The sequence below is a fragment of the Passer montanus genome, unplaced genomic scaffold (assembly GCF_014805655.1).
Source record: "Passer montanus isolate IOZ18808 unplaced genomic scaffold, ASM1480565v1 scaffold29, whole genome shotgun sequence".
Taxonomy (NCBI): Eukaryota; Metazoa; Chordata; class Aves; order Passeriformes; family Passeridae; genus Passer; species Passer montanus.
This window is the reverse complement of record NW_024367596.1, coordinates 3,904,942-4,024,841: the sequence shown is the minus strand read 5'-3', so window position 1 is coordinate 4,024,841 and position 119,900 is coordinate 3,904,942. Positions and strand designations below refer to the sequence as shown.

The 119,900-nt window shown below is 44.4% G+C and overlaps 4 protein-coding genes across 5 annotated transcripts; 1 reads left to right on the top strand and 3 right to left on the bottom strand.

Annotated features, from left to right (window-relative positions):
- Positions 1 to 19,128: 19,128 nt before the first annotated feature.
- On the top strand, positions 19,129 to 48,874 carry SLC7A14 (solute carrier family 7 member 14). Its single transcript, XM_039713820.1, has 8 exons — positions 19,129 to 19,303; positions 31,995 to 32,387; positions 37,897 to 38,133; positions 39,283 to 39,500; positions 41,383 to 41,529; positions 42,408 to 42,616; positions 43,138 to 44,015; positions 45,299 to 48,874. The coding sequence occupies exons 2-8, from the start codon at positions 32,084 to 32,086 to the stop codon at positions 45,619 to 45,621; spliced, it is 2,316 nt and encodes a 771-aa protein (XP_039569754.1). The 5' UTR covers positions 19,129 to 19,303; positions 31,995 to 32,083; the 3' UTR covers positions 45,622 to 48,874.
- A 3,005-nt stretch (positions 48,875 to 51,879) lies between these two features.
- CLDN11 (claudin 11) lies at positions 51,880 to 62,146 on the bottom strand. The gene is made up of 3 exons (XM_039713570.1): positions 61,761 to 62,146; positions 59,055 to 59,219; positions 51,880 to 53,057 (listed from the first exon to the last, which is right to left on the bottom strand). The coding sequence occupies exons 1-3, from the start codon at positions 61,984 to 61,986 to the stop codon at positions 52,825 to 52,827; spliced, it is 624 nt and encodes a 207-aa protein (XP_039569504.1). The 5' UTR covers positions 61,987 to 62,146; the 3' UTR covers positions 51,880 to 52,824.
- Positions 62,147 to 65,446: 3,300 nt separating this feature from the next.
- On the bottom strand, positions 65,447 to 83,886 carry SKIL (SKI like proto-oncogene). Its single transcript, XM_039713696.1, has 6 exons — positions 81,330 to 83,886; positions 76,717 to 76,814; positions 75,117 to 75,358; positions 74,677 to 74,918; positions 73,441 to 73,665; positions 65,447 to 70,628 (listed from the first exon to the last, which is right to left on the bottom strand). Exons 1-6 carry the CDS (start codon positions 82,434 to 82,436, stop codon positions 70,467 to 70,469), a joined length of 2,076 nt encoding a protein of 691 aa, XP_039569630.1. The 5' UTR covers positions 82,437 to 83,886; the 3' UTR covers positions 65,447 to 70,466.
- A 3,907-nt stretch (positions 83,887 to 87,793) lies between these two features.
- PRKCI (protein kinase C iota) lies at positions 87,794 to 114,495 on the bottom strand. 2 transcript variants are annotated; one of them, XM_039713666.1, is made up of 18 exons: positions 114,380 to 114,495; positions 107,181 to 107,302; positions 102,765 to 102,854; positions 101,358 to 101,408; positions 99,826 to 99,911; positions 98,662 to 98,802; positions 97,831 to 97,885; positions 97,307 to 97,365; positions 96,653 to 96,829; positions 95,825 to 95,922; positions 94,980 to 95,066; positions 94,253 to 94,388; positions 93,681 to 93,768; positions 92,627 to 92,752; positions 92,444 to 92,523; positions 91,416 to 91,505; positions 91,011 to 91,126; positions 87,794 to 90,297 (listed from the first exon to the last, which is right to left on the bottom strand). In XM_039713666.1, the coding sequence occupies exons 1-18, from the start codon at positions 114,493 to 114,495 to the stop codon at positions 90,210 to 90,212; spliced, it is 1,806 nt and encodes a 601-aa protein (XP_039569600.1). In that variant the 3' UTR covers positions 87,794 to 90,209. The 2 variants fall into 2 exon arrangements, with proteins under 2 accessions (XP_039569600.1, XP_039569601.1); XM_039713667.1 differs by lacking the exons at positions 99,826 to 99,911; positions 114,380 to 114,495 and having other exon boundaries at positions 90,210 to 90,297; positions 107,181 to 107,303.
- Between the last annotated feature and the right edge of the window lie 5,405 nt (positions 114,496 to 119,900).

Here is a 119,900-nt window from a genome sequence, read left to right as displayed (position 1 = left end):
CAGTTCAACTGGGCCTTCCCCAAGAGAAAACTAATTTTATGCTTCATCAGAAAGAACACATTTTACTTCCAAGAATAATTTTAATCCTTTCCCTAATTCGCATACATTAACACTCAGAGGTGATTAGAGTTGCAAGACATGAAGTAATCAAGTTTAAGCATTGTACATAACAGTCAGCAGTTTCTGCACAAGGCAGAACATACCTTCAACAAATTTCTTAGCAGAGTTACCCTTTAAAGGCTATCTGAGGATTCTCTGTTGACAAAAATATTTCCTTTATTCCCACAGTATTTGCCTAAAGAATTCCCTGGAACACCAAAAGAACAGGACCATAAAGAAGTTGCCTTCATAACTCTTCATACAAAAGTTATGGTTTGTATGGGGCCCTCTGAGCTTTTTTTTACTTGGCTTTTTGACTCATCTGAACTAATTTATTTTGGGTCAAGTCCAGAAGCCTTTATTGAGGCTAAGATTCATCACCTTCAAATGACCAAATCTTGAAAGAAGCTTCAGTCCCAGAAATAAAACCATCAATTCTATCAGGCTACCTCTCTGCTAATAAATTAAATTGCTTTGGGAGCATTCTCTCAGATATTGGCCAGCTGGCACAGGATGATTTGTGTCTATAATGCTTAACTCTTCCAATCTGCAGAATAAAAAGTTTTGTGAAAATTTCCTGTGGGGAGCATTGACCCATCCTGATGCACCATGATCCCATCCCTTCCCATCTGCACCGTGCCTGGGGAGTGCCATGGACATCTCTAAAAACTGGATGGTATCAAGGACTGACCTCCTGCACCAGGAAATGAGAGCCCAGAGTCCTTGAACTTGAGCACAAATGCAGCCTCAAACTCCAGCTTGGGTCAGCACTTGTTGCTGGGTTTGCACAGTCCTCTATCACAGAAACCATCAGTGAATCCAAGCATAAAACTGAGCCAAGGCTCCTGAGCTTGGCAAAACATGACACTCTTTGGGTTAATCCTGGAAGCTTGAACTTGCACTTTTCCAGTTAAAATGCCTTCCTGATACATTTGATAGGAAAACCTGGATAATCCTTGTACAATACACTGCATTACTGCATTTCTCCACCTAATCCCTCATGGATAACAGTGAGAGGAATTATCAGGAGAACAGGATGGATTGACACTATTGACAGACCAATGTTGTGAAATATGCTCAGTACTGAACATATTGCTGCCCCTGAGCAGCAGTGAGGGAGGTCTGGGCTTTGGCTGCCTTGGCACTGCACAGAAACCGTGGTGTGATGCCTTACTCTGCTTTTTCCTCCTCCTCAGGCAGAGCTCTTGCCTAGGGAATGACTAATGCCATACTCAATTTCCTTAATATGGCTTTGTATTGCTTGTACTGCAATGGAAATTTATTGGAGTCTGAACACGGAGAACCTGCTCTGAAGGGAGGGGAAGGACAGCCAAAGCCAGAGCCAGGGGGACGCTTGGGCTCACCCCCAGCTTTGTGCTCATGGCTCAGGAGTCACCCTCCCTCAAGGTCCTCTTTAAGGGAGTACTTTTCATTTAAGTAAATTATTTCAAAGGTTTTGCTGCTTGCTCCAGTGTCTGCTTTCTCCAGAGGTCTCACAACAAAGGCAAGAGAAACCCTAAACATGGAACCTGAGCAGTGTTTTGCCCTGTAACCTCCATTTAGTACTGTTCCTCTGGTGCTCATCCTCTATGTCCAGTCCTTCCCTTCTTCAGGACAAGCCTTAGGCTAAAGGATGTCTCAAAACCTCTGAGGATGTTTTTTTTCTTCTCTATTCCTTGAAATGCATTAAAAAAAAAATTAAATACCTTTTATTGTCTGTGTAATACAGGCAGTACTGCACCATCTGTGTTTCACATTCAGGGAGAGAGAGGCAGGAAGCACTTGCACACCCAAGGAAAGGCTATCAAATTAAGTGGAACAATGGGGAAAAAAAGCCATCCTGTAACCTAGTTTGTGTTCCTACACTGTTTATAGTGATACAAAAGTGCTACTTGATCAAAGAACAATTTCCAGGCTATTGTACAGTCAATTGGATTTTTCTTGGATACTGAGCTGTTTCCCAGCTCCCGAAGATATTTAACCTGGAGCTGCATCAGCCAGAGCAGAGGAGGTGGAAATTGTGTGCAGATGCACTAAATGCTCATCCATGGCTTCACATGTGCTCGCTGCCCTCCCACACAGCCCGTGGGATGTGCCCTGTGCGTGGCACAGCCCACAGGGACCGGGCAGCCTGACAAAGGAAAAGGTAAAAGGAGGCCAGCAGCACAAAAGGTGGAGGCAGGGAAACAGCCACGGTAGTCTGGGATAAGGAGGGACCCAATACCCCAATTTACCAAAGCTGTTTCCCCACCCTCTCAGCAGCAAAGGCAGGAAGAGAAGCAGTTCAATCCCTCACCCCCAGACACCACCACAGGATCACACAGCGTGTGCTGCAACTTCAGCATCAAAATGAGAATCCCATCTACGCACAGCTCTTTTCAAACTTAAAGGGAAATAAAGAATAAAAAAAAAATACATTCTGGAAGTGTGGGCTGGGCAAACCGTGAGTAATAATTCCTGACCCCATGCTGAGGTTGTTAGTTATGAGGAAAAGGTTCATTCCCTCCTCCTTTACCTATTTTAAGTGCTTTAGAGTTCCTCATTCCTCTCACAGACTCTCAGAGTTACTTTACCAACCTCCAGAACACTCCTAGCACAGCACGGTGTTGTTGCAAGCACTCAACAGCAGCTTTGTGTGTGCACCAGGAGGGCCAGGGGCTGGTGCAGGCAATTCGGAATATCCCAGGTATCAGCAGAGCTTGCAAGGCCTGGGATAGTCTGAATTGACATCAGTCAGGTCTTTTACAATGCAAAAGAGGAAAAGAAAAATAAAGAAAGTAAATTACTACACTGTCAGAAAAAAAAACCCCCAAAATCATAACTCCAGGACAAAACAGCAAGGCAGTCAAATATTCCATCCTAACAGCTCAAAAAGAGAGTATTGGCTATTTCTGACAACACTATTACTATCACTAAATTTGTATTATTATTTCAGAATATGAAGTCCATGCCCCAAAAGTGTCTCTAACCACAGTCCAACAGACTGCAAAGAGAGTGATTAGGACAGCAAAGTGTTTTGTAAAATGCCTTCTGCCATCTGCCAGTCCTTGCTGCTTTCAGCACTTGGATATCACTGATAGTTTCCCATCTGCAAACCCCCTACCTTGCTTCCACAAACATTTCTTGGTTTCCACTGCCCTACAGTCCTTCTGCATTTAGTTACTCCTGTGAAGATTGTGAGAAGCACGTAGACATTCTACTCCAAGTCACCCTGGAAAAGCATCACCCAGCCCTCCTGTTCCACACCTGTGCTTAGAGATGAGACTTCATCTCCAGTGCTACCCAGCAGGGCCCCTTCACTTGCAGGAGGGGATTCTGAGCACAGCCCTGGCAGCCTGAGGGATTCCTTGAGCACAGGACTGAACAGGGATGGGAAGTAAAGCAATTGCATCAGACAAGAAAGACAGAAATTTTTCTTCTTTTTTTTTTTATGTGCGCTCAATAGAAGAAAAATAACTGCAGGGAGAGACTGTGGGTGAGTGATGGGTTCTCAGCTCAGCAATATCTCCAGAAGAAATTCTGTATATTATATTTTGCTCTTGAGAGCAGTGATGGACGAGCTCTTCTCCTTCACATCTTCCCACAGTTAAACAGAGCACACTCTCACCAAGCTGGCTCTGTCTTGCCTTGACCTTTTGGGAGGAACAGGGTAAATCTATCTGGGGATTGACAGCAGGCTGTGCAGACTGGGAAATGCCAGTGTCTCTCCAGGCCCTCCACAGCTTCTCTGGGCAACCTCTGCCAGGGCCTCACCCCCTCTGAATAAGGACTTTCTTCCTAACATTTAATCTCAATCTCTCCTGTTTTAGTTTAAAACCATTCCACCTTGTCCTATCACTATCTGCCTGTGCAAAATGAGAAATGTTCAGCTGAAAAACACAGAAATGAGAAATGTTCAGGTGGCAAAAAATCACAGGGGAAGGTGAAGGTTAAATACCCAGACAAGAAAAGCCAACAAAGTTTTTCTCCATAATACAAAATCTGATAATGGGGACAGAGCACATCCCACTGCTCTGCTATTACACACTGCAAATACATTGTTCCTGCAAGAGAAATAGATCTTTCCTGAGCAAAAAAAAAAAAAAATAAAAAGCAGAGTGGGTCCTAATCAAATTCAATGTTCCTCAGCAGTGTAAGCCTCCCAGTCCAATGCCATTTCAATAATTTGAAAAGAGAAGTAAAACCTTTAATGTCTATTTTGCTTTTCTTGTTGCTGTTTTAAGGCCCAGAGGACCTCAGTGTATCAGTATCCCTCCACAAGCACTCCTGAGCCCATCTCCAAATCCCCCTAAGTAAAAAGTTCACTATGAAGGTGGGGCACTGTGTGATGGTGGCACAGACCTGGGGGTCTGGGGTCAGGTTCAGAAATCAGAAGTGCTCTGCCATCCCCAGGACAAAGTTTTGGTCAACCCTGTGTTCCTGGCTCATGTTGATGGAATGAGAGCTCTGATTTCTTTGGCTACTGGAAAAGGCCTGGAACTCCCTGGCAGCTGCAGGCAGGGAGCAGATATGTTCAGTTTTGGGGAAAAAGCAAGCACAGATGTCAAAATTCCACTTTATCAGAGTATTCAATCAATGTGATAATTAAATAAACAGTCCCAAACCCAGAGGTTTTTTTTTTTTTCATTCCAATCTGTACTTATTGTTTCTCTTTCCTTCATCTCTGCCCAATGTTTGGCTGAAGTTTAACCCATCTGAATCACCTGACTTCCATGGATCAACCTCCCATGAGGCAGTGGAAAACATGCATCCAGATCCAGGTCATGAGTTTGCATGCCCAAAAAGCTTTTCACACATTTTTAGGATATACCTCACCCTCAGTGTTTAGAGGTTCCTTTGAGCTCATCCTCTGGGTACTCAGGTGGGAGACCAGGAATAACATTAGTTTTAAGAAAATAAAAGAAACTGTTCAATATTCTGGAACTGTTGAAGGTGGGAGGAGAATTAAAACCAAAACAACACCGCCCTTCCATACAGAAGAAATTACCACTGCCTAGCCATCTTTTTTTTCTTTACATTTTCTAAATCTCCCATTGCTATTAAGGATTATTTGCACTGCCAAAAACTGATTTCTCTTTGCCAGCTCCTCCTTGTAGTCTATAGTCTCCTTTTTTTTAATGGAGACAAAGCCATAGTGGATAATAGCACTGCAGATTTACCAGATAAATAAGAAAATAAATATTACTATACACTCTAGACTTTGCCTTGAAAACATCAAGTAGATGTGTACTTCCAGCATAAAAAGTGAAATAGATAAAATGCACTTTTTGGACTAGACATGACTTTTAATTTTAAAATACAAGTTAACCCTTGCTCATGATGGTGCTGGACTGGCATGGAGGGGACTCTGCTCAGTTTTTCTCCTACATTTACAAATGAACCACAGATTTCTTATAGAAAAACCCCCATCTCTAAAGAAAATTATAAGAAGAGTTGGCAAATCTTTGTGAGGTTCCTGAGTGCCAACAAAAGAGCAAACTTGAGCATTCCTTCAGCTGGATTTGCTGAAGACAAAGTCTACCCCCAGAACACCGCCAAGCTGGATCCCTCCCCAGCACATTTCACACCAACCACAAAAGCCAACATTTGCTTACAAAGCAATTGTTATAGAGCCAGCTCCTGGCTTTTTAATTTATTGAATATTTGTTCCTCTTGACTGAAACCCCAGTAATCTCTCTGCCAGAACTAATATTTTAAATGGTGTATTTTAACATAATTTGAATAACTTTTTCAAAACAAGTCATTGCTCTCCGTGTCCTCTTATTTTACATCCTGCCTAATCCCAAGGTCAAGGAACTTGAGAGAGGCCGCTTGATTTTTCTGAGCTTTGGACAAGAATTTCCAGACCCAACAAGAGCATTCTGCCAGCAAAGTTCTGCATTTGCCATGGTCTCTCTCTGGTGTGCAATGGACACTCTACAGCAGGACCACTCTTGGTTTGTTTTTATTAACTCTCTGCCATGTATTTTGAACTTTCATTCTTGCTCAAAAAGCCAACAGTTGTGCTTACAGCATTCTTTTGTAGGGTCTTCTGTGGCTACAAAAAACTCTTCAATCAAAACCAGAGTGACAGCTGAAATTCATCTTTTCTGAAACATTCTTTTCCATCTTTAGTGTTGTTATTGTGAAAAAGTGCAGCATTCCTTTGTAGGGTCTTCTGTGGCTACCACAAAACTCTTCAATCAAAACTGGAATGACAGCTGAAATTCTTCTTTTCTGAAACATTCTTTTCCATCTTTAGTGTTGTTATTGTGAAAAAGTTTGGGTTGGTGCACATCTACTGTCCACACAGCCAAACAGGAATGCTTATCATGATGACAAATTGACCTATTTTGGTTTAAAGATGACCTTTTGCAGTCTGTTCTGTAATAATATAATTTTTATATAAAGTTTTTGAGGTGGATAGGTGACAAGAGTTACCACCAGTAGCAGATATACATGAAGCTATTATAAATCCCATGTTACACAGCTATTGCAACCTGTTGTGTCCACACTGATATTTTTCAATGGTTCTACTCTGTCCTTGCAGTTCCTTCATGTAAGAATCTCTTGTTTTTCAGTTCAGGAGGGCAACAGGACTGAAACTGTTTCCCTTCAGCACCAAACAGCACATTTGACAAGCAACCCGATATAAAGGCAAAGGAAATTCTGCTTCTATACTAATAACAAAAAAAAAAAAAAAAAGAATATTTAATTGGTGATAGGTCAGCTGAGAGCTCCCCACCTCCTGTACAGGGAAGTGCTGTGAACCCAGAGAAAAACACACCACTCTGTTGGTTCTTTAGTTCAGTTGGGTCTCCAGCCTGCCAGAAACAATTTCTCCAGGAGAGGATTATTGACTCTGAGCTGCATCATCCCTGGGATGCAGCAAACTGATGAGATTTAGAGGATGGGAAGGAAAACACAGAACCCAGCTGAAAGAGCAAGGAAAACTGAGAAGTGTGTGGACTAAACACATTGAAGGAATTGGAAAGCAACAGTGACATATGGATAAAATAAATAAAAGTAGGAATCTTCCACAAAACAGCTGCTGGAAATATTATTTTGACTTGATTTTCTCTGCATTCTGACTGCCATCCTCACCCTTAATACGCAAAAAGAAAACAAATTTTATAGGTAGTATTTTCTTCCTCTAATGCAAGATATTTTGAACAGAAGAACAAAAGAAGAAACTTGCTGCAAGACCACACTTACCACACTGCTGGACAAGGAGGACACCATTCATCCCACTGGGGTACACTGAGAGCTATCAACAGCAAACTGCTTTTCCCCACTCTTTAAATGGAACAGGAACACTTTTTTCTTTTCCCCCCCGGTTTATCTCCATCCCAGTTGCCCGGCTCGGTGTCCCAGCCCAGCTGCCCCAGGGATGCTGTTTGGGGGGAATCAGGCCATCAGCTGATTCCTGCCAGCTGAGCCTCTGCTCACGGCTCATCCTCCTGCCGAGCCCAGAGCCAGGCTGAGTCACTGCTGCCTTGCAGGTGGCCCTGGGGTGGCTCTGGTGTCCCTCCCTGCCCCGGGGGGGGATGCTGGCGCTGTGGAGCGAACCTCGAGTCAGAGCTCTGAAAATGACAGCAGGGGGGACAAGAAAGGCTCTGAGGAGAACAAGACCCCCCCTTCCAGCCGCCTTCTGTGGCAGCTCTTCAATCTGCTTCTGCCGGGGCAGGGGGGACAGGGAGGAGGCAGGGATGACCGAGTTCCCGAGGACTGTAATTACGTGGGATTAAAATGCAGAGCTCTGCAGTTACGTTTTGACAGAAATTACAGCCTCAACATGGGGAAAAGTCAGGGAAGGGCAGCAATAAAGCAGAACAAGCAGGCAAATCCAGCTCTGATTTAAGCACATCTCCGCTGCCAGATTTGGCCACTTGGCACCCACTGACAGCTGTGTATTACCCAGTGATCCTTCCTGCCAGAGGCAAAACCACAAGTTTCCTTAGGGATCGCTAAAATGGCTCTAGATTTCTGCTTCAGTGTTGGGTAGCATTTCTTTGCTTCCCCCAGATATTTTCCTTTCCCCTCTGCTTTTCCTGCAGAGAGGAGCCAGTGATGTGTTCCCCTGCCTGCTCCTCTCCCTGGCCAGCAGCACCCTGGGCTGCCCAGCCCCTGCTCCCCCCTGCCTTCAGGAATCATTAATTATCATAAGGGAGACATTTCCTTTAACTGCACAATGTCAAACGACTCTTCAATTTAAGAGCTTGTCTGGTTTCATCAATCCAGGCCCACTCTGCTGTGTTGTGAGACCCACTGGTGGCATTCCACTTGGGAGCATGCTCTGCCTGGGAAATACACAATCCAACTGCCAGCAGGAAATAATATCTTTATTAATAAGTCATGGAAAAGTCAGGAAAATAAAAATTAAAAAAAAACCCAAAACAAACAAACAAAAAAACCCAACAACAACAACAAAAAAAAAACCCACACAAAAAAACCGAGGATAGGCTTGGATAATGTACAGATAAGGAATTGTGAGGGTGGGTGGGAGCTGACATTGGTTACCTTTGAGGAGCCTGTTAGGCTGAACATCTACATTTCCAAGCAGGACTAAACTCCATCAGGAGACTGGGTTTGTTCCGATGCCGTTTTAATGTTTAATTTATTCAGAATAATTTAGCTTCATTTGGGGAGTTGCAAATGAACTGTTACTTGTTCTGTGTCAACAAATCACTGGGGTTTCTTGCTTAGAAAAATAAAAAGGAAAACAGCCATATTGACAAAGCCTGTGCTGCTTGTTCATTATCCACCTTTCCAAGGAACAGCTGGTGGAGAGAGACAAGGGATAAGTCACCCAGCAGTGGCCAGTGATGCTCCACAGCTGAAGCACAGCACCAATGGCCAGCAGAAAAAGGGAAATTACACTCCTAGACTGCTTTTTCCAGAGTGGGCATTGGAAAGAATGGAATACCCAGCAAACCACGTCTTCCTGAGCTCCCTGCTGTATGCTTGAACACCAGAAACTCCACAAAAGCCCCAGGATAAATTGACTTTCTGATTTGGTGTGGGCACAAGAGGATAAAAACTGCCTGCAGCGTGTCCATCTGTGATGTATTTAAGGAACTGGTGGTGTCAGGCACTGTGTGTGGCACAGGGCATGGGCAGCTCATGCTCCCCAATAAATGGGAAACTGGGAATTCAAGCTGGGTGAAGCTTGTTTATGCATACATTAGTGTGGGGTGGTGGTGGTTAAACAACTGTTTCACACTACAGTATGTGCTGTCCTACAGCAAAATTTCATTATGCATGACTTTTCTTATTCCTATTTGTGTAATAAAAGCACCTCAGGAAATTCTGTAATGTTAAAATCAGTGGCAAGTCTCCATTCAGATCTCAAACCAGAAATAATGCTGTATCAGCACAATAAAGCTGTTAACAGAAGACCAATTTAAATTTCTCCTTAAAGCATAGATCCTGGGTTTAGTATCCTCTGCCAGCAGTGCTCCTGCTCCTCCTGCTGTGGGGCTGTTCCTGTGCAGGCAGGTCCCCACTGTCCCCTGGGTGACCAGAGCCACCACACAGGAGCAGCTTCTGGTCAGCAGCCACTGGTCACCATTCCCAAGGAGCAGCTTTGTCCCTGGCCCCTCAGCTTGATCCTTCCTGGTGGGAAAGACCCAGAGGCCATTCCCTGTTCTCAGTGCTGCACCCATCAGCCCAGCACCAGCACAAACGGAATGGCAATAAGAAATGGGCATTAAAACAATTTTTTTTTATTAGGCTGGTGGGAAAACACTGAAGCATTAGCATTTTTTAATTAGTTGTCATGCTGTGAATGTAAAAGATGACAATGATGAACTCTGCACAGAGGGTTTCTCCTCCTTCCCTTTGTGATTCCTCTGCTGCTTAGGTTTGTTTGCTGGTTTTCTCATGCTCTTGTTTGGTTAACAGCTACCTCTCATTAGCTTTGCCAAGCCCCCAGAATGTCTGGAGCACCTGGGGTCCCTGCTGTTCCCAGGGAGGCCACGGAGCTGTGGCACATCCCCTGGCCCTGCAGCAGTGAGCCCGCAGCCCTGGCTTGTGGTTCCATGCAGGTCACCAAAATGCAGCTCAAATTCTGTGTTTTTCACAGAGGAAGCCAAACACAGCACCCACATGGGACAATGGTGGACCCAGGATGTAAATGCCATCTCCAGCCCTCGTGGTGAGCACCACTGAAGGTTCACATCCCCCTCAAGGAGCTGGGGTGGGGCTGGAAGGAAGGGCTTTCCCTCCCCTGACTGCATCAGGCAGCCTTTCCTAACCAGGAGTTGTACAAACCAGGAGAAACATGAGTGAATCATATGCTTCAGGGTCCCTGCTGGTCTCTGTTCTCATAAATCAAGAAGGTAAATATAGACCAGTCACTGCCTGGGTTTGTCAGAGTGCATTTGAGCAGAAGCTGGGCTGTGGATGTGGGCAGTGAGGACACACCCTGAGCATTAATCTGGTTTGTCTGATTGATGTGGTTGCTTCTCTTTTGCTGACTGGATACATTAAGAAATTCTTCATTCATTCCTCCTGGTTTTTTTAATAGAAATCTACTTTACTGTACCCAAAAGCATGAAACAAAGCAAACCATCTCATTTTCCCTTGTGCCCTGCATGGAAGAGATGGCACCAAGTCCTGCTTCAGCTCTCATTTCCAGCTCTGCTCACTGCTGGTTTCATGAGACTGGAAACATCACCTCACATTAGGTAAATCTTTTCATAAAAGCCATTAACTCCTTTGTGGGAAAGCCCAGTGGATTTTTCCATGAGATGTAATTTCTAAAAGCCTGCCTTTATAAATGCACAACATCAAAGGCCAGGAAAATAACAATAAATTTTAAAAAGAAAGCAGCAGAATGGGTCAATGCAAGCAGCATTTTATTTGTGTACATTCCACCTGATTTCAAGAGCTACATCATGTCTATACCTGGCCCACTCCAGAACCAATTCATCAAAACATGTACTTTTAGCATCAGATCTCATGGAACCAGAAAAGAAAACAGTATTTGCTTTGCATTGTTCCACAGGGTTTTTTCTGTGAAAACTTTTTTTTCCCCCTCAATTTTCCAGTCCTTTTCCTGCACTATGAGTGTTTTGCATGCTAGCTGGCACATCAGTGATGAAAAACACACTGTCCTAATATCCTCCTCCAGCTCTACAGAAGCTTGCTTGAAACCTATTTACTGCTGGGATGTGCATATTAATGTCTTGTCTTGTTTGCCTCAACAAACAGAAAGGAGCTATTTTAAGTTAGCAGGAGATACACAAACTATTGAAAGTCCAATCTTTGTTTTCTAGGGAAGCCATCTGGCTCCTCTTCTCTCTTTTGCATTGGTTTTAAAGCTTCTTTGGGGTGTGGACAGCACCTCCCTGTGTATCAACAAAAGGTCAATGAGGGATGGTTGTCCAGGTCATGGGATCTGACACAGGGCAAGGCATTGCCCCAAAGCCAGGGGATGGGGCAGCCACACGCTGAGATCCAGCTGGTAATCGAGCCAGGACCCTGATAGTGATATAATGAATACCAAACTACAGCCTAAAACTGTGCTACCCCAGGCTGTGATCTTATCAACCTCCCCAGAAAGCTGAGCTGCACCAGCCCCTGCAGGCCTTGAATAGGAGATTTCAGCTAATATGCTGCAGGTAATTCAATCTGTGCTGCTCTGCTCTTCCAAGCAGCGCTCAGCCAAGGCTGCATTACGATATTAAATCCACAGTGACTTCAGAGGTGTGGGCTTTGGCTCCTCGTCCTTCAGCTGACATGCAAAATCAGGTTGAACAGACCTGGAATGGCCCTGCTGAAATATCTTGGCTGAGTTTCAGCTGAGAAGCTGTGTTTAGTCTGAGGCAAACTGCACTGTGGTGCACATCTGGATACGGCTTTTGCCTTCAGAGCTGACCCTTCCCAGCACTGGCCTGTGGCTCTAGCAGCGAGGAATCATTGGGAAAGAGCAGATCAATAGAAATGCCAATGACAACAAACTATCAGATCAATACCTTCCTCTTTTGCTCTGCAGGGCTGTTGGTTTCAGAGCAGATGTGCCGTGCTCTCCTGCTGAACAGCTGATGCTGCTGAGCTTCAAACCCTGGGATGTGTCTGAACCTTCCCTTTCCTGCCAGGCCTGCTCCTGGGACAGCAGCAATTATTCTGAACACGCAAAAAGCTGCACTTTTTGTGAAAAACAAGCAACAGACAATAAACCCTCTTATTTGCATGCAAAGCAAATGCACTCAGGCAAACAGCAGCCTCTCATCAAACCCTGGGATGGGCAAAGCCCCGTCCATTATTATTAGCAAGATGGATAAATCACACAGCCAGCTATGATGCCCAGGAAGCACTCACACATCTTTCCTTTTTTCCTTGCCCAGAAAAAAATATTGTTTTCTTTTTTATCCAAGCAGAAACAGTTCAGTCTCTGGGTCAAACTTGGCAAGTAAATGCTGAAATACTCTGCAGACCACTGATTTAACCTGGCGTTCTCAGCAGTGGTGAGTGACCTTTCGTGTATGAACCCAAAACAAACACTGTGGGCAACACTGCTCTTACTGAGGGCACCACAAACATCTTACCCTGTGTGTGACAGCCCAGCAGAGACCAAGCTGGACCTGTCACCATAGTGTGTCACACTGGGGACAAGCAGCTGGTGGGTGTTCCCCAGCCCTGGATGCAGCACTGCCCACCCAGAGCCTGGCTCTCCCAGCCATCTAAAACAAGGTGCAGGAGATGGGGAACTGAAATGGGCCCAAGGAAGGTGCCATGAGAGCCACCAAGGGAAAACTGTGATCAAAAACAGTCTGGTGTGTGCAGCACCCCAGCAGAGCAAGCCAGCCCTGAGCAGCCTCCCAGAGCTCCCTGGAGCTGTTCAAGGCCAAGCTGGATGGGCTTTGGAGCAGCCTGGTCTGCTGGAAGGTGTTCCTGCCCACAGCAGGGGGCTGGAATGAGAAGGTGTGTCAGGTCTCTTCCAACCCAAACTATTCTGTGATTCTGTCAATAAGCCCTGTGGCAGCACCTGCCCCTGCTCATTGCAGGTGAGCCAGGCTGGGGGTCCCCTTGCCAAAGCCTTGTCCTCAGAGCACTTCCACACTGATAACAAAACCATTTACAGCACCCGTTCCTACAGCAAATCAAGAATAAGGTCTCCAAGCCCTTTACTGATAGGAGTGAGTTTCTGCCTAAAAGTAGCCCAGCATGGCTGCTGCTAGAACCACAGCTTTACTGATGAGTGACCAGCTAAGCCAAGCAGTCCTCTCAGCTTCAGAGGCACCTCTTTACAGGGCACATGGTGGGTGGCAAGCTCCAGGACCCACCACTCTGGACTGAACACTGAACACCAGACAAGTCAGTGTCAGCAGGTGCAGGCTCCATGTGGCACATGCCATCAAACCCAGCATGGCTGGTGGGCTTGGGGGCTGGAAGACATCAATTAAGTGCTGCTTCTCTGGGGAGCATCCAAGGGGATGCCTAACACAGAGATGTTGCCGTGTAACAACTCTATATCCAGACTCACAGCCTGTGTGTGATCTCCAAACAGATCCACTAAATGTCCCTGCACAGGTATCACCTTTGTGCTGTTACTTTGTCTGCTACTCTCAAAACAGACAACTAAGACCAAATCCTGCCATCAGCTTCACCCTGTGACTTTAATCAAAATCTAGATGAGCTAAACCCACTTGCAGGACAGCAGGAGCTGATCAAGTATCACTTGATTAATCCATAATCATCACAGCATACATGGTGAGACCTGGATGGACACTTAGCAGCTACACAGTGACCCAAAACATTCATATTAACCCATGAGATGAACTAGCTGAGAAGGCCACAAAAACAAAACTTCTGTCTGGTTTGGTTGTTAAAAGCAGGCTTCTCTGAATAAGAAAAAATAATAGTGTGTGGTCCTTTAAATAAGGCAGCAGCCTCCAAACACTGAATCATTTAATCCCCTCTCCTGGCAGCTGCTTTATCCCAGCCTCTCCCCAGGCACGTCTGCAGTCCCAGAGCAGCCCTGCTGGGGACTGCAGCTCCCAAAAGTGTCCCCAAGGTGTCCCCACCCCACAGAGCCCCCAGCCCCATCACACAGTTCTTCCTGTGGCTGAGGTTAGGGCTGCTCTTCCCCTTTGGGGATGGTGGTGGCACAACCAAAGGGCATCACTTTGCATGCACCAGTGCCAGCCTCCAGCCAGGGCAGAGGCCACAGCTCGTGCTGGAGCTAGGCTTGGACTGTGTGTTTGCACGGGGATTTGAAAGGGATTTATTTAATGCTCCATCACCCCGTGTGTCTCTGAACAGTGAATGTGTCTGATGGATGCATTACCCATCTTCTCTGCTCAACCTGCCATGGATGACACAGAGCAAGAAGGAAAAGGGATGGGAGAAATTTTAGCTGGATAACATCAGATGGCAAAGCACTCCCAGGGTTTGCTGTGCTGGGATTTTACCCATTTCTCTTTGTGCCCACACACCACAATGCAGAAGGAAGCACCTGATATGGGTTAATGAGAAATATCCATGTGGATGTTTCCTTTCAGCCTGCCCAAGATGCCTCTTAGCAATGCAGAATAACCCCAGAATAATCCTTTCCATTGCTCTAAGCATAAATTAAACCTGTGGCCAGCTCCACTATGGACAGGTGACACAGGCTGTGAGTGCTGGGCTCACCCCCTGCCCAGCAGTGCCAGGGCTGCAGTCCCTGTGCCCCAGGGTAAGAGCTCCGGGGTCAGGGAGCAGCCAGGCCCAGCTCACCACTCCAGGCTCTTTCTTTCACCTGCCCAGCTAATTGCAAGTGAATTCCCCCAGCTGAACTGCCCCACTGAGGTCCCATAAAGAAAGCAGAGACAATGCCTCACTGGAAGGAATTACAGCCTGGGCAACACTTCCAATGTAATTTCATATGACTGGGATACAGACAACTCAGAAACTCACCCAGGACTCCTACTGCAGAGCCAGTAACTCCAGTGAGGGTTTATAAGTCTCGAGTCAGGGATTTAATAACAGGACTGCCCTTCCTCCTGCTGGTATTCATCGTGGCACAAGTCATCAGATGAGACAGCAAGATTAATCCTTCTTCTTATCCTCCTACATGGATGCCTCCATCACTCTGATCCCTGTAGGTACTCACTGAGGTTCCAACTAATGCAAAAAGAGGGAAAAGAGAGACCCAGCATCCTAGCAATGTTTCTAAAAATACCAGTACTTCTGCAGGGCTCCGCTGGGTCTCTGCTCAGAGACACTGTCAGCTGAGCTTTGCAGTGGATGTCTGGGAGACACTGCTGTTCTGGGACATGGCTTGGGATGCTACAGACCAAATCAAAGAGGGAACACTTGTCAGAGCCATGGACATGAGCCATTGGACATGCAGAGTGAGGGGCAATCAGCTCCCATCACTGCACCCCAGGGGCTGCTCCCTGTGGTGTCCCTGTGCAGCCTGGTCCTGCAGACAGAAATGCTTTTCTGTGAGGTATCAGTCATTCCTGACAGACACCTGACACTCTCCAAGCACCTTCACGAAGCCACAGGAGGGTGATGTGCTGTGCCTTCAGCCCTGCCTGTCTCACAGAGGCTGCTGGAGGATGGCAGCCAGCACACACAGACACACACATGGCACAGGAAAGGTGCTGCAGCTTCCCCCTCTTACTTCCAAATAGTTTTTTCCTTTGGAAACACAACCCAAATCTGTGCACTTCTGTAAGACCAACAGAAATGTTTTGGGGTGACCAAGCACACAAATTGGGACACTGATGTAAATCCAAGGGGAGCACAAGTGTTTGTCTTGAACATTCCATTAGTCAGTTCTGGTGATGTCAAAACATTTTGAGAAGCAGCACTGAAAGAAGAAAACTCATCAAACCAATGGAATTGGAGATGAGACTTTCCTCTCCAAGGAATTTTCATGGAGGGAGAGAGGTCCCATAAGGTGAGGATGCTGGAAGCATCTAGGGGTCAGCAGGCCAAGAGATACTGATTGCTTTAATATGAAGCTGTGCAGATAAAGAGATAACCCAGAAAAGCAGGAACTGTGGTATTTAAATGGCATGATTAATTAGTCACGGATGAGACAAGTATGAGGGGATTATGAGAGGTAAACAAACATTTTAACAGCAGTAAGAAAGAAAGTCAATAAGGCAGCTTTGACTGACTACTTCTATCTCTGTATTTAGAGTCACAAAAAAAGAAAATTATGTCCCTCGAAATTGGAATGGCCAAATTTGATGGTGAGAAGAATAATAACCAAGATAATGAGAAAGCAGCTGGCGGAGATCCCTGCTACAAGGTGTTATTGAGGCCAAAGCCTTGGTCAAATTTAAAATAGGATTAAGTATTTAAATGACCAGTCAGATCACCACTTACCACAGAAAAGTAGGCAGAAATTAGTTAGGTCTAGAAATTGGACAGTGCCTGGGGACAGAGGAAATTCTGCTGCAAATGTACCATCATGTGCTTGGCTGCTATGGAAAAATTCACCTTAATCTGAGGGTGACCTCACGGATGGGACTTGTTGAGAAAGTAACTTGTCCTCACTCAGTTCTTCATCTCCATTTAATCAACCTGAAGAGAAGCATTAGAGGGGTAGCTGTAAAAATTCAAGAATCAATTCCTGCAAGATTGGAAGTTACAAAACTCTTGAGAACAGGGTAAAGATTAATGAGAAAGAGCTTAAGTGATCCTCTGACAAAACGTTTGTGACATTTATTACTCAAGGTGGCAGCAGGTTGTTGTGCATAGCTAACAGCAGGTGCCACTGGGTAAAACAGAAGAAGTCTTATACAAAGGAGACTAAGGCTGGGATAAAACAGGGTCTAGAAAGCTACTAAACAGCAAAGTCCTCTGAAGAGAGATCTCTGAGCAGTAGAGGGAAGGTGGAAGATGGGGGTGGTATCATGCACAACAATTGTTAAGAGGACAAAAAAGGCCCTCTCTGCTGCTACCAAACTGCCCATGCTCTGGCATACCAGCCCCAGTTAATAAATATGAATAAAATTATTCTGAATCCACACACATAAATAAATCCCCCCAAAACTTGGCCACACTGCCAATCCTTTTGGAAACACACCAGCCCATGCCCTTTACTCACACTCTACAAGCACCAAGGAGTTGGGTGTGAGCACAAAAGGCTGTCAGCTGGAGTTCATCATGGTCTTAAAAGTGATGCAAAACAAGAGGGAATAACAAATGGAGAAGGTTTTCTCTTTTGCATAGATGTAGTCCAGGGGAAGCTCCTGTTATCAGCCATCCACAGCTCCATCCAGTGTCCAGGGACTGAGTGAAGCCAGTGGATGTGAAGAGAAACAACAAAAAATGGGAAGCATGAGGACCACAGACAAGGACAGGAGAGCAGCTGCAGCTCTGAGTGTTGCTTTCAGGCAATAAAAGAATAAGGAAAATAATAAAAACGGGTTTGAAAATGCTGGTTGTGAGGAAGGGAATCAGCTGACTGCACTTTGTGCTGTGTGATGTGATGTGTGCTGGCCAGAGTGGCAGGAAGGAACAGAGCATCCTGTCATCCTGTGATGACACCTTCTGCTGGCCAGCACTAACCTGGGAGAGGTATTGCTGTGCCTGTTTGGGAAGAGAGGAACTGCAAGGAGACTTCTGTGAGGGAGGGAAGAGAGCAAGGTAAAGCTGGGCTGGAGACAGGAAGGAGTCTGGTAATTAACTGGGAAGATTGTGGCACTCGTCTGGAAAGACAAAAGCTGCCACAGAAGTCAAGGCTGGAAAGGAAATTGGAGATGACATGTGCTCTGCTCTCCTGGCCAAAGACAAGATCATGGATGTGGAATCATAGAACAGTTTGGGTTGGAAGGGTAAAGGTCACCCAGTCCAACCTCCACCCTGCCTGTGTGTATCTGTGCAATGTCACTGTCTCTATGTCCCCAGAAGGTCACTGCCATTGATGCAGCTCCTGTCAGGGTCACTCACGTTAGCAAACATTTGCTCCTGAACTGAACTGAACTGCTTGCACTGAAGGATCCATTGATGCAGCTCCTGTCAGGGTCACTCACATTAGCAAACATTGGCTCCTGAACTGAACTGCTTGCACTGAAGGATCCCACCTTTAACTTTTATCAGAGGAGATTTATTTCAGGTTTTTGGAGGATGAAAGGTCTCTCTCCACTGGAGACACAGCTGTCATTGGTAAAAGGTCCTGTTAGAAGCTATAGAATGAAACTGTAACAGATACTGAAACCAGATCCTCCCCAGGCATCACTGGAGATGAACCCAGTTTGGATTTGATGTCAAAATGGTACAATACAGATGCAGACAGGGAGTGTTTCTAGAGCAAACCAAACAGCAGAAGCTGAGAAACAAAACTGCAAAAATGAATAATCTTGATCGTGAATTTCAGCTATCCTCTAAAGTAGCTACGGGTATAAAATATTAAATATATCCTGCACCTGATACCTAATTCCTCCCAGCTGGGCTGTGCAGAGGGCTGGACAGCCCAGCATGCTGCAATGCATGAAGCATTATTTTAGTCCTAATTCTGCCTGTTCGGAGATTACAGCATTAACACCCAAAATCTCAGAGCGCAGCTCAAGGAGAAAACAAAACCGCGATTCCCCACGCTCTGTCCGCGGGGTGAGGAAAGCCCTGCCAGAAGAGTTATTTTTCCACCACCAGCCAGCCAGCTCTGGGGAGGCCACCCGCAGCCCTGGGGACACCTGGGCCGGCAGGGGCGACCGGCAGGGAGGGGAGGCGGCCGAGGGGGCGGCGGGAGCGCTCCGGGGCCGGCGCGGCCCGCGGGCACTGCCGGCGGTCACATGCGGCAGGCGGGGAGGGGAAGCGCTGAATAATTGAGGAGCTGCAGCGCCCTCCTCCCTTCCTCCCTCCATCCCTCCCTCCATCCCTCCTCCCTCCATCCCTCCGCCCTGCGTGCGCGGCCGGAGCCGGGGTCGGCGGAGCCGGCGCAGCCCCCGCCGGCTGCAGCGGTGAGCGCCGGCCCCGCGGGAGGGCAGGGAGCGGCTCCGAGCCCCGCGGCCAGCCCGGGGAAGGTTTGCCCGGAGCCCCGCCGGGCAGCGCGGCCCCCCCGCCACGCACACGGAGCCGGTTTGTGCCCCGGCTTCGAGCACCGGCCCCGGGGGACCCCAGCCCGCCTCAGCACCGCCCTGCCCCGGCCCCGTGTCGGCGGAGCGGCGGGAGGAGGCGGGGGCGCCGGAGCTGACGGCGCGGGATTGATTGGAAACGGGGAGAAACGGAGCGACCGGAGGGACAGCGGGTGGCCTGAGCGAAGCCACGGCTCTTGCTACAGGTGACGGCGCGGAACAGCCGCGGGGAGGTCGGGGCGCTGCGGGAGGGGGGCAGAGGACGAGCAGAAGGGAAACAGCGAGGGAGGGGGCAGGAGACACCCTGTGGCCGGTGACACCCTGGGGTAGGAGACACCCTGGGGCCGGTGACACCCCTCCCGCGCGTGGCCGCGGCTCCGGCGCTGTCCGCGGTGCTGAAGCCCCGACGGGGCGGCCCCGGCCCCGGCTCCGTCCTCCCCCCGGCGCCTGCAAAACTCCCTGCGACTTGGAGGCCGGGGATGGAGTTGGCTTCCTCCTTACGTCACCCCGAGCCGCTGCTGTTTGTTGATTCCGCACGGGTATTTTGGAGCTGCCTGGCGAGGTGTGCTCCAGCCCGGTCTCTGCTCTCACGGCTGCTCTGCAGCCCGGCTGTTGTGGCCTGTGAAATGATAGTTTATACAGATCGGCTCGGTGCCCTCCCGGCAGGGTTTCTGGAAGCAGCACCTCTGGAGAGGAGGGGGAAGCCCTGCCTGGCCGACCCCAGAGAAGATTTTTGTCTCAAAAGAGCCATGTCTGATTTAATCTAGCGTATTAAGTGATTAATTCTCCCAGTGTCCCTGAGTAGCAGGCAAATAGATTTTAGCACGCCAAGGCATTTGTTTAACTGCCCAAAAACTGTCATGAGACTGAAAGTCTGATTGCTAAAGATATTTACATGTGTTTGTTATATTGGTACACATTGCTAAGGCATGTGACTTAGCAGAGTTGAAAAACATATTGTAAATAAACAAAAACCCTCAAACAAGCCAAAAACAACACTAGAGAGAAAAGTTACCTAGATTAAACTCAGCATCTGTTCTTAAAATGTGCTGCTCCATGGGGAATCTGTTGCAGGAGAACAGAGATTTAGGGGGTCTCGCAGAGGTCCAAGGTCTGATTTCCCATTTTCATCTATTAAAGGGGGTCAAATTTTCCAACAAAACAGTTACTGATGAGTAGTAAATATTGTAAACAAGGAATCTTGGGTCCTCTTGACATGAACTCAAATGTGCAGTACGTATCTGAGAAGACAGCACAGATGCAATAGCTGCCATAAGACAAGTCATTGAACAAGAACAAGGGAAAAAAAGGCTTGTTTAGTTGCTCTTCAGTAAGTGGAGATGTGGGAAGGAAATTTTACCTCAGCCCTTGAAAACAGACTGCTGGAGTACAGCAGACATCAACAAAAATGACAACAAAATTGGAAGTAAGGGGAAGAAAAAAAAAAAAGGAAAGAAAAGCCAAAACCTGTCAAGGACTGGAGAAAGGCCCTTACAGAGGAGGAATTACAGCACCTGAGAATTCACTTCATTAAAAAGCAGGAGGGAAGTGATGTGAATCCTTGAATCTAAGAGCCTCTACAGAAAGAAATTACCAGGCACTGAGTTATTCCTCTGTCTGCCAAAGAGAGGCACAGCATGAGCTGCTGCCGAGATGCTAAAGCCAAAACATTCCAATTTGAGGGAGGCATCGCATTTTTGAACAGAGGAGTGCTGATGACCTGATGAAGGAGCCATCAGAAAATGTGCTGGATTCTCCATCTGTTTGTGTCAAGGTTTGATGTCCTCCCAAAATGTGCAGCTCAGCCAAAGCAAAGCACTGGGCTCCCTGCAGCAGTAATTGCCTGGAAACTAATGACCTGAGACTCAGACAGAATTAACTCCGAGGACTTTATGGTACCTTTGATCCTTAATTCCCCAAATAAGGCACAGAGATGTTACAACTTTAATTCCAGGTGCCCCAGCTACCCCTCTACATGAGTACTACCCGCCCAGTGGGTGGGATCTTTAACCACATTCCAAGAGCAGAGCTAATAAGTGTCCAAATTCTATTTTGAATCCTCCAATTTTCCAACTGGTTTCATTCATTAACTCTCCCCCAAAAGAATATCTTTCTTTGTGCATGTTGCATAAAGGGAAGCATTTTAAGACATAAATCATTCTCTTCAGGGAGTTATTCATGACTCTCAAGTCAAGACATATCTTATCCTTCTCTAATTCTTTTTGGATTATACGAAAATGATGAACATTTATTCTTTGTGTAACTTCAGAGTCTCAGATGGGATCATATCAGGAAGGATTCCAGCCAAAATCATTTTAAAGGATATATTTGTAGGCTGATTTGACACTACTTCCTTCTGAAGACAGTCTGTTTTCTCAGTTCTGAAATCACGCACATATAATAAAATTTCTTCCATGTTCCCTTAAAGGCAACAGGAGAATTTCTAGAAAATTCAATGAGAACAGGAAAACCTCCTAATAGCTAAATTAATGGTTTTTCTCTGAAGCCCTGCAACATTCAAGCAAATAAGGATGGCAAGATGTTACACAAACGTAAACACAATCCTGGGCTCTTCATGAAGCCAAGCAAAAAAAAGAGGATAACAGAGCAGTCTGTAACTGATTTCTGTGTCCCCAAATACTCAAATCTTTGCTTTCAGAGCACCTGAGCTATTAAAATCATCGGAATGTTTAAGCAACATATTGTTGTTTGGATTATTAAGACATTTTAAAAACAAGAATGTAAAAACAAAGCAAATACTTCAGCTGTGGGTTGCAGTGGGATCTGTATGTCATGCAAAAACAACTTTAGTAGGGGGCAGCATCTGTGACTCTCACATTAAATAAAAAAAATTAAACCCCCAAATCACTCCCAGATTTGTGCCCTCTATAATATATAAAACCATGGTTGGGTTTGAGCTTGTCAGTCTGTGAGAGATCATAGGTATGCAAAGTATCCAGAGCCCAGAAATACAGCAGGCATTTTCAGCTGTTTCCTGTGGATAAGGAAACCTGGCCAGTCTCACCCCAGTCCAGGGTGAGTCTGCTGAACTCATTAAACCACCCACGTGTAAATGGGGCTCAGATCCACAGAGAGTCCTAAGACATTTTTCATTTACAAGGAATTAGACCTTGCTAAGCTGTGGTTGTCAATGGGAAAATGCCAAAACTGAAAGGACTGGAAACTGTAATTTTTCTCTTGTATATTGAGAAAAATTCTCTTGAGTTTCCTTGGCTTATTGCATTGCAGCCCTGCTTCCAGATTCTTCAGGGGACTGGGTGCTCTGGCCAGCATTTATGCTCCCACCACAGCCCATCCCCTGCTGTCACCAGGCTGGAACATCTCTAAGAGAAAACAATTTTTCCCCACAATAAAACTGTCAGAGCGAAGCCCGGGCACTTATGAAACAAAGCCAGCGAGGTGGAGCCACACAGCACATGACTCCATTGTTTCTGTTCCCCTGCACAGTCACTGTATCCATAATTCATTGAAAGTCATGATACCATGAATTAAATCCACCTGGCAGGTGAAGAGCAGAGGAGCTTTTGCAGCACGTGTGTTTCCAGCACCACACCCCAGTTCTGAGAGGACAGGATCAAAGTGGCTTGCTGCCTACAGGGAAATGGGTTTCTGTTGCCATGCTACAACTGCCTCTGAGTGTATCTGTGTCAAAACTTTAGTAAAAATCTATAAAACCACACATGGGCTCAGGGCAGCCCCTCTCAGCAGCCACTGGCTCTTGTTTATTGGTGACCATGACCTCATTGGTGGATGGGGCCATTCCTCCTTCTCATCCTCAGCTCCCTGAGTGTGGGCTGAGTCCTCCTCAAAAAAGTTTTTTCAAGCTGAGGATGCAGCACATGCACACCTGGGCACATTCCACCTGCAGCAGCACAATTAAAACTTAGCTTTAAACCTGTGCCTGAGCATTACTGAACCAGGTCTTGACGATGGACCTGTGCTAGATGAGCCACTGCCCCGTGGTGCTCTGCAGTGCCAGGGTGGCTCCGGGCACTGAACCAGGTCTTAACGATGGACCTGTTGAGCTCTGCCAGATGAGCCACTGCCCCGTGGTGCTCTGCAGTGCCAGGGTGGCTCCAGGCAGGATTTGGGCACCCTGGTGTGGTAGTGAAGGAAACATCTGCCTCTCCTGGCTGTCCTCCCCTCCCAGGAGGGAACAGGTAGGAAGTTCTGGGCACAGGTCTCACACCACTCCAGCCCTGGAGCGACGGGCTCGGGAAGCATCTGGAATCTCCAGAGCCTTGTCCAAGACACCTGGGCACCAGCAGGCGTGTTCCACTCATTAAACAACTGGCTGGGAAGCAACAGGGACTGGGAGATGTGCAATTAATAACCAGGGTCACCAGCTCTGCTCGAAGGAAATTAAGACAGAAAGAAGCAATATGTCCTTTGGCTGGGAGCTCTGGCACCAGCAGGAACTACAGCAGCAGCATTCCAGCAGCTCTGCTCTCACTCCTGTGCAGGCACAGCAGTGGAATTGGGCTTGCCAGGCAGGGCAGCACACTGTGGGGACTCTCCACTGACGGTAACTGGGAGACAAAAGTCTCAGGGAAAGAGGTAATAAAAAAAAATCTAACAAAAAAAAAAAAATCTAGTGGGCTCACACCGATTCCCTTGCTACAAAAGGACATCTCCATTAAAAAAAAAAATCTAAAAAAAAAAATCTAGTTGGCTCACACCGATTCCCTTGCTACAAAAGGACATCTCCAGTCAGTGCATGTGCATTGCTCAGGAATATTATCATACTCTAACTTTTATGCTATTATCACACATAATTCTTCATTTAATTCTGCCCCTCTAGTACCATCCCAGAGACTGATTTAGTGCTAGTCTGCAGTAAGTTTGTAACTCACTGGGAAAAAAGCCCTCCTGCTACAGCGCCAGGTATTGCTCACATTACACATCACTTAGGTGCTGCAGTGCCTTTGCCTGACTGATGGTGATAAATGACTAAACACATGAACTCCATTCTAAATCATCATCTTTGATCCACTTGTGATCACATTACTCATATAATCGGTTGTGCTGAAATGGAGCAGAATTACTCATGTAAGGCAAGGGGTTTTTGTCCTACTGAATAAGAAGAATAAGCAGCAAAATGTAATAAAATCAGCAGGAGCTGCTATTCACTTCCTTGGAGGAGCATTGAGCCTACCTCAGGTTTCTGTTGAGGAATTTAGAGGCACAGGTTACAACCAGCCAAATTCCCCCCAGCTCAAAGCTCCAATTTGCATATGCAAAAATCTCCCACTGATTTGCATATGCTACTACTGCTTCTTCTGGAACCTTTAGCAGGCTTGGGATTGAAGAATGTGTTTTTCCAGCTTCTTCTGAGGAAAGCAGTTGTTTGAGATCCTCTCCTGCATTGATTAGCTGATAGCCAAAATAGTGGAAGTGGGGCAGTGAGGCATAATCAATTACATTTGTATAACTGCTGATGGAACACGATAAGTAATTAATGACACCATGTGCACAGACAAAAGATAAATGCATTTGAAACTCGGCAAGAGCGAGTAATGGTGTTTGTAAGTTTGATGTGCTTACTGTGTAAAAGGCCAGCTCAGACTCCTACTGAATTATTACAGAAAGGTGGAAAGACTGCTGGTGAGTGAGAGTCAGCATTGAGAGGAAAAAGCCCAGCAGCTTCTTAGTGGGGGATAAAGGAATCTCTATAAAACCAGCAATCTTCAAAATAAAACTGGAGGTTTAAAAACAGTGGATTTTCAGATCCTGTATTTGATACAGAGGGGAATTTTTTCCTTGTTTGGATGACAAAGCCTCAGTGTTAAATCAGTTCCTTACTGAAAGATTTGTGTGTTCGTCACTGGGCTCAAAATCCTACCCAGAAATGAAATAAGTTGTCATAATGATGTATCAGCCAGACTCTTGCAAGAGTAAAAATCCATTTTGTTTAGAGAGCCTCACACATTAATAAATAACCCATTCTGTGAATTATGTCAAATGAAAAAAGCTCTCCTGTCTGGCCTGCAGCAAACCATAATGACTTTCATTCTGCGATGTAAAAGTATGGATCCACTGAGGAAAGAAAAAGAAAACACAGCCCAGTAATTACAGAGATTTCCTCTTGTGTGTTGTTAAAGCAAAGACAGTTTTTAAAGGAGTATAATTCTAGAACAAACTGTCTGGTAGCCCAGATCTAGAGTTTCAGTGATACAAAGGCAGCTGTTGTCCATTCTCACTGTGAGATTTGGTGCAGAAAATGTGTTATCTCATCAAAGTGGTAATTACTGGAAGTACAACCTACTACCTAAAACCAGGGAAAAGCTCAGAATCACAAACCCAGGCTGCAACCATCCCACTGATGCTGCTGGCAGTGGTACTGCCAGAGGAATCTATGCCCAGCATTGCAAATGGGCAACTCACTACATTCCAGAAAAATCAGATCATGCTTCTCCTCTTGTGGCAGCTCAGGGTCTGGAACTGCTACTCCCAAAACCTGAGGCTGCAGAAGGGTGTGCCAGGCCAGGCTGGAATATTTGCAAGGCCAGTCTGGGTGGAATCCTGGGCAATCTGCTCTAGTGGAACGTGTCCCTGCACATGTCAGGTTGGGTTGGAATGAGGTGATCTTTAGGATTCTGTCCAACCCAAACCATTCTGTGAATCTACAAGTCTGTCTGAGACAAATCTGCATTCCTGGGCACCCCTCCCATGGTGTTTAAAATGCCTGAACCCCAGCACATTGGTCCTTGAAACCCTGAGTGCCCAGACCTGTGAACCCAAATTTCCTTCAGGAGTTTCATTGTTCGACACCACTGCAGTTTGTGACTGCAGAAAGGTGGGGAGGCTGTGCTCAAAGGACTGGTATCAATATCTGCACTTGGAGTGCAAAATCACACAGCACCACAAATGAGCATTTGAAAGTGCACAGAGCCTCCAGGGTCCTGCTGCAGACAAGCACGTGCAGGTACAAAACCAATATTGACTACAAGGCACGTCTAGGGGACTGCTAATAATTTTTAGCATTGTTTCTCATCTACTTCCATACAAAACCCAGACAGATTAACCACCACACTCTTCTTCAAGGCAGTGAATTTCTCTGTTTTACTGGTGGAGCAAGAAATTTTACTCATTTCATGTTGTTTCTCTACTGTCCTAGAGGGAGCCTGTCAGAACAGCTCCAAGATATTCCTGGTTCCCCACCTCCTTCTCAGCTCAGCCATCTATTGATTTGCCATTTCCCTGCATTGTTGCAGTTTTTAAGGCTTCCCACCTCCAGACAACAGCAACAAATGAGACCTTTTTGCAAATGTGCAAATTGATTATACCTCTGTAGTTCTCTCTCCCCCCCACCTTTTTTTTTTTCCCCTTCTGGTGGGTTAAATAGCTTTGTTGCAAAGCCAAATAGAGCACTTCATGCATATTGCATTATTGCAGCTTGGCACGCACAGACTCCTCTATCTATCATTCCCTGCATCCATTCCTGCACTATTCTGCACCCTGGGAAGGATTGGTAGCCATGCAAAAAGGGCAGAAAACAAGTGGAAAACCAAAATGCCAGACACTGGACTGGGACAGGTGGATTCACCAAGGGGAGGGATGTGCCTGCAAGGATGTGCATGAGCATCTCCAAAAGGAATATTTCAGCTTCCATCCCATTCAGGCTGCAGGTGCTCCACACGAATCCAGCCCCTAGGAAGGAGGAAAATACTTCAGCTTTCAGTCCCAGAGCTGTTTCTCACTAGCCTGCTGCTCCAGAGGATCCCAAGGGAACCTGGACCAGCTGTTTGTGAAGTTGGCATGTAATTAATGCTGGCAAAGTTTAGAACAGCTCAGTATCAAGGGATCTGCTGGCCTTCCCTGTGGCACGCTCCAATTTCACCTCTGAATGCGTCACCTCATCTCCCAGCTCATCCAGGCAGGAAGATGAGCCCTCACTGCCAAAACCTTCTCATTGCTCACCTGCATGGGCACAGATCAGTGCTGAAGTATTGATTTGCTATTTACCCAGGAAAAGGGAAACACCAGCTGCAAGACCCATCCTTCCCCCTGCCTTTTCCCTGATTACCCAGGCAGTCCAGTCTCTCCCCAGTAAGGACAGCAGCTAAACCATCACACTGCATCCCCCTGAAGGCTGGGAAGAGGGAGAAAGGGTGATCTCTATGTACATGCTAATTATATCACTGGATTACACATTTATGCTCTTTTAATACTTGCACTATAGACTAGAACACAAAGTTTAGGAATTCCTGGGGGCTGCCTCTGGGTGCATGGCGCCCTTGCCTTATGTCTTTGGTCAAAAATAAACATTTCCTCATTTATTTTGCTTATTTGTCAAAAGAAGATAATGATGTGTAACCATCTTACAGCAGTACTAACACTGCCAAAGCACTCAGTATAACCTTGATGGAAGCATCATAGAAAGGTGCTGTTCAGCCTCTTCTCTTCCATTTTTCCACAAAGACACATAGAAAATATCTAATTTTTTTTTCAGCTGATGCACAGAGAAAGCTGGTCTTAAACATGAAGTGTTATCAGTGGTTTAATTTAGCAACTACTGTAGTTTAAATTAACCACAGCTCCACTTGAACTGCTCCAGCAGAGGTAAAAATGGAAAGATTAAAAATAAGAAAAGCCCAAAAATTACCAGCAAAGGCACAAGGCCAGATTGCTGAAGCTGGACCCACGTGAGAGCACTGGCAGGGACCAGCCCTCGCTCTCGGCTCTGTGCCTGCCTTTTAAATCGCGTTTAGGAGGGCTGGTGATGGAGACAGAGCCAGCTTTTACAGTGGCAGCCCAGCTGGGGAGCAGCACTGTAAAAACAAGCGCATAAAGCTCCGAATCAGATCGCACCCGTAATGAAAACATTTGGGGCCGCGCATCCCGGCAGCAGCATCCCTGCTGCCCGGCTGACGTCAGCCTCTCCCTGCTGGAGGAGCCGCGATGAAATTCAGCTCCTGAGCCTCTCCAGGCAAACCCGCCCCGCCGTCACCCAGCTCGGGATTAAAGGGAAACGGGAAGGGGCAGCAGGGAGGTCAGCCTAGCACGTTTGCTCCTTTTTTTCTTGTTCTTTTTCTGGGATTGCAGCGGGGTTTGCTGCCAGGAGATGCCTTTACCATCATCTTGAGCTACCTCCAGCATCCCTTTGAGCCTTTGGGGCTCTGTTTATCCATGGGTGATGTTGGCACACAGTCCCTGCTGGAGCACGGAGTCTGAGGGCCGATGCTCCTGCACCATAAACACCAGAATTAATATTCCTGAGGTCCACAGCAGGCACTGCCTTGGGGGTTCATAGGAAGCTGCTTCAATCCCAGATTGCTGAAGCACAGCTCCCCTGGGCAAGGAGAAAGGGACTTTCCCCCTAAAAACCTCTGCAGCAAACGAGCACTGGTGTTCTGCATGCCAGGGCCAGATCCATGCTGATCCGGCTGCTGGAGGCATCAGCAATCTTTCCTCTGCAGTAATTACTCTGTGAGCCATGGAAAACCAGGGAAAACCCAACCTTTTCCTCTTAATGAGTGCCCCTGCCTGGCTTTCCATCAATACAACACCAGGAGCTCTCTTTGTTCCATTTACCACCATCGATATTCTGTTCCCTGCTGCATTCCCAGCAGATTTTAATAGACATCTTTGCTCGTGGATACCCCCACAGACTTCTGGGCAGAGGGGAGTCATTAACAGAAAATCAAAAGCCACCCCAAGGCACAGGTGTGGTTTGGGGACAATTTTCTAGAGAAGCTGGAGCTCTGGGGGGTGATGAGGATGGGAGATGCTGGGGGGGCACTGTGCTGCATCTCCCCAGCAGAACGAGTTTTATACAAGGAATAATTCAGCATCAACCCAGACACTAAGGAAGATCCATGCCTGTAAGCACCTATGTCTCTCCTTCTGGCTTGATTGCAGTTTCAGTCAATTTACCCTGATGAAGAGGAGTGTTTTGGTACAAACAGTGGTGCTGACAAGCACATGGTGGCAGCAGCAAGTGCCAGCCAGCGAGGAAAACCAACCCCAACAGCATGATGGTGGAAAGCTGAGCAGCTCCAAAACCCAGCTGCAGCTTGCCCCCTCTGACCCACAGCTCCCTTCATCTTCCTGGATTTAGGGTGAGGAGATTAAAAAAAACCCAAAAAAACAAAAAAACAAAACAAGTGAAAATTCCTTTTGCTTCCCACTGTCTGCTCCTAGACAGGCAGGATGAGTGGAGCAGAGCAGAAGTGAGCTGCCCCTGCCCCATGGAGGTGGTTGCCATCCATGACATATTTTATCCTGGTTTCAAATGGAGAGAAAGGATATTTTCCAAGCTACATAGCAGCAATATGCTGGTCTTGCTTAAACATCTGGAATAGTTTTGAATGACTGCTTTAATTGAGCATAGCAGCAATTATAGAGTTATTTCATTTCAGAGGTTTTGAAAGTTTTTTTTTTTCCCTTGATGACTTATAGAAGACTAAACCCCATGAATTGCAGGGCTCTTTTGGGCTGCTATGCAGGAGGACCTGATCACAGCCCAGCCCCAGGCAGCTGGAACAGCTCAGCAGCCTAAATCTGGGTGCATCACTAATCCACCAGCCAGTTCCTGCTTTAAATTTAAACCATTTAAAATATTTAAGGGCTTTTTTCATCATTTTAGCAGTTAAGATTATTCTAGGACAAGATTGCCCTGTCTTCTCTTGGGGTTCTTTGCAATGCTGATGAGAAAGTAATTTCTATACCATGATGTGGCTTGAGAGTGAACTGGGCTGTCCAAATTCGTCACCTCTCCTCAGGCTGAGGAATTCACTAATTCTTCCAGTGTGGATATGAATTCCTTCGTTAAGGAGCACATGCCACCCTTCCCAAAGCCTTCATCAGACACCCAGAGACACGATGATGAAAAACTGGGATCCCAATCCCCCTTAAAACAGAGGACAGGTCTTCCCATGCCAGAGCATGCCCTGGTGATGTCACCTAGGACCAGCCTGAAGCTTTGGTGCCTTCGTCCCACACCATCCTCTTCTGAAGACCCAGATACTTCACTAGTTTAATTCAATTAAATGCAAACCCTAGCACATAAATCCAAGTCTTTCAAACTCAACTAAGAGAAGCCACAAAGCTCAAGGAAAATAATTAAATAAAGGATGGAAAGTGGGAAGCACAGTATGACTTTTTCCAGCCCACACTCCATAGGTACCATGCTTTGGATAAAAGGATTAATTTTGGGTGGTTTTTCTTAGAGTTGTTGTTTTCCACATGGCTAAAACACAATCCTGGCAAAGCAGAGCCACTGTGGAGGTGCCAGGACAGGAGCATGTTGCCCTGAGGAGAAAAGGAGGCTCAGAGGGGAACTTATTGATCTCTACAGCTGAAAGGCTGTTGGAACCAGGTGGGAGTCAGTCTCTTCTCCCAAGTAACAAGCGACAGGAGCTCAGGTTGTGCCAGGGAAGGTTTAGATCGGATATTATGAAAAATTTCTTCATGGAAAGGGATGTCAAGCACTGGAACACACTGGCCAGGGAATTGATGGAGTCTCCACCCTTGGGGGGATTTAACAGAGGCAGAGATTTGGCACTTGGGAACGTGGATTAATGGTGGGGGTTGATAATCTCAGAGTTCTTTTCAAAGCTAAACAATTCCATGTTTATTCCATGAGAACAGGTCTGTTTCATCCTGGCTGGTGCAGACCCGCTGAGCTCTGGCTCAGCTGCCCTTTTCCAACAAAAACCTTCCTTTAAGCCAGACAGTAAAACCTCACCTGTGAGCCAGCCCATCCCACAGCCAGCTGACTCCCTGAGCAACCCAAAAGCCAAACCCAGGTTTTATTCTCAACCCAAAGATCCACATTTGCTCAGTAACAATTTCTCATTATTATTCCTAGCTGGAGCATGCAGCCTTTCAACCTGTGGTTGCTCGAGGTAAAAAATCAGCACAAGCTGAACAGTGATCAACCAAAACATTAAATGAATGCTGTGTTTCATTTAATAAACTTCAGCAACACAAGGCTGCCTTGTGGACACAATGTAATTTGTTTTGGATGTAAAGATGGAAAAAATAAGTGTTTTGTCTTCAAGGCAATTAAAATAAAAGAATATTCCTGTATTGACAAGGAAGAAGCTGCCAGGTAAAAATTAATATTTGATAAATGATTTTTCCCATACCCTGGTATTAGCTTGCAGCTTGTCAGTTCTTCTTGGCTTGCTCAAAGTCAAGAAGTCATTACATGTCACCTGGAAGTCCCTGCTGCTGGTACTATGAGAACAACACAGTTTGCTGAAGAACAGCAGACGGGGTGGGAGGGAGGGAGGAAGGGGGGAATGGGATTTGCTGAATTGTTCTTCAAAATAGGACTGGGGATGAAAAAAGCACGGAGAAAGAGGAAACCAAGACAAGGCCACGATTGTTGAGACAATCCTAGAGCACATGGGTTCAGGCAAGATAATTTTAAAGTATTAAAAGTGGCTGCAGCTGGCCGTGCTGTCAGTCACTCACTCCCCAGTGGCCACTGGAGCCCACACTGCTCCTGCTGATCTCCTCTCCCAGTTTGCCTTAACTACAGGCTTGGAGTCACACTCTGTCCCCACCAGGGCCCAGTGGCCACCAGCACCTCTCAGTTACGTGTAGCCACCATCACTTCTGGCAGCAATTAAGCCACCTAATGAGAATTTGGAGGAAATCAGGTTCCTGCTGTTTGTAACACTGTAGTAATGACTGAGGCTAAACCCATGCGAACGCAAAGGAGAGCAGTGCATCAATGCTGTACAAAACAACTGAGGGTGTTGTATAAAACATCTGAGGGTGGAGAAAGGAGATTTCTCCACAGCATTGGTCAAAGCAAAGCTCTGCCAGCACCGGCGCCCACCAAAAACCAACTTAGGGCGCCCTTTTGACTCTTTTCTCTTTTTTTGCTGTTTCAGTCCAAAACTCTGTTCCTTTCTCTCGTAGGGCTGCCATCGCATGATGGAGACGCAGCCACAGCCCTGAGTGGGTGCTGCTGACCCCGTCCGTGGCCCGGCTCTGCCCAGCCCAGCAGCATGAGCGGGTTCCTGTCTCGGCTGGACCCGCGGCGGGTGCCCTGGGGGGCGGCGGGCCATGCCCTGCGCGCCCGCGTCCTGCGCACCAAGCCCGTGGAGTCCATGCTGGAGGGCAGCGGCGCCGCGGCCGCCCAGGGCGCCCGGCTGGCCAAGGTGCTCACCACCCTGGACCTCATCTCGCTGGGCGTCGGGAGCTGCGTGGGCACCGGCATGTACGTGGTGTCCGGCCTGGTGGCCAAGGAGATGGCGGGGCCCGGGGTCATCGTGTCCTTCATCATCGCTGCCGTCGCGTCCATCTTGTCAGGTGAGGTTTTGGGTGACGGGACGTGTCCTGCATCCTCTCCATTCATGGGTAGACACTCAGCACCACAGGCTACAAGGAGGCAGCACCATCCCCACCAACTCAAAACCATTTCCCACAGGCAGCTCATGGGGTGCTGTCCCTCGTTGCCAAAATATCAGACCAAACTTTGTACTGGGAACCAGCAGCCAAGCATGATCAGCTGCTAATGGCTTCTACAAGAATGGAGCCTGTGGGCAATATTTTTGAGATATTTGAGAGTTTTGCAGAGTGTGTCCTAGGCCATGAGTGTGGCCAAGCCACAGCACTGGAGCGAGAGCTTGTGGGAAGCTTAGTTCCAACAGGAAAGATGTCAGTGGCTTGGGCAGTACCAGGGCCAGCTTCCTTTGTTGACATGGCTAACAGTTAAGAAATTCCTCAGTTAGTTCTGGAGTTGATTTCATTGGCTCCCATTCATGCAGGGTCAGTCTTTGAGTTTCGAAACAAAAAAAAAATCCCAACAAACAAATGTGCAGGGAGAGAGAAATGATGTATTTTAGTGAAAACACAGTGATTTCTATCTCCTCCGTAGGAACCCAGCTGAGCATATGGCTCGAGCTGCAGTTTCTCCATGAAGCCAGTACTGTTGGCATTTGTCCTTTCCAGATCAGTGCTAACACGATGATGTGATGTTCCTGCTCCCTCTGCTCAGAGGACTTTGCATGCTGTGTCTGTCTGGCATCCAGCTTTTGTCTGTGGGTTGGATAAAGAAACCTGAGCAAATGGCAAAGGGCTTTGACAGAAGAGCCAACACAGCAAAGTGACCCAGATCAGCTTTTCAAAACTCTGGATTTGTGTCATGAGAGGTGGAAGCACATCATGGTCTTTCTCTGGAGTTTGCAGTGCTGCTCCATTGAGATCCCACCAAAGTGAGTGGGGATTTGAACCCCTGATGTTCCTGCAGCCCAGAGGCACAGCCCTGGCACAGCCCAGGGATAATCCTCAGGCTCTCTCCAAAGCCCACAACAAGAGCTGAGAGCTTGCACTGAGATCCAATGCTTATTTGGGTGCCCAACACAACAAACGAACCAAAATGCTTGTTTTTTATCCAAGGCAGTAGATAGCATCAGCGTCTCCCCTTCCCCACCGCCTGCTTTCTCTCCTCTGCAAAGGTTTTGTTGGCGGTGATGCAAACCAAGAGCAAAGGGAGTTTGGGTGGGTCTCAGCTAACAAAAACACATTGGACTCCAAAAGGGTTTTTTTTCACCCCAGACATGAGCCTTGCCCCGCAGCAGGAGCTCCTCCCGCCTTTGCCCACAGGAGCCTGCGCCGCTTCCAGCTCCGCTTTCATCTCCCCTTGCTTTTGTAGCCCTGGGAAAGTGTTTTGTGAGGGATGCAGTGTTTTTATAGTCTCCTTGGCTGCTTCCTCACTTCATCGTTAATGCTGCTGTTGTTTGTAACAGCAACACTTTTTTGGCAAGTAAAGCCAAGTAAGAATTCAGGAGCTGGACAGGCTGTTGGACTCCTTGGGGATGTGATTTCAGCTCTCCCGTCGTGGTCATGCCTGGTGTGCCAGGCACTGAGTTTGGACAAGTGTGCACAAACAGATTTTAAGGAACTTTTGCTTTGTCCATCACAGATCACTAAGTCAAACCCCACTGCTTGCAGAAGTGAGCCCAGAAGGGTTTTGGATTTTAAAAACCCCCCAAAAACAGACAAACCAAAACCATCCAGAAGGTTATCTGGCTTCCCAGGGAGACAGCCGTAGGGAAGCCTCTTTGCACTATTAAGCCTGGTTTCAGAAAGGTGCTTTTCCAATTTCATCTACTCAACAAATTCCACTTATGCCTTCCATAGTTTTAGGCAACATATACCCCATCAGGCACTTACAAACACATTGTAATTCAAAACCATCCAGAAGGTTATCTGACTTCCCAGGAGACAGCCATAAGGCAGTCCTGCCACAGGGAAGCCTCTTTGCACTGTTAAGCCTGGTTTCAGAAAGGTGCTTTTCCAATTTCATCTACTCAACAAATTCCACTTATGCCTTCCATAGTTTTAAGCAACATATACCTCATCAGAGTACTTATAAACACATTATAATTGATTGAACTGATAAATCAAATCAATCTCTTCTGTTCTCTCACTAGAAGGCCATTCATTCATCTGTCAAATAGAAATGCTTGCCCAGCTTCTCTCCACAAAGCCCCCAGTGCACTTCAGGCTCCTGCCATGGCAACATATACCCCATCAGGCACTTACAAACACATTGTAATGTATTAAACTGATAAATTAAATCAATCTCTTCTGTTCTCTCACTAGAAGGCCATTCATTCATCTGTCAAATAGAAATGCTTGCCCAGCTTCTCTCCACAAAGCCCCCAGTGCACTTGAGGCTCCTGCCATCAGCTGCAACCACCAACATTCCCCACTTTCACCCCTGTCTATCCAAAACCCCTCCTTAGCCAAAATCGGCAGTTTGCATCTCACCCAACCCCACCACCCTCTCCACAGCCTTTTCCACCAGCCATTTCTTATCCCTTTAGTGATCTTCTCTCCTAAAGCAATAACTTAGTTTGGAGCACAGTGCCACACTCTTACCTGAGAGTGGTACAGGAACAGGATCAGCAGCAGCCAGGATGCACAATGGAACAGGGCAGCTGAGCATGTGCCCCAGGTGCTGCTGGCTGCAGGATGAGGGCTGGGCTGAGGGGCTGCACCTGCAGCTGCCTGGGAGGAGCTGGAGAGATAGGAGTCCTTGCTCTGAGGAAGCTTTCTTTATGGAGCTGCCTTTTATCTATCAGCACATGGTGATCATGAAATGCAATGGACAGGCTCAGTGGCTTGATGAAAATAATATGCTTCCTCAATAAGTTGGCTGCTCTTGGTTGATGAAAGATAGTCCCTCTGGATTTCTGGTGTGGCAGCATGAATTATTTGGAGTTACCTCCAGAGCGGCTGAAAGGCCCCCCTCAGAAGTTATTTTTCACTGAATCATCACTGCCATCATGCCAGTGCCCTGTGGGATGTCTCGTGGTTCCTGTGTAGCCTTGTGCCAAGTATCAGTGGCAGGGTCAGCAGCCACATCACAGCCACCACCACGCCAGCACACCAAAAGCACCAGCTCTCCTGCCACCAGTTGTGCTGCCCAGTGCTGCTCTGTGGCTGGGATCTTGGAAGGACCAAGACCACTCAGCTGTGTTTATGTCCTGCAGAACAATGTCAGTGACTGTATAATTACACAAGTGTAATGACTGTCACACCAATTGCACAAGGGCAGCAGATATTCAAGGAAAAGAAATGATCCTCTGTAGAATGCTTGGTCTTTCAAAAAACCATTGTGTTGTCTTGTTTTCTTCAGAAATTGCAAACAGTCTTGATTGGGGGGGGGCGAAGATTAATCTGTCTCCAAATTAAACAGTTGTGACAGGGAGGATGTACCCAACCTCTCTCTGTAGTTCCAGATCTGGGCTGGCTGTGCAGGAGCACTGGGAGAGCTGCATTCCTCCGGATACAGGGGAACAAGGAGCTGAATAGCCAGAACTGCCAAGGAGTAACTGAGTAACACAGTTTTATTGTGCAGTTAGATTGTAAAAAAAAAAATAATTAAAAAAATTGATAACAACAACAATAATAATAATAATACAGTACGAATGCAACAGATAGTATATATTATATGTATATGTTTGTGTGTAATACATGCTGACACCTAATGCTGATATTCTCAACCTATTGCTGTACCCAACCCCTAGTGAAAAACAGCCCTTCTATTTTGGGATCCAAGTAGAATAACCGAAAGCTCCAACTGTGCAGTTAGATTGTAAAAAAAAAAAAAAAAATTAAAAAAATTGATAACAACAACAATAATAATAATAATACAGTACGAATGCAACAGATAGTATATATTATATGTATATGTTTGTGTGTAATACATGCTGACACCTAATGCTGATATTCTCAACCTATTGCTGTACCCAACCCCTAGTGAAAAACAGCCCTTCTATTTTGGGATCCAAGTAGAATAACCGAAAGCTCCAACATTTTATACATATTCATTTCTTTGCTTTAGCATTATCGTTGTGTGTTGATAACCATCCCCTTCAATCATTATCTTGTCGTTGGCTAAAATGAGAGCTGCCTACAAGAAACAGTGTATATATATATATTATTTTTTTTCTTTTAAGGCCACCAAAGACAGAAACTAGATACTTGTCTTCGTCAGAGCACCAGTTTCATAAATCATTCAGGCCTGTAGTTATCTGTGAACGCCGCACCTTTGCCGAGTGCATGCATTTTTCATCAGCTTTGAATAATGACTGTCGGTAGGGCTGGATGGATGATGGAAACCTCTTGTGGCTCCCGTTGGGCTGCTTTACAGAAATCAAGTTTTGAAGAGTCCCATTGCAAAGCAGCCCACATTCAAGTTAAGCAGTGAATGGAATATAAAAATCCTCCAAAAGCAAGAAAACAAGCGCCATCAAATTCAGCTTAAGAGATTCAACAACTCTGTGTTTGTACAGTGTAGAAACAGCACTTAAGGAAGAGCAGCCACCTCATAACATTTTTATAAATTATTCATTCCCTCTCTGTACTAAACTGATTGCAAATTTGAAGCAATTATTATCTTCTAAATGGAGAATATTGGTTGATAGAGAGCTCAATAATTACTACATGTTTACTCAATGGTAGTAACAGCCTTAACCAATTCACCCATATGAACTTTACTGGGGTCTTTGGGGCAGGGGCCTAATCAGTGTTAAACATGCAGGACCCTCCCAGCACTTGTCCTGAATAATATTTGGGGAATTTGAGACTAAGTACATCCATTCATTTTCAAAAAAAAGCTAATGGTTGTTTTAATACATCAATGTGTCAGGGTCAGGTTTTTATTAAAAATTATCCTGACATAGTAAGCACACAAGGAGTTCAAAAAGTATTGAAGTCTGATGAATTCTCCTCCCAAACGTTTACAGTTAAATACTTCTTTTTGCTTTTCTTTTCTTCTTCTGCACAGTTAGTTTTGCAAATATTCTTTAGAAGACTTAAATATAATATTATTTAAGTGTTAAAATAAGTTATGTTCTCTGTGCAAGACATCTTCAAACTCCTCTTGCTTGAGTATGAAAAAAAGCAGGGATGATCAGGACAGTGCTCATGCCTGGATCTGCAGAGCAGTAATGCAGGATGAGTGTTTGGGGATTGGAAGTTTGGGGCAGAGAGAGGTGTACCCTTCTGTAAGGCCTCCTGTGGCATCTTCCTCTGGGATGAGACCGTGCAGCACTGGTCCAGGATCCCATGTAAACATCTGGCTGGTTTGAACTGTGTCTTCTCAAAAAAGAAAAGCCCAGAAATATTTCCTAGTGGAGATATTTCCTAGTGGAAATATTTCTGGTTTTTAAGCCAAGAAACAGGGGAAGGAGGGTCACCATGCGATGTCTCAGTGCTCCTAGCACCTCCGGGAAGGTGGCACCAAGGCAGTTCTACTTTTCCCATTTCCCCTTTTCCTTAAACCTCTTCCTGCTTTTCCAAACAGGCGTTTGCTACGCCGAGTTCGGCGTGCGGGTCCCCAAGACCACGGGCTCTGCCTACACCTACAGCTACGTGACCGTGGGGGAGTTCGTGGCGTTCTTCATCGGCTGGAACCTCATCCTGGAGTACCTGATCGGCACGGCCGCGGGCGCCAGCGCCCTCAGCAGCATGTTTGACTCGCTGGCCAACCACACCATCAGCCGCTGGATGATCAGCAGCGTGGGCACGCTCAACGGCCTGGGTGCGTCCTGCTGGGCAGAGGGCTTGGTGGTGTTTGTGCCCAGGACAAGTGAAGAGATGAATCTGACTCCATGTTTCTTAGAAGGCCGATTTATTATAGTATCGTATTATATTATATTAAAAGAAATTGTATACTAAAACTATACTAAACTATAGAAAGCTAGAAAAGAATTCATAATAAAAACCCGTCACAGACCAGAGAGTCTGGCACTGCTGGACTGGGATTGGTCTTTAAGTAAGAACAATTCACATGGAACCAATCAAAGATGCACCTGCCACATTCCAAAGCAGCAAAACACAGGGAGAAGCAATCAGATAATATTGTTTTTCTTTTCCTCTGAGGCTTCTCATCTTCTCAGGAGAAGAAATCCTGTGCAAAGGGATTTTTCATAAAATATCATGGTGACACAGAGATATCTCCATTAATTCAGGCCTGAAAAGTAATTGGAAGCTCATCAGGAGTCAGACATGGATATCAGGCTTCATTCATTATTTACTGTCTGTCTGGCTCTGGTATTTTGCCTCAGCAGCCTGGCACACAGGCAGGGTTGGAGGGTATGGGATATGGGATACTTTGAGCCTCTTTGGGATGAGCTGGCATTTAGAATACATGCACAGAAATAGTCGAATGTCGGAGGGTAAGGGCAGCACAGAAACCCTTCACCCAGTGCAAGCACTCTGCTCAGTCCCCTTGAGGCACACACAGAATTTTGTTAGAGAACACAAGCTGGTGTCTGCTGCACTGCTGGGGACTGGGGCTGTGGTGGTCCTGCATGACCAGCAGTTCCAGCAACAGTCCATGAATCCTACCAGTAAGCAAACCAGCCAGCTGTCCTGTACCTGTGCCATGAAAACTTCATGGCTGATGGATTTTTAATGAGTACTTGGCAGATACATGTTATGCAAATTGGGACACAGTCATTGGTTTACTGCTCTCCCAAAAGTCTGAACAGTGTCTTGAGACACCAAGATTTATCACCTTAATTAAACAACTTTATCTAGTGGAGACATGGGCCTCTGGAGGCCACTTTTGCAATGAGACCAAAGAGTTCTGCAAAACTTCAAGGTCTGAAAAGGGTTTAAAACTCCTCCACAGAGTTCCTGGATATTCTGTGGATGGAGAGTAGCACATCTCTTTTCTCTCTCCTAGGGAAAGGAGAGGAGTCGTACCCCGACCTTCTTGCTCTGGTCATTGCTGTCATTGTCACCATCATTGTGGCCATGGGGGTGAAGAACTCGGTGGGACTGAACAACGTGCTCAATGTCATTAACTTGGCAGTTTGGGTCTTCATCATGATTGCTGGTCTGTTCTACATCAAAAGTGACAACTGGGCTGAAGGGCAATTCCTGCCGTTCGGATGGCCAGGGGTAAGTCCTGGGAGCACGGAGGGACACACAGCACCCAAGTGCTGCCACACACTCAGCCTTGCTCATGGTGTGCACACCCCAATGCTGCTGCACCCTCCAGAACCCAGCCCTGCTAAATCCACTTGTGCTTTGGCCAGGGACCTCCAAATCCCAGGAGTGCAGGCTTGGATGCAGACCTGCTCTTTCCACCAAACCCAAAGAGTACGGCAATGCTTTATCTCCTAACTCCTCTTAGCATAAACCCAGAACTTTTCCAAAATGTCCTTCTGCAAAGTCAAACTCCACATGGAATTATCCCCAAGGAAATGCCACTAATTGCCAGGCAATGGAGCAAAATGCTGTGGCAATCTGAGACAGGGCACTCCAGAGAGCTGTCTCAGCCTCTGCGGAGCGGGGAGATATTTTTGTTGGCTGGTTTTCAACAACAATGTTCTCAAGCATTTGTTTTGAGCACTTCATAATGCCACCTGCCAGCACTTATTTTATGGATGTTCCCTCAAAGCTTACTGAGAATTTGGACATATTTGGCTTTTTTAGCTTGCTTGCACTGGTTTTTATCCAAGGATGAACAGAGACTGAAAATATCTCAGCTGGCCTAAACCCAAGATAATTTCTCAGATTTACACTGCTCAACTCCATTGGGGTTTTGTGCAGAAAAATAAGCAAGAAAGTAAAGTAAACCACGAATCTTGGTTATTGAAAGGGTCCCAAACTGCCATACACTCCCTGCACCTTCCTCCAGTAAATCAATACCTCTTTGCCAGAGAACAATAGTGAGGAGAAGAGCTCTGAGGCTTACTTGAGAACAGAGGTCATATTTACCTTTGGGTTGCACTTGGGTTGTTATACCATACAATAGGAGTGAAAAAGAGAAAATAGAAAATATCTGGTTTGCTCCAATTCAGTGCACCAAATATCTCTTGGCATGGAAAAAAAAAAAGTTGTAAGAGATAGATGCATATTCAAAACAAAAAACAACTGAGTGGGGTGGTCTCATCCTTTTCAGCTGGTTTACTGGCTCACAAGCTGTTTGTAAAAGTAAATCCATCACCAAGCACAAGTGTGAGATCCCCAACAGCGTAGGGCATATTTTAAAAAGATAATTACAGACAGTCTCTGAAAGAGGTTAGTTTTGCTGTGTGCAGTATCACCAGGCAGCTGAGATGACAGAGGTGTGATGGACAGGTGGTACCCAGCAAGCTGCAAGGGTTTCACAGCTCCAGATCAGCCAGGCAGTCTTCACCCTGCTCCAGCATTCCTTTCCTATAAATGTCCTCGCTAATATTGTATATTTTCAAAAATCACATTAAAAAAAATAACCAAACGGTACAAATAATTCCTCATCCAAGTGCTCCAATGTGTGCTCCTAACCTGTCTGCAGCTTCCAAGCAAAACAGAGGTTGTTTGGGAAGCGGCTCACATCTGACGGCTGCTGCTCTCTCCTGTTTCCTCTGCAAGCGGATCTTGCTGCCACATGAGACATCTTGCTAAGGCAGAACATGCAAACATGTTCCAGATCCCTACTCATAAAGATGGATTTGGGGTGGAGGATTGTTAAAGCAAACCTGGAATTGGTTGATTGTCTCCTCTGACACTGGCAGGATCTCCCAGCGTGTTCATGCACTGCAGGTTTGTGGGGTGAGCTGCAGATGCCTCTGTGGCTCAGGGCACAGGTTGAAATCTTTTCCCCAGATCAGATTGGTGGGTTAGGGGTGCTCCCAGGGTCAGTCCCCAGAGCTACATGTACACTCCCTGACCTGTGGCCACTCACCCTTTAGCTCAGACAAGGCACAACAGAGCTGCTCCATTTTTGCTCAGCTCCCTCTCCCTGGCTGGGTGCCGGCCTCCCTCCTGGCACCCAGATGTTTGATCCTCCCCACAGGTGCTCAAGGGGGCTGCAACCTGTTTCTATGCCTTCATTGGCTTCGACATCATTGCTACCACGGGAGAGGAGGCGAAGAACCCCAACACCTCCATCCCCTACGCCATCACAGCCTCGCTCGTCACGTGCCTGACAGCTTATGTGTCTGTAAGTAGTTCCTGCTCAGGTGTGAATGTACATAAATATGTATGTATGCATGTAAATATATATATATGTACCAAGTGAGTCCGTCTGGGCAACTGCACAGTGCCTGCCAAGGCTCCTCTCCATTTGTCCCCAGGCTCCTGTCACCTGAAAAGACCCCTCGGCCAGCTGCAGGGACGTGTGGCAGGCAGGTTTTTACTTATTGCCATCCACAGCTATTTTTGCACCCAGGAGAGAAGCAAAGAATGAGCAGCAGCATTGCAGCATCCTTTCTCTGTGTTTCTGGGAAAAGCAGCACTGCCTCTGCTGGAGATATGGGAGAAGATCCAAGTGGGTGGAAGGATAGGCAGGGATGGCTCTGTGAGATTGCACTGCTCTGCACCCCAATTAAAGACTGCTTGTGCTTAGAGTTTTTCCTTGCAAAAGAGCAAAAATTAGCTATGAAGGAAAAAAAACCACTGTTCTGTCATTTCAAAGAAACTCACCTCTCCTGCATGGGACTGGGCTTCTCATGAAAACAAATTCTTTTACTCAAATCAGGTCAGTGTTCCTCCAAGCAATGCAATCTGGATTTGGGGTCTGCCCCAGCACTATTCCCCACACAGGAATGCAGCCAAAGTGAGTGTTACTAACCCTGCCAGTCCCACCAGCCTCACCAGTCCCACTTGACTGCTGCATCACCCCTGCAGCGAGGTTCAAGCATCCTTTCTTGCCTTTGAGTAGCAGAGACTAAGACCCCACAGTTTTTGGGATTAACCATCCTACAGCAAAGTGCAAACAGACCTAATTCCAGCATTTTACGTCCCCTCCACCCTGAGAATCCCCAGCAGCCCCCAGTGCTGATGCTGACACCCCTGTCCTGCTCCTCTTGCCTTGCCCAGGTGAGCATGATCCTCACGCTGATGGTGCCCTACGACGCCATCGACACCGAGTCCCCACTGATGGAAATGTTCGTGGTCCATGGATTCTATGCAGCCAAATTCATCGTTGCCATCGGGTCCGTGGCCGGCCTCACTGTCAGCTTGCTGGGCTCCCTCTTCCCAATGCCCAGAGTCATTTACGCCATGGCTGGTGATGGGCTGCTCTTCAGGTCAGTCATACCCATGCTGGCATTTATTTCTGGCCTCTTGGGATCAGAGGAGAAATTGTTGCGGGGGCTTTTGGGGGTCCCAACACCCTGACAGAGTTGTCACTGCAGGGAGCAATGAGAATGCACAGACAAGGTGGGTGCAGAATGGGGCACAAACCATAACAATATCCTGGGGGGAAAATATCAGAAGCAGCCTACCCTACAGTTTCTCATTTGTTGTTGTTACATAGGGATTCTGATTATGTGGGGATGAGTGTTTAATCCAAGAGCTACTTCCAAAGGAGGGCAGTTTATATGATAAAATCTGGGAAGTATCCAAGTGCTCCTTGCAGAGCTGGTCAGACCCAGATCTAACTCCAAATTCAACTTCAGAAGTGTTGCCAGCCCCCACCTGGAATTACAGTTCCAAAAAGCAACAAGACCTGAAGGGATCCCTGAGACTGTCCCCTGCAATCAGGGAATGCTTATTGCAACAGGAAACCTCTGTGATTTTAACTTTGTGCGACTGTTCTGTGCTCCAGGTTTTTGTCCCACGTCAGCTCTTACACAGAAACCCCTGTGGTGGCTTGTATCGTGTCCGGGTTCCTGGCAGCTCTTCTCTCCTTGCTGGTCAGCCTGAGGGACCTGATTGAGATGATGTCCATTGGCACCCTGCTCGCCTACACGCTGGTGTCCGTCTGCGTCCTGCTCCTGCGGTACCAGCCTGAGAGCGACATCGACGGCTTCGTCAAATTCCTCTCCGAGGAGCACACCAAGAAGAAGGAGGGCATCCTGGCCGACTGTGAGAAGGAAGCTTGCTCTCCTGGGAGTGAAGGAGAGGAGTTCTCTGGTCCACCGACCAACACATGCGGGGCAAAAAATCTGCCGTCGCTAGGAGATAACGAGATGCTAATTGGGAAATCTGATAAATCAGCCTACAACGTGAATCACCCCAATTACGGCACTGTTGACATGACCTCGGGGATAGAGGCAGATGAGTCTGAGAACATCTATCTCATCAAGCTGAAGAAGCTGATTGGCCCTCGGTACTACACGATGCGGATCCACCTCGGGCTGCCGGGTAAAATGGATCGCCCGACGGCGGCCACCGGCCACACGGTCACCACCTGCGTGCTCCTGCTCTTCGTCCTCATGTTCATCTTCTGCTCCTTCATCATTTTTGGGTCAGACTACATCTCTGAGCAGAGCTGGTGGGCTGTCCTCCTGGTGGTGCTGATGGTCCTGCTCATCGCTGTGCTGGTGTTTGTGATCTTGCAGCAGCCAGAAAACCCCAAGAAGCTGCCCTACATGGCACCGTGTCTGCCCTTCGTCCCTGCCTTCGCCATGCTGGTGAATATCTATCTCATGCTGAAGCTCTCCACAGTCACGTGGATCCGATTTGCTGTCTGGTGTTTTGTGGGTGAGTCCCAGGTTCATTTATTTTCATTTTTTCACTGACACTCTTTTGGAAAGGTGTAGATAATAACAACTTCCCTAATTAGAGTGCTTAGGCTGATGCCTGGAAAATACCCAGTCCTTCTCATCTGCCCCTTGCCATCCTGAAGTTTTTAGAAATCCCAATTTTATCCAGCCCCTGAACCACAGCTAAATGGAAAATTACACCTCCAGAAAACATCAGTTTCATGGAAGAGAATGACTTCATGAAAAGGTGACTATTTTGATGGATTTTTTGATGCAAAGTAGGCGGGTTCTGCAAATTGCCTCACAGGCAGGTTCTGTACAGAAATCAGCCTGATTTCTTGCTCTGTCACCCTCTTCAGCTTCTCAGCAGCCCACACCAGTATTTCAGCACTGCTTTTCCAAAGTCCAGAGCTGCCCAATCCTAGAAGCCCTCGGAAAGCCAGATCTGTAGACTGTATCTCCTTTTAGCCCAAGTTCTCAACTTCGAGGTAGGGGCATCTTAGGACTCACAGACTCTGTTGTGGATCCTTTTTTTCCCACATTTAGGCTTTCTGACACATAACCAGGAGTCTAGCAAATCCATAGTGCTTTACTCTGCAACCCACTCAGTTCAAAACCCAATAGAGAATAAAGCAGATCTCATAGCTCCTCCAAGCTGAGCCATTGGGCAGGTGCTTTCTGCAACCCAGTCAGTCCAAAACCCAAGAGAATAAAGCAGATCTCATAGCTCCTCCAAGCTGAGCCATTGGGCAGGTGCTGTCATCTGCATTTTTGGGTTGGAGAAGACATACTCAGTGCTTTTTTGGCCCTTGAAGTCAGCACATGAAGCTGCAAATCCAGGGAAAGCCCTTCTACCTGGAAAAAAAGATTACTCCAAAGCATCAATTTAATCTGCTGTGATTAAGCACTTTCCTCTGTGGGTATAATGAACACCTCTTGAGCTGCCAGCAATGGCAACGAGTCAATTAAACCACTGCATTAGCTGTGATGAGCTCCACCAGCCCATCCATGGCTGTTGGGGATGGGACATCCCATTGGTTTTTCTGGCAGAGATGTGAGGTCCAGATGTAACCTCACATCTGTCCTCCATGGCTGGTCCATGGCATGTGGATTTCTCTGTGCAGATGTCTGGGGTAGGTTAATCCCATGATCCACCAGAAATCAGATCTCTGGATATATTTGCTGCCAGTGAAAGCATTTGTGCAGGAAGGTGACATCAGGTAGGGCTAGCGGGGCTAGTGAGTTGCTGGGGTCCAACCCTCTCCCTCTTGCCAACCCCAGGTCTGCTCATCTACTTTGGCTATGGGATGTGGAACAGCACGCTGGAGATCAGCGCGCGGGAGGAGGCCCTGCACCAGAGCACCTACCAGCGCTACGACGTGGACGTCGACCCCTTCTCCGTGGACGACGGCTTCTCCTTCGCCCCTGAGGGCGAGAGCTACCCAGCCTGGGGTCCTTCTGAGGACAAGAGCTTCTCGTACCAGCAAATGGCAGGCGCCAAGGAAAGCCATCGGACAAGTGGCAGGTCGAAAAGCAAAGGCCGGCACAAACCGCCGTCGGATGCTCTGATCGCCAACGACGAGTTGGACTACTCGCCCGAGTAGTGGGACGGGCAGCGGGGCGCCGCGCCGCCCAGGCGATGAGGAAGGGTGCCCGTGGCTCCCCCATCCTGCCCCATCCTCCCCGGGTCCTCCACCACCGCCCTGCTCACCTCTGGTACTCGGGACGCGCTCTGCGATTGCCGTTGACCCCGAACCAAAACCGCCCGTGGCCCGTCCCAGCTCCACCAGTGGGGTCTTGTTCCAGTGAATGCTGGCTGATCCCCCAGCACTGGCTGATCTCCCAGCACCAGCTGCACCAGTGGGGGCAGCGGAGTGGGAGATGTGCCAAACCAGGAGGGTGTTGAGAGGTGGAAGGAGCCACATGAAGGGACAAGTCAAACTGTCCCTGGGGAATGTCCACCCAATGGCCGCAGAGGTGGGATGCCACTCCAAAAGTTTTGGCTCTTTCTTGGCATGTGTGTTTTTTTCCTTTGATCCACCTAGAAATGATAGCTGAGCCAGAGGCACAGAGAAGTGGGTAGGTGCAAAATGGAGATGGACACACTCGTCCCTGAGAATAGCTCAGAGGTGCATAGTTGGTTCCAGTGTTTCCATGGCCCATTCTGGCACGCTGCACAGAGCAGTGCTTCCCCCACGTCCACCACCACACCCCAAACCCCAATACTGTTATTCAAAATTAGTCCATGTCTCAGTCCATCCTTTAAGTCCTAGCATGCCCAACACCCCAGATCTGTGGCTGGGAGCCTGATCCCATTCCTGGTCACAGTGAGGGCTGTGACCCACTCAGCTCAATCCTCTTTGTACAAATGGTCAACATTCCTCTGAGCATCACCAGTCTGAGGTCGGGCACTGCTTCCACCACCTTGTGTCTTGCAAAAATTCCCTCATCGTGCTAGGCACCTTCCAGTGCTCATCTGCCCTCAGTGCTCCAGACACCCATCCATGCCCTCACAAAGCAGCATCCATGGGTCAGCCACGTCTGGGCAGAGCTGGGCCATGGGTAGCAGGCAGAGAGGACTTGGCGGCTGAAATCTGGCTCCCTACTGCCATCTGCACCTTGTACAATAGTCTCTGGTTTTGACCTTGGCTTGGTGGGTGCTGTATGAAAAACACTGAAATGCTGCTCATTCCGTAAGTGTCCGTACTTCAGTCTGAAACCAAACAGAGCTGGTGGCTCGCGGGGCAGAGGTGGTCAGCAGGTGGATGTTAAACCCCCTGAACATGGCCATGGTCCCCAGAAGTGCCATCAGACTCCCTGCTGCCTGTGTCCCCACAGAACTGTCAGTCAACAGTGCATATCAGCAGGTCCAGTTGTGGAGCCCATCATGCTTCATGTAAAATACTGTGGTGGAGGAACATTTTTGAATAAACAGTAACCAATCAGGCAGCAACTCCCATCCTCCCCCCAGCTGCTGAAGGCTGCAGATGGATCCATCCCAGGGTCTCCAGTGCAGCCCAGACCAACCTCCAGTACCATGGGCTGCTGCTGGCATCCCAGTAGACAATTTAACATCAACAGGGGCAAGATTTCCAATATGGAAATGTCCTCATGGATACTGAGAATCATTAATGCTTTGGTACACTGGATGAGGCTCAGGCTCCCAAAACACCTGCCTGGTACCCTCTGTGGGCAAGCAGGTGCAAAGGGTGCCTGGACCTGTGCCCATCCCCATCACTCCTGAGATGCAAGGACTTGATGGAGATGCTCTGCCTGGGGCTACAGGAGTATCCCTCCAGCTCCTGTCCCAAACAGTGGCAAACTACAGCCCTTTGCCCAGTGGAGAAGAACATCCAGTGCTACAAATCTTAACCTGGAGTGCTCCGGGCAAGCCAAGGGAAGTTTGGCCTCTGCAGCATCTTCAGGGTGGGAGTGTAGATTTGGCTAAAGGACCCGTAAGCTTTGCTCTGGCATTGACTCCTGCTGCCCACCCCTACCACGCTTCTACAAGGAGAAATCCTGAGTGTGTCCCACTGAAAAGCTGTTGCAATGTGCGCTGCTCATGGGACAGCTCAGGAAACCTCTGCAGCAGCACTGAGCTCCTCTTGTGACAGTCACCACCCACCCATGCTTGGCTGCTCTCGTCCTTGATGCCTTAGAAGTACCCAAGAGAGATGGCACCTCGCAGGTCTGGCTGTGTGTTTTCAGGGAGAAAGATTGATGCTATTTTCCTACCAGCTCTTGTACTATACCACATGCAAGGTAGTCGTTCTCATCCTGCTTCCACACGGTATTTGGGCATCTGCTGAGCCACAAACTCATGCCCAAGCACCCTGTTGGGTCAAAGCCTGTTCTTCTTGCAGCCTTAATCTCTTGCTATGGAGCAGTTACCAGTACCAGTGTCTGTTGTCACGTCTGCTCTAGTCATGCCGTAAAATTTGACAAGGGCTTGACCCCTTGTTCTTTAGTGTCTGTAGGAACTTCTCCATTGGATCTGAGCAGCCTTTTGGCTGCCCCCATTCCCAGTCACCCCTCCTCCTTCCCCTTCCTGGGGAAGATGGCTGTGCCCATCCTGGGACCACCAGGGAACAGCATTTGATGCCCCAGATGTGGATGGGCTGCTGCCAGCATTCACTGTGCTGGGGGTGAGAGCTGTACCACATCCCACCCAACAGAGGTGTTTAAGGGGAAGGTGACCAAGCCACAGGTCTTGGGGGTTTGCCAGTGGCCAAAAGCTGGTTTACAGGATCCCTGCTCCCTGCTCTGGGTGGCAGCTCCTGGGAGATGTGCGGGTTCAGCCTCTGGGAACTCACTTGTTGCAGCATTGGGCACAAGCAAAGGCTGAGAAGGCGAAATGTCCAGGTGTGCCCATCACCTCTGGGCACTGCTGGCCGGGGGCTGGGAAGAGGTGCCAGTGCTTGTTTTGCTGTAACCCCAACTCCAGCCTTTCCCCAGGGTGCCCTGAGGGAGGCTCTCACATCCCTGATCTGTCGGGAGGACGTGCAAGAGCGGGACCATGCTGCTCCCACCTCTGCTGAGAGGCACAAAGCCCCTCCGTGCCTGCCTGCCCTCCACGGGGCACATGCCCTGAGGGGCCAAATGCATGGTACAGACGGGGCATAAATACCTCAAACCCTCCAGGCCGACTCTGTAAGGTCTCAGCCCCTCACAAATTCACTCCACATGCTCACAACCCCTCAGTCCGAGGCCCAGCGCTCCAGCATCCTCCACAAGGCAGCAAAATCACACCCCAGCAAAGTGGGATGTTGTAAATCCAGCTTGTAAATGACCTTCACTTCGTTTTGTTCAGTCTTTCTGATGTGTATCTTGCTTTTCTTTTTTCTTTTTTTTTTTTTTTTTTTTGTGGTGTTTCTTTTGGTGTTTCAAATTTTTTTTTTTTTTTTTTTGCAGGTGGTACTTTCTGGTGTAACAATTCTCTGCAGTTCTGGTATGAAGTTGGTGTATTTGTTAAAAGCAGTTTGTTCTATCCATTTTTTTTTCTTTGTGATTTCCAGAAGCCCATTGGTGCATTGTACAATGGGGTCTTGTAGTGTGTCATGAGAAAGAAAAAAAATATGCAGATATGTTATGGAGTGATTTTTATTTTCAAATGACTGTGTTGTTGACAGCTATATATATAATACATATATATAAGCAAGATACTAAGAAAAAAAAAATCTAAATTTACCAAAATCTGTATATTTTAATAAATGCATAAAGCTTTATTGTGTGCCTTTACATTTAAAAATCAAAGAGGAACTAAGGGATTTGTAAAGAAAACCAGAGACAAATGTGTCTTAGAATTAGTTTCCATAGCAATGTAAATCTTCTAAATGAAAGACTAAACCAAAAAGTAATAATAAAAAATTCCCATATAATTTTTTTAGCCAGTCAGTACCTGAAGTTCTGATATTTTTTCAGTGCTAAATTGAAGGTAGAAATTAACAAAATCTTGCTATAAATGATTCAAAAATTCCATTTTAGAAGATCCATTTCAGCAGGCTGACTTTGTTGTTTACTTGTAGTGTTGTGAGAGAAAATGGCTCTGTTTACACAATAAAAAAAGAAGAAAGAAAAAAAAAAAGAAGGAAAAACCTAAAGCCAATGACCACAGATTGACTATTGCAGTGCAGAGACCTGGGGTGCACCAATGTCTTCCCATCTGCTGGCACTCACCTTTCCTTGGGGGAGCTGGGGTGTCACAGCACTGTCCCCTCCCTGCAGGGGGGAGGCAGACACAGCTGCCTGTCCCCTTTGGGGTGCTCAGTGTGTCCCCAAGGGCTCCTTCCTGCTGTCCCTGTTATGTGGGCACAGGGAGGCTGCCAGCTGCTCTCCCCGTCATGGGCATGGCATGAAGAGCTCCAGCTGGTCCTGATGGAGCTGGGGAGAGCTCTGCTGGGCATCAGGGACCTCCCCACTGGGGTGACCACCACAGCTCACAGCCACCACTCCACACTTGGTGTTAGGAACGGTGTGGAGCAGTTTTTCGATTCAGGAGAATTGTATTTGATCCCATTTTGAGGCTTTGGGTCAGCAAATGAGCACTAAAAGCCTTCATGAGCCAACAGTGCTGTGGCAAATCCAGACTAAGAGAGTCTCACAGGAGAGCAGGGTGCTTTGGGCAGGCACAAAGCAGGTGTTTCAGCTTTGATCCTTTAAAAACTTGAAAAGTTTAATGTTCTTTGTGCTTCCTCAGAACCCTTCCCCTCTGTGGTGCCAGCACTAATACCCCATCACATTCTCAGCCCCATCTCCTCACACCCCATGGTTGCAGATGTGCATTTTCCCCGCAGCTGCTGCGGGGTTGCTTTGCTTTGCTTGGTTTTTAATTCTCTTCCCTGAAATAAAACTTCTTCCTTCCTCTGAGCAGCACTCCCAGGGCCTTTCCAGAGCTGGATTTGGGGTCGGATGCTGGCAACCTGTGGCTGTGGGCAGAGCACACAGAGCCCCAGCACCACTCCCTGCCAAGGGTCTGCAGCACAACGAGCATGAGGATCACGGGATGGAAGATGAGATTGGAAGGGACCGGGTGCATCCTAACGGGGTGGGCAGAAAATAAATCCCCTAAACACTGCCTGGCAGGCAGAAATCAATCAATCTGTGAAGGAGTTCCCAATCACCTCATGCACCTCCCACAGCACCAAAACCCTCCCCCGGGTATCACATAGGTGTGATTTTGTTTGCTCCAGGGCTGTTTGCAGGCAGCATTCCGTGGGATTTCTGCTCCGAGGTGTCCCACTGGCAGCCGGGGTTAAGAGGGTGGATCCGCGGGCACAATCCACAATCCCCGGGCAGCCTGCACAAGCTGGCACGCCTGTGCCCCGCTCCGCCCGGGACAGCCGCCCATCAATGGCAGCACTGAGAGCATCCCCGGGCTGCACAAGAACCGCCTGTGCCCTGCCTGTGATGTCATGGGCACAAGTGTCCTGCCACCGCCCGGGGACATTGCACAGCGCTGCCCAGCCCGCACAACAGAGCCGCCTTCAAGGCTGCTCCGTGAGCAGGGCAGATGCTGGGAATGCTGCCCGTCCCCGGGCCAGGCAGGCAAAGGAGCACAGCCAGCCTCCCTCAGCCAGGCTCCTTTTAAAGGCTGCAGCTTCCTGCGTGGAGGAGGGGAGGTGGGAGCTGCAGCATCCTTGCCCCTGGCTGCGTCACTCAGTTTGGTGTCTCCACCTGAAGCAGATCGAGGGCAGTCCAAAATGCACGAGGCTTGACTGACGTCCCTGTTTTCCCATTTTTCATCATCCCAAAAAACCTGGTTGCTCAGACCCTTCTCCTCCTGCTGCCTCTCCCCTGGGGCTCTCCTCTTGCCCATGTCTGAGCAGCAGCTATTCCTCTTTTCCTCCTCTTGGCCTACACAAATTGTTTGAACTGAGTTAACATCTCTGGGAACAGATGGGATTTTGTATCAGTGTAATTAAATTGCTACAGCCCCTGGTAAGGACAGAGCTAGATCTTGATCTTACTCAGTTTTGATCAGAGCAGTGACCCCAGATCAGAATCTCTACTTTAGTTGAGAGCACTCTCAGCAACATGAGGTCTCAACTTCACGGTGCTCAGGGTCATCTCCACCACTTCAGGGGCTTTCTAATTCTTCCTAATGTAAAGAAACCCACTAGTGGGTACAACTGGTACAAGCTGCTACTGGGAGCATTGAAAGAACCAAAGGATAAGATAACAGACAGTCCCATGCAGGAAGATTACTCATATTTTAAATATTCTTCATTTAATGCCACAGCAAAGCAGTTTTCCATCCTGAACTGCTATAAAAAAAAAGAAAATCTCCAAAATCATTGGCAATCCCTGTCATGGAAAAGCTGGCTATGGAAACACACAGGAAGGAAGGAAATAAAAAGTAGTCAGGGGTTGCAGGTACTGTGTTATTTATTGTACAGTATTTCACTGAAAGTACAAAGGCATCATCAGTACTCACCAGAATTGTATTGTAACAGGTACATTATACTGCATGTTAAAGTGTGCTGCTTTAATGAGGCAAGACGGAACACAAACTTAGAGAAGAAAGAAAGAGTTTAAAAAAATGTAAAAATACATTTTTTAGTAACTGATCTGTACAAAAGAAAAAAAAATAAAAGAAACTGAACCAGAGGGCAGGGATTAGAGCCCCCAAAGTCATTTATAACTATTTAAAAAGGCACTGTTATCTACCATGTCATTAGGACCTTTGGGTTCTGTTTCCTTCATACTGATGACTGTGGGGGTGGGGGAAACACTGTTACTAAAATGATCAGACTCATACAAAAGTATTTACAGAGAAAGGCAGAAAAATCCCCTCCTCTTGTTCCAAAAGAGAAACATTTTCCCGGTGGGAGAGGACAGCCTTTCTCCCTATCCTCTCTCCCCAGCCGTGCCAGACCCGTGACCTTGAGTGGGAGAAATCAAACAGTGAGGATGGGGGAGAAGCCGAGTCCTCCTGACAATGGGAAAGTGTCTCTCTCATTTCTGCTTTATTGCTTTAAACTCTCCTATAATCAGGGGAGCTAGAAGATAAACTAAAGTCCCTAAACCCCACACCACATCCCCAAACCATCCTGGCTGCAAGAAGATGGGGCAGGTGCTCGGGACAAAACGGTGAGGACCAAGAGGTAGGGCTGGCTGGAGCTGTCTTTCTAGAGAAAGGGTTGGGAAGAGACGGGGAGAACAACGCTTCAAACTACCAGACATTTGTGCTGCTTTTCTAAATCTCCCCCTGGGAGCCTGCCAGCCGCGCGTGTCAGCAGAAGCAAACCCAGGGCACACGAACCCACCAGCCAAAGCATCGACGGCAGCCGTGGGACGCCCCCGGGCGCCTACACGTGAGCGCTCTTGGCGTGGGTGGGCGAGCTGGATCCCGAGCCGTAGTAGAAGCGGTTCTCGCCGAAGGTCTGCGCGTCCCCCGAGCAGCAGACGATGACACAGCCGCCGAAGAGGCAGAGGGCAGAGCCGATCCAGCCCGTGTACAGCGAGTAGCCGAAGCTCATGATGGTGGTCTCGCGGTGGGCGCACACCGGGAACCAGATGGTGGCCACGACGCCACACATGGCTGGGGACAGGGGAAGGACAGAGTTAGCGCTCTGAACTGGAGGAGGTGACAGCAGGATGTCTGGGGACAGAGAGGAAACTCATCCCTGCTCCCTTCCAGTCCCAAGGTGGCACCCAGAAGCAGCGGCATCAGGGCTGGGTCCGGGAGATCTCCAAGCAGGAGGAAACATGGGAGCCTCAGGAGTGAGAGATGGAGAGAGGACAGCCATCTCTCTCAGGCTCCAACAAGAAGGAAAAACAACTGTAATATATTTATATATCATATTTATATTATTTATTATTTATATTTACCTGACACAATGTAATATATTTATTAGAAGGCAAGCAGATTTGTTCCCTCAAAACATCTTTAAGAGGGGAAAAATGAGAGTCATCTCTGAAACCGATGTGCTGGAGAACTGCAGAATTAGGAATAGATTAGATATGCAGAGGCCATGGAAACCATACGGATCAGTGAGAGAATAAAATCTGTGGACCCATGTGAACTGGTTTAAAGCCCTATTTCCACATGGACCCACATGCTGTGTCCCCAGCCCGTGTCCCTCCTCATCATTGCAGTGACTCTGCTGAGTGGTCTCATAAACACCACCAAAATCTCCCACCACCATAACGCAGAGGTAGGGTTTATGAAATACGAGCAGAAAATGAGCAGGTACAAAATAAGCAGCAGTTAGGCATTGCTGGGGTTTTTTCACGGAAAAGGAAATGTCTTGCAGCTCTGAAAAACAGATTCTAGTTCCCTGTGGAAAATTTCTATCAAGCAATGGGGACAAACCCAGCAAGGCTCTCCAGACATTTAATGAATTTAATAAAAATGGGACCTGAAGAGTCTGCAGAAGCAAAAACGGGATTCTACCTAGGGACTACAGCAGGTCAAAAAATGACTGCAGGCTTCAGCTGTTACTTGATATTCCATAGGGGGTTTTTCCACAAAAAGCCAGAAGGCAGCTGCAGTGGTGCTGTGAGGTGACATGTGGGGGAGACAGTCCCCACAGAGTCCCCACATGCACCAGGGCAACGGGAGTTGATGGTGTTAATCACCTCCCAGGAGCAGGTCCTAAAACAATACTCCTTGATGGCCTGTACATCTGAGAAGAATTAATCTGTCAATATTTACTTGCCTCCGGGACAAGCTGTGCAGGACTCCATCCTTGTGCCTATCAGAGAATCAGAGCAAAACAATAACAGGACCATGGCAGCGTTACAGATTTCCACTGACCGTGTTAAAAGGTATCGGGAGTCAGTGTCAGAAAGTTAAGGTTGCAAGAGGGAAAAAGAAAGGGGTGAGAGTAAAAATAAAATTGTTTAGTTAAAGCGGAGAACAAACCGTAGCTCCTGGCCGGTACAGCAAAAAAACCATCCCCAAAGCTGCAGTTATTGTGAGAGAAAATATTTTCTTATGGAAAAGAGAAGAACATTTGAAGGATGCTTATAAAGCCAGAAATAATTTTGGGCCTCCTCAAAGGAAGGGCCCCGCAGCTTTGGAAGGAATTTTGGAGAAGGCAGGGAGGGGACAAGAGCATTTCTCCTGCGTGTGGAGCGGTCCTGCAAACAGCTCATGAACCTCCAACGCTTTAAAACAAAAATGTATCAGTTGGGAATCCACAAAGCATTCTAATGGGCTCAGGGAACAAAGCTGCTTTGTTGTCCGAAAAAACACAATCATCTTTTCTTTCTCTGTCAGCAGTAAATATATATATATATTTGTCTATAGACTATAAGAGCCTTATCTCTCCAGACCCTCCCCCACAAGACAGGACCGAAGAAAACACTTGCACTGGGGTGAGAAGAGCTCTCAGGGATGCTCACACAATGGCATCTCTTGTGCATGTGGCTCCACTACATGTAAAACCACCTTATTTTAATGCTGACAATACCAGAAAGCCGTGAAACACAAGCCAAGGGCTGTGCACGGGTTCACTTGACCTCTCTGTCCTCGGAGGCTGCCAGCTGCTGTCAGTCACCAGTGACCCCAGTGCTGAGCAAGAGGAATGCCCTGGAACAGGACTGGGCTTCATCTCTCTGCATAGATTAGGCTGGGCTGTAAATCCTCCCAGGAGATGGGAAAAGGACAGTCAGCAATTGCAACGTCTCTCTGTGGGCTCAGATTTTATTCTGCTTGTACCAAAGGGAAAGGCTGAAAATAAAAAAGGTGATTTGACAAGAAACCCAAAGAGATTGGAAAAGGAGTTTTAGGGCAAGTTTCAAGTCCTAAAATGGCTGCCCATGCGGAAAAGAAGTGTAGGTGGAAGTTTTATCCCTTCCCTTGTGCTAATGTCAGGACACCCCTTGCCTCTCTCTAAACAAGAAATCTTCAGACTGTAGAGCTGCCGTAGCCAATATAGTCCAGCAGGAAAATAAAAGAAGGTCTGCAAAGAGAAGGAATATTTCCTATTAGAGCAACCAGTTTAGCTGGGAAAACAGGCCTGTTTTGGGGCACACATGGAATTCCTGCCTGCTTTTTGCACCTGGAGTAGGCAAAGTTGTAAAAGCCACTGCCTCTACCTGAAAAATCCTCTCAGCACTGCATGGCATGAATGTCCTTGCTCCATCATATTCCTGTGAATCCACAGGGATACATCCCAGCTCCCAGTGTTTCCAAGACTTTTTTCACTGTGCATTTGCAGTAGCTCAGTCTGCTGAGCTGACACCCTCAATACTCCACATTAGAGATGTGTTGGAGTCAGAAGGACGTGCACAGAGACAAGAAGCACAGAAGGTGCTTGGGGAGCTGGGAGAGAGGGAACAGGATTGTTCTAACTCAAGGGACAGTGAGTCCCTGCCAAATTCCTTAACAGTAAGTTAAAGGCTTTTTGCAGAAGAAAGAATACTTTTCTTTCACTTCTAAATTTAACTATTCTGAATTGCTGACTCAAAGTCACACGGATTTCTCTTTCAAAGCATTTAGTTGAAAAAAATAGATACCTTTTACCTTTTTTTTTGTGTGTGTGTGTTCAAGGCAGTCTTTTTATCTTGATATCTATGATTTTACAAGTACACCTCATGCAATCTTCAGAAAAACTCATTAAGATCCTTTATTTAGTACACAATGGCTTATTTTGTAGCAGCAATTCCCACTAACATATATTTAATCTATTTTCCAGTGTCTGAGTCCTTCTCCTCCATTGGGAAAATGCCCCCTTGGTTACCAGCAAGGGGTCCTCCAAATCAGTGTCAACAACATGGGCTGGACCAGGGTTTTTCCATCAACACTAATGTGTGAAATGTTTTCACACCAGCTCAGAGCAAACCTCTGCTGACGGTTGTTTTCAGCCATAAATCAATTCTCTCGGTCAGATAGGATCAAACAGAGCCATAAACACATCAGCAGCAGAATAGCAGGGCGTGCACACAGGTTGCACTCTGGCAGCCTGTGATTATCAGTGGACAGAAAAATCAATGGAATATCTGAGCCCATTGTTTTCCTGGCAACTTTTCTGCTTTTTATATTTTTGGGGTGGTTTTTTTTCCTCTTTTTTGGCTCCAAGCTGTGTTTCAGTCTCTGTTTTCCCTTTTACCAAATCTCAGTGACAAACTGCCATCCCTTCCCTGAGCAGCAAGTGAAGTTTGTTTTGGGGTCAGCTCCCCTGTTTGCAGCCCCACTCCCTATTTCTGCTGCATTAGGGAGTGTTTTGGGGGTAATTTTCTTTTAACCAGAGCTCTGGGTGTTGCTCTCCCCTAAGAGGAAAATTCTGGAGCCTGTGAGGTTGTGGAAACCATGAGTGAGAGTTCAGTGGCTGAAGGGTGAATAAAAACAGTCCAGGGCATGTTAGTTCTAGAATATAATGGATTTTAACTCAGCATTGTATCTTTCAGAGCCTGATCCATGCTTGTTAAATGCTCTGGAATGGTGACACCTCATCTTGCAACCAGCAGATCATTAATCAACTTAAATAATGTCAAAGTCCTAAAGTCTGTACATTATTCTTCTTCCAAAGGGACTGTCTTGCTGATGAGCCTGGGAAAAAAATGGGCTTTGTAAATATAAATGTGGGTTGGTTTCCTCTTTCTTTTTTATTTTTTTTTTTTTTTTAAAGCAACCTAGGAGCAAAAGAAGCTTATTTATTCTTCATTTGTGATCTGACAAAAAGAGCCTTATTGTAATTGTGACTAAAACATTGTGACCAGGCTGCTGATCCCAGCCCAGATCATTCAGGGCATCAGCAACACCAGTAAATCATTCACCTGTAGGTGCTTCAGAGCTCACAGGGGTGAAAACCAACAAGATGTGGTCCAAATCTGACCCAAAGGTCATTTGTCTGCCAATGCCTCTGTGACACAAATGTGGGAGATGTGATCTTTCCTTTCCTCACAGGATCTACCTAGTTGGAAAGCCATGTTCTGCAGAGGGGAACCTGGTTTATGGAGCACCACAACTCTCCATCATTCCCTCACATTCCCTGGTGTCCCACTGCAGCGTGACTGGGATGGGATCGTGGCACACCAGACACCAAACCCTGGTGGGACTCTGCAGCATAAAGGATTTCACTTGTTCTAACACTGTGGTACCCAGCACTGCAGCTTGTCATCTCTGAGCTGGTCCTGTCATCCTTCTGCCCTTTGGGATTTTTAGGGACAATCCTCCTGCCTCCTCACCTGCAGCCATGCAAGCAGGGCTGACCTGCAGCATAGTTCTCCTTGACTGCAACCAAAATCTTGTGGCTTTTGTGGCAAAGTGCAGCTCTGCTAGACAGGGCAAATCCATCAGAGCAGACTACTCTGGCATAAAATGTCATTCACAGGCAGAAAACCTCCATCTTTTCTTTCACTTCTCCAAGCCCAAATGCATGACTCAAGGTTCCAGGGCAGGGATGAAGATCACATTCCAACATGGCTGTTCATTATTGGAATGTCCTAGACCTGCCCTATAAAGCTGATATTAAGACTTCCAGCTGTCCTCTTAAACTCCACAGGCACCTATAAGGCCCCTTGGACCCAAACCCTCGGATTTGGGATGTATGGACTTTGCTAACCACAAGGTGATGGAGGAGGACTGACTTGCTGCAAGGAGCGGCTCTTAAACTCCACAGGCATCTATAAGGCCCCTTGGACCCAATCCCTCAGATTTGGGATGTATGGACTTGTGCTAACCACAAGGTGATGGAGGAGGACTGACTTGCTGCAAGGAGCGTCCAGAGGACAGCCCTTCTGAGTGTGCAGCAATATTCAGTGCCCACTTGAAAAAAAAGAAGAAGAAGAAGCAAGAAGACAGGCATGATGTCAGTGCTGGCTGCCAGCGAGCAGCAGAGCCACACAAAGAGGCCCCTTTGCCTCTCCCCTCCTCCTCTGCCACAGACGGGTGCAAACAAGGCCCCGCAGGCTGTTGCTGAGATGACGAGGCCTCAAGAACATGCAGGTGTTGCATGGGGGACAATGAGCTCCACAGTCTGTGCTGCTCAAAACAATCTCCTCCACAAGCACCGAGGACGGGAAGAAATTCCCAGGGGAGCTTGGAGGCCGAGGGCGAGGCTGGCCAGAGGGGGTTGGGAGGCACAGAGGGCATGCCAGTCCTCTCCCCGTGCCAGTGCCATCCCTCTTCCCATGTCCGTGCCACCTCCATGCTCCTTTCCCTGTGGATGCCACAGGACCAGCCCCATTCAGTAAGGGCTTTCCTTCCCACATGCCTCATGCATGTCCAGGGAAAATTTGGAAGCTCTGCCCTCCCTATAAGTAGCTTGGAAGTTTAGACCCTTTCCCAAAAATCACCTCCACAGTGAACCAGCATGACCCATGCCTGCAGGCACTGCCCGTGCGTGATGGCCCTCCAAGAGAAGCTGTGCCTGAGGACCCCATGAGGCAAAGACAGAGGGATTCACAGCCCTCCCTCTAACCCTGCTTCATCCCTGCCTCCTCTCCTTGTCCTCCCACTCCTGCCCCTGCCTTTTGTCCACCCACAAATGCTGGAGAGCAGCAGGGCCGGCCCTGCACAAATCCATCCAGGCTGCCCGGTCCGGGAGCAGGGACGGGCTGCAGCCCCCGGCTGGGGCGGGTGCCTTACCCAGGAGGATGATGAGGATCCCTCCCAGCTGGGAGCGCCGGTACTTGGCTGCCCCGGGCTCGTGGCCCATGCGGATGCAGGGCAGGACCGTGATCAGCAGGAAGATGGCGGGAAGGCCCAGGACGGAGGCGGCGATCATCAGCGCTCGACACGCTTGGACATACCCTGTGGGCAAGGCAAAGGAGGAGGGTTTTGTCATTTGGCACAAGAAAAGGAGAGTTTGGACTACAGCTCCAGTTGGGTTAGAGCCCAAGACATGCACGGAGTATGGGAAATTGGTTCATTCTTGTGTAAACATTAAATCTGCACCAGGCACGGGGCTGTGAGGCTGCAGTGCAGTGGGGAGTGCGTGGACACGGGGTGTGCAGGCTCACAGTTTCCCAACAAACAAACAGCACTGCCTGGAAAACACAAGCTCTTCCCAGAGACACTGAGAAATCATGGAGCTGGAAAATACAGGAAGGGAAAGTAGGAGAAATTTTCTCTAGGAAGGAGTTTCCCTGTATCTTTTCATAGCAAGAGTTTGATTAAAGAACAAGATTTAAAAACCTTTGAAATTAAATAACAATAATGTAAAGTCTCAAAGGCTCTCCCATCATCCAGAGGGCTGAATAGCTGTAGACCCACTACTGGCACTGCAGGTCCACGGGATGCTGCCAGCAGCTGCCCCGAGGCAATGAGCACTGTTGACCTGGGAGGAGGAGGAGGAGGGGGGATACTCCTCACCCACAGCCACACCTCAGCACTGCACCCCAGGAGATCCCATTCCTCTCTTACCTGTGCACAAGGCAACAGGAAACAACAAGGACCAGAGGCTGTGGGAGTGTTGGGCAGGACCATGATATTTCTGCCACTCTGGGAGGGTCTATGTATCACAATATATGATTTAAAAATATTTATATAGGATATGTATATCTAAATTTTAAAATATGTAATTTATATGTAATGTATATATACTAGAAAAAAATTGCATGTAAGTAAATTATACCAGGTCATTATCAGCATGCAAAAGGAAAAGGACAAATGTCAGATTTGCCCCAGTGCCTAGTGGCTTCCCCCGGTTTTCAGGACAGTCTCAGCACAGTGAGTGTGCTGGCTCTCTGTCCCCTCTTATTAACAAAAAGGAGCTGTCAGATGCAGACACGGAATTCCAAGATGCTTCAACCAACACCAGCAAAGAGGGGCCTTGAGCACATCCCACTGACACACAGGTACAACACCAGGAATGATGATTTTACTGTTTCTGGAAACGCAGACTCTGTGTGTGTTGAATATTTCCTTGATTTTTTTCAAGAGGAAACTTAAAAAAAAAAGGTTACCTGAGGAGTTCAGGGCATAAAAGCAGACCCTAAACAAAGGAGATGGCTGTACCCAGTGTGGATTCTGTGCAACCAATCCCAAGTAAATGAGACTACAAACAATTCATTTTAAAAACTTGACTCAGACAAAGAAAGGCTCTAAATATATTTCAGCTATTGGGCACACCAGGATAAATTTCCCTCTCATGCCAGGCTGTGGGTATCAACAGGCTACAAGCAGAAATATCTTGCTTTGTGATTTGCTTCTACTTGAGGGAAGCTTTGCTCTCTGCTACTGCAAGACCCATTCACTTATTTATTAAGTTGTATTCACGAATATTTCTTTGGGGCAAACCTTCCTCAGTCTTCTCTACTGGATCAGATTTAACAACAGTAGCAGTAAGGAAGGCAAACTTACTGAAATAAAAGTAACCACACACAGAGAAAGGGGGAATGAGACACTCAACATTCCTAAGTGCTCTGTGCCACAGACCAAGCTCTGTAACAGAGAAACATTCAGGAATTATCTTTTTCACCTCTTGTAAAATTATCTTCACAACAATTTAAACCAGTAAATAAGGAAACATGAAAGCAAATGACAAGGAATGGTCATTTCTGCCCTGTCAGCTTTGAGACAGGCACCTTTGTCATGGTAGAGGAGTTGCGATCTATAACACAGCAGAATGAAGTGCTACAGAGTGAACAGTGGTTGAAACTGGCAAGCTCACAAACTAAACTTACAGGGACCAGACCTCACAAGACTTTGGCAGGTTTAATTGGCCCAAAAGGTGTATTAATGCTGATTAAACACCTTGCTTAATTTTTGCTTTCCAATAAACTAGATGAAAGTTACTATATAATTGAAAATATCAAGTTAAATGTAGTTACATCAGTTTGCTGTGTAAACGCTCTGTCTTGCCTCAGAATCCGTGGGAAGCACAAGACCATCAAGACTAATGATGATCTTCTGAAAGATTAAAAGCCATAGCAGCATTAATAATAGATGCTGAAAGATTCATTACGCTCCAAATCACTTTAAGGAATCAAACCTTAACATTTGTAGTAGCTCACCCTCCCCTTGAAATGCTCTATTACACCTCAGTGTGCTCTGTATGTTTTGCAGGGCAATCCAGAGACAAGATGTGAGAGGAGCAGTGAGATTTTTACAAAGAGCAACGATTAAATATTAACAGAATTTTAGCAGCCACAGAAAACCTGGGTACGATTAAAACCAGGTGTAAATCAATGAGAATCATGTTAAGAGCTATCATTCACCTTCTTTAGTGCATTTAATGGACCAGCTGGAGGAGCTTCACCATCACCTCCTGTGGCAGCAGCACCTTGCTCTGGGCAAGGCAAGGCTTCATCCCCCACTCGGGGTGGGAAGGGGAGGATGGGACCCACTCACCTGGCAGTATCAGGATGTCCACGAGGGGCTTGCAGTGATAGAGACCTGTTGCCATGACACAGTCTGCCCACAGCCCCTTGGATCCCAGCTCATCCATTTTCCTGCAGGTGGTGATGGTGTAGCCGCAAGTCACCACCCAGTCGTTGGTGGCCGTGGCCACAACCACCCCGATCCACCCGACAAAGCTGCAGACAAATCCGGCCAGGTGCAGGCAGGTGGCCACCATCTCCGGCTGGGCTGGGGACAGCTGGACAGGACAGTGCCCACGGGGTCAGCGAGTCCCGGCTGCTGGAGAGGGAGGATGGGACGGGCAGGAGCCGCTCCCTGCTCAGGCTCTGCTCAAACACTCGGCTGCCTCTGCCCAGCTCCCTCCCTGGGAGGGGTCAGAGCTGCCTCCGGCCCCACAGGCAGGGGAGGAGCAAGAGAGGAGCCCCAACTTCTGCCGGAGCATCCCAGCGTGCGAGGGAAGGAGGGAGTGCGCAGGAGATGCACGATCGCACCCAGCCGTGCTGGGAAAACAAACCGGGGGGGTTTATTTAAATGCAAACAAACAGCCCGACAGTTCGAAATTTAGCAGAGAGGGAGAAAGATTAAGGCAGTGCTTGCCGGCTGAACTTTTATAGTCGCACTGGTACGCCCTCATGGAAAGGTAAGGGAGAAATGTGGTGGACAGAGTTACTCAAGGTGGGGAATTGATCACCTCATCAAAGCCATCAGCACAGCTGCTGTAAAGGGACAAAATCAGCCTTGGGTCTCTCCTGATGTTTCCAGTAATTGTAAAAACATAAAAGACCTGCCACTGCTTTCTCCGCTGTGCCTGGGCTTTCAGAACTATTAACTAACACTCACTGAGTATTAAATACGTGTTTAACAGCACCATAGTCGCACTTTTGAACCCTCAAATTAAAACGAGCACCTTCTAACTCAGACTTTTAGTCCGAGTAAATTTACTATATGAATTTTAGTACGTTTGGTAAAACAGAAGCAGCCCACTTCAAAATGCCAGAGGTGCGGAAACTTCACATCTTCCCGTTCTGCACCAGGAGAAACGGGCAGGCAGGACATTGTGCGAGCTTCGCTCTGTATTTCACGGCACATATGTATGTTCTCGCGTGCCAGCACATCCCTGAGGATATTTCATTGCTGTGTGTTCTCCAGCGCTGCTGGCTTTGGGAAGGGAAGGTTTGAAAGAGGAGGATGCCGCATGCCTGCAGAGACCACTAGTGGAGAGCTGCCTGCGGTGCACGGGCAGGAACAGGACCAGAAAGTGACACAACAATGAATTTCATTCACTCCTCGAGCTGTCAGTGAGAGAGAAATACGGGAAACGCCACTCCGACTTTAAAGTGCCAGGAATTAAACACATCCTGCTCCTCATCCAAGGATATTTTTTGCATAGTTCTTTAACAACTAAGAGGAAAAACCTGAACAAGAGCATCCTAACTAGAATTTGTCACCTGCTCCTTAGATCCAAAATTCAAGGACATGAGGTCACAGTTTTCTGTAGAAGCTTTATCTGAACACTGGAGCACTACCGGTGTAGTTGAAAGTTCTTTTTCAAGAGAAGATAATTCTAATAAATATAAATTTAATAGCTGTTTTCATATTTGTTTTATATTGTTGATTATTCCTTGGCTTTTTTCTATACCTGGTTTATGGTATTTCTGCGAAGCCAAGCTGCCAGCTGGCCGTCCATGAAATTTCCTGATGTGATTCCACCTTCCTGCATGGCCTATCCTTCCACTGCACCCACCTCAGGTGTAGTGTGCTGTTACTGATATCCAAACACAAATCTATGTTGTCTAGGGCTCAATTCTAGATGGATTTAATCTTCCCCTAAAAACCATTCCTTCTTATTTACTATTCAGGAGATAAACTTGCAATCTTTTGGGTGAAAGTGGGGTTGTTCCACTTCTTGGACTGAGCAATTGCATTGGACAGACCATGGACACCTCTCGAATTCAAAGGAGATGAGAGATTTCACCCCAAAGTTGAGGTTTGGAATCATTTTACACTGTGATTGTGCAGGCACATCCTAATACACAACATAAGTATTTTTTAAATGCTGCAAGGTATTCATTGGTATATACATCCTTCTGTAATTCAGTCTTCTCCATTTTTGGTTTCCTTAACCACAAAAGCTTCTTAACTCCATGTTTTCCTTCACAAATGTATTTATCAAGGAGTGTGCAGGAGCAAGGAGTAAATTTGACACTTTGGTAACCAGCACTGTTCAACAGAGCTCTAGCTGCCGCCCACAGGGCACAGTGTGAATTATTTCATTAGTGTCAATAGAGACAGGAGACATTCACCATTTTGTCAGTGATATAAATCACACCACCAACAGTTAAGTGAATGTAAGTTCATACAAGGCGAGTGGACAATGATTTACAAGATCAATAAAAGAAGGAACAAGAACGACTTGCCAGCTATATGCCAAATAAACTGATACACTTTGGGCAACAGTCTCAAAAGCTGCCTTTTTACGCCGGCATTTATTCCAGCAACAGTGTGAGCTCCTTAAAAATCAATCTTTTTAGCCTTCAGTCCCAGAGTTTTCCCTGATCCGCATTGTTCTCTCTGACAAAAGACAGGCATTGGAATTAGTCACAGCTATCCAAGCTATCAACACCTCAGGGCTTTCTCATCCAAATGACTCACCTTGAACTTTTTCTTTACATTTTCAGCCTCATTGTTTGTTCCCTGGTTGGAAATACGACAGCATACAAAAGCAATATGGGATGCAGAAATAAACAAGGTTAAGTGGTACAGTCAGTTCTTAATTTTGTTCTGTACCGAAGGCTGAGCTGATCATTGTAATTTTCATCTTTATCCTGGTTCATACTGCTCCTTTCTCTCTTTATCTGTAAAATGCAGGTTTGCAATTATCTGAAACATCATCAGGATTTCCTATATGGGAGAGCAGGTCCTTAATACAAGGACAAAGTATTTTTGCAGTGATTTGAGGGGAAGAAAAAATGCCAAAAGATGTGTGAATGTGCTTTCTTATGCATCAACAAAATCTTTTCAGTATGAACAAAATCCCCCAGAAAGTCTCCAAAATATTATTTGTAGCAGAAGTTAAGGTAATATAATTATATGGTTTACAAAAACTAAGAACTCCTGAGAGTTCTACCATCAGCGGTAACTAGGTTTTTTTCCAGTAAATAGAGTAAAATTCTCATTTCTGATTTTAACTTTGGATAATCTCAGCATTTGATCTGGCGATGTGTGCTTTTGATCTCATTTATTATTGAGCTATGGAAGAGAGTTGTGAACAACTCACACATTGCTTGAGCAGTCAAGCAGCAACAACGCTGGGCACCAGAGAACTTGCCAAGTATGCAAGGAGTTCTATTTTCAGGTACAAACACCAAATTTATGCCAAGATACATAGAAAGCTTGGTGCCAATACCTTTAGAGAATCTTAAGAGCTTTAGAAAGTGGATCCATGGGGAGGGACAGCTTTGATCTTGTTGATTTTGCTTAAAATACCTTTAAGAGAACTGGGGACCTGCTGCAGGCTGTGGGAGCTCTGCTAACAAGTTTTGGTGTAATCAGATTTTAATTTACTGTAATCAAGGCAAGGAAGGCTCTGTCCTTAGAAAAGCACTGAGTTAAACACCTTCAAAAGACAAGTTTAGAGGTCAGTGTTCAAAAATACGACAGAGACAAATGTTCTGACATTACAGTTCTTTATTTGTTTTTGAGTCCACGATCTATACAGGTATTTACAAGGCATGGAAATGGATAACAGCACAAAATACAATTGAGGTATAAGCTAAGAGCACAGTATGCCATGTTTCAATAAATATAATTCAAAATTTGTAAACTAAGTGACCAGATAGGTGCATCTTGTCTACTAAAACCATATAAAATATCTGTTAAATCTCACGTGAGGTAGAGGACAGTTTTGTGTGTCATGTGATGCAACCACAGCAACGCTGACAATAAGACTGTACATCATTGGCAAAGTATTGAAAATTGTTGAATGCACTGATCGTTTTTCACAGGCTTTTCCTATGGTTTCAGAATTGTCACTCAACCTGTTGCCTTGAGCTAACACGGACTCAGCTGTTTTGCAGCTACTTTCTGTCATCTGAGAGAATTATACTGGCATGTCAACAGGAATAAATATTTCAGAGAGTGAGGATGAAAACACAAAAAATGTTCTGTCAATCACAGAAAGCAACGTGATGGCAACGAAATATTTCAGACCAACTTTTTATTATTTCCTAGAATTTGTTTAAATACAGTACAGCTGTGCTTTCCTTTAAGTGAGGTATCTCTTAGAAGAAAAAAAATTCAATTGATATCGTTACACTTAATTAAATTTCAAATAGCAAAATTTTATACTGTGTTTGCTGTGCTTGATGAAGTGCTTAAAACTTATTTTTCAAGCATTTTTCAACTGAACCACTAACCCTGAAAAAAACAATTTGCTAAGTAATGGAGACACACTATAAAATCGTCGTGCAATTCGTAAGCAATAACTGCTTTCACAAAAGCTAAAAATAACTGCATTTTTTAAATAGATATATTCAGCAAATAGAAAATTCTACAAGCTTTCTGTAAAGAAAACCAATGAACACTCACACTACAAATGTAATGAGCAAAAAGAAAATTGAAATTTGCAGCTTTCTGCTGCTTACTAGCAATGGCTTAAATAAAATTACCAAAGTATTGCAAGCACAGATTAATAGGTAGGAGAAATTACCTCTTTTGTAGACTCCACCATGTTATAGAAAACTCTGTTGTGTGGATTAATTACACGAATTAAGTGCAGAAAAAATACAAAGTTGTTATCTTTACTGACAATCAAAATATATACTCTACAAACAAGTGAATTCTAGGAAGCTGACCACGACACCATTTCGAGGCCAACTTCCCAACTAATGCTAGGAAAGGTTTCCAAAAATTTCATAACACATTCTAGCTATCCCCTCCCCCAGTACAAAACAAGAATGTATGAATAAAACATTGTGACTTCTAAAATACAGGCCAAGACTTATTTTTCAGGCCACCAGTAGCTTTATGCTCCCACCCACTTTTCCTACATCACTAATTGCATTATGCCTTTACTATGTACAGATGGTTTTACACCTATGCTATCAATATATTAAATATAGAATAAAATTAGTTTAAGAATGTGAAACATAACTACATTCATCTAAATACTCCAACTGAATGATATGCTTTACAAAAACTAAAACACAGACTTAACTAAGTTTGGAGATTTAGATAAAATCTCTTTCATTGAGGGACACCTGGTTACACTGTGAGTGAGGTGTTTCCAGACTGCCAAAATTACAGGAGTTTTACCCTCTAAGCTCTCATATTTTATTGATTAAAGTATACAAAGCATGTTAAACTTCTCTTTTATAAAAGTATAGGAGCAAATTAGGTATTCACCCCCAATCCTACTTATTCCAAAAGGTGCACTAGGCAACTTCCATCTTGGTGTAGGTGTTTAAGAAAGCAACTTTCAAATTATAGACAATTTTAGGGCTTTGTTCTACAGGTTTCATGTCACAACTACCTGGGAAAATTAGTTCTTGCCTGAAAAGATCAGTAAGCAATGATTGAAGGCAAACCAAATAATACATAAAATGAGCATGCTATGACTAAAAGCAAAGACCTAATGACTGATTTAGTCTCTACCATTAAGTGTGCACTTAAGTGAGGGCCCTCAAGTGTGCATTCCAAGTTCCTATGTCAGGCTGTAAAATGAACCATTCAACAGAATTAGGATAAGGTAGCAAAAAAAAAGGTCAACATATATTTTTTTCTAAAACTTAAGAGCATTATTTACAATTTACTAAAAAACTATCTTTCAGAGACTGTGAGCACACAAAGGTCTATGGCACATTCATGTATACATTATTACTTAAAATCAGTATAAAATTAAGTCTACACATATGAAAATTGTTTATGTTACGTCAAGAGCCTGAAAGTAGTATTTAAGAATTTTAAGAGGATTACAATAATTTAAAATGCATTCTAACTTTAGATTAACTAAATGGAATATTTACAAAGCTACTTTTAAGGTCATTTTAATAAATGTTCCATTGGCTTTACCAGCCAGATGTTCAAAAATAAGTAGGAGGCCTTATCTGCAATTGGAATTGGTGAAACTTCCTATAGCTGCTGGAGTTCTTGCAACAGTGAAAATTTTGGTACAAAGGATGGCCACCTTTTCATTGGTGCAAAGGAAGGCCACAGCATTTCCAGAGCCTCCAGCAGTGACCCTAGTGCTGGCTGAGGCACAGCAACCTGGGCTGCACCAGCCCTCCACGGCCACTGCTGAACAACCACTGGCCAAGGGGAACATCTGAGCAGGACAAGGACACAGACAAGACCTGAATGGAAATGGAATATTCACCATCCTACTAAGAGAATAATCCCAGCAGGGTTCCAAACATCCCACAGCTCAGCTATGAATACTGTGGTGCACCAGGCACTGCAGCTGTGAGAACCCACAGCCTCAGCCTGCCCCACAACCCCAAGCAGCAGCACAAAGGAGCTCTCTCCATCCTTCAGCAGCAGCCAGGTGGGATTTCCCCATTCCCAGCTCATCCAGCACAGGCTCTGCCAATGCACTGCACAGCCTCCAGCTCTGCTCCCCAGCCATCCCACCTCCAGCCATGCCCCTGCCTGCTCTCCCTGTGCCACGGCTCTGGCGGCTGCACAACAAAACATCCCTGGTGTTTGTAAAGCGAGAGGTGCACACACAACCAGAAACATTCAGTCAGCACCTTTCCCTCCAAACCAAGCTGCAAAGACAGGCTTTTCCTTTTTAGTTTGTTTTTTTCCTTTTTTTTCCTTTTTTTTTGAAATTTTTGTTTCCTTTCCAAAGGAAAAAATTTGAGATGGGCGCTGAAGAAGAGAAAAATATAATCCTGGTACTCTTTTCCAGCAGGGGGTGGAACTAGATGATCTTTAAGATCCCTTCCAACCCAAACCATTCTATGATTCTCAACACTGACTTTTCTTTTTTTTAATCTAACTTGCTTTTACTTGTCAGTGTAAATATGACACAGAGCTCATAAACAAAATACAATTATTTTAAAAATCATCCTAATACTCTGTGTCATTTAATTTACCACTTCATTTCTCATTCAATTTAAAGATATGTGCAATTTTATCTTTCTCTGCAATATTCAGTCTTGTTATATCACTAACAGAGAAACAAAAAAGAACAGGAGTTTTCAGTTTTACTAGCTGAGGGGAAAAAAAAAAATCAGTGTAGGTTTTTAGTAGTGGTTTCATCCAAAATTAACTGAATTATTATGAGAATATTCAACTTAAGTACCTCAAAACCAGAAAGTAAAAGCACAAGTTAAAATTATGTCTTGAGACACTAGAACTACTAAAATATTCCTATCACTGACATGATCAGCTGACATCTGCCAGCTGTATCCAATTTTTTGGAGAGAAGTGCAAAAAAGTTTTTCTTCATCCAACTTTAGCCATGCATTTAACCCACTAGGAACCAGACTTCAGAAGTACTCAGACATTATATACATACATAAAACAGTAATTCTGTACAATTACACATTTCCCAATGTTATAGCTTAACAAACATGCTGTATTTTCTTAATTCATGGTAACCCTACCATGCCGTTCAAATACAGAGACTATCAAAATGATTTTTCAAAGTGCCATACCTCAGAATTTTATATTTTAAGCTATGATCACAATGTCAGTTAAGGCCTGTTCTATATGATGAAAGAAAAATCCACAAGTTGGCAAGAAGCTCAAAGTGTGGAGGCTTAGGGTACTGAAGAAATTAATACATATTCCTTAATAAATATTCTTTTTCTTGAAAGCGTTAATATCTGAAAAACAGTTAAGTAAAGCTTTCTCAGTTTCTAAAAGGAAAAGCCCCACCTTTAAGCCTTTTTTTTATGTTTCTTTCACATGTACTAGACAGAAAAAAAACAGAAGAAAGCTTGTGAATTTTTAACTTCCCAAGATTCCACTGTAATTGCAATTTTTTTTAAATTCACAAATCCAAAATGAAACAAAATAACCCCAACCCCTAATGTTTTCCAGCAGAGCAAGCAAGTGCTGGCTTTAACACTCCTTAGATTGATAATGAGCTGTTAATAGACAATACTGCAAAGATCAGCTGACTTCACACAATGAAATTATGGGAAAAACTCATGCTGGTAAATCACTTTTGATACTCAATCATCAATCAGTTGTGGCAATTTTGAGCTCTGCCTTACAGACAAAAAGCTGCCTTTAGTTTCCTCAGTTCAAGAATATTTAATTCTCACTGAAACCCAAACTATTTAAGACCTTGAAGAATTGAGGATATTTTCAATGTACTTTTATAACTGGATGTGCAATTGATAGCAAAATAAAGATACCCACATATGTTTTAACAGACAATGTTAAAAGGTGTAGAGTCCTTAAGACTGCATTAGAAATAGACAGAAACTGGTCACTCTAAATCAAGAGTTTTCTATTTTTCATTGTTTGAGAAAAACACCAGTACAAATCAATGCAGATTTTCATTGCTAGGAAAATCTAAAAATGTCTATCTCTATTTATTTATATCTATGTATATCTTCATCTGGACCTGTCTGGGAAATAGAAATCCATAGAGAACACTTTTCCTCAGCACACAAAAATTGTTCACAATCATTAAAACCAAAACACCCTGTTTGAAGGACACAGTCATGCTCCCTCTTCCAATTCCTATTTTCCTTTCCCACTTTTTGAAGATTTCAGGATCTGTAGCTTCAGTTCCTTTATCATCATCTCCAGCTTTTCCCGGGCCTCTCGTTCCTGTCTCAGTTCATCCTGGAGCTCCTGTCTATCTGCCTCTGCATGGTCCAACCTCTGCCTCAACTCTGCCAGCTGTGAAACACAAGAGACAAGAGGCAGAGTAAATTTTAGCAAATATCAAAGGGTCACAGGTGGCCACTCTATGCATTTCAATCCTCCAGAATGATGCAGTTACCAAGAATTGCGCACTTACCTGCTATGGCATTAGCAAACAATGTCAATGTGCAACGTTACATAAACATCATACTACAATTTAAAAAATGAGAAAATCTAATTTTTAAATCCATGTGAGTTGTAGCTATATGAACTGTCACACCAGACTGTCAATAACACACAGAATCTGCAGGGAAAAATTGTGATGATGTTTGCATTGGATGTGTCACAAATCCCAGAACAAACTGCATTTTTTCATTTCTCATGTCCAATTCCCTTACCTGATAAAATATTACTTCCTTATTTCAAAGCCTGAATGTATTTATAGAAGAAAAAAAATCATCAACACTGTCTTCAGATATTCCTTAGTATAAATGAAATATTCAGAAAATCTTGAACATAACCATCTGTGTGTGTATGTGTTCAAATTTAAACCTGAGTCCACACAAATGTTTTTGTGATACATTTTGTGTTTAAACACAGAAATTAAGTATTCTTTTCCTCTTTGGAATACAACAAGATTCAAACTTGCTAGAATGTCACCAAAATTATTTACAGTGACATCTGGAAACATCTTTTTAAGTTAAGTGGGAAAGTTACTTATTGCTTACAGTATAATACCAGCAGTTAAAACAGGGAGGAGACTGGAAAGCAGATATCCTCTCTCCCATTGATTCATGGGGTTATTTCTTACTAAAAGACCATCCAATTTATTTATAATTTATTGCAATTTAATTCAATCTAAAAAACCCATCTGCCTTTAGAATGATAGGTATCTATGTGACATGCATCATCACTCAGCATCCCTCCCACTGAGAATTAAGAAGACAACTCATGAGAAGGCAAGAGCAGGAACATACAGGGTGTTACTGGGGCTCACCAAGTGCTACAGAATGTACTGGGTGAAGGGATGGCTGTGCTGGTTTTACAGAAACACCACATTTCATCCCCACTTCTTCCATCAGAAATACTCCAGCAGTTCCTAGCCAACAACAGGCTGTTAATGCAAGTCCTGACTGCAGCACAAGCGATGCAGTGAAGTGCTGCAGTGCAACAGTGCCACTGCCTGCATGCTGCAACACGCCCCTGGCTTTCATTTCCAGCTCTAAGGAAAGGTTCCAGGACTGGTTATTCTGCCTTACTGTGGCTGGCAGGGTGAAGCAAGTATTTCAATAAAGAAGACAAAAAAGGGGACAAGACAGTGCATATTCAGACAGGCCTATGTCTGAATGGAGAAGACACTTTTAAGCAAGCTGCAAATACCAAATTCTTAATTCTGATTAATGCACAAGGATTCCTCCTAGTCCACAGTTCTCAGACAGAGAAGGCAGCCTGGGCAACTGCTTCAAGAACACGTCAGATTAAGGCTTTTTAAAAATGCTGTATACACAGCTTGGGGAAATTCTCTGTTCCCAAGACCTGTTTAACTCTGGTGCTTCTTGGAACCAGAATCTACTGCAAGATGTGATAAATGGAAAAAAAAATGTTCAAATTATACGTTGTGAATAGATCTAGCACAGAGGTAATAACAGAGTAAACTTTTACACAAGGAATGTACGTAGTTTTCAAAGTCTAACTTCAAAAGAAACACACAACCAATCTCCTTGGGGAACAATCCACAGTTTTCACCCTCCAAAGGGAGTAAGCTGCACAAGCCCTATAAAACATGCTGTACATGATGATCTCCATAAATTAGAACACGTTGTTACTTGCACTAACAGGGCTTGTACCAGATGTTTAGTAAATCAGGCCTTAGTCAGAGAGGATTATTTCTGGCAGCAAAGGCCAGGAATCAGTGGAGTGGGATGTCATGAAATTAAATTCATGAGAAGGATTTACGATGCGAGTCTCTGCCCTACTCACCAAAAATACCAAAACCTGTCTCTCAAGTAGGGCCTGTTTCTCAGTTTGAGTCAGTCTGAACAGGAAATATACACAGCTGTGAACAAAGGACCACAGAGCTTCACTGAACTCAAGTTTTAGATTTTGTTAATTTTCTTTAAAATGAGCCTGTTAAGATTAGTTTTTTGTGATGTGGTGCAAAATTAAAAAAAAATTAATCATAACTACAGCTGATTTTTAAAAGGGGCATTCCAAGGTTCCCTTTATCATTAATTATATTTTTTCCCATTGGAATAAACTCTAACATAAAGAAGCAATAGTAAAAGCTAAAAGCAAAGCGAGAGGAAAAAACAACTCCACAGGTTTTGACATATGAATCCAAGAGACAAGAATGAGATACACCAATATGATTTTAATTTCCAAGAAAACTCTTGGCCCAATGTTTTGGTAGAGCCCAGAAGGGTCTCAGCAGATACTGCAGAAGGTTCTACCATCAAGGAACATGAGGAGCAGCAAGGTATGCTGCTAATCTGACAAAAAGAAGGTTCCAAGGTTTGGATTTTTTTTTTTTAACATAAAATAATAATAATGTTTAAATCTGTATCACGGGCAATACATTAAAAACAGAATTTGTTTTAAATAAGGATGTAACAGACCTCATGGTTAAGTTTAATATTTCATCAATAATATCATATGTTTCTGTAAGTTACATTCTGCTTCAGTTTCAATCAAGGAACAGGACAATAAATATTGCTGTCCCTGACCTATTTTGGTATCTGTCTGTGGTGTCAGAACACACAGAGAAAATGAAACCTTCAGGTGGCTGAACAACTTCACAATTTCCTGAGACACTATACATGTTTTATTGAAATAAACCTTCCCTTCTCACCTGTGCTGCATATTCAGCTTCTTTATCTTTTTCCAGATTGGAGTCACAGCTACATTTTTGCTTCATCACTTGGTCCAGTTTCTTCTCTAAGTCCCTCTGCTCAAAATAAAATTCTTCCATTCTTTGTGCATGCTCTGCTTGCAAACATTCGAGTTCTTTTTGTAAGTTCTGCTGCTCTTCAGTCAGTTCCTTCATAGCTTTAGAGTTGCTTAACATTTCCACTTCCTGTAAAGAAAGATCAAGATCACATACTCCTTCCTCCTAACACCAGAAAAGTAAAAAAAGCCCTCAATTTAAAAGTGTTTCTGGAACCAATGAGTCAAAAAAGACCATTTGTAACTACCCATAACAACAGCCTGATAATGGTATTTATCTACTTATCACTGACAGCATGCAATCCTGTAACATGCATGTAATTTTAAAGAAATTACTTCCACTTTCAGGTACATGGAGCTTTCAGAAACAAATTTGCATTTCCAGCAGTGAAGCTCAGGAAGCAGAAGCACTGATTTACTAAAATATACTTTGAAGATGCAAGAGGTGTAGCACCATAAAACAAAATGAAGTGTTTGATTTCTTTGTCCACTGACATTTTGATATTTTTAAACTTGTATTTTTTTTAAACTTATCTATAAGCTTTAGCTCCAACAGCAGAACAAGTTTAAAGTAGTAGCTCTAGGGCCCTATCTGAGCTCCTGGATTCTGAGATTAACATTTAAATTAAAATAAAATAAACTAAAATATTAGTTCTGTTCCATGGATACAAGAAGCAAAGACACTATTTAACTGAATTCAGAAAACAGAAATGTCACAAATTAACACCAGCATCTAAAATAATCCATTATTAAAGAAAAGACTAAAAACAAAATCCCTAAAAGCACAGCTTAGCAAATGGGAATAGGAAAGTGGTGTTCTTTTTTATACAGGGCAATGATAAGACCATTCCTTAGAATACTGATATCTGCATCTTCAAAAACCTGAAAACTGAGAAATTTTAGAGCACACAGCAAAAGCAGGAGCTCCTTGGACCCAGCAGCTGCAAACTGAAGAGTCACCACTTATTAATGGGCTCAACACCCATGAGCATCAGAGATATTGAAAATTTGGTGTCTGGATTTAAGCTGAGGGGAAGATGATCTGTGTGCTCTGTGTTTCTGAATGATGCAATTTGGGATGCTGACTGTGGAGCCAGCTCCCTGCTGCCCAGGGGGAAATGCTCTCAGACTGCCACGGTACCATTTGGAGCTGCTGCTTCCTCCGCAGAATCGTGTTCAGCTTCTCCTGCTGCTTGATGTAGGTTTTCATGACTTCCTCCATGATCCTCCCCTTGTCATCCTCACAGCTGATGTCCTTCATGAGCGTGGGGGACAAGGTTCGTGCATCAGCAGCTCCCTCAGCACGGCCAGAGTCCCTGGTGATCTTGGAAGAAACGCGCTCAGGCTTTGCACCTCTCGCAGAACGAGCTGTCACGGGAGGGTCTACACAGGAAAAAACAGAACAATAATCACAGAAAGCTCAAATTCCAGAAAAAAATGCAAAGGAAACTGAGATTACAAATAGGTGGAGGGAATTTTTGGAAACCTGAAATGACATCACAAAATTCTAGCTCAGTGTAAAGCTTTCCAAAATTCCATGGTACAAAAATCAAAGCCTTCAATGTAATTTTCACTACTCACCTAAACGTTTATTTGGCTGCTCCACCCCAGTTTTCAAGTCAATTTTTTCCTGTTCTTCAAGAGAAAGCTCTGGATAGGAGGCAGGTTTTTTGTGCTTTCCACTACTGAGCTTCTTCTCTGACTGCCCAGGTGAGGATTTATTAACTTCTGAAGCTTTTACTGATGTTTTTGCAACATCCTTATATTGAGATGCAAGAGACACATTCGGGGCAACCACTTTATCACACATATAAAGGTAGTAACTGAAAAAACAGCAGAAGAGTAAAATTCATAGTGAAAGACATAATAAATGATGGCTGGTTGAGAGCAGTAAGTTTAACATGAGTTCAAACTGTGAAAGCATCAATGAAAAATAAGCACATCCTTTAAAATTTTTCCTATGCAAATGGAAAGCCTAACAACCCACTTAATCTCTACTGAGTAGATTATCTAGATAAGGTTTTGAACCTATCAAACAAGTAGATTTTTCAAACATGGCTGATTTTAAAAAATTACAGTAAAAAATATGAAGGCTTTATTTAAATGTAAAGAGTGAAATTAGAATGCCACTGAATCCAGACTCTCCAGCATTTTCATAATCCTTATGAGGATGGGAGGTGATCAGTGAAGTGGGAATGAGCACCTCACTTAAGTAACAAATCTGTGTTCTGACAGTCCTGGGGCACATCTGAGACCAATGCTGGACCTTCCTTCCCAGGTACACTGAGCTGCCCATTTGGATTTTCACAGCTCCTGGACCCCTGGGAGCATCCCTGTGTCCCACCTTCACCTCAGCCTAGTACAGAGGGAAGAGAGCCCCAGGTGTGCTCAGGTCAGTGCCAAGATCACCAAGTGCCACTGGAGCTCCATCTGATGTCTTCAACACTTCCCTTTCTCCAGGTTCTGAAGGAAGGCACTGGCAGAAACAACATGAGGGCCCATCACAGAAGTTCCTCCACTCCCTTCTTTGCGTGGGAACCAGTGTGATGTGTGTGCACCAAAAAGGGCCTGCTCTGACCCAAATTCAGGACCTGTGCAACCACAGGGGGTGAGGGCAAGGGGAGTATCAAGAAAAACCATTTCCTTCACTGCTGCAGGTGACAAACTGGATAAGGAGTCAAGGAAATGCACTTGGTCTCTAAAACCAGGAAACCAGCCCACAGACAATCCAGCTGCAGCCCTGTTCCACTGGGGAAGAAAGCCTTCAAACATCTCTTGGAAGTCTTTTCTGAAAGGAAATTAAGTTGTCCTCATGGTAAACAGGCCCTGTGCAGCTTTCCATATGTATGCATTGTGTTACAATATGAAAGATCAGAAGTTACCTCTGTCATTTCTACTAAGAAAGGGGAAAATTTAATTACATTTCAATTGTATTGCCTGCTGAAGAACACCTACAGGACACAGCTTGAGTCCTATACCAAGAAACACTCATAAGCAGTTCAGTAGTTTTTACACTAAGAAATACATAAAAATTTAGGGTTAAATCATTCCTGTGTGATACCTTAAGATTATTCCTAACTGTTCAGCAAATACATTTTTTTTCAGTTTGAATTATCCCTAAATAGTCAAAAGTATTTAATACTTGTCAGTGCTTACAGGTCTACACAGGAAACTCAGTTACCTGGGGTGGAAAAAGGAAGGTGGTTGAGGATCAGTTTCTGCTTCTTGCTTTATAACTGGATACCACTGTGGTAATTCCAGGTTCTGCTGTGGCTCTGCCTAAAGGAAAGAAAATAAATTGGTAATTGAAACATGGATACAGGTTATTTACATTTTCATAAAGACTCCTCAGAGAAATGGCATTTACACCATTAATACAGGTACACCAGAGAATCTGGGCACTGGGAAATGGGGTGTCTTTGGCAAAGATGCAGGGTGATGCAAGCCACAGAATTCTTTGATCTCCAATTTACCACCGTGGGCAAAAGTGCAATGAAATTAAAGAATAACTTCTTTACAGACCTATCTAAGAGTTGTGCTGAGTTTCCAAAACTCTTTTAAACAAGTCTGGGAGAAACAGAAAGCAGAAACTAGGATTCCCAAAAGGTTGGAGGAGCCTTTTGTAATAATGTGTTTATATAAAGCAAGCACCTGCCAGATACTTTATTTCAAAATTAAATGGAACAGTGTGCTGGTGTTCCAGGGACAGAACTTTCTTCAGTCATCACAAATTTTTATTACATAGTAGGCAATACTGCTCCCAGTAGCATGAAAATGCCATTCCCTTTGCAGTAGCAAACAAAATTTACTCAGGTGTATCAGAATATGTAATCTTAAAAACTTCTGTGTATTTTGCATTTGGAAAGCAATTCTTGTTCTGTGTCTCAATAAATGTTTTTGGAGGTACTCTTTACTCAAAATTCCTGGTGATACTTTGTGCTCCCCTGCGAAACTGCTCTTAATTTCAACTGAAAAGTGTCTCACCATAATATATTTATAATATTCTCATAGTTAAGAAATTGTTTGATAATTTCACTGTATTGGAACGGCCTTGGGACTGTTCCTTCTATCCCAGGTTTTATTGCAGTAGGCAGAACTACTGTTAGCCACAGTTTTAGCCACAAATCCAAAGCCCAGCACCATACAGGCTGCTACAAAGCCAACATCATTCCAGCCAGACCCAGTACCTCTGACAAGCTGCCCAATAAAGAAACAGCCCATAAAGCTAAAAAAGTTACATAATCCTGTACTGAAACCTTTAGGTAGTGTTCTAATATCTTCATAACTTCCTATGTGCTACATTATCAGAAAAGTTGGTATTTACACACCCTGGAATAAACCTTTAGAGAACCTTTTGAGCCCTGGCAGTGAGATCCCTGAGCCATGGTCTGCACAATCCAACAACCCTGACCCTGGCAGGGACCAAACCCCACCTGCCCCATCCTGACCAAAACTCCCACCCCAGGAAACTCAGCTCCCACAATGAAACTGAAATGCAACTGCACCCCTGCAGCTCCTCAAATCACTTCCAACACAGACAGAAAGGACGGAGGGCACAAGGAAGAGAGGCTCTGGAGTTGTAAATTCATAAAAAGGCTTTAAATAAAAAAGATTTGAATAATCTCTAGAAAAACGGCCTCATCCTGACACTTGCCAAGTTTTTTCTACTTACTCAGATCATTCCAATAATTTAAATAATCACATATAATCTACTAATACTGCAGCTAGTATGCAGTGATCTGATTTTAGCTTCAGATCACATTTGTCCATATTTCAGGACTCATATTTTAACATGCTTATATATTTACATAAGAAATTATCAGGTCATCTCTATTTTCAAATTACTAGGTCACATTTTTGCTTTTTCTTTTTTTTTACCTATTTTAAGTGGAAACTGAATTTACTGTCTACCCGTTAGTGTGAATCTTGCAAATGAATCTCATAGCATGCAATCAAATTTTTACTTAGGAAAGAAAATGAAATGTTGCCATAAATAAACGAAGTCTTTTTCTAACAGGATTCTTCCCTCACCGTTCAGGTAAATGAAATAAGGCATCTATTTATATATACATATGTCTATTTCATTACCCAACAATCTGCTTATTTTAGATGCTCTTAAGTAATTCTATAAACACAGTAAGTTGAATTGAATTACTTCTACTCAAACTGTTAAAAAGGGTTACATGAAAAATGACATATTTTTCTTCAAGGCTAGTTGGACAAAGCCGTTCTTTAAGGAAAAAAAATACAGGTAAGTAATGGTTTCAGTGTAAGCATGAAGCCAGTAGTTCTAGCAGAGATTGGATTTATAAAACCCCCACCCTGTGAGATTTCCCCCACACACTGTGACCAGCTCAAGGAATCAGCCTGAGAAGGAAGGCAAAGTTTTAGTGCAGAGATGACGAGAAACTGTCGCAAAGTCAAAGGGAACAAGGATCTGTCAGTGCAGGAATCAGCAGAGACTCGGTGACAGCTGTTCCATGAAGAGCAGGTGGATGTTGCACTGCAGCCTAGAACGCCACAGAAAATTGTGACAATCAAGCACACAGCTTACAGCTTTCTTGTTAGCACAAAGGACAGAAAGGAATTCATCTCAAGAGTACTTTGCTCTTAAAATATTGAAACAAAAGTGTATTTGCACTGTGAGGTGAATAAACTCAGAGTGAAATGCTAAGGAGAAAGGCAAAGCTTGGCATCCAGGATGCTCCACAGACTATGGGATTTAATTAATTCATTATTACTGGATGGGGAAAGACCTAGCCAAGGGCAACTGTTCTTCCTGGGTCCTCCAAGACAACCACAAAGGATGTGTCAGCATTTCTGACTGCTGACTCAGCAAAGGTGGTGAGGAGGTGACAGAACAGCAAACAGAACAACCTGCAAATAAATTCCCCTCGGAATGTAAGGATAGGGAATGTCTACGTGTTGTACCTGATACCTGTCCCACAACACAGAAATGAGGAAAAGAAGCTGTGGCTGCTCCATCCCTGGAGATGTTCAAGGTCAGGCTGGATGGAGCTGTGAGCAATCTGGAGGAAGGTGAACCTGTCCAGGCCAGGGGATGGAATGAGATGATTTTTAAGTCCCTTCTAACCTAAACCACTCTGTGATTCTATGAAAAGACAACTGAAGCAGCCTAAGCTCCCCCAGGACAAGGAAAGGGAAACTGTACTCCAGTACTGCCTTCTTACAGTTTTTCTTACTCTTTTCTACTTCCCAGATGAATATCCACAAGACAAAAAAAAGCTCCAAAACCTCCCTCACCACTGTACTTTGCTCAGGTTTCCACAGCTTCTGACTCTGGTTTCACACATTGCTTTGTAAGAAAGAACTACAGAGGTCTGCAACAGAAGACTGCAGAAAGTTTTACAATTTCATTTGCATCAGTCCAGTCCCAATTAGTGCCACTGTTCATTTCAGCTGGGTTTTTTTCATCTTTGCAGATGAAACTGAAAGATCTCATTATGTGAAATCTGCTGCAGTGGGGAGAAAAGCAGCATTTATAGGTGTGAATATGGAAGAATATTTCCACTGATGCACCTGCCATGCTGTAGTTCATTTCTTACACTGGCATTGCAAGAATAAAGACTGACATGTCTTGATCAGTTGAAAAGCAAAGTCTCTTTGCTAGGAGACTGCATCTTCAAATAATTCAGCATGTGGAAGCATGCCATACTGCAGACTTCCATGGGAATCTGCTGGTAAAATCTCTTCCTGCAGACTGGCACCACTGTAACAATACCTGTTACTACAGTCAGCCTTCCTGCAACACCAACTTTTCAGAAATTTGTGCTGAAAGGTGTCAGCTCATAGCACCCCTTTTTGGGCTCAACCATCTGTGCTGCTCTTGCTGCTATTTTGAAATCCACCACAAAACATCCAACAGGCAACATGGATTTATCAAACCAGCAGCCATCAAACAGACATAGAAACACTGAATGCACTGAAAAGAAACTGTCATGGGGCAGAAACCATTAAAAGCCTATTAAAGTTTACACCCCAAAATTGTGTTTTCTATGAATGGGAATATCTATGATATTAATGCTTCTTTGCTGCTTGTCCTATTATTTAAAGTAGAAGCTCTCCAAGGGACAAAAAAGCTCTGTATTTTGGAACCACAGCACAGACTTGCAGCAGTATTTTAGGAAAAAATAAGATGTCTATTATTAACTATTGTCAAGATACCGGCCCACAGCTCATTACTTGGGCTGCTTAAAACTCCCTCTTTTTGGCATATTTCACTGCACAAGTGGTTTAAACAGAAAGCTCTTGCTGAACAAGCAGACTTTGGGCTTCTAAATAGCCATTTAGCAAAGCACCACTACCCTGCACACAAGTCATGAGATGGGTGGCCAGCAAGCCAGGTTGCCATCCAGCCCACGTGTGCATGCTGGAGTACAAATAACAAATGAAGAATTCATTTGTAATACTTGATTTTCAAGCTCCTTTCTGCTTTGCTCAGCTGCTGCAGCACACGCTGCATAAACCTACTCAAAGGTCAAATGGGAGAACAAAAATTTTCACAACAGCCTGAATTTTCTAGAGTCTTTATACCTTAGGACAGAACAAGAACCAACAAAGCCAAGCCAGCTTGAATGGTGACTTGCAGCCCAAAGAGGAAAGAAATTAATGAGAAATGAGAAATGTTATTTCCATGGTGAAGCTCTCACAAATTTAACTTAGGTTTCATGTGACAAGTATTCCCACTTAGAAAAGCCAAGTAATGTGCTTCTAAAACAAGTATTTACATGTGAGCAGAAAGAGATCTGGGAATTTTACACCAGGTGAACTTACTTTGGACCGAGTTCTTTTCTGATTTTTCTCGCTGAATTTCTCCTTCATTTCCTCCAGGAGATGCTTCAGCTCCCTCTCCTCTGACGTGCCCAGGTATTTTTGGTTAATGTGCAGGTAGCAGTGCCACTTGGCCGACTCAAACCCCCAGTGGCAGGTCCTCTTGTCCGGGGATCTGTGTGAATGCATCACGAAGGTCTGGGGCGAGAACATCCCGTAGCATTCCAAGCACTGGATACAAGGGTCATCCGGGGCAAGGTAGAACTGAGGTGCAAACAACCCCTGGCACTTGCCCAGGCATTCGTGCTCCACTTCGAAGGCACTGCCAGTCTCTTTCAGCTGGGCCAAGGTGTTCTTGCCAGGGAGGAAGCTGCCGCTCTGGGGGAAGGTGCGAGGGCGCAGTAAAGCATTGCATAGTCTCTGAGCGTCCGTCAGCGTGATGAGCCCACAGGACGGAGCGTTGAACGGAAGAATTCCCAAAACCTTCAGAATGTGAAGCTGGTCAGAAGTGCACCTGGAGCAGTAGATATAGAGCTCATCACACACCGTGTTGATCTGCTGCAAGGAGAAGTCTCGGAGCACCGAATTCAACACTTGAGGCAGGCAAAGTCTTTTTTCTCCTCCGACTTTAAAACAAGAGATGGATTCCCCCTCCAGCAGGGTCTGCGTGAGTTCCGTGGAGCTGTCTGGGGGGATGAGCAGCGGACCAGAGAGGATTTGTGGTGATGGGAGAGGCAGGAAGACAGTGGGTGACATACTTTCCTGGGAACAGCGAGCTGAAAAAGCTGCAGGTCCACCCAGTGAACTCTGGCTGCTCAGGTGGAACTGTGCCAACGTGTGTTTCAAACCTGGATTTAAACTCAAAGGCTCAGATAGTGAAGCACTGTTTGGCTTGGTGGTTTCCCCATCAGCCTCCACCGGAGTTTCGTCATAGTCATCCAGGTTTTCCTTCTTTATTGTTGGCAATTTATTTATTACTACCTGTACTTTGTTATTTACATGCATTTCTGTCATTGCTTTTTTCAGTGGAGGACTCCCATCCTCTTGGATCCTGCTCCTTTTTTGGTCTGAAACCAGACCTAGAGGGAAGTTTATCTGTGGGCTTTCCATTGCTAAACACTGAGCTTTAATTAAGCCAGTCTTGAATGTGCATTTTCTTGCTTTTTCATATAAAAAATAGTTTCACGTGATCTTGGATTACCTCAGGTACACCAAGCTGCATGCTCCTTTCATTAAAACATTACTTCTTCAGCCTCCAACAGTAAAAATTGTAACCCATTTTGCATGTAATACCATAAAATTTCTAATGGAGAGGTTACACTGTTTTCTCAGTTATTTGTTCAATTTTATAATATAAAAAGCCCAATGCAATATGTATAGAAAAGGTTCTCTTCATACCCTAGCCACTACTTCACACAGTAGTCTTGTCCAGCAATTTAGTAAAAAATGATGCACTGATGCATGTTCATCTTCAATCGTTTTTTTTCCTTTAAAAAATATACTGTCTTTTCAAATAAGTCTCTATTTAAATATTAAAATAGAAAAACGGGCTCAGTTAGAAGAACGTCAATCTTAACGAAACTGATCCAAAACGTAGTTTAAGTTGTGTGAAAATTTTATTCAGCACTTTCAGCTCCCAGAGATCAAACACAATCTTAAGGGCTTGCTTTATTGTGCTGCCAGCTTTATGATTTCACCACCACGACTGTGACAGCTACTATGGCAGCTCACAAATAAATCCTGAAATTAAAGGCTGATCCAGCTCGACGGCAAAAACTAAACGTCCCTAGAGAGTCACCTTTCGCCCAGATGTCACTGGCGTGTGTCAGAATTTTCCCAGCCCAAGTTATTAGCAATAGAGGTGAGATCCAGGCCATGGGCTGAATGCATGCCGTGTGCTAGCACAGAGTTCTGCCCGTCCTTCCTGATAACCTGTGAAAGAGAGAGAGGCCATCACAAGCAATCCCAGGGTCTGCTCTGTACCTACAGGGGCTTCAAGACAGCTGGAGAGGGACTTTTGACAAGGGCAAAAGTGTGACAGGAGTCACAGGACAAGTGGGAATGGCTTTAAACAGAGAGAGGGAAGGTTTTGATTCGATAGAAGGAAGAAATTATTCCCTGTGATAGCAGCAGTCAGGTACTGGCACAGGTTGCCCAGGGAAGTTGTGGCTGCCCCATCCCTGGAAGCGTCCAAGGCCAGGTTGGACAGGAGCAGGGGACAGGACAGGCTGGAGCAGCCTGGGACAGTGGAAGGCGTTCCTGCCCATGGCGGGGGAGGCCGGACTGAGATGGGCTTTAGGGCCCCCTGCCACCCAAACCAGAGGCAGGGTGCGTTTCCCAGGGACTCGCGGAACACCGGGACAAGCCCCGACCGACGGGCGACACCGCCGGGGGAGGGGGCGGTCCGGAGCGGCTCTGCCGGCGTGCACGCCCGAAAGGACGGGGCACCAGCCGCCCCCCAGCCGGGCACCGACCCCCGGCCCCGCAGCCCCTCCCGGGACGCCGCCGCTCCCTCCCGCGCCGTGACTCACCCGGCGCCGCCGGCCCCGCTCCGGGCACGGCTCAGCCCTTCCCCCTCCCGCCGCGGGAAACCCGGCCCGGCCTCTGCCCCCGCTGCCCGCGGGGGAAGCGCAGGAAGATGAATAAAAATTAAAATAAATAAATAATATAATATAATATAGTATGCGTTTAAAAGTGAATGTACGTGGAAAAGTGTTGTTTCTGCCCGGCTGCCCCTCAGCCCGCCCGGTCAGAGCCTGCCCCCGCGCCGCCCTGTCGCCGTTCCCCCGTCGGCGGCCGAGAGGGGCCGGCTGAGGGACAGGGATGGAGCGGCAGCTGGGGCGGGGGAGGCAGAGCGGCCATGGCAGAAGGGGAAAGCCGGGCGGGAGGAGGGCCAGGCGCTGTCGGGTGTGTCGCTCGCCTGAGGCGCGACGGCGGCGGCGGGCAGAGGCCGCCAGCGAGGGGCCCTCCGTGACTGTCCCTCAGTGGCTGTCCCGCAAAGGGGATCCCTCACTGACTGTCCCTCACTGACTGTCCCTCAGTGACTGTCCCTCAGTGGCTGTCCCGCAAAGGGGATCCCTCACTGACTGTCCCTCACTGACTGTCCCTCGGTGACTGTCCCGCAAAGGGGATCCCTCACTGACTGTCCCTCAGTGACTGTCCCGCAAAGGGGATCCCTCACTGACTGTCCCTCACTGACTGTCCCTCAGTGACTGTCCCGCAAAGGGGATCCCTCACTGACTGTCCCTCAGAGAAGGTCGCTCAATGAGAGTCCTTGAGTGACTGTCCCTCCAAGAGCATCCCTCGGCAAGGGTCTCGTAGTGACTGTCCCCCCACGAGGGAGGGCAGTGCTCTGGCACCCCGCTGCTGGGGACGGGGAAGGCGGGTCAGTGTGAGGGTGCCTGTCCCCGAAGTGTCACAGACCGCTCCCTCCAGCCACGGGCTCGCGGGAGGTGTTTTGGGAAGCGAAATTATCAAACCGCGGAGAGGAGGGGAAGATGCTCTTCAGGGACGGCTTAGTCGCTGTACAGCTCGTTCGTGTATTACAAGTTTCTTCTGCCTGCAAGAAGCCCAAAGCTTTTCAGTTTACATCTCTGCGAAGACAGCGCTTCAGCTGGGATTACGGCGCGATCCAATTTGCCGTTTCCTTTCATCCCACACAGTTACATATTTTGATGCGAGTACAAAAGCACAGCGCATGAAAGTGGGGCAGTTGTACAAGCACCAGGCACCGCTTAGCACCGGGCAGCGCTGCCGGGATCCCTAATGCCGTCCCAGGAGGATTATGGCACGGCCACAGAACGCTGCTGGTCTGCTGGGAGAGGCGCTTGGTGCTCTTTACTCCTTGATTTCGCACCTTTGGTATGCTCAGGTTTCCTCCGGGCTGGCTCGCTGGTGGAGAGGCCCTTGAGCATCACTGCAAAGCTGCTTCAGGAGTCACCTCTTAGCTCGCACTTCAACCACCTCATCAGGTGCACTATCTGCAACAATATCTACAAGAGCTTGGGATCTGAGTGATCTTTAAGGCCTCTTCTAACCCAAATCATCAGGGTTTTATAGAAAAGTAACAAATTTTGCAAAGAATACTAACACTGACTACTTATTTATTAAGCAAATATAAGGGCTGCTTAAAAGCCACAACAATAGGGCAGAATTAAACAAGATTTCTGAATCCATCAGCTTTTGCAGCTGATTCTGAAAGATATGAACCTATGAGCGAATTGTCTAGACATTACAGACATTCCTGTCTGCTTCACCCCTTGGACTTTATTACCTGATTTAAAAAAAAAAAAAAAAAGTCTCTTCAAACACTAATCAGTGAAATGCACTATGTCATAATCCTTTTCGAATTTACTGAAGAAAATGTAGCATCTAACATTGGAGCTGGACTGATCAATGTCTGTGAGGAAGGCAACATATGTAGGCAGATATTCCATCTTTTATTAGACCTCCTGATGTCATGGAAGCTTAGGATTCAGTGGCATTGTTTAATTTGTTGGGGTTTTTTTCAGGTTCTGCAGCAGAAATGTTCCATTTCAGGTAACAAATCTTGGTAACTATTGTGCTGTAATGATAGTGTTGCTATAGAGCTACAATAATCAGGCGATGGAAGACAAAGTTTGTAGGTAGAGAATTGTCTAAAAAAAGGTGTTAGCTCTGCCTACAGCTTCTGCTGTGGACTGTGAAAAGCAGTTCTGAAGACACTGTGCAACTAAAACCTGAGTTACAGACCTCTGCAGCTGGCAATAAAGTGCACTAATAGCACAGGAGGAATCTTGCTTTGATTAATAAAGTGTCTGAATTTTCAAGAAGTGCTGAGGCTCTGGGGAAGCTCACAAACTTCCCTGATACACAGTCCCTGAAGATACACAATTTAACTACAAACTATGCCCTGGAGAGCACAATTTAACTGTGAACAAAGATGCGCATTTTCTTCTCTGATGAGATTATACTGTGCTTTTTAAAGAAAAAAAAAATCACTTTGGAAGTCATGTTTAATAGTAAGTTGTAACAGTTCAGACTCTTAGCTAATCTGTCATGTGAGGTTTCACTCTTGTAAAATAGATATCCTATTACAGGTTGTGTTTTAAGCACAAAAAGTTGATAGATTTTGCAGACACCACATCCTGCAGGACAAGTCACAGTGGGAACAGTGCACAAAACACTTCAGCTCCTGAAGTACTTGAACAATTCCTCTGATGTAAGAGGAGTATGAGCCCAGACACTTCACTCATCCTTAGAAGTCCAATGTGGACACAAGAGATTCCTGGTTCTATTTATACCTGAAAAAGCCACCTCCTACCAAAGCTGCACAAACCTGGGATGTAGATGCTGCTCTGCCTTCAATTATTGGTGATTAAATCGTAAGAGTTCACCTTTCAAGTATTCAGTCCAGATCCCTTTATTATAAGCAGAAAAAAAAAATTAAAAAAGCCTATGAGGGATCTCTTTGCAAAAAAAAAAAAAGCAAGATATGGTAAAATCATTTTTTTCTCAAAGGGGCTCCAATGCCTACCTTCTCTCTTCCCAGGAAAACATCATTATTCTGTGGTCAGCTGCAGACACCTCTGTTGCTTCAACGCCTTACACCATCCACGCTGGAGGGAGGCCGCTCGCTTAGCACTTACCAAGCGTATGTACAGATTATCCAAGCTATTAGCTTCCTCCACGGAGTGCCTCAGCATAAACAATTGCTCAGACTGAGGCGAGAGCAGCTGGGCACCCAACTGAACAGAAACAGGGAGCGTGCGTGGGGGGAGGTTAGGCATGTAAGATATGCAGCCATCTGCAGCACTCGCCAGGATTGCCGACGCACAGCCGTGCTAACCGGCAAGACAAAAATCTCTTTCAAAAGATAGTGAAATACAGAAATTAAACCACTGCGTCTGTGGCAGGGTATGAGCTAAGTGCCATCACCCTCTGTGTCAGAAATCTGAGAATGCAGGGGAGGAGTTGAAGAAACAAAGAAATAAATCATGCAGAAGTAAGTGCAGCAGATGAGCAAGAGCGTTGCTCTGAACTCCAAATCCCACCTCTGGCAGCTGAGATGACGTGGTACAAGTTCCAGCTGAAAGAGCCCTTGGATGAGCAGGCTAAAGTAGCATTTTGTATTTTCCTTTAAGATTTCTGTCTCTGTGCAGAGGACTGATGCCTCACTGCTTTTGTCTCATCACTGGTGCTGGAAGGAAAGACAGAACCTACAAGGATGGTATTATTCCAAAGGACAAGAAGAGCATGAGGCTGGGGAGTGATGCTGGAGCAGAACCTGCATTCTCAGACACGTTTGGTAAATGCAGGGCGAGAAAGGCATTTCTTGGCTTGCTGTGGCCCATCCCAGTGCAATTTTCTACAAGAAATTAAAAGATTAGAACAAGACTCCCATGGGATACGGATAGTTTAAAAGGGTCAGATGATGATCCCAAGACCAGCATTTCACGGTATTTCTCTGAGATTTTAACACACAGAGGTCTAATATAAATGTTTTATTTAAAGTAAAAAGTGTGCACAAATAAAGGGAATGATTACACAACAACGTTCAAGACCATAATCCACATGAAACAGGAAAATAGTAGTGACAATATTAACTAGCAGAGCACCCATAGGAATCCAACTCGTGTACAAAAAAGAGGTTACTCCATATAAATACATCATGCTTCTGATGCAGACACGTTCTCCAAAAAACAAAAACTACTGCACTGGACTGTTTACACCCAATGTCCCTTCTGAATATTTATGACAGTTTCTGTATACTTAACAATGAAAAATAACAGTTAATATCATGGCACTTTGGAGAAAATTAAAGTTTAAAAATGGATTTACTGTAATTTAAGATATTTGTCACTTTGCAACATTCTTAATGGTTAGATATGTAAATAGAAAAAGTATTTTTCTATGACATTATAAAAAAAATTAACTTTTGCTTTTCTCTTCTGTGATGAATGGCAGAAATGTCCTTCCTTACATAAAGCCATTTCCCTTAATACCTTATAGGAAATTATGCCACTGTAGAGACAAGGCTTTTCTTGTTTGCTTTAAACGATTCCCAGGTTTAATACCAGTTATGCCCTAATGTCTAAACTGATCATGTGGGTACAGGAGTCAGAGGCTAAACAATCACCATTTTCAAGCTGCATGCAGAGCAGTTCACTTGACCCCATTAGCTGCTCTTTAAAGGAAGGTTCACTCTGATATTTTACATTTGAAAAGATGCAGCTTGAATCTAAGAAAACCTGATTTTTAACAGCGTAGTGGTTCAATGCTTCACTGAAACTGAAACCCCTCAAATCACTTCTCAGTTTTGGAAACAGCCCAATACTAAAGAGTTTCCTATTCACATTGCAAAGAAAAACATGAACTAAATCTCATACCATGACACCAGTGTGGATTTGTGCAATCTCTCTGCTTGCAGCTGACATGGAAGTGAACAGACATACACAGAAAACTTGTGCTATGAAATTAGTGTTGCCATACAAGGATTTTCACAGAAAGACACTGGCCAAGCAAAAGTCTACCAAAAGCTTCAGGTAATGTTTGCCAACTTGTGCTTACAGATTCTCAGATCTGCTTTCAGTGATGCTTATCTTCTCTTACAGCTCTTACATAACACAGATTCCTTCCCTCAGTGTCTCTTAATCCCTTTTCCCCAAAATAATAATTAAAAAAAGAAGTGGTACATTTGGCATTTCTTCAGCCCAACACATTCATAACTATTTCTTTAGCTTTAGCATTAAGAATTATCTGTGCTGTATATTACACTGCTTACTGACATGAAATGTAAGAAACATACCTCTTAATCCTAGTTCCACCCATTCTTTCAATTGCTTTCCTTGAGCCTGCTACCAACATTTCAGGTTTGATTGTGAGTACAGATCACCATCTCTAAGGGCAGAAGTTAAGGGAGTCATTGTGGACAGCACCTATTTTATTCTAGATATGCTTTTTCCACTGGCAAAGTGGAACTCGTTCTCAGCAGTGTGGCAGTAAGATAAAAAAGGAACCAATGCCCTTGTCCAGGCTGTGGCTGTACCGTGTGCACTTCTGATGCAGTTAAGACAGCAAATATAAAAGCAATAAATAGGATGAGGTTCAGTATTAGCTGCCCATTACTGCTGAATCACTCTGTACAGATTTTAACTTCTCAAAGAGTTAACTGAATTCTTTCATTGAACTGACACTTGATGCCATGTCCAACCCTTGCTGAAAGGGCCAGCCTAGGAAGGCACTCTGTGTATCGGTGTACGATTCCTAGTGTGAGTGCTGGAGCAAAGTCTACCAATTCTGATATGGAGTTAATAGTCTCCTTCAGGGAAGGATCAATATTTCCCATGAAAGCAGCCAGTCTTGGCCTATTCAGTGTAAATATCTGCTCTCCTTGCTGTCATTTCAGTCTGAAGGGCACAAACAAAGCTCTAATTTCTATGTCTAGAACAGGGAAATCAGATGTTCACAGAGAAGAGATTTGGAACTAAGTTCTTACTCATCTTGCTGAAAAATCTGAAATCCTTGAAGGATAATTTATTACATTACCTGATATAATTTGTTTTTCATTAAGCACTGAAAACCTTTCCTTGCTCAGAACACTGTACTGGCAAACTATACAGTCAGACCCTTTGTTCAGTCAGGAGCCCCAGAGACCAACTGCTGTATTAAAATTCAAATTTGGCAAAATTGTTAGAAAGTTCTAACATTTTAAATCTGGCAGCTGAAGGTTCAGCATAACAACTGTCCTGGGCAACAATCAATACAAGAAGAAAATTCACACTAGGTGGTGGCAAGGGCAGGATGTTGAGTTACTCATTTTATGCAAGTGCATCCAAATGGAGAGATGTTTATCCATGCAGAAACAAACGGAGTAACAATTGGCACAGTTCAGAAATGGAGAATTCAGACACATTCCTCAGCTGACATCAAAAGAGGATTTATGTATTCAAAGCCTTCAAATTCAGACTGGTCAATCTTCTTCACAATATCACTATTAGGATTAAAAACAATCATTAGTTGAGCAAAATTAGGAAGATAACATTAACTGATAGTTTGACTTAAAATTTAAACTGTTCTGTAGACTGCAATTGAGAAAATTTCCTTTCCCTCTTTTGTTCCTCTCCACCTTTACAGTTACCACTGGGTTCTTTTAAGCCCGATAATGGTACCAAAACACAAAACCCCTCAAAAGCAGTGACTGGGCTTCACTCACTAACTCACAAAGCAGTCTGCAAGGTTTGCAATTTCAAAATTTGCCCTAAACAGTCAGTTTTGTAAGGGCCTGAAAACATGAGGATGTCATAGATACTGCATCTGTATCAGCAACTTTGCTAAACAATTTGTACAGTCTGCATTTAGAAAGGGATGAGGAAGGAACTTGGATTGCACAGGTAATATTTAATATACACTGTTTATGTTTACATACAATGTGAATGTTATATAAAACACTATAAAAATTCCTAAAATGTGAACAGGAGCAGCTCAATACTAGAAAGGTCCTTCCCTCCTCATCCCAAACCAGAGCCTCTCAAGAGTAAGGAACCACAAATCCACTACCAAAAACCAAGCACATTATCATGCATTTTATAAAGGCTTTTCAGCCAGGATAATCTCACCTGACTACTAACAATATAAAACACCCAAACAAGTTTAAAAAAAAAGCTCCTTCTCTTCTCTGAACTTCATAAATTCTACATTACTTACTCATCATCCGGAGTGAGCTGCACAGGTTCATTGGTGAATTGGGAATCAAAGTTATCCAGACCAAATTCTCCAGATATATTTGGTTTAAATGGAGGCACCACTTGCTTTTGCTCCATCTAAGAATAAATGCACTTAGTCACACTGAGAATGAGTTACAACCTATTGAATTCTTTTTAAACAAGGCTGGAAATTACTATTAAATTTATTTTTTATACGTTCTACAACCATTCTAATAATCTACTGCATTTACTGTGTTTAAAAGGGAAAAAAGATTGTGTATTGTAATTTTGGTACGATATAAATTAAGAGCTTCATGTTTTTGAGCTTAAGGTCCTCTCTTAGGCTCAAAACAACTTTGTCACTGTATGCCAAGAACCTCAGCCAAGGCAGGAGGCATTCACATACCAGATCCCAATCAACGTTGCGGAAGAAGGGATGGCCCTGGATATCTGCAAATCCTGTCTGAGGATGGCAGCCCAAGCGTTCCTTTGGATCCTGTGCAAGGAAGAAAATATTTCTAAATGAATACCACAGCCTACACATGAATAAAATGCCAATGTTACAAATCCCATGAGAAATGAAACACCAGATTTACAAGGAACGCTGAAGAACTAAATTAGCATTATTTATTTTGGAAACTGCTCAAATTTACTCTTTGAAATAGGGAGGAATATATGGAACCCCTTAACTAAATTTTATATGACTATGCTGATTTTCTTCATTTTCATTCAGACCTGTTAAACATTCCATAGGTTTTAGAGCAGGCTTGGTTAGATTACTAATGAATTTCATTCTTTCCCCCCACCTTCCCTTGCTCTTCCCTGAACAGATTATGCCAGGAGATCACACTGGGGCAGTAACTGCAGCTCCTGGTAAATACTGTGGAAAAAAGCTTATTTTAACAAGAGAATTCCATCTCTAGGTACAAACATGCACACACTACCAGGGAGCTGTAACAGTGTGCAGTGAATGGTGTGACTTTCTTAGAATAATTTATCCAAATCTGGTTTCTCCTGAATCTCTTTCTTCCCACTCACGTAACACTCACTAAAAGCCAGCAAGTGCTTGGACTCATCATCCACTACCACACGTGCATCTTCTGGCTCTCAGGCTGGAGAGCCCCCAGCAAGAAGTGAGCACATCCTGCCTCTGCATCATCAGAAGTTGTCCAAATGATTTGCTAAACTGCTTCTCTCAGAAACAAACTAAATCTGGTAAGTTTGTTCAATCCTCCAGGTTAAAGACACTGCTTGGAGCATTTCTATGCCTTTCACTTTGGAACTTACTCATAATCCCAGCCTGAGAACCAGGAGCTTCAGATTTTAAGAGAAGTATCTAGAACAAGGTCCCCAGCCCCATTGAAATTCTGCTTTAGGCTCTCACCTTTTCTACACTGTTTCTGTATATGGCAGATAAAATACATCAGCTCTTACCTTGTTAAGGAAACTCTTTAGAACACCTGCTGCTTTCACAGAGAGGGATCGGGGAATTCGGATCTGTTTTTCCAAAATCACTGCAAGAAAACAAGGTTCCTATCAGCCTTTGCGTCTTTGAAGTTAGTTTAAAGGCTAAGTAGAAGCAAAGCACTGAAGTGAAGGAATGCTGGCGGTACTCACCTTGGAAGAGATAATCCTCTGTGTTCTGGTCAGGGTTGTCAGAACTGCCGACGATGTCGAACGGCGACCGGCCCGCCATCATCTCAAACATCAGCACACCAAGGGCCCACCAGTCCACGCTGAAGCCTGAATTCAAGAGAGAAAACACCACTGGAGATATTGCACAACAAAAATACCAGCACCTCTGGGGCTAAAACAGACAGAGAAGAACAAGTTAAAAATGCAAGTATTGCCAGTCTTTTCAATTAGCTGAATAAAGGAGATGAGGACTATAGCAGACATTACATGGATCATTATGTACACAACAGGAGATGATGCTCTGCAGAGGAAATGCAAAGAGGTTGAAGGTTGGTGCTAAGCTCTTACCAAGGTTTAGATAATATTTAAGCCTAATCATTACTAACCAACAGTGCGTTATCCAGGGTGGGAGATAAGGCTAAGGAAGGATTGTGTAAGTCTTAATAGCAGCAAGTCAGTCATTCATGGAGCAAAGCATATCTCCCCTACTATCCACTGCTAAAGGAAATCCCAGTAGCCAGGCTGGGGCTGATACAGTCTGGCTGGCCTAGAAAGCTTGTGATAAGCAGGAATATGTGAAGCCAGCATGAAAGAAATATTTGATTGAAATAAGATGGTAAATTAAAAAAAAAAATATGTAGAGGGACATCTACTATCTAGGCCTTTTTGCAATGAATTTGTATCTAATCTATCATTGCTGCCAAATGTAAAGCTCCAAAACCAAGCACAATTCCAGACTGCAAGTATATCATTAGTAGCATCTAAAATAGTTATAAACAATAATAAATTTGGATGACTCAAGCTATTCTTCAAGACTGTTCCAGAGAATTTAAAATGTGCAATGCAGAGTATCTCATTTGCTTTGTGTGGTGGTTTCTGCTCTTCCTTTGAAGGCTTTATTTACTTTTTCAGACAGGATGTGGAATCAAGACTGATCATGTGTCTAATGGAGATTTTTACTTTCTACTGCTTAAACAACTCAAATGAGAAGAGGTAAGGTGAAAGTTAGAAAGTAGCAACAAAATATTCCATTTACCATAATCCTCTCCCCGGAGAATTTCAGGTGCAATATAGTTTGGAGTCCCACAGAATGTGCTGGTTGTGTCACCAGGCCTCAGACCTTCCTTTAGGAAAAGATGGGGAGAAAATACTTTACAGTTAACTGAAGATCCCACACTTCTCTGCTAAGAGCTTCACTTTGAATTAAGTCTTGAATAACCAGCATTATGGCAATTCCATGGCAAAGTCAAAGCTGTGCTCCAGTGCCTTTGTAGTGACAAGAGTTTTCCCAGGGGAAATGGGCAGTGCCACAGAATCCAAACAGGAGCAACTCACTGATCATTTCAACCTATTTTGAAATCACCTTATCCTGACTATTTCAGCCAACCCCTCCCAGACAAGTTGATCCAGGAGCTTTATGTAAGTGTAGTCCATGCACTCTGGCATTTGCCTTTTCTCCACATGTGGAAGTGAAATGAATATACAGCCTGTGTGCACTGTGCACAAAGAGAGACCTTGAAATTTCACTTTTAAAATCCTCAGCATCTTTTAATTTATAACAATTTCTTAATTGTTGATTTTTCTGGTTAGCAAGGAACTAGATCTTACCTTGCACATGCCATAATCTGTGAGTTTAATATGCCCTTCAGAATCTAGGAGCACATTATCCAGTTTTAAATCCCTGTAGATTATCCCTCGCTCATGTAAATAGTTCAGTGCTAGACTGATTTCAGCAGAATAAAACCTAGTGTAGAAAGAAATACTGATTAAGCAATCAAAACCCAAAAACACAATAACACAGTCTTGGTAGTATGATATTTTCTATACATAATCCCAAGTATTCTGTTCTTTTTCCACAGAGAAGTGGCAAATTCTTTATAATCATACAAATGTTTCTAGGCACTTCAGAAGTTGTCTTTAGTTAATAGTGATGTCTCCTGCAATCATCCCTTTTATCTCACCATCTGAGATTAAGCATATGCACCAAAAACTCAGCATTTGCCTGGACAGCTGGTAGTGGTTGTTGTACAAGAAACACATTGATATCATTAGATATGAAAAAAACCCCACAAAACTGATCTTCTAGAAAAAAACAGCAGACTGAAGTCACACAGAATAATGCAAATGCAAACAACATCTAAATGCTCCCTATTACAGTTCCTTCTTGAAACAAAAACACAGTGGCTTGCAGCAGCAAAAGGAGGATGCAGTTTCACATTTCTTAAATCCTTAACATCTGCAGAGGATTTGCTGGCTCATCCCTTATAATCTCTGCACTGCTGCACTGTGTCAGAAAACCACTGTTTTGATGCAAGAAATCTGGAATGAGACACACCTGGCATGTTCCTCTGGCAGCTTCCTCTGCCTCTGCATATGGAACATCAGATCTCCTCCATTGACGTACTCTATAACAAAGAATAACCTGGAACACACAGGATTGTGACCAATGATTGTGTGCACAGCTAAAAGAGGTGTGAGATGTTACAGGTCTGTTACAGAACAATGCCCATTCCACTCCTCCCATCTCTGGCACCACAGCTGGTTTTACCATTTTCACCTCCTTTGAATAAATTCCCAAAGTTAAAAATCAAGTATACAAAGTTTCTCCAGATAATTCCTTCATTGCTAAAGGAATGTAAGCAAACCTTCCCATATCCATTACAGGTGCTGCTTGTCATTACTACACACGTGACTGTATGGAGCCACATCAGCTTCTATTACTGTACAGGATAGAAAAATAATAATTTTCATCTCTATTACTTGATCTTCCTTTTGAAAACTCACATGCTATTTTTTGAGTCTTGCTCAAAGATTTGTCTTCAAAGAATCCAGGCAAGTTTGGGACAATTATTCCCCAGATTTTGTACTTTTGATTTTCATCTCCTCAAGCATTTTTTCCTTCCATTGCACATTCTCTTCTATCACGTATTCTCAACCCCTTTTTTCCTACTATCTGCATTTCTCTTCCTGTCCAGAATCCTTCCCACATCTACCAGTACTTTACATTCTTCTGCATTTTCTCCATCTGAAAACCTCAGATGTACATGGCATTTGGATCACAAAATACTACGAAGATTTACAAAACATTGATGTGATACCTAACACTTCATGCCTTTGAGGTGCCTGATAGGATGAAATGTTTTTAATAATTTTATTTTATTATTAATTTATGACCTTTACCTGCTTTCTGTCTGGAAGCAAGAGTGCAGTCCGACCAGAAAGGGATGATTTGAGGCCTGTTCGAAGACGTGTTTCTCTGTCTGAACCCAATCAATATCCTATTTTTTGAAGAAAAGTGACATTCAGAAAAGGATTGTTGCACTTCTTAGGTCAAGTATTAATGACAATTATCGGAAAGACATTCAAGGGCTTTGTTGTCCTTGTTTTACTTGCAATAAATTAAATATTCTATAGCTCTGAAATGTGAAGCCATAGCTGATAGCATATTTTATTTCCTGGATGTACTCTACTCTTAGCCTCACTGTGTAAGCACCTTGAGAATGAAAATACACTGATAAGATAAACTAAAAGATAAACTGCTGCAGGGAAATGTAAAGTAGTACCAAGAAATGCAGAAGGAATCAATGGTAGACTGAGAAATAAATGCAAAAGCTCTTGGACAGCAAGCCACAGTCACCCCAATGTTTTCAGAGTAGTCTAAAGAAACCAAGGGAAATCCTCAGGAACAAGAAGGTTTTAGCAGTTTAATAGTACAATTTCTGACACATTTTCAGTAATCACTGTGCAAAAATTGTTAAGATGGGGGTCTGATATAAGAAGCAATTAAAATACCATGGTGAGATTTCTTTGTGACAAAAACCCAGACGTGCACCTATGAAAATCAGACTCCACCTGGCTGCCTGCCTTGTGAACCTCCTACAGAGCAGTACAAAAAACCACATGTAGAATTCTCCCTGAGTGCTGCAGCCCAGACCTGGCTCCCCGCTCCTGGGGGACACTGGAGCTGTCTGGAAGAGCTGCCCAATTCACTGAGAACACCTTGCCCACCTCATCATCGTTGACGAGCTCTTTCTTCACCACCTTCATGGCATAAATGCGCTCGGTTTTCTTCAGCCGAACCAGCAGCACTTTGGCATAGCTGCCCCTTCCAATGACCCGCAGCAAATCAAAATCCTGCAGGCCCAGACTGGAGGAAGCTTTGCCACTTTCCCTAATGCTCATTGCCTGTGGATACAGATGCACTGAAATGAGGAAGCAGCCTTGCCAGTGTCAGCAACTGCAAAAGTCGGCATTTCAAACAACATTTCAAAATTAATATAAACAAGTAATTCAATTAACACTTGTTATCTTAAGACTGTACTGTCCTGGAAAGGAATGTGCTGGGAAACAAAAGAGGCAAAGGAGTCTTGGCAGATAAGAAACAAACCAAACTGGGAGAATTTAGAACACTTTCTCAATCAAAGCACATCTCAACTCAGCCTTATTTTATTTCAAAATAAAGCAGCATGCACATGCAGACATCAAAGAAGCAACCCAAATGCGCCCTCTGTGCTAATTTTCAGTTTGTGGCAAATTAAACTACTAAAATCATGAAACTGAGACACACAGGCTTTAAGATCCCTGAAGATCCTCATGGGTTCCTTCCAACTTCAGATATTCTGTGATTCTATGTACAGAGTTAGCTTGGATCAGATATCTTACCTCTTTTTCTTCACCAACATGGTCCAGGCTCTCATGACTCGAGGGATTGTATGGTATCACTGGAGGTGCAAGAAAAATTTATCAGACTGATGCAACACAGCAGGATTTTCTTCTGCCTTAAAATTTCCACAGTTTAAATGCTTCTATCAGTCAGAGAAACACAGTTTAAATGCTTCTATTGAAAATATTCAAAACGGATAGGTTGGCATTAGGACCATCACTCTGACTGCCATAAGAATAAAGATGTTTGGTTTTGAGTTTTTTTGCTTGGTCACAGCATTTAAAGTACTCAGCTTACTAAATGTAACTGACAGCATAAATTTTTCTTTGTTTAGTCAAGTTTCTGAAACTGCTCAGATGTGGAAAACTGGAATTTTTATATTTATATTCCCCTTACCATTAAGAAACTGTCTTACTTTTCTTATTCTATGAAAAAGTAAAGAAGGGTTTTTAAAATAATTTTACTTCAAAGTTCACTTTTCAGCAACTTGAAGTAATTTAAAGAAAAACATTATTGATCTTACCTGTTTCTACATTATCTGAATGCACTGATGAGGGATCCATAGGCATTATTGGCTCCTGCAATCATAAACAGGATTTTTGTAATAGACTGTCCACGAGTCAGACACATTATTTTAGAATCAATAAATGAAATTAATGAGCCCTAAGTAATATAATCTAGCTACTTTTTAACTTGATTAGTCAACATAGTAACTAAAACACAATGAAATAAAGAACTGCATTCTTTATTTTCCCTCTTTTCTGGAAGTCATGACATGTTTCCAGAAGCTACAAAACAGAAGGAATACAGCAGATGAGAAGTGAGATAGAAAAACTCAAGTCTTTCAGCACTATATATATATATATTAGTCAAAAGAATTCCCAAAAGATAGACGTGAAGCTGTCTGCTTTATGAAACCAGGAGTAGTAATAATCTAAATTTTTCTCAGGACAGAAAAAATTTCTGCTCTTCATATTCCTTTGCTGTAAATGGGAAAAAATCCAATAATGTATCAGATATTTAGAGAATTTACTCCACCTATCCATTCTGAATATGTAAAATAGTGTGTACATATATACATGCTATACAATGTCCCTGTGAAGGATGGGATAAATGCCCCTTATATGTGACAAGGGAAATGTCAGATGTGCAGATTAGACTCCTGTCTTGCTAGAAGTTGCAGTTTTGCTCAGTGAACCCAAAACTTTCTTGCAAAAGTCATGGTAACCATAAAAATTACGTTTCAACTACTGCGATTATTTGCAGGCTGCAGTTTGAAAACCAACAATATAAAATGGGGGGGTTATTTGTTTGGTTGCTGCTTTTTTGAGACAATTTCTCAGGTTTTACTTACTGGCTGTAGTGTGTGTCGGCCACATTCAATGTTGACAAGTTTGTGACACTTCTTGTGAACGAGCAGTTTGCAGTTGATGCACTTGTAGCCCTGGCGCCCCAGGCCCCAGATCCGGTCAGTGCAGATGGCACAGTGAGCTCTCTGCAACCAGAAACCAAACTCATTAAAGAGCAAAACTGAAGAACAGAACTATCCAGCCACACGTGCACTAAACAAGCTCATCTCCTCATTTCTCTGTAGGTGAGTCCTTACAGAGGAAAGCAGGAGAGAAGAAGCTTCAACACCTTAAACAACCAGAGAAAGCGAATGGGAAGATCACCACTCGCTGAAGGATGTTCACAAAACAACTCCAAAGATCCATGAAAACAGGGTGCCCATGGAGGCAAGAGTGGATTTAACTTATTTAACTGTGGTGTCTTGACAGCCTTTAACCCAGATGAGGTCAAAAAACAACAACAAAAAAGCTGAAGTTAGACATGAGGATGCTCAAGATGAAGTTTAGTGGCGACGATCTCAAGCATTAAGCACACAATACACTAAGCTTAGAGAAGAAGGAAAGATTATTGAAGCTGTCAAGGGACCTGACTTACTCAAGTATTTTGGGTTTGGTTTTTGCTGTTGCTGTTTTTAAACACAGCACAGACTTCTCGGTCCTCAGCTAATTATACTTCACCCTTGCTTCCTGAAAACATTCTGAATGGTTTGTTATTTTCCATTGATTACATGGCACCAGAAACAGGCTGCCTGGAGAAACATCTCAGCTTTCACCTTTAAAAGTCATGAAAGAAAAGTCTGTGCATCATAAGCAAGTTCTGACCATTTTACTCACAGAAGTTGAAAAACTGAGTATCTACTTTTAGCCATTTAATACATACCAGTTTTCCCTCTGGGAAGATTTTAAGGGAACACAGGAACTTTGACATTAAGCTTTCAGAGTATATGCAAAGTGAATTCTAACCAATTTGTTTCTTTTTTTTCTATTTCAAGTTCCTGATGATTTAATATTGCTTAAGTTTCCTAAAGATACAGGATTACCAGAATTGTGTAGACAAACAACAAAAATGAGAATAAAGCTACCTGATAACTTTTCAAGGCAGTGGTATCATCATAATGAAAATAAGACATCCCTGTATCATGGCTTTAAGTACCCAACAAGAGTCTCACCCTGTTAAATCGTTTGGCTTGGAAAGTGTGACCATTTGCACAATAGAGCTTTCGCCACCGGCGGGCGCCTCGGCGATAAATGGACTCTAAGAGGAAAAACACAGGATTATACCCAGACAAATACAAACACAGAACTACATCATTTTCTCCTGGAGGTTTCTGTGCAGAGTAGCTCGCAAAGTTTCACTCCTGCTCCTTACAGAAACAGAGGAATGCTTCAAGTAGCTTTTCCTTTTATTTTTCTTTTTTTTCAATTTTAGAGAACATTTGAAGTAGAATATCCTGATCAACTCAAAGTCAATTCCTATTTTTCTGAAGTTAAAAGGAACAGGGAGCCAAGAGAAGGCAAATTGTCCAAACAATACAATTGTCCAAACAATATACACATACCTCAGCTCAACTTGGGGAGAAGCTGTGGGGAAGGGAAAGGAGGAAGGAAGGCGAATTGGGAACGTGTCCTGATTTATAGGATTGCTTGACAAATCCTCCAGTGTTTTAAATCCACAGCTGCCACTATTACTTTTTTCCTTTTTTTTTAGCTATTACTTTATTTTTCATTACTTGAGGCATGTCAGAAACCAAAACTGAAAACAGAGATATGAAAAACTACACCGAGCACTGGTGTGCAAAGTATACACATACCTCAGCTCAACCTGGGGAGAAGCTGTGGGGAAGGGAAAGGAGGAAGGAAGGCGAATTGGGAACGTGTCCTGATTTATAGGATTGCTTGACAAATCCTCCAGTGTTTTAAATCCACAGCTGCCACTATTACTTTTTTCCTTTTTTTTTAGCTATTACTTTATTTTTCATTACTTGAGGCATGTCAGAAACCAAAACTGAAAACAGAGATATGAAAAACTACACCGAGCTGTAAATCTCTTTCTGATTTAGTCTGCAACCTCATTTTTTCAGATAACCAGCATTACTCATTCTGTCCAAGTTAACTTTTAAACATGCACATGTAGATTGGATTGGTCAGAGATTTGGACACCAAGCTGACAGATGCTTGTGTGCATAACAGACACACCCTTTTTTATAAAACTTTAAGACTGGGGGGAAAAACGTCTTTAATGTCTAGAACAGTTAACACACTAGAGATTTCTGGAGTATCCTCCTGATAGCACCCAAACATCAATTTCCAATGAATTAACCACAGATCTCTAAATAGTGACACAACAAGTCATTATCATTGCTTACAAGCCTCTGCTCACAATTGTCAGCCAGCAATCTGGCAAATCCCCAAAAGACAGGAATAGGATAAAAAACTGTCATGAATGAAGAGGCAAAGGCAAGGAAAGCAGAGTGACATGGGTAGTTAACAGGAATGTGAAATGCTTATTAACAATGATTCAGAAGTGAAAAACATTGTTTTGTCGAGCAAGATTTCCTACTCCTTTTAAATATTTGATTGTTGCAGATTTGCATTATTAATATTCATAAGTGCAGGATGCCAAACCAAAGAACATCAAAATCTGCTAAGACAGGAAATCTGAACTGATTTTCTGTATTTCTTAGCTGAAATGCCTACTTACTATCTTCTCCTGGACAAGGCATGCCAGGCCGCTCTGGGACACAAGGAAACACTGCAAGAAAGACATTAACTTCTGATTAGCTTTCATTTCAGACACAAAATAAATATTTGGGTTAAATACAACACTCCTGAAAGGCATTCCATCTAGAGAACAGCACTGACTGCACTTCAACAAAACCTTCTTTAAGAACAGGTGAGCTGCAAACCACCACAAACCTCTTTTGCTGGGCATAGCAGTGACATCACATGAGAAATACACACAAATGACAGAATAAATGAAGCTATTTCTTAAAGACAGTAACTAGAAAAAGTAATGATTTTGGTTTTTCATGTGGCCAATCTTCACAGTTAGTCAAGATTTCTAAATACTATAAATGTCTTACATGACAGTGTTCCAACTGCTACAGAGGATGTTGACTGTGTAAGTTATTTTTTTTCACAATTTATTTAGCTTCAGTAACACTACTCATCTTCTACAATTTATTTGGCTTCAGTAACCATCACAGAGAAGTATAAATGTGGACAGAGAGCCCTGGTGCCAGTTTAATCAGAAGCTTATCAAGCACAAAAATTAACGGAGAAAGGGCAGATGAAAAATTCAATCTGCACAGAAGCAGTGAAATCTATCTACAAATGGATGATAATCTTCCCCTTTTTAAAACTCTCTCGCTGGAAAGCTGTCTTTTCTTTTAAAATGGGCTGATGATAAACTAGATATTTTGCATCTTTTTAAGAGAAGGAGCCTGTTAAGACACTGTAGTGTAACACACCAACACTTCATACTGATGACTTTTCTTCTCTAATCTCTGATAAACCCAGATCGACCTTCTACTGATAAAAAGTTACAAATAGCTAGAAAAATATTCTGGAGAAGCTGCCAAAATAGGCATATAACCCTGACCAATAAAAACTGAGCAACTACACATTAAACAGGGGCATGATATTATTAAGTTTAAAACTGAAGTACATAATTTTAGAAAAGTCGAGCTTTTCATTAATCTGCCATCACAAATGGAGCTCATTAACTTTTTTCACTAATAGAGATGCTGCTCTAAATCACTTATTCAAAATCAACTTCAGGATAACGTATAAATCTAATAAATAAATAAATTGTATTTTATCACTTTTACCATTTGCTGCCAGCATGTGTCTAAAGGCACTTGGACTGAATGAATGAAGAAACAGAGGCTGGATTTCATGAATAAACTAACAGCAAAATACTTTCTTTCTCCCTTAACTTAAAAAAGAAGAGCTAAAAGCACAGTGAATGGTCATCAGCATCCTTTGACAGGATGGCCACAGGCCTGAGGGGTGAAGAGTGTGAAAGGCACAGCAATGGAAGGTAAGAATTCCACTCATTCACAGGTACAGACATGAGCAGCAGTAAATTTCAGTAAATTTCACCTACCATGGATCAGAAGCTCTGAATCCTTGTTTAGCTCATACAACCGAAAGGCCTCTTCTAACTCCAGCTGAGAGGAAACAGTACATGGATCTCCTGTGGAAAGAAAACGGCACAAAACTCAACCCAGTCAGTTCCATATCATTCAGTAGCTCCCTCACAGTTGGTTCCATGATAATTATTGTAGAAAAATCCAATATTCTCAAATGTGTTAGTATTTCTTTTTAACACTGTTCAAAGAGTATATCTAAAAATAGAGTCATATTGAGTTCTTTCAGGGAAAATAAAAATATGGGATATTCCCAAGAGGCAAGAACAAAACATCATTGCTACAAGCATGGTTACATGTATTTCAGTACAGGAGGTGCAGGCTGTATTCCAGCACCTAAAAGCCTTCTAAGAGTACCTTTTATTTAATGGATTTTTAATTAAAACTGAGTCAATTCTATTTTCACAGCTGCTTCAGCACTGCCAAGACTTACACCAGGACTTTCAAAAGCAGTTAGAGCTCGACTCTCTCCTCAAACCTCAATGGAAACTTTTGACAAATATCATAATCTAAGTGCAACACCTTGTTTTTCTGATTTGTAACTACTACCTTCACACTCACACAACTATTTGAAATAAAATTCCTTAAAGAAAGCATACCAAGGCAAAAAAAAAGGTGGGAGTTGGCTGGTTTTGTTTCTTATTTTTTTAATAAAACAACTGCAGTTTTGTTGACCATTTGTGATGGTGCAAACTAAATTACATACCAAATCCTTGATGATAAAGTTTCTCAAACTTTTCTGTTTTCTTTGGTGTCTGACGCAGATTAGTAACATTATTAAAAAATTAGCACCCTAAGAGAATAAGCCTTTTTCAAAATAATACTGTAACTGAAACATTTTAAAAACAAAGTTGAGTCTCAATCATCACTGCCCCAAAGAAAGAAAATACTTTTAGTTATAAGCTCAACTTTTTCCCCCCCTCTTCATCTACACAAGATGTTCTGTGCAAGAACAAGGGATTTATCTCTGCCTGCTTGTCCTCCAGCATGAACAGAAGTTCATTTTTAGCCCAAATCCCATACAGCAAGTCTGCCTTTCCATATTCCTAATTTTTAACAGAAATACTACTTTCCATGTCTTTAAGTGGCAAACTGGAGGAAGGCAGAATCATTTCCATCCCGGCTAAACTGGATCCAGTCTGGAAGTTTTACTGCTTTGAGTCCTCAGTCAATAGCACAGTCAGAAAGTCCACAAGCAACAGACCATTAACTATTCTCTTTGTGTTTTATACTGCAAGGCATCCAAATTAATACAGCCACTGCTAAAGCTTTTCAGTGCAACCACACACCCAGCAGCAGGAGGCATTTCAACTCACCCCACAGAAGTTTTTCCAGAGAATTTGTTTTGTTTCTAATGTATCACAGTGCTTTGTTCCAACGTATCTTCCCCCAGAACAGGAAGGACATGAACCTGTTGGAGCCAGCCCAGAGGAGGTCACGGAGTTGATTAGAGGGATGGAGGACTCAGCTATGAGGAAAGGCTGGGACAGCTGGGACTGTTCAGCCTGGAGCAGCTTTGGGGTGACCTAATTGTGGCCTGCCAGGACCTGAAGGAGCCAACAAGGAATGTGAAGAGAGAGACTGTCTGCAAGGGATGGAATGACAGGACAGGGAACGGCTTCACACTGACAGAGTGTGGTTCAGATCACATATTGGGAAAAAATTCTTCCCTGTGAGGGTGGGGAGGCCCCGGCACAGGGTGCCCACAGAAGCTCTGGCCATCCCTTCTCTGAAGTGTCCAAGGCCAGACAGGATGGGGCTCTGGGCAGCCTGGGACTGTGGAATGAGACAATCTGTAACATCCAACCAACCCATTCTGTGGTTCTATCCATTCTATGTTATTGCAAAAAATATAAATAATAAATGGAAATGGTCCATTTTCAGAGTTCTGTCTTTATTGTTTCCTGCACATCAAAATCCTCCAGATGAGTCTGTGAAGCCACCAGTCATTTTCCACCAAACCACTTCCCCCTACAGCTGCACACCTGGACACCACAGTGCCCACCCACAGCACAAACTTACACTGTGCAGAGCAGGGTGGGAGGAGAAGGAACAATTGTATTTGCTCAGACTCACTATGAGAATCAACAAGCCAGTTTTTCTTCATTTGTTACCGACACCTGTGCAAACAATTCTGTGTTTTCCTTTGGCAGAAGCAAAAGAGGGTCCCAAGAACAAGCAAACTCAGAAGGTTTACAGACATCTCTCTCAACAGGATTGAGTAGTACAAATTTTGCAGTCAAAGACAGCTGGGATACATAGGAAAATATTTACTTTTGAGTTATATAGTGAGAAACAACAGACTGAAGACACACACAAGGCCAGTGTCCAACCCACAGGATGTTTCAGAAGGCAGAGTGAAGCTGAACTGATCACATATGGAAAAAATAGAAATTTGTCTAAAAGCAAATCAAGTTCGTTCTATTTTCCAGTTCTATCTGAAGATTTTGGAAATTACTCCACTCAGTTAAATTATATCTTTGTGTGCCATTATCTCTATGAAATCAGAGTAGCTACACGTGAAGCCCCCATCTTGCAAAGGCACTTAGTATATGACAAATCAAAACTCAGTGTCCAGGTAAATCCAGTTTAGTCAGGAAGTAATGATGCCCCAGACCCCTTATCTTCTCTCAGACTATAAAAACCATGAGTAACAGTGTAACAAGCACCAGCCTACAGCACACACATTTCCTCATGCTACTGTTAAACAGTGAACCTCAGGTTGGTGGCGAGGATGTGATAAAGGCATTTTCCAGTAAAGCAAAACAGGTTTCTAGAATGAATATCAACTGAAAACACTACAGAGGGTGCTGAGAGGAGAGGCAGGGAGCTTGGCAAGAAGCCATGTATTGTACATGCAGGAATTATTCACAATAAAGACATGAGGATTTGCTTTAAACACACTCCTCATTGGCAGATTAACTTTTTCTCCACTGACATTAAACTGTAAGTCAATGATTAAAGAAAACACGGATTGCTTGTGAAAATCAAATCCTACACATGAAAATAGTTCAGGCAACCTTCGTTTTTTTTTTCAGTAGGCCTATCTCTAATTAAAGAGCAGAAACTGAGACAAAACAAACTGTGACTTCAAGTAAATTATTGAATCAGTACAAAATGTTTATTAAAAATATATATATATTTCCTGCTGTGAGTGACACTGCAGACTCCTCCACTGCAGTGAGGAGTCCATTATCTTCCTGATGATAAAACAACACAGCCAGTATATTATAAAGTAAATGTTCCACTCCCAGTGGCTCTGCTGCACAGTTCAGTCATAAACACAGTTCATTTTACTGTACTGCATCTGCCTGGTATAAATAACTTTGGAATGATGAGGAGAAGACTCAGACTCCCAAGACCACATAATCTTCAACACACCTGCCTATATGGCACTTCCAAAAATCAACTTTGCTCCACATTCAGCTTTAGGCTGACTAAACTGGCAGTAGCCCAATTTGAAATGGGAGGAAACAGTTCCATAAGCACCATTTATGCTGATGGCTGCATGCAAACACCAACCACAGCCAACAAATCACTGCACACTGCAGCCTTTTATGTACTGCATCAGCTAAAATAACTCCACAGCAATCTCATAATTCAGAGGGCTCTTTCTTATAGCTCAAAACCTATGTGTGGGATGAACTAATTCCACTGAGAAAACAGAACCTACAAATAACCTTCAAAAAAAAATTACTACTGTACACACGCAGCTCAATGGATGACATCTATTAACAGGGAGAGCAGACTCTGGGCTTCTTTCATCCAAGGTAAACTTGAAGATGGATTATGTATGCACTAGAGATGAGTTCTCAGTCAAGGCTGTCACTGCACTTTGATGAAAAGTTACCACACATCATTAGTATTTGGAGGAAGTTTTATTACTGGCTATGTGTTAATAGACTTTAGGTTGCTAAAGTAACAGTTGATAATAACACTTGAGATATGATGTTTTTGGTTACACATACAACTCAACTATACATTAAATTATACCAATATTTTAGATAAAGACTGCAATTTGTATAACTTAATATCAGTTTGCCTCTTTCAAAAATATAAGATATAAAGGGAATCTTCAGCAGTACAAAGGATTTTTTTCTGTTGCCTTCATAAAGAATGCTAACATTGAATTACATTTTCGTAGTCACTGAGGTCTTGTTTGGTTTGTAAAGACTGAGAGCAAGCTACACACTAAGTAGTGTGAAACAAATACCTCTTCATTAAGCTCTCCTTTAGAAGGCATTGGATAACTTATTTTTGGAGTCAGATTCTATGTTTTATAAGCTTATCTTATGAAGGCAGAGGGAGAGGAAAAGATGAAAGGGACAGAAAAGGTGGGAAGCTGAGCAATGCATTGATGAGCATTGATTTACCTTCCTCATCAATCCACTTCATGGTGAAAAGCTGCTCGTTGTCAAAGGAGCACATGTCTCGGACTTCACTGCACAGTCCCTCGAAGGAGATGGAAGGCTCAAAATAGGTTATCATGATGTCCCTGGGAAAGAGAAAAATAAACTTCAGAAACTATTCCACAAAACATAACACTGATCATCATCTCTAACACCTTCCACACACCACTAACATAAACCCCATCCCTGATGCAGCTCCCTCCAAAATGTTAAAGTAAAATAAAGTACCTAAGTTCCCTTCTTATAGCAAAGTTGGGCTCCAAGTGATTTTCATTACTTGACATTTAATCTTGCAGGTATCTGCTTCATAAAAATTCAGATTTTATGCCCATAAGTAACTATGAAGTGAGTTGCAGCAGACCATAAACACACAGGGAAATTAGATCTCTTAAACCAGTGGAAACTCAAGAATGAAATTCCACAAATGTTTGAATAATGTTCCAAACACATTTCTAGTTTTACTTCCTCTTTAACAGTTATTTAGTTATTAGTATCAAATTGTAAGAACACATACATCTACTCCAACTAAATTTTGATTGTGTAGATGTTATGAAAAATTAATGACAAATACTAAACAGATTTCCTAGCAGATCTGGGGGCATGTACAAATATTCAAAGTGCCTTTAAAAAAAGAGTGGTGCTTCACACAATGAAGGGGAAGGCTGACAGAGAGCCATATACTTAGAATTGAAATGTACTGCTTTACTGTTATTCAGAATGGGTATTTCTGTGATAATTAAAAGTGAGTTAACCTGGTTTTTATATGTTAGCAAAAAATGCTGCTCACTGTATTGGCTGGGCCTTAAAGGAGCACAGGTGACAGGGCTCAGACCCTTAACCAAAGGAGTTGGGAGACACAGTTAGAGGAAGGAGGAAGGCTGTTTCCAACACACTCTTCAAACATAGCATAAAAGCTCCATGTTTGAGCTACCAGATTATTCTTCCCATAAAAACCTCACTCAGCTGGATTTGCTCTGGTGGGTGCCAGTGCCCAGGACTGTTTGGGGAACTAAAAAAAAATAATTGAAACAACAGAGTTTTTACCTGGTCAGAAATCATCAAGGTTCCTACCAGAGCGAAGTGTACGTATGCAGCAAGTTAAATATCTTTAAATCATCATGTGCATGGGCAGATTGAGATCAAGAAGGTGACTTAACATAAAATGCTGTGGTTATGGAACCGGAACAGCGTTCAGGAGGGGCAGAGAGCACACAAAAACCAAACTGCTTGCCTGAGGCTCCTCTGAGAGCAGCAGCAGGAATAAAATCAACTGGCAATTTCTAAGCACTGTGGAAGAACAGCAAGCCAGCTTCTGGATTTATGAGCATCATCATTTGGGTCAGGTTTAGTTAGGGGACAGACTCAGTAAATACGGCAGATGTGTGCCCAGGATAAACACAACATCTCTTCAATAATCTGAATAAAGCAGTCAAAAAGCTGCTACGTGATTTGGGAGAGGAGTCACTCCTGTTCTTTCCACGTGAGACAAAATGCAAAACAAACAACAACTGGACCCTGGTATTTAGACACAGCACAGTCATTTACAGCAAATGGGGCTTTACTTGAAGGCCCCAGTCACATCCATCCAACCCAGCAAACTCTTCTCTCAGACACAAAGGTCTCCCTTTGCACCTTCTACAGAAACACCAGCTGGGAGCCCAATGCCACCAAGGTGGATCTGGCAGGATCTGACAGTGTGTCACTGTCACAGACACACAGCAGCCACCACACAGCAAGCCTGGATTAGCAGGCAAAGCCTTAACCTGTATTTCCTGTTTTTCCGGGAAGGAAATAAGGCACTGCTTAGTTAGCAGCTCCACTAAGTTTACCATGCCTTCCTTGATTCACATTTTAGCTCAGATTTATTCACTGTGGAGTATGTTTTTAAACAGAAAAATTAGTTCTGAAGAGTGCTGAGAAGCCAAAGTTTTTATATTTATATATATTTACATTGCAGGGGTTTCTGGGATTGAACTAGCCAGCAGAGAGTTTGTTAAATGACTACAACTGCCAGAAAAGCAGAAAGTTACAGACCACACTTTTTGAGACTAATCACCGATGTTTCAGCAAAAAATGAAGATTAAATTATATATATATTAGGAAAAATCTGTTCAGCACATTTTCAAATGTGATGATTCAAGCTAACTTAAAATACTTATCTGTACTGCAGCAAAAATGAAAAATCACAATGTTAACATGTACTGAACAGCCTTGGAATCTCTTCATTTCTCTAAAGTAAAAGCTGATACTAACTGCAAAAAAAAAAATCTCTTACTACTTGTTGGTACCTTTAAGTAGCAAACCAGTTTTCCTTTAGAAAAAAAAAAAAAGGAGATTTAAATTATGTCAGAATTTAAGCGTGTTCTCTAAATTACTACTTTAATACCTCTAGCAGGACATGTATCAGTTTCCAAATAATTCAGAATATCTCTTCTGCTATAGCAGACAGTAATCAGTCTCTCAGAGAACTCTAGCCAACAGCAATATTAAAAGAGAAAGATGATGTCAAGTATAAACAAGGTTCCACAAGGAATATCTACATAACACAGGAACTGAAAGGTTACAGGTCTCCCTAATGCTTTATTCTGCCTTTTGAACTCCCCTGATGACCCTGACACTTCCTGGACACAGGTCTCACTTCCACAATGGTTCTGCTGTCACACCTTTGTGCCTCCACACTTCTTGCCCCTAACCCAGCACTGATGATGCCTTTGTCAGGAAAAAGCTGCATTCACTCAGGCCAAGAAGAAGCTAAACTGTATCGAGAAAAAATTTTGCATTTTAAATAAAAGTCAGTTGGCCAAATGAAAGTAAATATGGACCATTGCCTGCTGACTTGCATTAAAGATACAAAATGTCTTTTACTGAGATGTGGGGGAAATGTTCTTGGCAATAGGCCTTTCCTTGTGATGAAGATAAGGTTATACACTGCTGGGAATAAGCATGTTTGTCACAAAGCTATCCCAAGGTGAAATAAATCTGTTTGTCCCCTCTTGGCACACATGGGAAATCAGAAGAAAATGTGATTCAAGCACATTTTTGCACCACCACATCTGGAGGTGCCATTTAACTCTTGCTATGGAAGCACCAGACTTTTTACAGTTTGTTTTAGCACTATTGTAGTTTCTCTTAATCAGGGACCTGTGAGTAGGAAACATGCAAATACACAAGACAGAACTTGTCCTGAATTACTTTCACTGAAAATGCTATCACTTCTATCTTTCATAAATATTAATAAAGATCATTTATTCATACTACTAGAAGGCCTGTCTGAGTCAATATCCTGCAAATATCAGAATCAGTAAAACATAAATCTTAGGAAGACTGAGAAAAGGCAAATGGTAAATCTAAACACAGTAGGGAACATATCTTAAATACATATAAAAGACCATTATTGTCCACCTGTCCTGAGATCAAACAGCTTTCCTCACTTTCTTTTACAAATCACCCAAGATCTGTAATGTCCTTCAACAAAGAAAAGAACCATCCAACACAAAAATCCCAAAACCAGTGGCAACAATTAAATTAAATTCAATATCTGTACCTCATTTCTCACTCTGGTCTTGAACTCCTGTGAGAGAACAACCCTGTGAGAACAGACACTGCTGCTTTAGACTTTTCCACCTGCAGCCTCATATATCCCATATTATGTATAGGGAAGTGTACAGACACATGTCACCTACATATCCACACTTGCATCACACACCTGGGCCAGTCATGAAGGCTTTTGAAAAGGTCTAATTAGAGCTCCCCACAATGAACCCCCACAGGACTCCTGGGGAATTCTGCTGTGTCAGGGTAATTTCTGTACCACGAGCTGCAGCCACTGACATTCACAACCATTTACAGTATTGCTTTCCCCTGTTCAAGTCTGTGTTCTGGAAAAAATATACTGTCAGAAAGCTAAATAAATATTGAAACAGCAAGGAGGGAAAATGTATTCACAGGCTTAATTCAAAGTTTTCTTCAGCTGAACATTCTCCTACAAAGAACTTGATTGTCAACAGACAACAGAAGATGCTGTACTGAAGAACTAATAAAAAAAGTGCCCAAGATAAAGAAAAATAAAAAGAAATTATACAAGAATTCAAGAATCCTTAAGAAATTAAAACCCTGGGAATCTTCATGGAGGTACATTTAGATTTTACAACTAAAATGTATTTTCTCCTCACACTTTTTCCACTCATGCAACTAAAATAACTAAGTAATTAAATTAAGAAAAGAAGCAGGTTTACCATGTATCATGAGAGGACTGTCGGGTGCGTTCTTCATTTGAACCAAATCAAACTGAAGGTGAGCAAAACATTGCTATCTACCCCTTTTTATTAAAAATCTAACCCACATTACAGCCTACACAGCTAAAATGAGCATAAAATCTATGTCAGACACTGAAAGAATACATGCTAGCAGATTTAATCATGACAGAAAAATGGTTATTATAGCTGTTTGGTTTTTTAAATCAGCATGAATTCTACAGGATTCCTTGAGCACGAGCAGTGAATTATTCCTACCTGCTCCCTACTCCTACAGCACAGGTATGAAAGATGTAACAACTTCTTGTACTGACCTGACAAAAAGCATCTCCAGCAAACGAGGTAAGACAAAAGGCAAACTTTGAATATCATCAGGGCACTGAAATGGTTGTAATTACAGATGCTGAGCAGTGCCACACACTGGGAGCTGATATACTTTGATATTGTATCAACAAAAATCCACCTTTAGAGTAACAAAGCGAATTCCTAAAAACCCCCTCAGGAATCTCTGTTACACACACTGCACAGATCACAGTAACTCTCTAAAATATGTAACACTATTTTAAGAATTTTAAACAACCAATCCTACGTGGAAGATAAGCACAGTTCAACTGAGAGAAGGAAATACCTGGAAAAGCTCAACTTAATGCCCTAATTCCCAAGCCTCTGGGAATTCCCCATCCCCTTATTCTCATGATCTGTGTTCATTTTTAGGAAAATTTCCCGTCCCGTTTTAACATATTTCATGAATTTCAGATAAAGAGTTACCACTGCACGGTTCAATGAAACAAAGACTCTTCAAAGGGTCCTGTGTGAAGTCTTTGTCTTGGCTGAGAAAAGCAATTGGGCTCCCGGCCAGACCCAGCCGAGTTTTGGGGATTCAGGCTCGGCTCTCTGCCCCAGGCAAGTATCCCGACTATCAGATTCCCAAACGTTTCAAGAACAAATCTGTGCTTCTAAGTGGCGGGGTTGGGTTGGGTTGGCTTGGTGGTTTTTTGTTCCTTTTTCTTTTTAACCAGAAACTCTTTTTGGAAGATGAAAAGACCTTCACAGCCAGACTTTCCCAATAACTTCTACAACCCACTTAAATGCTTCCATTAAAAGGAAATTAGGAGAGATTAACACTTCCTGATTAACACTGTTTCCCATTAATTCCTCGATCCAGCTCTGAGACAGTTTATTTGCAGAACGGGGGAAAAGCTGCCTTTGGTATCAGCATTCAGTTCTCAGTCTCCGAGTCATTTCAGGGTAAGTGCAGGTAAAATGTTTGGCTTTGATATCCACCAGATAGTGCAAGTCTGAGAAGGGGCTTGAGACTTTCTGTTGCAAGAAAGTGGACAGAATAAGCCTACATCTCAAAATAAATCATGACTAAGGCATTCAGCTGGTTAGTTTGTTGGTATTCACAATGGTTAACCAACACCCTCTATGACTCAATGCCATTATTAAATTGATAACTGCATTAACAGATAAAAAGTCAATGGACAGGACTCAAGAGAAACATTCCAGTGCCTGTGAAATTATTACCAGTGTCATGAGCCAGCATTCCTGCCCAATGTAGCAGATTTTTTTTTCCTCACTCCCACAAGCCTGGGCTGCTTCCTCCCTGTGCTAAAGCAAGAATCCATGTGATTGCATGTGGAAATGATCAAGATTAAAACTGACCCAGCAGAAGAAGAATAAATGGTTTTCACCCAGAAGAGTTCCCGTTTTAGTTCACTGTCTGACCAAATGAACATCTCTACCAGCTGATAGCCAGGGGCATCTTTGCTTCCTTAAGAAAAAGTGGATTAAAGGGACTGTGAAACAAAGAGCTCAGAATTTCACATACTTTGACAGTGTCTCACATGTCCTTTAAAACCAGACTGTGTCAGTCCCTACTACAGTAACTTCTACAGACTTCTGTCAAGAAAAGCCCCAAAGCAGACACTAGCCAGAAACCAAACACAGCAGCAAATACCAAAAGCTCAGAGTAGTTTCTATACCTCTCCTTAAAATTACACAGCCAGAGATAGCAGAGAGTAAATACTGAAAATGTAATACACCTCTTCTTGTGCTCAACACATATAACTGGAAGGAAGCCATCAAGAGCATCGTGTTCACACTTAACACAAAAATGCAACCTACATTGTTTTCTGCTTAGATCACCTCCCCTCAAACTTAATGGCCCAGTGAACTACTGGCAACCCTTGCACTGAAACTTATTAAGTCCCGGAACTGTTACTATTTAATAGTGGGCTGTGAACACAAGGCAGAACGTTTCTTTTGCTCTGTGTGTTATTGCTGGAGACCCACTGAATTAGGCCCACAAAATTCAGATTTCCATTTCTGCAGACACCAGGTATTTTGGGTTTGTTTGTTTTTTTTAACAGCAGAAGCATAATTGACAGTAGATGCATCTGAGTTACCATTCACTCCACTAGAAATCGCTCTGTCCCTGGCAAACAGCCTAAAACTCCCATGAAACAAGTTTTCATACAAACATCCTCTTCCTTTAGTCCTGAACATCACTTAACGTAGAAAGACCAGGACCAAAGCTGGAACCCAAACATTCTGGCATGTGTTATGAAGGAATGTGTACTTCTTTCTGGCAGCCAAGGCCTGGGGGTGAAGGCAAGCAGGGTGAGCAGAGGCTGCTCAGGCACATCCTTGTTCACCGGCCGGCCACCCCAGGAGAAGGGAGGATCCCACATCCCCCTGAGCCCTGACCCCAGTCCTGCACTCCACATCCGTTTCAGCACGGCCGGTTGGTCTCGGAGTGTTTTTCCTCCGTCTTTCCCTCCTCCCCTACAAGGCAGGGCATACCGAGCGCTTGAGCCAGGAGTACCCCCGGGACCCCGAACACCCGTGGCGCCGCTTCGGACGCTGCTCTCCGCCCGGCCGCCCCGGGGGCTCGGCGCCCGCACTCACCCCTTGTAGTAGGCTTTCACCCGGACCTGGTGGGCGCCGTCCCCGCCGAGGCTGCCCCCGAGGCCGCCCGGAGCCGACATGGTGCTCCCGGCGCCGCCGTCCCGCTGCGTCGGCATCGCCGCCCAGGCGGGCCGGGGCAGCCGCAGGCTCGCAGCGGGGGAGCCGCAGGCTCGGAGCGGGCCGCGCCCGCGCCGGGCGGCACCACGCGCGGGGGAGGGAGGGGACCGCGCAGAAGCGGCGGCGAGAGGGAGCGCGGAGCGGCGCGAGGGGAGGCGGGAGGGCAGCGCTGGATTTCCCCCGGCGGAGCGGAGCAGCCGCCCCGAGAGCGGCCGGGCGGCAGCTCCGCCGCCCCGGGAGGCGGGTGTCAGTCCCGTGCGCGTCCCCCCGCGCTCTACATGGGCTCTCTCCGACGGGACTCCACACCTGTGGAGCGGGACGCTCCACGCCGCAACGGAGGGGGGGCGGCGGCGGCGGCACCGGCACCCAGGTAAGCGGCAGCTCCCTCCGCTCCCGCCGCCGCAGCGGCCGCTCCGGGTCAGGCGGGTGCGAGATCGCACGCAGCTCCCTCCGCTCCCGCCGCCGCGTCCGGAACGGGGGCGACGCCGCGGCGGGTGTCACTGCCCCACCCACAGTTGGTACGGCCCAGCGCGGAGCATGGCGGGGCTGAGGGCGGCGGGGCGGCCGCGGCGCCGGCGCGGCGGGAGCGGAGCGGGATGCGGGCTGTGGATGCCTCAGCCGCGGCTGGCCGCCGTGATAGGGAGCCAAGGAGGAACCTTGTTGTACCCAAATAGCGATGGGGCTGATCCCCAGCAGCGTGGGCAGCAGGGGATTCTCCACCTCATACTGAGCACCTGCAGTGCCGTGGTCCTGCTCTGCCCTCTGGTCCATCCACAGAACGTGTTGCTGCTGGAGAGGGTCCAAGGATCGGAGCCCCTCTGCTCTGGAGACAGGCTGAGAGGTTGTTCAGCCCAGAGACAGCAAGGCTGCAGGGAAACCTTAGAGCCCCCTCCAGTGCCTAAAGTTGTCTCCAAGAGAGCCGGCGAGGGACTTGGACAACGATATGGAGTGACAGAACAAGAAGAATGGCTTCAAATTTAAAGAGAGAATGGATAGATTAGATACTAGGAAGAAATTCTTCCCTGTGACAGTGATGAGGCCCTGGCACACATTACCCAGAGAAGCTGTGGCTGCCCCATCCCTGGAAGCGCCCAGACTCACCAGGCTGGACGGGGCTTGGAGCAGCCTGGGAGAGTGGAAGGTGCCCCTGCCTATGGCAGGGTTGGAAGTGGATGGATCTGGGGCCCTTCCAGTCCCAACCGTTCTGCAATGGCCCCTGTTCTAAGGCTGAAAGAACCAGAGCTGCCCGTAGTGGTAGCCATGGACCAGGCTCTGCATCTGAGCTCTTACATGAAACCAAGCCCATCCCAGCATTAGGAAAACCAGCACCAGACACATCTAACTGTGCACCTCGGCAGCCTGTCCACACCGTGGCTCCTCCACTGTTGTGGTCGCTGCCAAACCAGTTTGGGAAGTGAGAGGAAAATCAGGGTTTTAACACAAATGCATGGCAAAAGCAGCACGCTGCCCTTTAGCAGCCAGCACGGAGCTGAGGGGCAACAGGCCAGAGGCAATGGCAATGTGCTCCTTACAGACTGCTGACCAAAGTGTTTTCCGTGGGAATTCTGGAGATTCCTGCAATGTGCAGTGCCCACAAGAAAATGTGTTAATTTCAGGCAAAGCTTTAATTCCCTTTTATCAAGTGGCTGCGATATTTTTAAAGAACGTAACATGAAGGATGTGTTTCAACTAGGGGTGAAGCAGGGTGGTTAACAAAAGGTATTTATTAAAGCTGCAAATCATAAGCCACTTTATCACTGCAAGCAATCCTAGAGGATTTCCGAGAGTACTTCAAAATCGGTCATAATTTTCCCTACACCTTTATTTTTAACCTATGAAAATTCCCATTTTCTCCTGCTGAATTATGTAATATTTTATAGAAAGGAGGCATCCTCATTAGACCTGTGGAATTGTCACTATTTGTCGCAGGCATCTCAGTGCAACTGTTTCACCTGTTAACAGTTTAAGCACATCTTTAATGCCTTGGCATTATTGGCAGATATTTTAGATTTGTTAGGTGCTTGCTGAGTCTCTTTTCTTTACAAAGAACTTAGCTATCCCAACTAGCTGTTAAGTATCTGTCAATTTTCTTCCCTTCTTAGAACCAAAGAATCATTTGGGCTGGAAAAGACCTCCAAGATCACTGAGTTCCAACTGTTGATCAATCCCCACCTTGTCAACCAGAACAGAGCACTGAATGTCATGTCCAGCTGTTCCTTGAACACCTCCAGGGATTGCCTGCCTTGGCTCTCCTGAGGGGGCGGTGGCGGGGCCGGGCTGGGCGAGGCGGGGGCTGAGGGTGGGTCAGCCCGGCCTGGGCGGGGGGCGGCCGGCCGGGGGCACCGGGACCCCTCAGCGCGGGGCCGGTGCTCTACGTGCCGTGGGGTGTATTCCCACAGAGCACACCTTCGTTATTATTGTTATTATTTTATTATTTCGGAGCTCTCTGTCAAATACCGGAATGCCTGTAGGGGTTAGGCTTGGTGGAAAATTTTATTTAATTTGTTGGTTTTTTTTTTTTTTTTTTTTGTGGTGAACACCTCCAGGGATGGGGACTCCAGCACCTCTCTGTGTAGTCTCCATCAAATGCACTTCCATTCCAAATGGAATTCCAAAAGTCCTTTCTGGGATCCCCCAATGTGGCCCCCACATCCCTGGCTCTTCCATGGGGATACCCCAGCCTGGCTTCTGAGAAACACCAGGATCATCAGGACCAACTTTTAGCCCTCCACAGAACATCTCCAGGAGCCACACCATGTGCCCGAGTGCATTGTCCAGACACTTGTTGAACTCTCTCAGGCACGGCAGACACAGAGGATTTAGCCTGAAGGCACCTCCCAAAGTCATCCAAACATAGGCTTCCTATACTTACTTTGTAGGTGCTAAAAAAACGAGATATGATGCGAGAGAGACCAGAGGTAATTACTCTTAACTCATATTCACAAAGTGCTTTGAGCTGGTGAGTTGCAGGACAGGCTTTCTATACTTACTTTGTAGGAGCTAAAAAAACGAGGCATGATGCAAGAGAGAGCAGAGGTAATTACTCTAACTCATATTCACAAAGTGCTTTGAGCTGGTGAGTTGCAGGAAGGATGGAAGAATCAAGCAGAGCCTCAGAAAGGAAAGAGATGCTCACACCGTGATTAGGATGGATGTACTAACAGTGTCTGAGCAACAGCTCCTAAGCGTAGGAGGCACTTGAAAGAAGTTCCCCGTTTTGTTACACAGTGAAGTCGATATTTGTGCTGAAAACACCGCATATTTCAATTCCCCGGCCACGGGTCTCCCTCAGCCCCTCACGGGGGCCGCCAACATGGCGGCGGGCCCCGTCACGTGCGCGGCGGCGGCCGCGCCCCGCGCGCGCGCGGCACCTCCCCCGTGAGGGAGGCGAGAAAATGGCGGCGGCGGCGGCGGCGCCTTGTTTTTTTTTGTGGTTTGTTCTCTTGGAGTTGCAGGGAGAGGTTGTGAATTGAAAAAGGAGAAAAGAATAAACCATGTGGTTGTGGATGGTTGTGGCTTGTCAGCAGGGTTTGTTATTACCATGGAATTTACCAAAACTTTCCAAAACATGAGTAATGACATTTGTGTGTCCGCTGTGAGGGTACTTTGTTAATTGGTATAGAACAGCAAGTATTTTTTTTTTTACTTCAGGTGGTTGCTTTAACCAAGAAAAATATAAATAAACAAAACTTTGGAATATCTACCTTATGCACAATGTAACTTGAAGTTATGTGGCGTCTTGTACTGTTACTGCTTGAATAAATGCATATTTTCAATAGAGTTTTCTGTTGTGCTTTGTATTTTGGGCTCACTAAAATGTGTAGTGGTTGTTTCAAGTCAGTGTGTTTTCTGAAACTTTGCCTTATGGAGATTGTTATGAGTTAGTGTTGCTCAGGGAGCATCATGGCAAGGTCTTCATCATTAAACAGAATTAATTTTGTTACAAGTTAGCTAGCATCTGATGCCTGCATGAGGTGAGGTGTCAGAGGAAAGATGGAGATGCTGAGCAAAAATTTAGGAGCTCCTTACTGTACATCTTTTTTTCATTGTACATCCTTTGTGAGAACAACCTGAGCAATGACAATACTATTTTTGAAATAATTTTGAGTGAGAGGATTAACAGCTCTCATGGAGTAAACTTGTGATGGAATAGTTACTAAGTGGCGTATGTTATACATCGTGCTTATAAGACACCAAAAACGTGGCTGAGAAGGGAGGAAATGAGACATTTAATGCTGTTTTAAGCTAATTTAACGGGTTGTATAACTCTGCAAAAACTAGCTAGACAAGTTGTAGGTGTAAGTATTTTGATGAGCTTTTAATGTCCACTGAAGGCGATGGGATTGTTTTTGAGATACTTTTCATTATGTGAAATTAATGTAAAGCGATTTTAGAAATGATGCTGGGTTTATTGCAGTTGGGGTGGGAACCCAAGTGTGTTAACTTGTGCCCTGATGTAGGTACACAAGTGGCATCAGTGGTGCAGAACTGCATTTTTAACAACAAATAATGCCTTTTCTTCATAATAGCAGGGATCTCTGCGTTCAAAGCATCTTTGATTTCCACAGATTTTCTCTTATGGCAAAGTCCATGCCAGTGTCCAATACAGGAGTAGGCAAGAGGTCTTTAGGTGACCACGTGGGTGTCACAGTTTAGTTTTTGCAGGTCTCTAGGAGCTGCAGCATCACGTGCAGCCCTCTGCTTGCAGAGCAGTCGTGTTTTGGGGGGTGAGGGTGGCAGCCTGGCAGTGTCCTGTTCTGTTTCCAGCTGTGTGAGTTGAAACTCCTGATTAGATTCCCATTTGATTCAGTGTCCAATGGGCAGTTTGTCAGAACTTGGCAAAGCTGCTTTTTTTCTAGTACATTGCAGCTTTCTCTGATTATTTCTCTGAGTCCCTCTTTATGGTAAGAAGGAAACATCTTCTCAACCCTCCCTTATTTTGGCATCCTTTGGAAAGCAATAAACAGCTACTATGTGATTTCCTGTTAATCGTAATACAAAGACTGAAAAAGAAACTGCAGTAAACACCCCCATAACATATATTGAGGTTTGTGATTCATTTCAGTTATAAAGATGACATTTTGTGCTCTGCAACAGAGGGAAGCCTCATAAGACTGGGGAGGATCATTTGAGGTGCTTAAATAGGTAGTTTCTTATTTGGTTCTTGCTGTATTGTGTGAGGTATTGCTGTTTAGAGGATTTTTTCCTGTATCCTTGCCCTCTCTCCCCAAACAGAGCGTTTCTCTGGTAATTTTTGCCAAGAGCAGGTTTTGCTCAGTGTCCAGGGTCAGCCAGCATATCCATTCCTGGGCTGTGTGGGTGAGGGAGGTGCTACTGGTCCTGTGCTGTGCAGCTAGCTGGCAGGAAATCTTGGATGTATTCCTAAATTGGTTCTTTATTACTA

What these genes read in the sequence shown, in the direction of transcription:
- SLC7A14 (XM_039713820.1), top strand. Translation starts at nt 32,084, where the DNA reads ATGAGCGGGTTCCTGTCTCGGCTGGACCCGCGGCGGGTGCCCTGGGGG. An exon ending in CGTCGCGTCCATCTTGTCAG is followed by an intron (nt 32,388 to 37,896) that starts GTGAGGTTTTGG and finishes TTTTCCAAACAG; the next exon opens with GCGTTTGCTACGCCGAGTTC. An exon ending in GGTGATGGGCTGCTCTTCAG is followed by an intron (nt 42,617 to 43,137) that starts GTCAGTCATACC and finishes TCTGTGCTCCAG; the next exon opens with GTTTTTGTCCCACGTCAGCT.
- CLDN11 (XM_039713570.1), bottom strand. Translation starts at nt 61,986, where the DNA reads ATGGTGGCCACCTGCCTGCACCTGGCCGGATTTGTCTGCAGCTTTGTC. An exon ending in GGACATCCTGATACTGCCAG is followed by an intron (nt 59,220 to 61,760) that starts GTGAGTGGGTCC and finishes CCTTGCCCACAG; the next exon opens with GGTATGTCCAAGCGTGTCGA. An exon ending in GATCCTCATCATCCTCCTGG is followed by an intron (nt 53,058 to 59,054) that starts GTAAGGCACCCG and finishes CCCTGTCCCCAG; the next exon opens with CCATGTGTGGCGTCGTGGCC.
- SKIL (XM_039713696.1), bottom strand. Translation starts at nt 82,436, where the DNA reads ATGGAAAGCCCACAGATAAACTTCCCTCTAGGTCTGGTTTCAGACCAA. An exon ending in GGAAGCAGCAGCTCCAAATG is followed by an intron (nt 73,666 to 74,676) that starts GTACCGTGGCAG and finishes CTTTCTTTACAG; the next exon opens with GAAGTGGAAATGTTAAGCAA. An exon ending in AAGCTGAATATGCAGCACAG is followed by an intron (nt 70,629 to 73,440) that starts GTGAGAAGGGAA and finishes TGTGTTTCACAG; the next exon opens with CTGGCAGAGTTGAGGCAGAG.
- PRKCI (XM_039713666.1), bottom strand. Translation starts at nt 114,495, where the DNA reads ATGCCGACGCAGCGGGACGGCGGCGCCGGGAGCACCATGTCGGCTCCG. An exon ending in TTCAGAGCTTCTGATCCATG is followed by an intron (nt 101,409 to 102,764) that starts GTAGGTGAAATT and finishes TCTTTCTTGCAG; the next exon opens with TGTTTCCTTGTGTCCCAGAG. An exon ending in GCCGACACACACTACAGCCA is followed by an intron (nt 97,886 to 98,661) that starts GTAAGTAAAACC and finishes TTATGATTGCAG; the next exon opens with GAGCCAATAATGCCTATGGA.